This window comes from Fulvia fulva, chromosome 7 (genome assembly GCF_020509005.1).
Source record: "Fulvia fulva chromosome 7, complete sequence".
Lineage (NCBI taxonomy): Eukaryota > Fungi > Ascomycota > Dothideomycetes > Mycosphaerellales > Mycosphaerellaceae > Fulvia > Fulvia fulva.
Window position 1 is genome coordinate 2,720,273 of NC_063018.1, and position 121,896 is coordinate 2,842,168.

General features: G+C 49.9%; 18 protein-coding genes across 18 annotated transcripts; 12 read left to right on the forward strand and 6 right to left on the reverse strand.

Moving 5' to 3' along the window:
* Positions 1-58,236: 58,236 nt before the first annotated feature.
* CLAFUR5_10350 (uncharacterized protein) lies at positions 58,237-64,648 on the forward strand (the record flags this gene model as incomplete). The annotated part of the gene is made up of 3 exons (XM_047909498.1): positions 58,237-58,743; positions 58,793-63,850; positions 63,905-64,648. The coding sequence occupies 3 exons, from the start codon at positions 58,237-58,239 to the stop codon at positions 64,646-64,648; spliced, it is 6,309 nt and encodes a 2,102-aa protein (XP_047763991.1).
* A 472-nt stretch (positions 64,649-65,120) lies between these two features.
* On the forward strand, positions 65,121-65,982 carry CLAFUR5_10351 (uncharacterized protein; the record flags this gene model as incomplete). The annotated part of the gene is made up of 3 exons (XM_047909499.1): positions 65,121-65,270; positions 65,348-65,576; positions 65,633-65,982. 3 exons carry the CDS (start codon positions 65,121-65,123, stop codon positions 65,980-65,982), a joined length of 729 nt encoding a protein of 242 aa, XP_047763990.1.
* Positions 65,983-66,437: 455 nt separating this feature from the next.
* On the forward strand, positions 66,438-66,889 carry CLAFUR5_10352 (uncharacterized protein; the record flags this gene model as incomplete). The annotated part of the gene is made up of 2 exons (XM_047909500.1): positions 66,438-66,553; positions 66,610-66,889. 2 exons carry the CDS (start codon positions 66,438-66,440, stop codon positions 66,887-66,889), a joined length of 396 nt encoding a protein of 131 aa, XP_047764176.1.
* Positions 66,890-66,998: 109 nt separating this feature from the next.
* CLAFUR5_10353 (Putative lipase ROG1) lies at positions 66,999-70,616 on the reverse strand (the record flags this gene model as incomplete). The annotated part of the gene is made up of 1 exon (XM_047909501.1): positions 66,999-70,616. The coding sequence occupies one exon, from the start codon at positions 70,614-70,616 to the stop codon at positions 66,999-67,001; it is 3,618 nt and encodes a 1,205-aa protein (XP_047764175.1).
* Positions 70,617-71,724: 1,108 nt separating this feature from the next.
* CLAFUR5_10354 (uncharacterized protein) lies at positions 71,725-72,759 on the forward strand (the record flags this gene model as incomplete). The annotated part of the gene is made up of 2 exons (XM_047909502.1): positions 71,725-71,960; positions 72,075-72,759. The coding sequence occupies 2 exons, from the start codon at positions 71,725-71,727 to the stop codon at positions 72,757-72,759; spliced, it is 921 nt and encodes a 306-aa protein (XP_047763995.1).
* Positions 72,760-74,879: 2,120 nt separating this feature from the next.
* Positions 74,880-79,673, reverse strand: CLAFUR5_10355 (ATP-dependent DNA/RNA helicase DHX36; the record flags this gene model as incomplete). Its single annotated transcript, XM_047909503.1, has 1 exon — positions 74,880-79,673. The coding sequence occupies one exon, from the start codon at positions 79,671-79,673 to the stop codon at positions 74,880-74,882; it is 4,794 nt and encodes a 1,597-aa protein (XP_047763994.1).
* Positions 79,674-80,639: 966 nt separating this feature from the next.
* CLAFUR5_10356 (Diadenosine 5',5'''-P1,P4-tetraphosphate phosphorylase 2) lies at positions 80,640-81,548 on the forward strand (the record flags this gene model as incomplete). Its single annotated transcript, XM_047909504.1, has 2 exons — positions 80,640-80,756; positions 80,808-81,548. 2 exons carry the CDS (start codon positions 80,640-80,642, stop codon positions 81,546-81,548), a joined length of 858 nt encoding a protein of 285 aa, XP_047763993.1.
* A 2,471-nt stretch (positions 81,549-84,019) lies between these two features.
* CLAFUR5_10357 (Autophagy-related protein 22) lies at positions 84,020-85,934 on the forward strand (the record flags this gene model as incomplete). Its single annotated transcript, XM_047909505.1, has 2 exons — positions 84,020-85,543; positions 85,596-85,934. The coding sequence occupies 2 exons, from the start codon at positions 84,020-84,022 to the stop codon at positions 85,932-85,934; spliced, it is 1,863 nt and encodes a 620-aa protein (XP_047763992.1).
* A 586-nt stretch (positions 85,935-86,520) lies between these two features.
* Positions 86,521-87,920, reverse strand: CLAFUR5_10358 (Glucosamine-6-phosphate isomerase; the record flags this gene model as incomplete). The annotated part of the gene is made up of 6 exons (XM_047909506.1): positions 86,521-86,892; positions 86,944-87,117; positions 87,170-87,541; positions 87,593-87,741; positions 87,804-87,865; positions 87,919-87,920. Coding segments are annotated over 6 exons (1,131 nt in total).
* A 1,137-nt stretch (positions 87,921-89,057) lies between these two features.
* CLAFUR5_10359 (UNC93-like protein) lies at positions 89,058-90,723 on the forward strand (the record flags this gene model as incomplete). Its single annotated transcript, XM_047909507.1, has 3 exons — positions 89,058-89,256; positions 89,319-89,701; positions 89,755-90,723. 3 exons carry the CDS (start codon positions 89,058-89,060, stop codon positions 90,721-90,723), a joined length of 1,551 nt encoding a protein of 516 aa, XP_047764186.1.
* A 1,857-nt stretch (positions 90,724-92,580) lies between these two features.
* Positions 92,581-94,185, forward strand: CLAFUR5_10360 (Hexokinase-1; the record flags this gene model as incomplete). Its single annotated transcript, XM_047909508.1, has 1 exon — positions 92,581-94,185. The coding sequence occupies one exon, from the start codon at positions 92,581-92,583 to the stop codon at positions 94,183-94,185; it is 1,605 nt and encodes a 534-aa protein (XP_047764099.1).
* Positions 94,186-95,200: 1,015 nt separating this feature from the next.
* On the forward strand, positions 95,201-96,562 carry CLAFUR5_10361 (FAD-dependent monooxygenase phnB; the record flags this gene model as incomplete). Its single annotated transcript, XM_047909509.1, has 3 exons — positions 95,201-95,560; positions 95,647-96,213; positions 96,278-96,562. 3 exons carry the CDS (start codon positions 95,201-95,203, stop codon positions 96,560-96,562), a joined length of 1,212 nt encoding a protein of 403 aa, XP_047764100.1.
* An 11-nt stretch (positions 96,563-96,573) lies between these two features.
* Positions 96,574-98,303, reverse strand: CLAFUR5_10362 (uncharacterized protein; the record flags this gene model as incomplete). Its single annotated transcript, XM_047909510.1, has 2 exons — positions 96,574-98,059; positions 98,140-98,303. 2 exons carry the CDS (start codon positions 98,301-98,303, stop codon positions 96,574-96,576), a joined length of 1,650 nt encoding a protein of 549 aa, XP_047764395.1.
* A 1,117-nt stretch (positions 98,304-99,420) lies between these two features.
* Positions 99,421-102,459, reverse strand: CLAFUR5_10363 (Beta-hexosaminidase; the record flags this gene model as incomplete). The annotated part of the gene is made up of 5 exons (XM_047909511.1): positions 99,421-99,534; positions 99,581-102,096; positions 102,149-102,245; positions 102,302-102,323; positions 102,410-102,459. 5 exons carry the CDS (start codon positions 102,457-102,459, stop codon positions 99,421-99,423), a joined length of 2,799 nt encoding a protein of 932 aa, XP_047764396.1.
* An 810-nt stretch (positions 102,460-103,269) lies between these two features.
* Positions 103,270-104,574, forward strand: CLAFUR5_10364 (N-acetylglucosamine-6-phosphate deacetylase; the record flags this gene model as incomplete). The annotated part of the gene is made up of 1 exon (XM_047909512.1): positions 103,270-104,574. The coding sequence occupies one exon, from the start codon at positions 103,270-103,272 to the stop codon at positions 104,572-104,574; it is 1,305 nt and encodes a 434-aa protein (XP_047764393.1).
* An 893-nt stretch (positions 104,575-105,467) lies between these two features.
* Positions 105,468-106,646, forward strand: CLAFUR5_10365 (uncharacterized protein; the record flags this gene model as incomplete). Its single annotated transcript, XM_047909513.1, has 1 exon — positions 105,468-106,646. The coding sequence occupies one exon, from the start codon at positions 105,468-105,470 to the stop codon at positions 106,644-106,646; it is 1,179 nt and encodes a 392-aa protein (XP_047764394.1).
* A 791-nt stretch (positions 106,647-107,437) lies between these two features.
* CLAFUR5_10366 (uncharacterized protein) lies at positions 107,438-107,753 on the reverse strand (the record flags this gene model as incomplete). The annotated part of the gene is made up of 2 exons (XM_047909514.1): positions 107,438-107,605; positions 107,664-107,753. The coding sequence occupies 2 exons, from the start codon at positions 107,751-107,753 to the stop codon at positions 107,438-107,440; spliced, it is 258 nt and encodes an 85-aa protein (XP_047764097.1).
* A 5,552-nt stretch (positions 107,754-113,305) lies between these two features.
* Positions 113,306-113,872, forward strand: CLAFUR5_10367 (uncharacterized protein; the record flags this gene model as incomplete). Its single annotated transcript, XM_047909515.1, has 1 exon — positions 113,306-113,872. One exon carries the CDS (start codon positions 113,306-113,308, stop codon positions 113,870-113,872), a length of 567 nt encoding a protein of 188 aa, XP_047764098.1.
* Between the last annotated feature and the right edge of the window lie 8,024 nt (positions 113,873-121,896).

Sequence of the window (121,896 nt, forward strand, 5' to 3'; positions counted from 1 at the left end):
GTAGTCCTCGTTAAGGATCCATCTTGTCACTCTCCTTATATCTTGTCTGTCCTGGATGATGGCCTGGTATTGCCTGTCTCTTGCCTTCGCCCTCCACTGGCTTCTCCCTTTTACCCACTTAGTACAGTTCAGCACCATGTGCTCCGGGTTTTGGGATAGGTAGCCACAGGGGCAACGTTTGGAATCGTATCCTGGGACTCTTCTTTGGTGCAAGTATGCTCTCAGCCCAATGTGCTCAGAGCGAATCTGGATAGCTATGCTTGCTTCCGCCCTCTTCAGGTCTTTATAGATAAGGTAGTTATACCTCCCGAAGGTCCTGGCCGCTGGTGGGGCTCCTGGCCTCACCGGTTTTTGGTTCCAACGCGTTTCCCATAGGTGACCTGCGATCCTTTCTGCTTGGCTTTGCTTCTTTTTCCCTTTGTCCCCTGTGTTAACTTGCTCCCTCAGAGCTTCTCTCTGTTCAAGGGCTGCTAGGATTTCCTGTGATGTTTTTAGGTCTGCTTCCTTCTGTGGGATCATGTGTGGCCGGTTGGGTCTTCTCCTCCTCTCCCACTGGGTTCTTATCCTTTGAGTAGCTGCTTGGATGGTTCCCTGGGCTGGGTATGCTGATGTCTTCTCTGCGTATTGACACCTCATGCCCTGGAGGTACTCCCTGATGGGGGCTGTACCTGATTCCATTTCCATTGTCCTGTGAGGGGTTGACTTGTATGCCCCTAGTACTCTCTTTAGGCAGGCTGCCTGCGCTCTGTTGAGGGGGTCCTCAATTCTCTTCGGGATGTGTTTTTCCGCTGCCCAAATTGCTGCTCCATATAGCATTGCGGGCTTGACAATGGCCTTGTACATGGTCTGGGCCTTTGTGAAGGTCGCCCCCCAGGTTGACGCAGTGAGTCTCTCGATTGATTGTCTGTTGGTGTCCGCTCTCGCTTGCGCCTTCTTCACTTGTGGTCCCCAGCTGAGTTTCGGGTCTAGCCATATCCCAAGGACTCTGAGTTCCCTTGTAGGATGGGTCTCGAACCCCTGGATTTTTACTGGTGCTGCCAAGTTGTGTTTTGTCTTTGCCTTGCTAAAATGGATAAGTTGGTACTTGTCCGGTGCGAATTTTGCCCCATGCTCTCTTGCCCACTTTTCGCATTGTCTATGTCTCTCCTCTAGGAGTGCGCAGTTTTCCTCTGTGGACCCCGACCACGCTAGGATATTTGTGTCATCCACGAACCCCGATGCTGAGGTGTTTGCTGTTTCTAGGAGTGGGGTCAGGTCGGCCATAAAGAGGAGGAACAGAATTGGGGAGAGTGTAGAGCCCTGTGGGATGCCCGTGTTCGCAATTGGGGTCTGCGGGGCTTTGAAGGACCCTAGGAGGATCTGGGTTGTTCTGTCCTTAAGGAATGACTGCACAAAGTGTACTATCCAGGCTGGGATGCTTTTCATTCTGAGGATGTGTAGGAGCCTTGCGTGGGACACATTGTCGAAAGCCCCTGATATGTCTAGTGAAAGCAGTGAGGCTACCTTGTTGTTGCCATAGTGCCAGATGTGTCTGATTTGCTCTGTGATCAGTTCGACTGCTGTGAGGGTAGATCTCTTTTGTCTCCCCCCCATTTGCGTTGCCGGGAGGAGGTTGTGTTCTTCTACTATTCCGGTGAGCCTTATAGCCACGACCTTCTCTAGGAGCTTCCCTAGTGTGTTCAGCAACGCAATTGGTCTGTATGACTTCAACTTGGTATAGTCTTCCTTTTGGGGTTTCCTTAGGACGCAAGTCAGTGATTGCCTAAAGGCCTTTGGGCAATACCCCTGCTTCATGCACTGGGTAAAGATTGGCGCAAGCACTGGAGTGATAAGGCTGCTGCTAGCTTTTAGGTAACAGTTAGGGATCTTGTCTGGGCCTGGGGCTTTGTTGCCCTTCAGTTTCTTGATAATGTTTCCGATCTCTATAGCAGACACTTGCCAGTTAGCCTCCCTTGGCGGAGGAATGTGTGTTCCTGGGATGTTGCTTAGGTCTGCCTCTACCTGAGTCCCGAAGAAGTGGTCTGCGAATGCTTTCGCTTTCCCTATCGGAGTGGTTTGCGTTTCCCCGTCTTGGTCCTGTATTGAGGGAAACTGGGGCGGGGAGTTTCGTTCCTCGTCTGGTTTCCTGGCCCATTCTGCTAGTCTCCAGATTTGTTCCGGGTGTTCTGTGATCATCCCTACAGTTGACCTCCACTCCTGCGTCTTGTCTCTTCTGATCTGCGCCTTCTTTGCTTTGCACGCGTTGTTATAGGCTTCCCAGTTTGCTTGGGTGCGTCGTTGCTCCCATCTCCTTCTTGCTCTCCTTGCCTCCTTGACTTTGGCTGTGCACTCTGGTGTCCAGTATGGCTTCTGGTATAGCGACCATCTCTTCTCAGGTATATGGGCCTGGGCTGCCCTTTGCATAGCTTCTATCAGCTGCTCCACTGCTTGGTCAATCCCCTCCGTTGTGTGTATGTTTTCAATGTTCACCTGTTCTAGTTCGCCTTCTAGCCGCTGCTGTACTAGTGTCCACTCGGCCTGCTTCCAGCAGAGCCTCCTCTCAGGTTCCCTCTCCTCCTCAACTGTGAGTTGGATGTCGGTTTGGATTGGATAGTGGTCTGATGAGGACTCTAGTTGGTCATTGACTGTGCAGCTTTCTACCCGTCGTGTTAAGGCGTGGGACATGAAGCATAGGTCTAGCGTGCTAGAACTGTTGTTTCTAGCCCAAGTTTCTGTTCCCTTTGGCGTGATCAAGTCCATTTGGGCTGTTTCCATCTGACCAATGAGCCTCCCTGCTAAGAAGTGGTGTGCTGGGGTGAAGTCCGATCCCCACTTTGGGTGATGGAGGTTGAAATCTCCTATCACGATGTTGTGGTTTTGTTGGTCCATTGCTTCCGGGAGCCTTCCTAGCGTGTGTAGTTGTGTGCTGCTTCTGGACTCTGGAGGTGGGTTGTATACGCTATGGATCAGGACTTGGCCTTGAGTTGTTTTGAGCTGCACTGTGGTGATATCCCTGTCGGTTCTCGGCCAGGCCTGCCAGTCCTCTGCTAGTACCTTCTTACTGACATAGATACAAGTTCGTGGGACTCCCTCGGTTCTGTTTATTACTACGTGGTATCTCGGGTCTCGCACAGTTGATGGAATCCTAGAGTGTGGGTTGATCCATGGTTCCTGTATTGCTATAATGTGGTGTTCCTCCGGGTCTAAGGCTTGTAGAAAGCTCCTTTGGACCTTGTCTTTGCTTCTGTTCACATTATACTGAATGATTGATAGTCTGTTAGTGTGAGGCATCAGGACATGTTTGTGTCTGGGTCCGTTTGGTCTTGCTGTTGGTCTTGCTGTTGGTTTTCCCGTCCCTCCTCCTGTTCTTCCCTTTGGGGTTGGCTCCCTATCATTTGGTTGATTCTCATTTGTCCATTGCTCTGCGCTGCCTTGTACAAGAACGTTGGTCTCCCTATTGCTGGCACTATTTGTGGCTCCTCTTGTGGCCGGGGTCTCTTATTCGGGTGGGTGGTTCTCTCTGGTTGTTTCTGTTCACCTACTAGGAACCTGGTTGGTGTTGTTACCCTTGCTTCCCGCGCTCTCCACTGGGCTGATAGTCTAACTGGGCATTGGTTTGACCATGCCGGGTGTTTTCTCCCACATGCTGCGCATCTTGTGTCCTCCTTCCGTTTTTGGCACTCTTGGGTCGCGTGATCACCAGCACAGTGTGAGCAGACTGGTGTGGCTTTGCTACACTTTGGGGCAATATGTCCGTACTGTTGACAGTTGAAACATTGAAGGATTCTGTGGTTGCTCTGATGGATTTCTACATCCAGCCTCTCAAAGTCCCAGTACAACCCTTGGTCTAAGACCTTGTTCGCTTGCTCTGGTGTTGCAACCCATAAGATCAGCGAGGAGGCCCTCTTGCCCTCCTCTATCTTCTTCTTGACCCACGCTGTCTTTGTGATCTGTAGTCCTGGTGCTGTTACCTGGTTTTGCCTCTGGAGGTTTGGTGTATCCCTTTGTGTATCAAAGGTTCGTGGGACCCCATGCGCAATTACCATGTACTGTTGATGGGAGACTTTCGCTGTGCTCCCGATCTTCAGTGTCCACTCCTTGTTTATTTCGAGGGCCTTCTTGTCCTGTACGTGTGCTGTAAACAGCTTGACCCCTTTGTTGTCTGCCCTTGCCCCTACTATTCCCTTTACTCCGATCTTCTCGACTATCTCCCTCCCGGTCATCTTTCCTATCTCTTCCTTCTCTTTCTGGTCCGTAATATGGACTCGTAGTACTGTGCTTTGAGGGGGGGTGGGTTGGCTCGCGATTGTTGCCCAGGTCGTTGGGCCCTGGGTCTGTCTCGGGTCTCTTTGAGGGTTGTTTCTTGCGTTTCGTGTTGCTGCCTCGATTGCCATGTTGATCGTAGTGCTTGTTTGTCGTTTGAGCGCCTTCAGTCCCCCGAGCAGTTCGCTCATTACTCCTTTCAGTGCTCTCTCCGGAAACCTCCCTTCTTCTGCCGCTACCATCTCTTCCGCCTTCTTGCAGAGCGTCCTCCACTCGTCTCCCCCTTGCTCTCGGTCGTCTACTGCCGTCGTCGTCGCCATTTTGTCAAGCCTCTATTCCCTTAATATATATACCCGTCAGGACTCTATAATAGCAATGCTTAAAGAGGCTAAAATGCCGGTTGAATGTTGGCCTAAAGTACTAGAGGCCTAAACTTATATAAGGAACAAACTACTAAATAGCCTAGATTACGATAGGTTTAAGGTTTCACTAGATAAGGCTTTTAGTAGTATCAAACTGACCATCAACTATTTGAAAGTTTAGGGATGTAAAGCTATTGTCTATATAGACACAAGATCCTAACCTTAATAGGTAAGAAATAACAAGCTAATAAATAGGGGTAAAGAAGCAGTGTTTATTAGGTATATTAAAAATATAGCTAAAGCCTAGCTCTTTTAGGAACTAGACATAAGAGCTGTTAAACAACACACATATATAGACTTCTTTAAGGACTAGCCTAGAGGTAATATAGGTCTTAATGTTCTAACATTAAATCTACTAAGTAGTGTACTAGCTAGGAAGCTCTTAGGAAGGCCGGGGAAGAACGTATCCTTAGGATAATCTACCTACTATTTAGGCGTCTATTAAAGCACCCCCGAAATAGATCAGCTAATTAAGAGCCCTAAAGTCGCTTAGCCGAGAAAGCTGTTTATATAACTTCCCTAACCTCCGGAGAACGTAGAGGAATTTCAGAAAATCGATTAGTTAATTAAGAGATGCTCCCTAGATCCCTAGGAAATAGACGTTACTAGGTCATAAGTAACGGTCCCTAAATCATCCCTTAGAAAGAGAAAGGCTAACTATAATGTTAAGGGCTATAACATGAAATAGAAAGCCCTAAAATCTATAGTCCCTAAGCCCGAACTAACTACTAAAGTGGGAGAAGTAACAGACCTCTTAGAGAACCTTGCTGCTTTTTACTAAGCTTTCTTTATAGCTATGTAATTAGTAGACAGTTCAATACTATAGGATAGCGAATTCCTAGAAGAAGTTAAGGAAATGGCCTTTATAGTAACTATAGAAGCTATTATATATAAGTAGGAGGTCCTAATTCCAAAATCCTATAAGGATGCTATAAATAATAAGAAATGGGGACATCTTTAGACGGAAGCAATCTAAAAGGAACTAGATACTCTATAGAGTAACAATACCTAGGAAAATTCTGTTCTACTAAAAGGAGCAAATCTAGTTACATCAAGATAGGTCTTTGATATTAAGAGAAGCATTAGTAGAGCTATTGAAAAGTTCAAGGCTAGTCTAGTTATAAGGAGCTTCTTATAGAAGTTTAGTGTTGACTTTCTAGAGACATTTATACCTATAGTAAGATAGGACACCCTTAGGGTGTTTATAGCTATTGTGTATAAGAAGGATCTTCATCTTTACTAAGTGGATATGAACAATACATTTATAGAAAGCACCCTCTATGAAGACATCTTTATGTTACTACTACTAGGAGTTAAGCTTCTACTAAACATAGTGTTCAAAATCCTTAAAAGCTTGTATAGACTTAAGTAAGTAGCTAGAGATTAGAATCAACTCTATGTATTAAAGCTCAGAGAGATTGGATTTATATAGTCAGAAGTGGATCTATACCTACTTATCTATAAGAAGAGGGAGATCATAATCCTTATATATGTAGATAACATTCTAATTGCTACACCAAAGTTAACAGATGTTCTCTAGTTCAAAAGAGAACTTAGTAAGATCTTCAAGATTAAAGATCTAGGTGAACCTAAAAAGATCCTTAGCATAAGAGTCATAAGGGACAGGAAGAGAGGAATCCTAAAACTTAACTAAAGACACTTTGTTAGGGACAGCCTAGCTAAGATAGGAATGAACTATAAGAAGGTAGCACCTATATACTTACCTATAGTTAGCTATGAGGCCCTTAAACCTTCAAGCTATATAGATAAGAGGTGTGACAAGGTAGAGTACTAGAGTATCAATAGTACTTAGATGTGGCTAGTAACAATTATAAGGCTAGACATTACTTTTGCCCTAGGAAGGATGAGCTCATTTGTGAGTGACCTATCTACCTACTATATAAAGGCTTTGAAGAAGATCACTAGGTACCTAAGATCATACCCTGATCTAGGACTTTAGTTCTCAAAGTCTAGAAAAGGACACCTTATTAGATACTGTAATTCTGATTATATAATAGACAAAGTAGACAGAGTCTCAATCCTTAGGTATATCTTCTTCCTCTATAGGGCACTAGTTTTATAGATGAGCAAGAAGCAAAAGTCTGTAGTAACATCTATAATAGAGGCTGAATATATAGCTATAAATGTATATACAAAGCAGTCCTAATTCCTAGCTTCACGGCTAAGAGAAATAGATTGTCTAGAGTTAGTAGGAGACTGTTCCTATTAACTAAGAATCACTAGAAACTAGAAGACTATATCAAATTTAAGACCAGTCTAATTAAGAGGTAACAATTAAGCTACCCTTACCCTAGTAAAAGATATATATGTTTATAACAAGTCGAAGCACATTAACATTGCCTATAACGCTGTTAGGAAACTTTAGTAGAGGAGGCTTATTACTATTAAGTACACCCTAACCTCTGAGATAGTTATAGACGGGTTTATAAAACTAAAGACTAGTCTACACTTCTAGAGGTTTATAAGCTAGCTTAACCTATTATAAAAAGGTCTAAGTACTATTGATAGGAAGTGAGTAGACTATAACCTCCTATACGAGATAAGTAGGAGTGTTAAGATATAGCATCTTAAAGGGAGTCAATAATTAGGAAGTGATCTAGTAGCCTAAGGTATCTACGATGACTTAGCTTATAGGGAGATACCTTCTCTCCCCTTTAGCTTAGATAGACATCTAATATAATCAACACATTGGTTCCTAATATATTGCTATATACTCGTGCTATTAGTTAGTTAAAGATTGATCTCTTACTCTACTCTACTACTATCTACCCGTACCTATTTAATATTATATTATTACCGTACCGGCGTATATTTACTTAAACCCGCGGGTACGTGCCTAGACCTCGCACCCGCTAACTAATCCGACTAGCGGCTTAGCGCCCGTATATAACTCTCGCGCCCTCCGCGCCTCCCTTATATAGAATATCTATTCGACTTATACCTTACCCGACTACGTACTTATACCTACTTATAACACTTCGGATAGATCATTACTAACGTATAGAGAGATACGAGAAGCTATATTCGGGAGATTATAGAGAAACCGCGATAGTATACGAGGAAGTACTAAGATTAGGTGTCGTACTCGCTAGGTCGTACCTTAAAGTAGATTATAGCTAATATAGTAATAATAGCGAGATAGACCGGTACCGGCGTACTAGGCGTAAGTATAGAGAGCACTAATAGACGCGTTTATCGCGCGTCCCTTAATAGATTATCCTTCTTTACCCTACTATCCGATCTACCCGATAACGATAGCGCGAACCCGGTAACGTAGACTTAAGGACGTAAAGAGGATATCGTAAATAGACACCTTAACGAGAATAACTAGTACCGTAAGTAGTATAAGAAGGTGTTCGACCAACTTAAGGCGATTAAGGAAGAGGAGGTCGAGATAGAGCTAAACTTAGCTAACCTATATAGGGCGGAGTTCATTAAGGATAAGATAGAAGATAAGGGTACTAAGGTACCGAGGAAGAGGGGGGTCACTATCGACAACTTCTAGGAAGCCTTCGACTCGTTAAACGGCTTAAATATAGACAAGTTTAAGAAGACGGTTAATGACTATCCCTAGTAGATCTATAAGATCCTCTATAATATCGAGTCTAATTACTAACGTACGTATAAGCTTAATACTACGCTCGATATAGCTAACCGTATTAACCTCCGTAAGGCGTAAGATACTAAGGACTAGATAGACCGACTCGAGGATATAATCGATACGGAATAGGCGACTAGACAGTCCCTAGAAGAGGAGGTTACGCGACTAAAGGAGGAGATCGCTAAGCGCGATAATACTATCGTTATCGACCTAGACGAGCTTACGAGGGCTAAAGTTATAAAGAAGGTATATTGTACGTAGTATAAGGTAGCAGAGAGTAAGCTAGTAGAGACCGAGACTAAGCTCGTAGTAGCCGAGAGGCGTATTACTAAGCTTAAGAAGTAAGAGAAGGACCGTAGCCGGTCTAAGGAAAAGTAAGACCTACTACCTTAGCGAACCGAGTCTAAAGAGTTACTAGAGCGTCGGTAAAATAGAGGAAAGCCTAATAAGAAGAAGTCGGACCCTAATTTATCGGACTTATTAGACGACGAGGACGACGGTAATAAGGGCCGTAAGAATAGCCGTAAGGACGGTAGTCGTAAGGGTAGGAAGAATCGCCCGAGTACCGACTTAGATAGTAACCCTATCTCCGTATATACGACTTACGACGCTAATATAACTACTAGTATCAAGTCCTCTAACGAGCTAAAGGCCCCTACTAAGTTCGATTTAAAGAGCGACGATATTAAGTTCTAAGAGTAGTAGCGTACTACCGAAGCTAAGCTCTAGGCCTTAAAGTACCGTACCGTAAAGGACTCCCTTTAGAACGTCTAGAGCTAGTTAAAGAACGCTATATAGACCTATATCGACTTAAAGATCCCTAGTCTTACTAAGTCTACGGAAGGTACAACTACTTAGTACGCTTCTATAGATAAGATAATAGAAGATCTAGCCCGGCGCTACGGTACCCGTAATACCTATACTAATGCTATAACTAAGCTTAATAGTCTATAGTAGGGTAATGAGGAGAAGTTTAGTAACTTCTACCTATCCTTCCGTAAGAATACCGATATCGTTAACCTTAATAACGGCGCGAAGGAAAAGAAACTCGAGAAGGACTTCCTACTCCGTAAGTTAAACTCGCGCTACAACAACCGTATTATAAACGAGGACATAGTCAATATGACCCTTAAGCAAGTCGTGTCTACGCTATATAACTACGAGGAGCCTCTACTTTCTATATAGTAGGCCTATATATTGCTTAAATAATCGACCTGACGTCTATCGGCGCTATCGCTAAACACGATATATTCGAAAGCCCTTATTAAGGCTATTCTACCGATCTATAAAGTAGGCTACTACCCCTAGAATTAAGGGAGTTCTACCTTATTAAATTTGGATAGCTTAAAGTTCTCTTTACCCTATTTCTTTAGCTCTATAGCTCTAAACGCCGCGGAGGTACCTAGCTATATTAGGTAACTCCTAGGTAATAGTAGCCTAGGCTACGGTACTACCGGCGCCTACGGCTCTATAGGCGAAGCTCTCCTAAGACAACTAGTAGTAACTTATAGAGGACGTAAAAAGTATAGAAACTAACGATTAGCTCCTATACCCGTCTCTATAGGTAATGATCACTTAGCTACGTACGGCGCTAGTACTATCGTGTTACCGAGGGTAATAGATAGATAGATTTGTCATTCCCCTGTTCTAGGACCCTATCCGGCCTATATAGGTATATATCTATTGTTATGTATAAAGGGAAACCTAAATAGGTGAAAACCCTTCCCGCCCCTAACTTCTCCTTATCTAGATTAGCTTTCCCTCTAAACGTACGTAGTCTATATCACTACCCCGTTAGCCCCCGCTCCTAGCCGGTCTCGTCGCGCTACGTCGTGTCCTCTCTTCCTATACTACTCCTACTAGGCGGTACTGTTCTAGCTAGCCCTTCTCTAGTATCTAGTTCGTAATGCGCCGTAGGTCCTTAGCGTTGTTAAGAAGTGCCCTAATCGTCCGGTTCCTCGCCTTTACTATCCACTCCCCCCTTCCTAGCGACCACCTCGGACAGACGAGGAGTACGTGCCGTACGTTCTAGGAGCGATAGCCGTAGGGGTAGCTAGTATTCGTATATCCTAGAACCTTCCTCTATAATGAGTACCCCTAGAGGCCGATATGTTTGCTTTGTAGTTAGGTTGCTATACTACTCTATACCCTCGTAAGGCGGTAGTAGATAAGCTTCGGGGGGTGCTTAACCGCGGATTTTGTAGCTAACTATTCCTTAGGTTGTCCCGCTAGCTAAGGGCGTCCACTATGCCCTACAACCTAGTTGTTCTACCTCTCTTTCTATAGTTGCTCTATAAACGATTTCTTACCTTCCTATTATATTACTAGCTATTCGTCCCTTACCCGGTAGTTCGGCTCGTTTCCGGGTTGAATACCCCTATACGCTAGTACTAATTCGCGGGCCCTTATAACTATACTAGCGATGACCTTCTATACTAGGTACTATACCGACTTGCCTAAGTAGGAGGTCCGTAGTCCCTAGATATATAGGTCGATCGGCGGTATAGCGGTCTCGTACTTTAGCATCCTCGTTAGTGTCGACTTATATACCCCGGTGACCTTCCTTAGGCATTGGTTTTAGATCTTCGCTAGCGGCGCGACGAGTCCCTTCGATAGGTAGGCCCTCTTGCCTAAGGACTATACTTGGCTACTATAGGTAAGGACTGGCCGTATAATAGCCGTATATAGAAGTCGTGACTACCGGAAGTCCGCCTCCTATATAGACGTAGTGAGCCTCTAGTATAATACTATATTCTGTTTAGCTTTCCGTAATATTGCCTATACGTACTTCCTCTACCGTAGCGCCGGGTCTACCTATAGTCCGAGGATCCTAAGCTAATTTGCCGGGTTAGTCGTGTACCTCTATATCTAGATAGAAGCTTATATATTATAGAACCGTAGGCGCCGCGTAAAGTGTATTAGATTATACTTTTCTAGGGCAAACCGAGCCCCGTGCCTCCTAGCCTAGTCCTCGCAGATCTTATGCTTCTCTTCTAGTAGCCTACAGTTCTCCTTAGTCGAGGAAGACTACGCTAGGATGTTTATGTCGTCTACGAAGCCGCTCGTAGCGGTGTTCTAGGATTCTAGGGCTAGGAGTAGCGTCGCTATAAAGAAGAGGAATAGAATAGGTACTAGCGTTAAGCCTTACGGGATTCTAGTATAGACTGCTTAAAATAGGCTTCTATACTAGCCGACTAGGATCGACGTACTACGGTTTTAGAGGTAGGACCGTACGAAGTTGACAAGCTACTTAGGGAGTCCTTTCGACCTTAGGATATAGAGTAGCCGCGGGTATAACACGTAGTCGAAGGCTCCCGATATGTCTAGGCTAAGTAAGGAAGCCACCTTATCCCTATTCTTATACTAGATAGCCTTTACCTAAGAGGTGATAAGTTCTATCGCGGATAGCGTCGATCGCTATAGGCGCGTACCTATCTAGGTGTCCGGGAGTAGGGAGTGTTCCTCTACCGCCTCGGAGAGTCTCGTTATAACTAGCTTCTTAAGCGCCTTCCTAAGAGTGTTAAGGAGCGCAATTAGGCGGTACGACTTCACCTACGTATAGTCTTCCTTCTACGGCTTACGTAGGACCACTGTCGTCGATTGTTTAAAAGCTATCGGGTAGTATCCGGTCTGTAGGTAGGCGTTAAAGATCGCTATAACTACTAGGGCTAGTTGATCTCTACACTTCTTTAGTAGCTCGTTTAGGATCCTATCCGGCCCCGGGGCTTTCTTCGCCGGTAACTTCCTTAGTATAGCGGCAACTTCTCCCTCGGACACCTCCTATTAGACCGCGATACTAGGGGCTAGGGGAGTAGAGCTGTTTATGTCGCTTAGATTAGCCTCGACTAGGGGCGGGAAGAACTTGCTAGCTAGTAGACGCGCCTTGGCCTCGGGGTCGCTAACCGGGCTACTAGGCGATTATAGCGCTAGGATAGAGAAGGAGGGGCCCTATATAGGGTCCTGTCGGGCCTATTTCGCTAGCTTCTACATCCTCTCTAGCTTGCCGGTAATTTCTTCTACTATAGCCCTCTAGCCGACTACTTTCTCCCTTCGTATTATAGCTTTCTTCTATTAGTATGCCTCCCTATATACGTTCTAGGCCTCCTCGCTATAGCTGCTCGTCTATACCCGGCGAGCTCTCCTTACTTCTCTTACTACCGTAGTGCACTCCGGCGTCTAGTATAGTTTAGACTATATCGTTAGTTAGGTAAGCGGAACGTGAAGTAAGGTCGCTTTTCTTATTTCGTCTATTAACCCCTAGACTACTTCGTCTATCTCGTCTTTACTATTGTATTGCTACTACGCGATCTAGACTAGCCTCTTAGAGTTATCGAGGTACGCCTAGATATTGGCCTAGTAGGCCTTTCCCTAGTTTAGCTTAGGGGTTCTCGCTAGTATACGTTATATCTATATCGTAATAGAGGTCCTAACTAGTATATAGTCTAACGACGTCTCGAGTTTATGTTCGATCCTATAGTAGGTTACCGTATAGTAGTAGCTATCTAAGATCTAGGAGAGGTCGATCGTGCCTTAGAGTCCCCCTCTCTTCTAGGTGCCTAGGTCCTTCGGGGTATTAAGGGCAATTACGTTGCTCGCTATTAAGTCGAGTACTTCGTCGGCTATAGGGTACGGCTATATAAGGCTTTCCTAGGAAGCGTAGTATATGTTAAAGTCTCCTACTACGATGTGGCACCCTTGTCTCTTGAGCGCACTGTCTAGGTGTCTATAGACCCCTAGGTCGCGGGTAGACCTCGAGGCTAGCGGTTATATATATAGGTTGTATATCTAGGTGCTACCTACGTAGAGGGAGGTAATATCGCCCCCGCCTTCTTCGTCTACGTAGTACACTACCTCCTAGTCGGATTCTAGTATGTCCTTGCTAATATAGAAGTACCTACGGGGTCTGCCGTCGCCTCGTAGGCATGTCGTATAGCCTAGTGACTTATAGGTCGTTAGTCTCTTATAGTGCGGGTTAATCTATAGCTCCTAGATTATAAGGACGTAGTAGACGCGCGGGTCCGCCTCGTATAGGAAATGGTTCTAGACTATATCCTTACTATAGTTAACGTTATACTAGATAATGCTAAGCGTGTCGAGGCTAGTTATCGGCATCGATAATTATTTCCTCTATATCGTCCTATGTCCTACTACCCTATACGTCCTAGTCTACGCCTATCGGCTATATACTAAAGGGGAGCCGGGCCTAGTTAGATTCCCTCGCCGTAGCTAGTAGACCACGTGGCCTCCCGTACGCCCTAGGTTACGTATCCTTTATATCGTTCTCGGCCCTAGGGCGCTTATACCCGACCGCCGCTAGTTAGTTCCGGTATAGGCTAGCCTTACGGTCGCCGTAGAATCTTAGGGCGACGGTTCTGTTTGTGATTACCTTGTTTTTCGCTAGTTTCCGCTATAGGCATTCCGTACTATACGATAGGTAGTGCCCCGGACAGTTCGCGTACCGTCTTGTAGTCGATATATAGTCCCTAGATATATAGTCTCCTATATAGTTCGAGTAGGCCTACTTATTTATATACGTGTAGGTTTGGTGTCTATACTATTAGCATTTGAAGCATTAGACACGAAAGGATAAGGAGTGCTTTTCTACTATCTTAAGGCTATATTACTAGACTAGGCCTTGTTCTATCGCTAGATCCGCCGCTTTCGCGTCTTATAGCTATACGATTAGCGCAGAGGCCTTCTTGCCTTCTAGCCATTTCCTATAGAGCCAAGTCGCCTTCTAGATTAGAGAGTTAAGAGTGACCGGGTTGTCCTCTTAGAGAGCGCGTAGGTGACCCTAGTTAGTTAGGTCAAACTCCTTAGGTATGTCGTAGACTAGGATCGTGAATTGTTTCGTTAAGACCTTTGCTAATGCCGTAACCTTAGATGCCTACTATAGCTATACCTCTAGGTACCTCCTAGTAGTAGTAGAGCTAGTATAGATCTATAGAGTACCGTTAGACTATTAGTTCACTACGACTACCCCTAGTTAGTTAATTCGTTAGGCGAGCTCCTTGTTCGATAGCTTCGTAACTTCGGCCTAGTCTTCCTTTACTATAATGCGGATCGTAACTATATCGTGCGTTAGGCGGGGGCCTAGTATCGATGCCGCGACCGATACCTAGCTATAGGGGTGTTGATTCCGGGTGGCCTTACTAATCGCCTAGGACGTCGTCCTTATTTCTTACTGCCCTCGGTAATACGACAGTACAAGCGCCGTACGTAGCTAAGTAATAATTACCTATAGAGACCGGTAAGGGAGCTGATCGTTAGTTTCTATACTTTTTGCGTCCTCTATAAGTTGCTACTACTTATCTTAGGGGGGCTTCGCCTATAGGGCCGTAGGCGCCGTTAGTACCGTAGCTAAGGCTACTATTGCCTAGGAGTTGCCTAATGTAGCTAGGCACCTCCGCGGCGTTTAGAGCTAAAGAAATAGGGTGAAGAGAGCTTTAAGCTATCTAGATTAAATGAGGTAGAACTCCCTTAGTCCTAGGGGTAGTGGCCTGCTTTATATATCGTTAGAATAGCCTTAATAAGAGCTTTCGAATGTGTCTTATTTTGGCGTAGAGATCGATGAAAAAAGCTCCTTTAGTCCTTCTTTTCTTAATAGTGAATATACGTGATCGATAACGATAATAATGACGGCCTAGGCCGTAGCGATAAGGACAAGGATCGAGGCCGCGATAATCGCCGCCGTAACGAGCGCTAAGAGACGGTACGTACTAGAGGAGGACGTACTTATCGTATATAGATACCGCTAGTAGACCTCGCCGAGCGTCTTATTAATATCGACCGTACCTTAGAGCGTAGTATAGAGATCGGCAAGGGAGTACTAGATCCTAAGAAGTTTAAGAACAATACCGACCTATCTTTCGATAGTTAGTATACGAGTATCCTACTAAAGCTTATAGTAGCGACCTTCCGTACCGAGTAGGATGCCCTCCGCTTCCTATATAGATAGACTAATAGTAAAGTCTCGACTACTATTAAGCTACGTATCCCTATCCTAGGACATTAGTTATATAACGAGTTTAGTACCGGCGAGGAGCTACTAGACTAGATAACTCGATAGTACGACACCCGGAACGAAGCTATAAAGGCTATAGTCGATATTATAACCTATAAGTAGTAGTAGAAGGAATCCTTTATCGTATTCTTCGTACGTGACTCGAAGTTACGTACCTAGATAGACTAGGAGGATAATACCGAGCTAATACTATTCCGTAACCGCCTAAACCGTAAGTACTTCGTTAAGACATTCGGCGACCGAGAGGTTAACCGTCGCCTAAATAGTATATAGGATATTATTAAGGAGTATACCGAGTTAGACGAGACCTTCTACGAGACCGAGTAGCTATACCCTTAGTAGGATAATAACCGCCCTCGTAGTAGCGGCGGAGGAGGTAACTAGAACCTAGGCCCTACTAGTAACGTAATAACTACTATAGCTACCGTAGCTAGCGCGACCGGCGCGATCGTACAGCGCCTACTATAGTACTTAGGTATTAAGAAGAAGGAAGACCTACTAGCATACCTTTAGAATCTACTACCGCTTAACCGCGAGGGTCGCGAAGATCTAAAGAAGTAGGGCAAGTACTTCCGTTACCGTACCGGACTATATATTACTAGTAACCCCGAGTACGAGATATATGGCTACGACGGCGACTACCGCCTACCTCGACTACGTAACGCGACTCCGAACTTAAGCGCCCTCGCTACCGAGTAGGGAAATGCCGGGGCTACTACCTAAGTATAGTAGATAGTAGTTAGAACAAGAATTCGAAAGAGTATAAGATCGAGAGGTATAGAATATAAGAGACGGACTATAGCGGAGAACTTAAGATATTAGCCTATATATTAGAACTATAGTTGCCGGATATATACCCTTATATAGTACTACCTATAATAATACAAAATAGAAAGGTACGAGGCCTACTAGATTCTACTTTAACCTCTCTCTTTCTCGATTAGAAATATATACGCAAATATAACATCCCTCTAATACTACTAGTTTAGAGTAAGAACTTGATACTAGGCGATAGAAAGGCGAGTACTAGACGTATTATACACGTAGCCTTAGTCGACGTTATTATCGGCGGTTATTATTACGAGCAAATGATATACTACGTAACCGACCTCAAATACGAGATTGTCCTCGGCCTACCTTAGTTAAGCTAGTATAACCCTAACATCTTCTAGGAAACCGGCGAAGTGGCCCTTAGATTAGACTACTACTTTAGTCACTATCTTCGTAGGAAGACTTCGATAATAGTTTAGTCCCTAAACTACTAATACCGGTAACGTACGAAATATAGACTAGAGCCCTTTACCGGAGAGTCGCTAGGATTTACGGTAGGAGGGGCGGAGTTAAACGTCTCGTCCTTATATATAGACGACGATAAGAAAGTAGACTATTAAGGCGTTAGTCGTTACGCTTAGGAGATATATACGTACCGGCTAAGGGCCGAGTACTTCTATATTCTACCTACTAGTAACGAGTCTAGCGAAACGGATAGTAACGGCGAGTTAAAGCTAAGCGTAATGTTAGCTAACGACCTTAATTAGTTCCTAAATAAGCAATTTAACCACAACCCGAAGGAGAAGCTTCCGCCCGAGTACTATTATATTACGGACGCGTTCTTAGCTAAAGACTATAAAGGGCTCCCGCCTTATAGGCCGGGTATTAACTATAAAATCTATATTAAACCCGACGGCCTATAAGAGCCTCCTTACCGTAAACCCTATAGGCTTGTACCGTAAGAGAATAAAGTAGTTAAGAAATAGGTCACTAAGTAGGAGAGCGAAGGGAAAGTCTATAAGGCTAGTTAGAAGACAAGCTAGTCCCTAGCTCCTGTTCTAGTAGTACGTAAGCTAGGAGGAGGACTCCGAGTATATATTGACTATCGAGGGCTAAATATAATAACTATTAAGAATAGGCTCGGGTACTAGGACGAGGACCATTCAATCGATAGCCCTTATCAAGACGAGCAATCTACTCAAGCAGTAGCGACCCGCCTGCGCTAGCGGCGGCGCAATTGTGATACAAAAAAACCCCAAAACCGAGGTCCCCTTCCCCTGAAGGCAGACCCTAGAATTGCGGAGTTGCGGAGGACAACTGCCCAATTAGGAAGCGCGACCCCGAACAACAGCGAAGGATGGCAACCAACGAGAGCCACAGCCTTGCGAACATTCTGCACCAAGAGTCAAACCGGGGAACAAACCAAGAAAAAACCCAGGACACAAGCCAAGGCCCACTATACAGAAAGCAGAGGCCAACGACAAACAACACAGCGTGGACGACCCTATATACGGAGGCGGAGAACTTACTAGGGGATGACGAACACCCAGCCCGGGCATATAAGAACACTATAGCACAGCTACTAGGAGCGCTAAAAGCGCTATCATACCAAATCCCGAAGACAATCCAACAAGTAACACAGAAGGCAGCCCAGAAACCAACTACATGGGCAACAGTAGCAGTAGGCAAGAATCAACCCCCTCCGAAGGCAAGTAAGGCGGTACGCCTATACATTACTGATCCGGCGGAGAAACAAGAAATCGCAGCCCTAACAAGCAAGGAGATTGTCGACAGAATCGGCCAAAAGGAGGTAGTTGGGGCGAGGGTAGAGGCAACAGGCGTAGTAAGACTCTTTACCGCACAAGAGTCTGATAGACGAAAGCTGGAGACCTATAAGGAGTGGACTACTAAAGTCGCGAAGTCGGCACGAGTCTCCTACTAACAGTATACCGTCATCGCCCACGGGGTCCCTAGGACATTCAAGGTCGAAGACCTTCCCCACCTCCAAGTACAGAACCAGAACACCTCCCCAGGAGTACGACTAACGAAGGCGGCATGGCTGCACAAGACAGTAGACCGAGAAAAGACGCATTCATCGCTTATTATTTGGGTAGAGACAGCGGAACAAGCTAACCAGATATTAGACAATAGGCTATTCTGGAACTGCGAGAGAATGGACACGGAGATCCATCAGAGCAGCCACAGGGTACTACAATGCTTCCAATGCCAACAGTACGGTCACATAGCCTCAAAATGCGGGGAGAAGACCCTAAGGTGTCCTCACTACGCAGGCCCACACTAGGGAAGGGAATGCCCAAAAAAGGAGAGCAGGTGCGCATGCTGCGGCAGAAGGCACCCAGCGTATTCAAGCCAATGCCCGGCTAGAATAGCAGCACAAGAACGAGCGAGACAAGCAAGGATCTCTACACTAGCTAGGTACCCCCAACGACAGCAGGAGGGACCTACCGTGTACAAGGGCTTCGAGCCGAGCAAAAGGAAGAGGGCAGAAGAGACGAACAAGGGAACCCAACCGCAAACGCATCCACCTCCCGGTAGGCCTCGACACCTTAACCGGGCTGCTAACGAACTAGGCCAAATGCGAATCTTTGGGGCGCCCCAGCGGCCCTAGGGCCAGCCGGACAGCGAGATACAGGCTCAGGAGACACAGCAGGTCAGCACGGAAATGGACCTCACGGATAACGAATGATACTATACGACGACATCACTATCGTACAGTACAACGTAAACAAAAGTAGGGACAAGGTCCAGCGCCACTTTCTACAAGAGCTAGACCCGCTACGGCACCACGTTATTGCGGTACAGGAACCATGGATCAACCCCTACGTAGGACTCCTAGCCACTTGTAATGACCGGAGATACCACACCGTAATCGCGGGCCAACGAGGCGTCATCCCGAGGACATGTATATACGTAAGCAAGACTATAGACCTTGAGTCGTGGAAGGTTATACTACCGCAGCAGGGCAACCTAGGAGACATAACATCAATCCAGATCGACACGACACAAGGCCCTATCCAGATCCATAACGTTTACAACCCGCCACCGCGGGGTCGGACGAGTAGGGAACTAGGAACCCTCGCCCACCTAGAGCGGACCCTAAGCCAAGACACGAAGCAAGTACTCCTCGGCGACTTCAACCTCCACCACCCACAGTGGGGACTCGAATTCACTCCCCCGCACGCATTTCTAGGGGGGAAGCTACTGGACATAACCGCACGCTACGGAATGGCCTTAGTAACACCAAAGGGAACAGAGACGTGGAAGGCCCGTACTAGTGCAAGCACGATCGACCTATGCTTTCTATCACGAGAACTTGAAGAGAGACTAGTCCAATGCCGACCGAACTACGCGCTAGAAGCCTCCTCAGACCATATCCCTATCCAAACGACGCTAGGGGTGAAGGCGATAGAGGAGCCAGCAAACGAACCACGCCGTAACTGGAAGAAGGCACGCTGGGACGACATAAGAGGCTTCCTAATAGCGAACCTACCACAGCATAGAGAACTCGAGACGACAGCTCAGCTAGATCAAGCAGCGGAACAGATTACCTCGGTCATATGGCAAGCAGCGGAACAATACACGCCGTTACTCCGGCCCTCAACGCAGCAGAAGGCCTTCTGGACCCCTGAATGCTCTACGAAGGTAAGGGAGGCTAGAAGGGCAAGGCGACAGTGGACGAAGGAGCACACCCAAGAGACGTGGGAGCAATACTGCCACGCGACACAAGAGAAGAAGGCACAGATAAGACGCGATAAGCTGTAGGACTGGAGAGCGACGATCGGGCTCGTTACAGAAAACCCGGAACAGATGTGGAGACTTGCTAAATGGGCACGACTACCTGAAGAGCAACAAGCCCCTCACTTCCCCCCAATCGTAGACCGCGAAGGGATTGCCTAGGCTACGCCCCGGGGTAAGGCAAAAGCGTTAGCCGACCATTTCTTTTCGACGCAAGTAGAGGCAGACCTTACGGACATCGACCCGAGCACATACCCGGAACCCCTGGACATGGATTGGGCGGTTAGCTCTAACACAGTAACAGGAGTCATAAGTAAGCTAAAGGGACGAAAAGCCCCAGGCCCAGACAGGATACCAAACGTACTGCTAAAAGAGTGTAGAGAAGAGATCGCGCCGAGCCTTGCAAACCTATTTACCGCGTGCCTACGGCTAGGGTATCACCCGAAGCCGTACAGAGAGTCTATGACAGTAGTGCTACGCAAGCCACAGAAGGAAGACTATACTCAGCCCAAGTCGTACAGACCAATAGCACTTCTAAATACGATAGGGAAGGTCCTAGAAAAGATAGTAGCCTAGAGACTTACGCAGCTTGCCGAGGACAACCACGTACTCCCAGCAACACAGATGGGGGGAAGAAGCCAGCGATCGACACTAACAGCAATGGAGCTAATTACGGAGCAAATTCAGACCCTCTGGCACTACGGCAGGAACCGAGCGGCGTCCTTACTATCCCTCGACATCGTAGGGGCCTTCGACAACGTCTCACACCAAAGGCTAATACATATCCTACAGCAGAAAGGCATCCCCTAGTGGGCAACGTCGTTCGTCTTCTCCTTTCTCCAGGAACGGACGACATACCTAGTCCTAGGAAGGTACACGTCCGACCCGGTGAAGGCAGAGACTGGAATACCTCAGGGATCTACTCTCTCCCCTATCCTGTTTCTGATATTTATGTCGGATCTAATCCCCCTACTCACCTCTCCGCAAACCTCAGCATCGGGGTTCGTAGACGATACAAACATCCTAGCCTGGTCAGACTCGACAGAAGAGAACTGTCGCCTCCTTGAAGATAGGCACAAGAAATGCGAGGAGTGGGCAAAGAAGCATGGTGCCCGGTTCGCCCCTAAAAAGTACCAACTTATACACTTCAGTAAAGCGAGAACACACCATAATATGAAGGCGGCGGTAAGAATCCAAGGCTACGAGACCAAGCCATCAGCGGAGCTACGAGTACTAGGGATCTGGCTCGACCCGAAGCTAAGCTGGAATGTACAGATTAAGAAAGCCCAGAGTCGAGCGCAAGTCAATGAAGCCTCGATAAAGAGGCTTACGGCATCTACATAGGGAGCAACATTCGACAAGGCAAGAGTAATGTATAAGGCGATCGTCAGACCAGCTATGTTGTACGGGGCACAGATTTGGGGAATAGGAGGCGCAGGCAAGCCGATCCCGAAACGGATAGAGCAACCCCTAAACAGGACACAGGCAGGCAACCTACGTAGGGTACTAGGCGCATACAAGACAACGTCAACAAGCACGGTAGAAATGGAGACAGGAATACCACCAATCGGCCAGTACATCCGGGGAATGAGAATTCAATACGCGGCAAAGACGACAGGTTACCTAGCACAAACCACGATCCAGGAGGCAAAGAATAAGATAGAAAGCCGCTACCGGAGAGGGGCAGGATATAGGACAAGCCAAAAAGAGGATGACCTTACTACCTTTACGGCCGTATAGACAAGCACCGAATGGCTAGCACGAAAGGAGGAGGAGCGTAGGACTCGCCAGGCCGGCGGGAGCAAGGCTAAGACCCAAAACCTAGCGGAACAGATAGCGAGCTGCCTATGGGAGCAGGACTGGAAAAGGAAGCCCCCTAAGACAACAGGCCCGATAGCGCTCCGAGCCTTCCAGAGACACAATTACCAGCTATATAGGGACCTGACAAGGGCCGAAGCAAGCATAGCGATCCAAATCAGGTCCGAACACATTGGATTAAGGGCCTACCTGTTCAGGAGACGCGCACTAGACATCTATAGCCCAGCCTGCCAGTGTGGCTACCCATCGCAAAACCTAGAACATATGCTACTACGATGCCCGCAGTGGGCGAGAGGCAGGGGAAATTGGAGGCACCAAGCGGGAAGGAGAGACTACAAGTCAATTATTAGGGACAAAGGCAACATTCGCCGAATCTCTCGGTGGATACTACAGCAGGGATACCTCCAGCAGTTTAGCCTCGCGAGCGAGACGGAGGAGTGGATAGACAAGAGGCGGAAGCGAGGGGGGTTGCAGATAGGGTAGTCATCAGGGCAGGCCCATGACACTAGCGTACCCCTAACAAGGGAAATTTAAGACGACAACGAGGAGGAAAAGACAGGCGGGAAGGAGGAGGGGTTTTCACCAACACGGTTTCCCCTCTATATATACAAAAACAAGATAGCATAGCTGCATAGGCCAAAGGGCACTACAACAGCTTAATGAAATATCTATCTATCTATTAAGAATAGGTCCTAGGACACAAGCCAAGGCCTACTATATAGAAAGCAGAGGCTAACGACAAATAATATAGCGTAGACGACCCTATATACGGAGGCGGAGAACTTACTAGGGGATAACGAACACCTAGCCCGGGCATATAAGAACACTATAGCACAGCTACTAGGAGCGCTAAAAGCGCTATTATACCGAATCCCGAAGACAATCTAATAAGTAATATAGAGGGCAACCTAGAAACTAACTATATAGGCAATAGTAGTAGTAGGTAAGAATTAACCCTCTCTAAAGGCAAGTAAGGCGGTACGCCTATACATTACTAATCCGGCGGAGAAACAAGAAATCGCAGCCCTAATAAGCAAGGAGATTGTCGACAGAATCGGCTAAAAGGAGGTAGTTAGGGCGAGGGTAGAGGCAACAGGCGTAGTAAGACTCTTTACCGTATAAGAGTCTAATAGACGAAAGCTAGAGACCTATAAGGAGTGGACTACTAAAGTCGCGAAGTCGGCACGAGTCTCCTACTAATAGTATACCGTCATCGCCTACGGGGTCCCTAGGACATTCAAGGTCGAAGACCTTCTCTACCTCTAAGTATAGAACTAGAACACCTCCCTAGGAGTACGACTAACGAAGGCGGTATAGCTATATAAGACAGTAGACCGAGAAAAGACGCATTTATCGCTTATTATTTAGGTAGAGATAGCGGAACAAGCTAACTAGATACTAGACAATAGGCTATTCTAGAACTACGAGAGAATAGACACGGAGATCTATTAGAGTAGCTATAGGGTACTACAATGCTTCTAATGCTAATAGTACGGTCATATAGCCCTAAAATATAGGGAGAAGACCCTAAGGTGTCCTCACTACGTAGGCCTATACTAGGGAAGGGAATGCCTAAAAAGGGAGAGCAGGTACGTATACTACGGCAGAAGGCACCTAGCGTATTTAAGCTAATGCCCGGCTAGAATAGTAGCATAAGAACGAGCGAGATAAGTAAGGATCTCTATACTAGCTAGGTACCCCTAACGACAGTAGGAGGGACCTACCGTATATAAGGGCTTCGAGCCGAGTAAAAGGAAGAGGGTAGAAGAGACGAATAAGGGAACCTAACCGTAAACGTATCTACCTCCCGGTAGGCCTCGATACCTTAACCGGGCTACTAACGAACTAGGCCAAATACGAATCTTTAGGGCGCCCTAGCGGCCCTAGGGCTAGCCGGATAGCGAGATATAGGCTTAGGAGACATAGTAGGTTAGTACGGAAATGGACCTTACGGATAACGAATAATACTATACGACGACATTACTATCGTATAGTATAACGTAAACAAAAGTAGGGACAAGGTCTAGCGCCACTTTCTATAAGAGCTAGACCCGCTACGGTACTACGTTATTACGGTATAGGAACTATAGATCAACCCCTACGTAGGACTCCTAGCTACTTATAATGACCGGAGATACTATACCGTAATCGCGGGCTAACGAGGCGTTATCCCGAGGACATATATATACGTAAGCAAGACTATAGACCTTGAGTCGTAGAAGGTTATACTACCGTAGTAGGGTAACCTAGGAGACATAATATCAATCTAGATCGACACGACACAAGGCCCTATCTAGATCTATAACGTTTATAACCCGCTACCGCGGGGTCGGACGAGTAGGGAACTAGGAACCCTCGCCTACCTAGAGCGGACCCTAAGCTAAGACACGAAGCAAGTACTCCTCGGCGACTTTAACCTCTACTACCTATAGTAGGGACTCGAATTCACTCCCCTATACGCGTTTCTAGGGGGGAAGCTACTAGATATAACCGTACGCTACGGAATGGCCTTAGTAACACTAAAGGGAACAGAGACGTAGAAGGCCCGTACTAGTGTAAGTACGATCGACCTATACTTCCTATCACGAGAACTTAAAGAGAGACTAGTCTAATGCCGACCGAACTACGCGCTAGAAGCCTCCTTAGACTATATCCCTATCTAAACGACGCTAGGGGTGAAGGCGATAGAGGAGCTAGTAAACGAACCACGCCGTAACTAGAAGAAGGCACGCTAGGACGATATAAGAGGCTTCCTAATAGCGAACCTACTATAGTATAGAGAACTCGAGACGACAGCTTAGCTAGATCAAGTAGCGGAACAGATTACCTCGGTTATATAGTAAGTAGCGGAACAATACACGCCGTTACTCCGGCCCTTAACGTAGTAGAAGGCCTTCTAGACCCCTAAATGCTCTACGAAGGTAAGGGAGGCTAGAAGGGCAAGGCGACAGTAGACTAAGGAGCATACCTAAGAGACGTAGGAGCAATACTACTACGCGACACAAGAGAAGAAGGCACAGATAAGACGCGATAAGCTATAGGACTAGAGAGCGACGATTAGGCTCGTTATAGAAAACCCGGAACAGATATAGAGACTTGCTAAATAGACACGACTACCTAAAGAGTAACAAGCCCCTCACTTCCCCCTAATCGTAGACCGCGAAGGGATTGCCTAGGCTACGCCCCGGGGTAAGGCAAAAGCGTTAGCCGACCATTTCTTTTCGACGTAAGTAGAGGCAGACCTTACGGACATCGACCCGAGTATATACCCGGAACCCCTAGACATAGATTAGGCGGTTAGCTCTAACATAGTAATAGGAGTTATAAGTAAGCTAAAAGGACGAAAAGCCCTAGGCCTAGACAGGCTACTAAACGTACTACTAAAAGAGTATAGAGAGGAGATCGCGCCGAGCCTTACAAACCTATTTACCGCGTGCCTACGGCTAGGGTATCACCCGAAGCCGTACAGAGAGTCTATAACAGTAGTGCTACGTAAGCTATAGAAGGAAGACTATACTTAGCCCAAGTCGTATAGACTAATAGTACTTCTAAATACGATAGGGAAGGTCCTAGAAAAGATAGTAGCCTAGAGACTTACGTAGCTTACCGAGGACAACTACGTACTCCTAGTAATATAGATAGGGGGAAGAAGCTAGCGATCGATACTAATAGTAATAGAGCTAATTACGGAGTAAATTTAGACCCTCTAGTACTACGGTAGGAACCGAGCGGCGTCCTTACTATCCCTCGATATCGTAGGAGCCTTAAATAACGTTATATACTAAAGGCTAATATATATCCTATAATAGAAAGGCATCCCCTAGTAGGTAACGAAGTTCGTCTACTCCTTTCGCTAGGAAAGGACGATATACCTAGTCCTAGGGAGGTATACGTCCGACCCGGTAAAGGTAGAGGCTAGAATACCTTAGGGATCTACTCTCTCCCCTATCCTGTTTCTAATATTTATGTCGGATCTAATCCCCCTACTCACCTCTCCGTAAACCTTAGTATCGGGGTTCGTAGACGATATAAACATCCTAGCCTAGTCAGACTCGACAGAAGAGAACTGTCGCCTCCTTAAAGATAGGCACAAGAAATACGAGGAGTAGGCAAAGAAGTATAGTGCCCGGTTCGCCCCTAAAAAGTACTAACTTATACACTTTAGTAAAGCGAGAACATGCTATAATATAAAGGCGGCGGTAAGAATCTAAGGCTACGAGACCAAGCTATTAGCGGAGCTACGAGTACTAGGGATCTAGCTCGACCCGAAGCTAAGCTAGAATGTATAGATTAAGAAAGCCTAGAGTCGAGCGCAAGTCAATAAAGCCTTAATAAAGAGGCTTACGGTATCTATATAGGGAGTAACATTTAATAAGGCAAGAGTAATATATAAGGCGATCGTTAGACTAGCTATATTGTACGGGGCATAGATTTAGGGAATAGGAGGCGTAGGCAAGCCGATCCCGAAACGGATAGAGCAACCCCTAAATAGGACATAGGTAGGCAACCTACGTAGGGTACTAGGCGTATATAAGACAACGTTAATAAGCACGGTAGAAATGGAGACAGGAATACTACTAATCGGCTAGTATATCCGGGGAATAAGAATTCAATACGCGGTAAAGACGACAGGTTACCTAGTACAAACTACGATCTAGGAGGCAAAGAATAAGATAGAAAGCCGCTACCGGAGAGGGGTAGGACATAGGACAAGCTAAAAAGAGGATGACCTTACTACCTTTACGGCCGTATAGACAAGCACCGAATGGCTAGCACGAAAGGAGGAGGAGCGTAGGACTCGCCAGGCCGGCGGGAGCAACGCTAAGACCTAAAGCCTAGCGGAATAGATAGCGAGCTACCTATAGGAGCAGGACTAGAAAAGGAAGCCCCCTAAGACAACAGGCCCGATAGCGCTCCGAGCCTTCTAGAGACACAATTACTAGCTATATAGGGACCTGACAAGGGCCGAAGCAAGTATAGCGATCCAAATCAGGTCCGAACACATTAGATTAAGGGCCTACCTATTTAGGAGACGCGCACTAGATATCTATAGCCTAGCCTACTAGTGTAGCTACCTATCGCAAAACCTAGAACATATACTACTAAGATGCCCGTAGTGGGCGAGAGGTAGGGGAAATTGGAGGCACTAAGCGGGAAGGAGAGACTATAAGTCAATTATTAGGGACAAAGGCAATATTCGCTAAATCTCTCGGTAGATACTATAGTAGGGATACCTCTAGTAGTTTAGCCTCGCGAGTAAGACGGAGGAGTGGATAGACAAGAGGCGGAAGCGAGGGGGGTTGTAGATAGGATAGTTATTAGGGCAGGCCTATGACACTAGCGTACCCCTAATAAGGGAAATTTAAGACGATAACGAGGAGGAAAAGACAGGCGGGAAGGAGGAGGGGTTTTTACTAACACGGTTTCCCCTCTATATATACAAAAACAAGATAGCATAGCTATATAGGCCAAAGGGCACTATAATAGCTTAATAAAATATCTATCTATTAAGAATAGGTACCCTATACCTTTAATCTAGGAAACCCTTAATAGAATGTATAGTAAGAGGTACTTTACGAAGCTAGACATCGTTGTAGCCTTTAATAAGCTTCGTATTACCGAGGGGTATAAATGGCTAATAGCGTTCGCTACGCGGTACGGAGTATACGAATGTCTAGTCTTACCGTTTAGTCTATATAACGGCCCGGCATCGTTTTAGTTATACATTAATAGTATGTTATAGGAACACCTTGACGACTTCGTATCGGTATGCCTAGATAATATACTGATTTTTAGCGATATACTCGAAGAGTATATCGAGTACGTAACGAAGGTTTTAATAAAACTACGCGATACCGGGTTGACCGTAGATATTAATAAATACGAATTCTATTAGTAGAGAGTCAAATACCTAGGCCTAATCATTACGCTAGAAGGCATTAAAATAGACCCCGATAAACTAGAATATATCTAAAGCTAGGAGGCTCTAACTAACCTAGGGGATATATAAGCGTTCCTAGGCTTCGCTAACTTCTATAGACGGTTTATCGAAGCGTTCTTACGACTTATATCGCCGCTAACCAACTTGACCAAGTCCGATAGCCCTAGTAACTATAAGAACAGAAGAATCGATTAGATACTAGGGTACTAGAAGGCGTTTAACGTATTGAAGGTAGTATTTAGTAAAGCGGGTATATTAGTAAATTATATACCGGGGAGGTAGATAGTCGTTAAGACGGACTCCTCGGATTTCGTTAATACCGGCGTCCTCTCCTAATATAACGAAGAAGGCGTCCTATACCCGGTAGCGTTTTACTCTAAGAAGTTAAGTCTATAAGAGTATAACTATAAGATCTACGATAAGGAGCTATTAGCTATTATTAAGCCGTTTGAAGAGTAGAGGCCTAAATTGGCCTACGAAGTAGATAATAATACTATCGAACCGGTCAAAGTGTTTATAGATTATAAGAACCTAGAGTACTTTATAACGACGAAGTAGCTCAATCGACGTTAGGCGAGGTAGGCTAAGTTCCTCTCTTAGTTCAACTTCCGTATCGTCTATAGGCCCGGTGTTTAAGGTATAAAGCTAGATAGTCTAACGAGACGTAGCTAGGACCTTCCGTAGGGGGTAGACGATCCGCGTGTTTAGTATTAGTACTAGACGTTACTACCGCCTAAGCGATTCCTTAAGATCGACTCTATACGCGTAACCGTAGAAGATATTACTAAAGAGACGGAAACTCCGCTAAACCTAGAAGCAACAGAATTTATACTAGCCGAAGCCGCTATACCGGTAGAAGCTACTACCGTATCGAAGCCTACGATAGAGGCTAATTACGAGGCTGAACTCGAGTATTAAATAGTAATAGCGTACGCCGTAGACTAGGAGCTCAAGGCAGTAATTAAGATGCTATAGAAAGGTAACGCAATCCCGCTACTTCTTTAAAAGGCGAAGGTATACCTAGTATACTATAAGGTAGAAGGAGATATACTCTACGTCTATAATCAGTACGGCGACTAGAGCTTATAGGTACCGGATAACTAGAAGCTACGGACTCGAATAGTAAAGATGAACTACGACGTACTAGTAGTAGGCTATCCTAGTAGAGCCCGTATATATAAGCTCGTAGTACGTAAATTTTACTAGCCTAGCTTAGTAAGATTAGTACGTAGATATACCGCAAATTGCCGAGTATACTATACGACGAAATCTCTATATACCTAGCTACCTAGATTATTATATCTACTTTCTATACTAGAACAACCTTAGCGCTATATATTAGTCGACTTTATAGTAGACTTACTAGATAGCGAACTCGACGGCATGACTTATAATAACATTATGACCGTTACGGACCGCCTAACGAAAGAAGTAGAACTTATTCCTATTAGAGCTATAACGGCGAAGAATGTAGCGCGCCTATTCTTAAAGTACGTATTTAGTCGACGTAGGCTCCCGGACACGATCACCTCTAATAGAGGGAAATAGTTTATCGTAACTTTCTAGAAGTAGCTATATAAGATACTACGGATTTAACGTAAGCTAAGTTCATTATATCACCCCTAGACGGACGGTTAGTCTAAGCGTACTAATTAGAATATAGAATAGTACTTACGCGCCTACGTTAATAAGGTATAGAGCGACTAGGCTAAATAGCTATACCTAGCTTAGTTTGCTATTAATAACTACGTATTAGAGACTACCGATGTCTTACCTTTCTACGTAAACCTTAGATATAACCCCGAGTTTACGGAACGTATCGACTTATAGGTAGGCGGGGATCGCCGCTAGATAACGACTCTTTAGCGACTCGATAGCAAATCCGCCGAAGTATTCGCCCGACGCCTTTACGAGCTACATCAGTTCCTCTAAGAGAATATAAGAATTTCCTAAGCCTTATAAGCTAAGGCCGCTAACCGATATCGCCGTATCTCGCCCGACTATAAGGTAGGCGATTAGGTATTCCTTAGTACAAAGAATATCCGTACGATACGCCCTTCTAAGAAACTAGATCGACGATATACTAGACTATACTAGATCGTAGAAGTCATACCCTCGAAGCTCTCCTATAAGCTAAAGCTCTTAGATACGTTAGCTAGACTCGATAACTATTTCTATACGTCGCTATTATAGCGCGCCGACGATACTAACCTACCGCCGCTAGAGGGATAGTACCTTATACCGCCGCTACCCGTAGTTATAGTTCCTAATACGACGGAAGCTAATGCCGAGGCCGACATTATAGCGGTACCCGCGGCGATTAAGTACGAGGTAGATAAGATCTTAGATATATATACGAGGAAGCGTACTAGGAAGGTAAAGAAGGGGTATAAGCGTAAGGTCGATATATAGTATAAGGTGCGATAGGTCGGATATTAGGATAAAGAGGATAGTAAAACTTAGTAACCTAATAAGGACCTATTTACGAGGGTAGCCGCCGCTATTATAGACTTTTACTATAACCGGCCGGAGTTGTCTACGCCTATAAGTTTCGTAGCTCTATCTAACTAGTTACCGCTAGACGCTAAGGTGCTCGGACTTAATACGATTAGGATTAATAGAGACACCGTTACGAATAAGTCGACTCGAGCCTTACCTTTAATAGAATCTAATCCGTATATATTTACTACGTACCGCTATATAAGTCAGGTTACGGGAAAGCCTACTCTCGTAACTAGGGTCACCGGTATAAGTAAAACTCGCCGCCCTTAGCTCTACGACCGTAACGGTAGTTATACCGATACTCGAGTAGGACCCGTAGAGCCTATAATAATACCTAACCGTAGTTATAAGGATTATACGCGAGTGTTCGCCAAAGATAGGCTTAGGCCTAGGGCGTACTAGCTAACTAAGTAACGTGTTTCGTAAACGGTAAACGCTAAAGATAAGGAGGCTATACGGTAGATAGAGTAAGATCTAGAGGATAACTAGGCTTTTATAAGGGTATAGAGTTTAACGAGTAAGTAGCCGTACAAGACGGTAGGCGTACGAGTAAATATAGACGCTTAGAGGACTAAGACGACTTTTAAGAGGGGGGGTACTATTACGGGCTACCCGCGACCCTTTACTACCGAAGCGTCGGCCCGGCTATTCCGCGGACCTTCCGTATCGGGTTAGCGCGGCTTAGTATAACTATATAACTTCGCGGCGCCTCGCGCTCCTCTTTCGTAGCTTCGTAGAACAATAACTATCTCTCTCGGACCCTATAGTACGCGCGCCCTTATAGACTTATACCTTACCCGGTTACGTACTTATACCTACTTATAATATATATATACTTTATAGCCCTTCCTCCGGCTTATACGCCGAAGTACTTCTATATTAATAGGCTTAATATCGATCTCCGGCTTAGTCTCGACCTTTAGTTCTTTCTTCGTTCGACGCGCTAGGCGCTTAAGTATTTTAACCCTATCGGCGGGTAGTAGCTAGCGGACGTAATAAGACGGTTCCGGTTTATCGTAGATATCGACGGTATATCGTATTACTACCTTCGTCGTATACGTCTCCTATACTACTATAAGTTCGTCTTTATCCTCTACGTAGGGTTTGACGTAATTAGATAGAGCTTAAGATCGCTAACTCTCTAGTACTAGTATCTCGGTCTAAAGAACGCCTATTAGTATAATACCCTTATTATTAATAGACTATACGTATACTAGTTTAGTTCCGAGTATATAGTTCTGTCGATAATATAGTAAGAATAGGGTTATAGTTCCTAACGTATAGTAGAACGTAGGTTAATACTCGTCGTACTAGGGACAGCCGAGGACTATATCGTATTCTAGTAATACGTAGTAGCTAGACCTAGTCTCTACGTAGTTGCCGATCTGAATCTATACCGTTATTCTATAAGTAATAAGGTTACTAGTAGGTCGGCTATCTACTAATATTAGCCCTAATGGATTAGGTAGCTATATTATATTAAGGTTGTTCTTATACGTAAAGTCGATATTAAAGTATGTAGAGTTAGTACTATTATTATAAAGGGTTTAAGTAGGAATCTTTCTATTTACTATATATAGTATAACTAGATAAGAAGCTATTATCGGATTGTATTTATCTATAGAGTAGTTTATAGCTAGTAGGGAGTATGCCGATATACTTAAAACCTTGCCTCTCTTAGGAGGCCTATGTTTATATTTTTACTTTTTCTCGTTTTCTCGTAACTCTAACTCGTATAGTCTACTACGTATTACGCTTACGGAGTAGACTAGGCGTTTCCCGCGCCGCCGGTATTATTAGCGTTACTACTATTACTACCGTTACGGCGGTTATTACTTAGGTTATAGCCTAGCGTAAATAGGCGGCGGGCGACATCTCGAAGGGGGTACTAATCGGTATCGACACGGCGGTAACCTTCTTATTTATATTTTAAGTACCGATTCTAATCGATATATTCCTAGGCGCGAGTAGTATCTAAAGGTTAGATATACTAAAATGCCTAAGGTCGATTAGCCTACTTAGTCTTAGCGTTCGGGTTAGTATTATTACCGCTACTACCCGAAGCCGTATCCTTCTTATCGTCGTTCCCCTTAGTAGTCTTCTTATTACCTTAGGTCTTATTACTATTACCGGTCTTACCGTACTTAAGGTCGAACGCCTTAAACTTGTCCTCGTAGTTATATAGCGTAGACACGACTTACTTAAGGGTCATATTGACTATGTCCTCGTTTATAATACGGTTGTCGTAGCGCGAGTTTAACTTACGGAGTAGGAAGTCCTTCTCGAGTTTCTTTTCCTTCGCGCCGTTATTAAGGTTAACGATATCGGTATTCTTACGGAAGGATAGGTAGAAGTTACTAAACTTCTCCTCATTACCCTACTATAGACTATTAAGCTTAGTTATAGCATTAGTATAGGTATTACGGGTACCGTAGCGCCGGGCTAGATCTTCTATTATCTTATCTATAGAAGCGTACTAAGTAGTTATACCTTCCGTAGACTTAGTAAGACTAGGGATCTTTAAGTCGATATAGGTCTATATAGCGTTCTTTAACTAGCTCTAGACGTTCTAAAGGGAGTCCTTTACGGTACGGTACTTTAAGGCCTAGAGCTTAGCTTCGGTAGTACGCTACTACTCTTAGAACTTAATATCGTCGCTCTTTAAATCGAACTTAGTAGGGGCCTTTAGCTCGTTAGAGGACTTGATACTAGTAGTTATATTAGCGTCGTAAGTCGTATATACGGAGATAGGGTTACTATCTAAGTCGGTACTCGGGCGATTCTTCCTACCCTTACGACTACCGTCCTTACGGCTATTCTTACGGCCCTTATTACCGTCGTCCTCGTCGTCTAATAAGTCCGATAAATTAGGGTCCGACTTCTTCTTATTAGGCTTTCCTCTATTTTACCGACGCTCTAGTAACTCTTTAGACTCGGTTCGCTAAGGTAGTAGGTCTTACTTTTCCTTAGACCGGCTACGGTCCTTCTCTTACTTCTTAAGCTTAGTAATACGCCTCTCGGCTACTACGAGCTTAGTCTCGGTCTCTACTAGCTTACTCTCTGCTACCTTATACTACGTACAATATACCTTCTTTATAACTTTAGCCCTCGTAAGCTCGTCTAGGTCGATAACGATAGTATTATCACGCTTAGCGATCTCCTCCTTTAGTCGCGTAACCTCCTCTTCTAGGGACTGTCTAGTCGCCTATTCCGTATCGATTATATCCTCGAGTGGGTCTATCTAGTCCTTAGTATCTTACGCCTTACGGAGGTTAATACGGTTAGCTATATCGAGCGTAGTATTAAGCTTATACGTACGTTGGTAATTAGACTCGATATTATAGAGGATCTTATAGATCTACTAGGGATAGTCATTAACCGTCTTCTTAAACTTGTCTATATTTAAGCCGTTTAACGAGTCGAAGGCTTCCTAGAAGTTGTCGATAGTGACCCTCCTCTTCCTTAGTACCTTAGTACCCTTATCTTCTATCTTATCCTTAATAAACTCCGCCCTATATAGGTTAGCTAAGTTTAGCTCTATCTCGACCTCCTCTTCCTTAATCGCCTTAAGTTGGTCGAACACCTTCTTATACTACTTACGGTACTAGTTATTCTCGTCGAGGAGCCTATTTATAATATCCTCTTTAAGTCCTTAAGTCTACGTCGCCGGGTTCGCGCTATCGTTATCGGACGGAGCGGGTAGTAGGGTAAAGAAGGATAATCTATTAAGGGACGCGGGATAAACGCGTCTATTAGTATTCTCTATACTTACGCCTAGTACGCCGGTACCGGTCTATCTCGCTATTACTACTATATTAGCTATAATCTACTTTAAGGTACGACTTAGCGAGTACGATACTTAATCTTAGTACTTCCTCGTATACTATCGCGGTTTCTCTATAATCTCCCGAATATAGCTTCGTATATCTCTCTATATATTAGTAATAATCTATTCGAAGTGTTATAAGTAGGTATAAGTACGTAGTCGGGTAAGGTATAAGTCGAATAGATATTCTATCTAAGAGAGGCGTAGAGGGCGCGAGAGTTATATACGGGCGCTAAGCCGCTAGTCGGATTAGTTAGCGGGCGCGGGGTCTAGGTACGTACCTACGGGTTTAAGTAAATATACGCCGGTAGGGTAATAGTTACTCTTAACTCTCTAATCTAGAAGGCGACTTAGCTCTATAGGAAATGGCTAGAAGGTAAGAAGGCCTCGGCGCTAATCGTATAGTTCTAAGACGCGAAAGCGGCGGATCTAGTAATAGAATAAGGCCTAATCTAGTAATATAGCCTTAAGATAGTCGAAAGTTACTCCTTATCCTTTCGCGTCCTCTAATACTTTAAATACTAATAGTATAGATACTAAACCTATACGTATATAAATAAGTAGGCCTACTCGAACTATATAGGAGACTATATATCTAGGGACTATATATCGGCTACGAGGCGGTACGCGAACTGTCCGGGGTACTACCTATCGTATAGCGCGGAATGCCTATAGCGGAAACTAGCGAAAAACAAGGCAATTATAAACAGAACCGTCGCCCTAAGATTCTACGGCGACCGTAGGGCTAGTCTATATCGGAACTAGCTAGCGGTAGTCGGGTATAAGCGCCCTAGGGCCGAGAATAATATAAAGGATACGTAACCTAGGGCGTACGGGAGGCTACGTACTATACTAGCTACGGCGAGGGAATCTAACTAGGCCCGGTATTAGGGCGAGAGCCTAGCCTATAAGATATAAGAGTAAAAGCGAGAATATAGGTACGAAGTATAGATATAAAGGGTATAGTATAATTACTATACAAAACGAAAGACGAAGAAAGTAAGAGAGGCCTAGGGAAGGCTAGATACTTATACGCGACCCTCGCGAGTGCGTGTCCCCGTATTAATAGGGCTAACCCGTACGAAGCCGCGCTTAGTAGCTTTACTTAAAACCTTATTCTAACCTGCCCTACGTTCCGAGTCTTCTACGTGCTTCTTCTAGGGTCTAGCGTAGTCGCGGGTACTCGCGGGAGTACCGTAAGTTATATAGTTACGAGCCGAAGTGAATCTATTACGGTTTAGTAGAGTAGTAAATTTAGAGGGCTAGGTCCCGTAGTAAATATTACGGGGTATATAATTCTTAGCGCTTATATACTAAGCTTGACTTTCACTTCTTAACGACTTCTAAGAAAGGCTCTTCTGTCCCTACCTTCTATATACTCTATAGGGAGACTATAATAGTAGCCCCCCCGAACAAAGCTAAGTTCCTACGAAGCCGTAGTAGTTCTATATATCGAGGATGTTTAGCTTTAGTACTAGGTTTAGGCCTAATATTATAGTCGATATACTATTAGTAAGCCCCGTCGAAGAGCTTAGATTCGAAAAGCCTACCGATATTAATCTCTAGGCCGTCTACGCGGGCGTAGTATTCTTCGATTACTTAACGATAGAAGATAATATATCAGATAGGTTCCTATAAGGTATCCTACTTAGGGTAACCTTACTATTCGACTTTATACTTAATCGGCGGTAGCCCTTTAATATCGTTAGGCTCTATGCGGATTCCCCGGATCTTACGGACGGCATAGTCGTTAGAAGGTAGGTTAACCGGCTTGTCGACTTCTACTTTATCGGGAGGACCTAGTATGTCTTAGTTTTAGTTTAGGAATAGGTCCTTAGCCGACGGCCGAAGGCGTACGGGATAGAAGACGTCGTAGATCTTTATATTCGTAGGAAGAGCTAGACGGTAGGCGTATAAACTAATACGCTCGGTAATCTTAAAAGGACCTAGGTTCTTCTAGCTTAGCTTCTTAGAGGGGCGGTCCGTCTTAATGTTCTTAGAGTTAAGGTATACTATATCGCCTACTTAGTAGTCGGGAGCTAGCTAGTAACGACGATTAGCTTAATCCTCGTAGATTACTTATACGTATACTATCTCGTCGTAGACTTCTTTATAGATCTATAAGAGTATAGTAGCGAACTCGTCTACTACTTACTCGTTTACGTCTTCGGTAGGTAGGAGAGGCTCTTCTAGTTCTATACCTATATAAGGGTAGTAACCTCTCGTAGTATAGAAGGGAGAGTAGCTAGTAGTCTCCGAGATTAGTTACGAGTAGCGAACTCTACCGTAGGGATATACTAAGGCTAATCCTTCTAGTAGTAGTCGACGAAGTAACGAAGGACCTATTCGAGGATAGCGTTCGTAATTTCGGTCTAGCCGTCGGTCTATAGCTAAAAACTAGTCGAGAGGTTATACTTAATACCTAGGATAGTATATAGACGCTTCTAGAAGTACGAGATGAACTAGGAGCCTCTATTAGAGGTGATGCTATCCGGGAGGCCTTAAAAGCGCTAGACGAATTCGTAGAATAAGCGAGTAGTCTCCTTTACGGTTATACTCTAGTACGGGATTATATACCGGTCCTTAGAGTAACGGTCTACGATTACTAGAAGGGCCTTTACCTTTACGCCGCTAAAGGTCTTACCGTAAGGAAGATCGGTAATAAAGTCTATAGTAATGTGCTTCTACGGACGATTAGGAGCCGGGAGAGGGTATAAGAGACCGTAGGGGCGGTAGCGGTTAGCTTTAGCTCTTCGGTAAGTAGCGTAGTTTAGTACGTAGCGGCGGACGTCCTTCTAGGAATACGGCTACTAGTAATACCTAGCGAGGAGCTTATAGGTCTTAGCTACGCCTAGGTAACCCCTAGAGGCGGAGTCGTAGACGATTTAAAGGATCTTAGCTCGGATATTAGAGCCTTCGCGCTACGGTACGTAAAGCTTCTTACGGAAGTAGACGATACCTTCCTAGAGCTCGTACTTAGATAGCGAGAAGCCCGGGGATATCCTCGCGCTAGATTTAAGAGCCTATACTAACTCTTAGGCGTCTAGGTCGGTATCGTACGCTATTTATACTCGTACTATAATGCCTTTAGGTTGCTCCTTCTTATTAAACCCCTTAAAGTCTAATTTAGATAAGCCGTCGGTCGTTACTAAGCCCTCTTTATCGTCGTTTAAGTCCTTAGCGTCCGAGGCGTATTCTTTAGGCTCGGATTCGTTATTACTCTCGTTAAGGTAGGTAGGAGCGAGTACGAGAGTAGTAAAGGAAGCGGCGAGCGTAGGCTAGCCGTTCGATAGGTACTCTCGAAGCTCGGAAGAGAGGTTGTGCTCTTTAATAACTTATTGCTCTACGATTTACTAGCCTCCTCTTCGATTAACTAGAGAGTTACTAGGGTAGCGGGTAAGGGCGTCGGCTATCGAGTTGGCCTTACCGGGCGTATACGAGATTATAAAGTTAACCCGGGAGAGGAACTCGCTCTAGCGGGCCTAGCGACAATTAAGTAGCTTCCTCTTTATAAAGTAGACGAGGTTCTTATAGTCGGAGCTTACTTAGACGGGTATAGTAGAGCCTTCGAGCTCGGGCGCTACTCTTTAAAAGCTTTAACGATAGCGAGAAGCTCCTTATCGTAGATCTTGTAGTTATACTCCGTAGCGGTTATCTTCTTAGAGAGGAAGGCGATAGGTAACTAGGGAGATTTAGGCGAGCGGCGTTATAGTAGGACACCGCCTACTACGCCGTCGGATACGTTAGTCTCTATACGGGTCTCTAGTTCGAAATCGAAGTACTATAGAAGCGGGTTCTTAATAAACTTCGCTTTAAGTAAGTCAAAAGCCTCCTAGTATTCGTCGGTCTAGGCAAACTTCTTACCCTTACGCGTAAGCTTCGTTAAAGGGCGTACTACGCCCGAGAATACGTAGATAAAGCGGGGGTAGAAGTTAGTAAAGCCTAGGAAACCCTAGACCTCCTTAACGTTCGTAGGAGTATCCTATTCGACGATAGCGTCGATCTTCTCTTAGTCTATCTTAATACCGTCTACGGTAATAATCAAACTAAGGAACTTGACTTCGGTCTTCTTAAACTCGTACTTGTCGATATCGAGCTATAAGCCGGCGTCTACGAGCTTCTAAAGGACCTTATAGACGTACTCGCGGTGCTCCTCCTTAGTCTCGCTATAGACTAGGATATTGTCGATATAGGTAGTATAGAACTGATTAAGGAACTCCTAAAGGATGTCGTTAATAAAGTTCTAGAAGGTACTAGGCCCGTTATAAACGCCGAAGGGTATAACGAGCGACTCGAATAGCCCGTAGCGAGTACAGAAGGCTATAAGATACTCGTATCCTTCTACTATTCGTAACTTATTAAACGTAGCGATAACATCGAGCTTAGTAAAGTACTTAGCCTTAGAGAGGCGTTCGAGCGTCTCCTAAATCAACGGTATTAGGTAGCGGTTCTTCTTTATAATAGCGTTTAAGCTTCGGTAGTCTACGTAGAAGCGTAGGCTACCGCCGGGTTTCTTAACGAATATAACGGGACTACTAGCGCTAGAACGGCTCGCTCGAATAAACCCCTTCTTTAGGTTCTCTTCGAGGTATCTCTTAAGGACGATAAGCTCTTCTCGGGATATAGAATATAGCAGTCCGAACGGTATCTCTATACCTTCTTCTAGCTTAATCTTATAGTCGTAAGGGCGATAAGGAGGTAGCTTGTCTACGGCTTTAGTATCGAATACGTAGAGGATATAGTATACCTAAGAAGGGACCTTCGTAGTAGGGTCGGTAGGTGTACGCTTCTTATCGAGCTTCTCGAGGGCGATGTCGATATCGCGGAGAGAGGCGGCGAAGACTTAAGCTTTAGGCTACTTAGTAGTAGTAGTAAAGGTAGCGGCGTTTACCTAGAAGATCTTAGTATACTTAGGACCGCGCTAAGGCGGCGGAGAAGGCGGAGGTACCGGAGGAGCTTCTAGAGGGAAGCTAATAGTAAGGGAAGTCTAGTCGATAATAGGTCGGTGTCGTCTAAACTAGGGGAGGCCGAGGATAAACTTCTAATACGGTAGGGACGTAAGGAAGCTAGTAATCGACATACGCTTACCTCCGAGAGTGATTAACGTATATATAATATAAGTGCTCTTACTAGTAGTAGTCTCCGTACCGTTAAAGAGTTTAAGGGTACGAGAGTACTTTAGTTCCTAGGGTTCGAGGTTAAGAGAGGTCGCGAGTTTATAGTCTATAAAAGACTCGCCTAGTACGCTAGTATCTATAAGAGTAAGATTAGAAGAAGAGAGTTTCTTTAAGCCGATATTTATATTCGTAACGAACGGTTTATAAGCGTAGTCCTTACCCGTCTCGTCGTATAGGTCTAGCTATACTATATTGATCCTAAACTTCCTTCCTCTCTTTACTTTCGGTAAACGTTATTCTTAGTCTTTACCGCGTCGATAAGGAAGACCTAGGCTTTTTCCTACTTAGCGGGAGTAGTAGGAGTAGGCTCGATAGCGCCGATAGCGCCGCGAACCGGGTTACGGGCGTTACGGGTAGCGAGCTACGGACAGTTAGCTACGATATAGCCTAGACCGCCGTAGTAGGTATAGAGTCCGGCCTAGCGACGGCGAAGCTTCTCTTCGGGAGTAAGCTTACCGTTAACGAGGCCCTAGACTCGAGGGACGGCGGTACTAGCGCTAAGATCTATAGTATTACCTATAGAGACGGGAGGGAGAGCCGTAGGAGCGGCGGCGCCTAGTAGAGTAGCGAAGTAGCTTCCGGGACTACGAGGCTAACGACCTTAAGAACGGGAAGCGAGGAGAGAGGCAGTATATTTTATATTAGAGTCGAGGCGCTAGTAGGTCTCGACGAGCTTACGGAAGCTTATAGTACCGACGTCCTTATCCTCGAGGGCTTAAAGAAGCTCTACTAATAAGCTACGGCGGAGAGTACTCTTCTTAGTCTCTTCGTTATAGCCGGTAAACCCGATATTACGGTTAAAGGCCGCGAGGTACTCGGCGAAGCTCTTATTCTTCTAGAGGAGGTTATAGATAGCGTTCTAGGCGGTAGCTCTACGGTCTAGATTACTAAAGGCAGTACGGAGGTCCTATATTAAGGTAAGGACGTCCGGGTAGCCGATAGTCTACGTAGCGTTATCGATATAGTATTATACCTAAGCCGCGGCGTCTCCCCGAAGGAGAGAGAAGACGTACGTAACCTTGTCCTTCTCTTACGAAAAGTGGTCGGCATTAGCTAATAGCTTAATAGTAAGCTATATCTTGAATGCCTCGAACTTACTCTTCTTACCGTCGAACTCGTCTAGGTCGTTAACCTTCTTAGAGAAGTACTAGCGGCGGTTATCGTCGGCGTACGGTACGAGGTTCTAGAAGGTATTTATAATACCTTAAAGGTATATTACTTAGTTGTTTACTTGCTCGACCTACTAGGCGGTCTCGCGGAAAGAGGAGACGGTACGGTTAATAAGAGCGTAGGCGGTGTCGGGGTTAGCGTTTACCTAGGTACTAAAGGTAGCGGCGTTCGAGAAGGGGATATTAGCCTACTTACTAAAGTAGAATAGAGTGTCTTAGTTATCGAGGTTAACACCTCTATCGGTAGCGTAGTCACCTATAAGGATGACTCGAGTAGTTAACGGTTTGTTAGTCTTTCGTAATATTAGGGCGAGAGCCTAGCCTATAAGATAGAAGAGTAAAAGCGAGAATATAGGTACGAAGTATAGATATAAAGGGTATAGTATAATTACTATATAAAACGAAAGACGAAGAAAGTAAGAGAGGCCTAGGGAAGGCTAGATACTTATACGCGACCCTCGCGAGTACGTGTCCCCGTATTAATAGGGCTAACCCGTACGAAGCCGCGCTTAGTAGCTTTACTTAAAACCTTATTCTAACCTGCCCTACGTTCCGAGTCTTCTACGTACTTCTTCTAGGGTCTAGCGTAGTCGCGGGTACTCGCGGGAGTGCCGTAAGTTATATAGTTACGAGCCGAAGTGAATCTATTAAGGTTTAGTAGAGTAGTGAATTTGGAGGGCTAGGTCCCGTAGTGAATGTTGCGGGGCATATGATTCTTGGCGCTCATACACCAAGCTGGACTGTCACTTCTTGACGACTTCTGAGCACTCTGAGGCTCTTCGGTCCCTACCTTCTATACACTCTATAGGGAGACTATAACACCCGGCTCCCCTTTAGTATATAGCTAATAGGCGTAGACTAGAACGCGCTAGGTAGTAGGATATAGGATATTATAGAGGAAATAATTGTCGATAACGATAACTAGCCTCGATACGCTTAGTATTATCTAGTATAACGTTGACTATAGTAATAATATAGTCTAGAACTATTTCCTATACGAGGCGGACCCGTACGTCTACTATGTCCTAGTAATCTAGGAGCTATAGATTAACCCGTACTATAAGAGACTAACGACCTATAAGTTACTAGGCTATACGATATACCTACGAAGCGACGGTAGACCCCGTACGTACTTCTATATTAGTAAGGACATACTAGAATCCGACTAGGAGGTAATATACTACGTAGACGAAGAAGGCGGGGGAGACATTACCTCTCTCTACGTAGGTAGTACTTAGATATACAACCTATATATATAACCGCTAGCCTCGAGGTCTAGCCGCGACCTTAGGGTCTATAGATACCTAGATAGTACGCTTAAGAGACAAGGGTGCTATATTGTAGTAGGAGACTTTAATATATACTACCCTTCCTAGGAAAGCCTTATATAGCGTTACCCTATAGCCGACGAAGTAATCGACTTAATAGCGAGCAATATAATTGCCCTTAATACTCCGAAGGACCTAGGTACCTAGAAGAGAGGAGGACTCTAAGGTACGATCGACCTCTCCTAGATCTTAGATAGCTACTACTATAAGGTAACCTACTATAGGATTGAATATAAACTCGAGGCGTCGTTAGACTATATACTAGTTAGGACCTCTATTACGATATAGATATAATATATACTAGCGAGAACCCCTAAGCTAAACTAGGGAAAGGCCTACTAGGCTAATATCTAGGTATACCTCGACGACTCCGAGAGGCTAGTCTAGATCGCGTAGTAGTAATATCATAGTCAAGACGAGATAGACGAGGTAGTCTAGGGGTTAATAGACGAAATAAGAAGAGCGACCTTACTTTACGTTCCGCTTACCTAACTAACGATATAGTCTAAACTATACTAGACGCCGAAGTATACTACGGTAGTAAGAAAAGTAGGGAGAGCCCGCCGGGTATAGACGAGTAGTATTAACGAGCTAAGGGCCCCTTTAGACCCTAGAATTTACGCGTCGAATCTCGTTAACCTTTAACGGTTAGTTACGTAGCGGGGGTATATAGGGGTACTACTAAGATATATATAGTTAGGAGGCGACCTTAGTAGGAAGGTAGGATTTACGAAGAATCTCTCTATAAGGCGAAAATACGGGAATCTAAAAATTTCAGATTTATTATCTTTTAGGATTACTATAACGTGCTTTACTACCGAGCGGGCCATACTACCGAGCGGGCCACTTTTGCTAAGAACTGTACCACTTCTACAGATATAGCTATATAACCACTATTATAGCGTATATTGTCTTCAAACGAGGCCAAACTGACCTTCGCTGTCTAGGCTACGAAACGCGACGCGACAATCACGAATCGACTTGCTATAAAGGTATACGACGCGTCTCGAACTACACTAGGGTATCGATTGAATAGACGACCTCCTCGGGGTGACTACGAGCCCAATTCGAAGAAGCTTATAGAGCTAGAAGAGAGGGTGATACTTGAGTATATACTCGAGCTAGATCTTAGAGATTTCCCGCTATTAAAGGCTAGTATACGAGCAATAGCCGATTTATTACTATAAGAGAAGGGTCTTAAGCCCCTAGTCTTAATTAGACAGACAGGTTCATTAGGCGGCATCGTGAGCTAAAGGTTCGTATAACACGTAGATACGATCGTTAGCGAGCCCTAATAGAAGATCTAGACGTTATCGAGAAGTAGTTCTTACTTATACGTAATATAAAGGAGAAGTATAGTATTCTTAACTAGGACACCTATAACTTCGACGAGATAGGGTTTATAATAGGTGTTATTACGTCTTAGAGCGTCGTTACGGGTTTAGAAAGGCGTAGTAGAAAGAGGAAGGTCGTTTAATAGGGCAATAGAGAGGGAGTAGAGAGATAGCGTATTAGATAGCTCTTATACGAAGCGAGATTAGTAAGCTACGTAAGTCTAACAAGGCCCTTATATAGCGGAAAGCACGAAAGCGCAAGTATATTTAGTCGAGAGGGTCTCTAACCTTCGATAAGGCGTCGTAATTAATACCTCTAGAGGATACTAGGAGGTAGGAAGTAAGTAGAGAGTCGCTAGATAGTGTTCGGCTAGTACTAAGGCTACGACGCTATAAGCGATATAGTAAGTCGGGGTATAACGTACGTACCTATTAAGTAGACTCGCTAGATAGCGAAGAATCTAAAGAGGAATTGTCCTCCTAGTAACGATTCTATAGGATATCGTCGTATTAAGATACTATCGCAATTAAAGTAGAAGTAGTATAGTTCTTAGTAAAAGTAGCCCGCTCGGTAGTATAGCCCGCTCGGTAGTAAAGCACGTTATCTATTTTACGGCCCGCGGACCGGCAAGTATATATACCTACGTATAAGCTATTCTAGGGTTACTAGGCGCGCTCCTACTTACTAGGGTAGTTAGTCGTCTATATTTTAGTAGTTAATAAGGGGGGGTTTGAGTATATACCCGGTAGTATTATTAGTATATTTTAGTAAAATTAAGGTTAAGGTCGACTCGAAGTCGGAATCTTAAGGTATAAAGGTATCTATTAAATAGGTACGAGTTACGTAGTAGTAGAAGACGGCGGATTATACGAAAGACGAAGAAGGACCTAATAGGATAGCGTATATTCATATACAGTATCGCCGGTGTTAGTATAGGTAGATACTAGGTGTCCGGATATTTACTAGCCTATAGGCTAGTAAACCCTAGTCATGTGATCTAGTTATATAACACACCTACACCTATATACTTATCCTACGGCCTGTATGTTCTTAACACTTCTACTTAGGCCATATAGTCTCCTACAATCCCTTTACGTAAGCTAGAGCTGCCTTATAAAGTTTTAGAACTACTAGCTATTAAGGGGCTTTATTAACCTATCAGTAGCTATGTCCTTTATATAGTAGTAGTCTACTACAATCTTCTTCTACTACTAGAGATGTCTAACATAGTTATATATAACATTAATATGCTTTGACCTTTTATATATATAGGCATCTTTAACAAGTGTTAAAGCGGCTTAGTTGTTACCTATAAGCTTGACTAGCCTTAGCTCGTTAATAGTGCCCTTGCTTGCTTTTACACTCGGCTAGAAAGAGCTCTTTCCCACTAGTTCTAGGCACCCCATTTCCCTAAGGATAGTAGTAAGAAATTGTGACTGCTTTACGGCTACGTTTATAGCTATAAACTTAGCTTCTATTATTGATGTTATAATAGACTTCTGCTTCCTACTTATCTAGGACATAGGTGACCTATAAAGGAACTATACGTATCCTAGAATTGAGACTCTATCCACTTTGTCTATAGCGTAGTCAGAGTCCGAGTATCCCTAGAGATTGCCCCCTCCCTTTCTATATATAAGACCTAGGTCTAGGTACGACCGTAGGTATCGGGAGAGCTTCTTCAAAGCCTTTATATACTACTACGAGGGATTAGCAATATATAAGCTAATTCTTCTAAGGGGGAATACTAAGTCTAGCCTTATTATTGTTATTAGCCATATCTAGGTACTGTTATAGCTCTAGTAATCCTGTTTGTTACACCTCTTATCTATAGGTGCCGTAGGTACTAAGTGCTCGTAGCTCTCTATAGGTAAGTAAGTTGGCGTAGCCTTCTCTCTAGCTATGTTCATCTTAGCTAAGTTAGCGTAGACATAGTGTCCTTGATTAAGCTTTAAAGTGCCTTAGGACCTATCTCTTATAATTCTTATTCTAAGGATCTTTGTAGGTTTACTAAGATCTTTAATCTTAAACACTTTTCCAAGCTCAGCCTTGAACTACTAAACATCTAATAGCTTCGGAGCTATAACAGGTATGTTATCTATATAGGTAAGGACTATAAGGTCTCTATCCGTATAGATAAGTAGGTATAGATCTACCTAGGATTAGGTCAATCTAATCTTCTCTAGCTTCGTAATATAGAGCTTATTCTAGTCTCTAGCTACTTGCTTAAGCCTATAAAGGCTTCGTAGGACCTTAAACACTATGTTTAGAGGTGCTTTAACTCCTAGGGGTGGGATTATATAGATGTCTTTAAGGAGGCTACTTTAGGTAAAAGCATTATTCACATCTACTAGGTACATCTCGAGATCTATCTTATATACTACTGCCATAAATACTCGGAGAGTATTATGTCTAACAGTAGGTATAAAGGTCTCTTCGAAGTCAACCCTATATTTCTATAAAAACCCTCTTATAACTAGTCTTGCCTTGAACTTCTTAATAGCTCTACTAATCATTCTTTTCACATCAAAGACCTACCTAGAAGTAATTAGATTCGTACCCTTTAGCGGTACAACTACTTCCTAGGTGTTGTTACTTACTAAGGTAATAAGTTCGTTCTCGATTGCCTCTCTCTATATATATCCCTATTCGGGGTCTCCTACGGCTACCTTATAGGACTTTAGGATTGGCACTTCCTACTAAAAGGCTATAGCCTACCTAACAGTAGCAAATGTATATTCTTCTACGTCGTTTAGAATCTCCTCTACCTAGCTTATTATAGGGTCTAGATAGAACATCTAGGCGATAAGAGCCTTATAGTGTTTAGCCTTATACTCTTTAGAGTTATTATCTCCGTCCCCCCTTAACCTCTTATTACCTACAACCTGAGGTGGCGCTAGGTGTTTAGATAGGTCGAACTAAAAGACATCTTCTTTTTCTTTTATTAGAGTACCCTGATCTCTAAACTTCTAGTATTCCCTAATATCCTTTAGGGGAGGGGGAAGTTGTATAGATAGCGGTTGCTATAGTGTTAATAACTCGGGTAGGTTCTGTATAGATCTACCGTTATCGGCCTTCGACAGTGTTAAAACCGCCTTAATATTTTCTCCTAGCCTTCGTAACGGTGTCTCTAATAATCCCCTATCGGAAAATTTCGCCCTAAAGGGCTTCCTCCTAATAGGATTGCGCTATAGCGCTCGACTCGGCTAGTTAGTGAAGGTGATACTAAGATCTATATCTCCCCCCCTTCTTATTCTTAAACTAGTCGACGTGACTATACGCTTTTATAGCTTTTATATCGGGATCCTAGAATAGCTATTATTTTGTAGTGTTTTCTAAGTAGCCTATAAACACGGCTTCTTTTCCTCGGTTTAGTAACTTGTCTCTCCTTAAGCCTTAAGGTTAGGCTCTTAGGTCTATATAGACTATAGCTTTGTATCCCTAGACGCGGAAATGGTCGACTAACGGTACTTAGCTAGTAAAGGCTTCTTCTAGTAAAAGAGTAATACTATTAATGATCGGACTATTAGGCAGTCTGTTTCTAATTATAGTCTATACTTACAAAGCTTCTGGCTAGAACTTAACTAGTATACTAGAGTCTTTAAGTATAGCCCGGACTGTGTTCTTAGAGGCTTGAATTGACCTTTCTATAGGTCTATTCTAAAGAGAGTTATAGGCATTAGTTGTGTCTATCTAAGTACTAAACTCCTTCTCCTACTCTTTTAGTAAGGCGAGAATTTCCTTTATACTATTACTACGGATCGTAGACAGAAAGCACCTTAACTACCGTTCTGCCTAGACCTTCTAATCCCGTAGGGCTGTAGGAGCGTCGCTCCTAGCCTTTAAAGGGATCACCCACTTCTTCCTAGAGAAGTTGTCTATAATCTTAAGCTAATATTTATATCCTAGCCTAGAGACTACGCCCTAAAAAGGCCTATAGATGTCAATAGAGATAAGGGCCAGCCTCTCCCCTTTTCTCTCTATAGCAGGTCCTTTGAACTTCCTTATGTTTATAAGAGAGCAGACCTTACAATTCTAGTGTTTAGAAGGAATAGGAATAGAATCTTTCTTATTAATAACTCTATAAAGGTTTCTTAGCAGTCCCTTGCCAAGGTGTGCACATCTTCTATACTATAGCTCCTACTGATCTTCGGACTTATTATTAGCTATAGCGGTACCGTCACGTTCTTAAGAGAGTATACTAGTATACTATAGCTTAAGAATTTCCGAGATCGAGTAGATAAACGGTACTCCTCCTCGAAGTTTGGTCTAGACAACGGGTTTACTAGACAAGGATTTTAGGGTAAAACTAGGTAGTTAGATAGCAAACTGTTAGCTAAACTGATTCTACGAAACAAGACTAACTCTAAGGCTAGGAACAAACAGGACATTTTCTAAGACAATTTGCTTTCTAGAAGGACTACCTATTACTACACTTCCTATATATATAGCTTGTAGATAGCCACCCCTAACCTTGATCCACTTCCTCTTTTAAAGAGGCTTTAGTGTCCTAAATAGTGAATCTTAGTTAGTTATATATAATGATGTACAAGAGTTAAGTAACTACTCGGACGAGGGGTACTTACCTTTAGCTTCTATAGTAGAATAGGCAACCTCATTAACATTATTATCTTCTAATAGTATCTTAGAGTCTGATACGTCTTCCTAGGTCGTATAGGCCCTTATAGGCTTACTAGAGGAGGCCTTTGGCTTACGGCTCTCCTTTATCTGCTTTGTAAGGTCCGTTATTACCTTAAGGATATTACGAAGGTTTAGTAATAATAACCTCCTACGAGGTAGTAACGGTTGTCTCTTAGTAGGGTAGGTAACCCTAGCTAGTTTGTTCTTGTTCCTAATAGCCTACTAAGCTATAGAAAGGTGTGGGCACTTGCTTATAAAATGGTCACTATTGTAGAGATAGCACGTAAGCTTGCCCTAGAAACCCTTCTTAGCGAATATAGCTATCCCTTAATAAATTATTAATTCTTACTTCTCCCTAAGGATTATAAGAATGTCTTGTAGTAAGAGTTTTACCTAGGCATTAATTGTATCGCGAATTGAGCCAAATGAGTCTAGCAGAGCTACTAAGAGTTACTAGATCTTTCTATCCTTAGTCTTAATGTCTTAGAACTAAGGCGAGATTGAAATAGCCCTCCTTATAATTAAGCTAAGCTCCTACTAGGCGTCATCTATTGACTAGTCCTCTATTATCACGAAATTAGTGTATTGCTAAAGCAAACTTCTTCTAGTAGCGAGAAGTCTTCTCTTATATTTAGCTTTAGCCCATTCCTACAACTCCTTCGTATACCGGATCTCGTATATTATCTCTTAGTCATCTATCGACAGACAGATATACATCTTATATAGGGCCGTTACATTATACCGTCTGTACGATACCTTCCTTATCGCTTGATCTAAAGGAAGGGATGACTCCGATAGGGTATCGCTAGGGTTGTAGCGGGAATGTCCGTAATAATATCCTCGAGGACCTAGTCAACCTGCTTTAATACTAGGTGTATTCTTATTAGCTTAAACTATGTTTCGTAGTTCTCTCTTATTAGAAGAGGTGCTGCTCTCTTTCTTATAAACCTAGTCTCGTTCTCTATTTTTGTAAGTTAAGGGACAGGTTAGCTGCCCTTAGGTAATAGGATATATTCGGTCTGTCATGGTCTCCCCACAGAGTGTACAGAAGGTGGGGACAGAAGAGCCTCAGAGTGCTCAGAAGTCGTCAAGAAGTGACAGTCCAGCTTGGTGTGTGAGCGCCAAGAGTCATATACCCCGCAACATTCACTACGGGACCCAGCCCTCCAAATTCACCCCTCTACCAAACCTTGACAGATTCACTTCGGCTCGTGACTGTGTGACTCACGGCACTCCCGCGAGCACCCGCGACTACGCTGGACCCTGGAAGAAGTACGTGGAAGACTCGGAACGTAGGGCAGGTTGGAATAAGGTTTTGAGCAAAGCTGCTAAGCGCGGCTTCGCACGGGTTAGCCCTGTTGATGCGGGGACACGTACTCGCGAGGGTCGCGTATAAATATCTGGCCTTCCCCAGGCCTCTCTTGCTTTCTTCGTCTTTTGTTTTGTGTAGCAATCATACTATACCCTTTTGCATCTGCACTTCGCACCTATATTCTCGCTTTCACCCTTGCATCTCACAGGCTAGGCTCTCGCCCTGACATCACAAAAGACCAACAAACCGTCAACCACTCGAGTCATCCTCATAGGTGACCACGCCACCGATAGAGGTGTCAACCTCGACAACTAAGACACTCCATTCCACTTCAGTGAGTAGACTGACATCCCCTTCTCGAACGCCGCTGCCTTCGGTGCCTAGGCAAACGCCAACCCCGACACCGCCTACGCTCTTATCAACCGCACCGTCTCCTCTTTCCGCGAGACCGCCTAGCAGGTCGAGCAAGCAAACAACTAAGTAACATACCTTCAAGGTATTGTGAACACCTTCTAGAACCTCGCCCCGCACGCCGACGACAACCGCCGCCAGCACTTCTCTAAGAAGGTCAACGACCTAGACGAGTTCGACGGCAACAAGAGCAAGTTTGAGGCATTTGAGACACAGCTCACTATCAAGCTGTTGGCTAATGCCGACCACTTTCCGTAAGAGAAGGACAAAGTCACGTACGTCTTCTCCCTCCTTCGGGGAGACGCCGCGGCTCAGGTACAACACTATATCGACAACGCCACGCAGACTATCGGCTGCCCGGACGTCCTCACCTTGATGCAGGACCTCCGTGCTGCCTTTGGTGATCCAGACCGTAGAGCTACCGCCTAGAACGCCATCTACAACCTCCTCTAGAAGAACAAGAGCTTCGCCGAGTATCTCGCGGCCTTCAACCGCGACATCGGGTTCACCGGCTATAACGAAGAGACCAAGAAGAGCACTCTCCGCCGTGGTTTGTTAGCAGAGCTTCTTCGAGCCCTCGAGGACAAGGACGTCGGTACTATAAGCTTCCGTAAGCTCGTCGAGACCTGCCAGCGCCTCGACTCTAACATGAAACACACCGCCTCTCTCCTCGCTTCCCGTTCTTAAGGTCGTCAGCCTCGTGGTCCCGGAAGCCACTTCGCTGCTCTACTAGGCGCCGCCGCTCCTACGGCTCTCCCTCCCGTCTCTATAGGTGACGCTATAGATCTCAGCGCTAGTGCCGCCGTCCCTCGAGTCCAGGGCCTCGTTAACGGTAAGCTCACTCCCGAAGAGAAGCTTCGCCGTCGCCAGGCCGGACTCTGCACCTACTGCGGCGGTCTAGGCCACATCGTAGCCAACTGTCCGTAGCTCGCTGCCCGTAACGCCCGCAACCCGGTTCGCGGCGCTATCGGCGCTATCGAGCCTGCTCCTACTGCTCCCGCTAAGCAGGAAAAAGCCTAGGTCTTCCTCATCGACGCGATGAAGACTAAGAACAACGTTTACCGAAAGTGAAGAGAGGAAAGAAGTTGAGGATCAATACAGTATAGCTAGACCTATACGACGAGACGGGCAAGGACCACGCTTACAAACCGTTCGTCACGAATGTAAATATCGGCTCAAAGAAACTCTCTTCTTCCAATCTCACTCTCATAGACACTAGCGTACTAGGCGAGTCTTTTATAGACTATAAACTCGCGACCTCTCTCAACCTCGAACCCTAGGAACTGAAGTACCCTCGCACCCTTGAACTCTTTGACGGTACGGAGACTACTACTGGTAAGATTACTCATGTTGTACACACGTCAATCACCCTCGGAGGCAAGCGTATGTCGATCACTAGCTTCCTTACGTCCCTACCGTATCAGAAGTTTATCCTCGGCCTCCCCTAGTTCAGACGACACCGACCTATCATCGACTGGACTTCCCTTACTATCAGCTTCCCTCTAGAAGTTCCTCCGGCACCTCCGCCTTCTCCGCCGCCTCAGCGCGGTCCTAAGTATACCAAGATCTTCTAGGTGAACGCCGCTGCCTTCACTACTGCTGCTAAGCAGCCTAAAGCTCAAGTCTTCGCCGCCTCTCTCCGCGATATCGACATCGCCCTCGAGAAGCTCGACAAGAAGCGTACACCTACCGACCCTGCTACGAAGGTCCCTCCTTGGGCACACCACATCCTCTACGTATTCGATGCTAAAGCCGTAGACGAGCTGCCTCCTCATCGCCCTCACGACTATAAGATTGAGCTAGAAGAAGGTGTAGAGACACCGTTCGGACCGTTATATTCTATGTCCCGAGAAGAGCTTATCGTCCTTAAGAGATACCTCGAAGAGAACCTAAAGAAGGGGTTCATTCGAGCGAGCCGTTCCAGCGCTAGCAGTCCCGTCATGTTCGTCAAGAAGCCCGGCGGTGGTCTACGCTTCTACGTAGACTACCGAGGCTTGAACGCTGTTATAAAGAAGAACCGCTACCCAATACCGTTAATTCAGGAGACGCTCGAGCGCCTCTCTAAGGCCAAGTACTTCACCAAGCTCGATGTCATCGCTACGTTCAACAAGTTACGAATGGCAGAAGGACACGAGTATCTTATAGCCTTCCGTACTCGCTACGGGCTGTTCGAGTCGCTCGTTATGCCCTTCGGCGTTTGTAACGGGCCTAGTACCTTCTAGAACTTCATTAACGACATCCTTTAGGAGTTCCTCGATCAGTTCTGCACTGCCTACATCGACGACATCCTAGTCTACAGCGAGACTAAGGAGGAGCACCGCGAGCACGTCTGTAAGGTCCTTCAGAAGCTCGCAGACGCCGGCTTGTAGCTCGACATCGACAAGTGCGAGTTTGAGAAGACCGAAGTCAAGTTCCTTGGTTTGATCATTACCGCAGACGGCATCAAGATGGACCAAGAGAAGATCGACGCTATCGTCGAATAGGATGCTCCTACGAACGTCAAAGAGGTCTAGGGTTTCCTAGGCTTTGCCAACTTCTACCGCCGCTTCATCTACGCATTTTCGGGCGTGGTACGCCCTTTGACGAAGCTCACGCGTAAGGGTAAGAAGTTCGCCTGGACCGACGAATGCTAGGAGGCTTTTGACTTGCTCAAAGCGAAGTTTGTTAAGAACCCGCTTCTACGGCACTTCGATTTCGAACTGGAGACCCGTGTAGAGACCGACGCATCCGACGGCGTGGTGGGCGGTGTCCTGCTATAACGCCGCTCGCCTGAATCCCCCTGGTTACCTGTCGCCTTCCTCTCCAAGAAGATGACCGCTACGGAGTGTAACTACGAGATCTACGACAAGGAGCTTCTCGCCATCGTCAAAGCTTTCGAAGAGTGGCGCCCCGAGCTCGAAGGCTCTGCTATGCCCGTCCAAGTAAGCTCCGACTATAAGAACCTCGTCTACTTTATGAAGAGCAAGCTGCTCAATCGTCGCTAGGCCCGCTGGAGCGAGTTCCTCTCCCGGTTCAACTTCGTGATCTCGTACACGCCCGGCAAGGCCAACTCGATGGCCGACGCCCTTACCCGCCGCCCTAGTGACTCTCCAGTTGATCGAAGAGGGGGCCGGCAAATCGCAGGGCAACAAGTCATCAAAGAGCACAACCTCTCTTCCGAGCTTCGAGAGTACCTATCGAATGGCCAGCCTACGCTCGCCGCTTCCTTTGCTACTCTCGTGCTCGCTCCTGCCTACCTTGACGAGAGTGACGATGAATCCGAGCCTGAAGAATACGCCTCGGACGCTGAGGACTTGAACGACGATGAAGAGGGCTTAGTAACGACCGACGGCTCATCCGAATCAGACTTTGAGGGGTTTGATAATAAGGAGCAGCCCGAAGGCATCATAGCACGAGTACGAACAGCGTACGATGCCGACATAGACGCCCAAGAGTTAGTTCAGGCCCTTGAATCTGGCGCGAGGACATTCCCGGGCTTCTCGCTGTCCGAGTGCGAGCTCTAGGAAGGTGTCGTCTACTTCCGTAAGAAGCTTTACGTACCGCAGCCCGAAGGCTCTAATATCCGAGCTGAGATTCTTCAAATCATCCACGACTCCGCCTCTAGGGGTCACCTAGGCGTAGCTAAGACCCACAAGCTCCTCGCTAGGTATTACTAGTGGCCGCATTCCTGGAAGGACGTCCGCCGCTACGTGCTGAACTGCGCTGCTTGCCGAAGAGCCAAAGCTAACCGCCACCGTCCCCACGGTCTCTTGCACCCTCTCCCGGCTCCTGATCGTCCGTAGAAGCACATCACTATAGACTTTATCACCGATCTTCCTCACGGCAAGACCTTCAGCGGCGTGAAAGCAAAGGCCCTTCTAGTGATCGTGGACCGTCACTCCAAGGACCGGTACATGATCCCGTGCTAGAGCATGACCGCAAAGGAGACTGCTCGCTTGTTCTACGAATTCGTCTGGCGCTTTCAAGGCCTCCCGGATAGCATCACCTCTGACAGAGGCACCCAGTTCATCTCGCACTTCTGGAAGCGTCTGTGTGCTATCCTAGGCATCAAGCATAACCTCTCGACCAGTTTTTAGCTACAGACCGACGGCCAGACCGAAATTACGAACGCTATCCTCGAGCAGGTCCTTCGTTGCTTCGTCGACTACCACTAGAAGGATTGGCCTCAGCATATCCCTGCGGTGGAGTTCGCTACTCGTAACTGGGACTCGGAGACTACTAGCTACTCTCCCTTCTATACTACGAGAGGTTACTACCCTCGTACAGGCATGGAACTAGAAGAACCTCTCCCGCCTACCGAAGACGCAAACGAGCAAGCAGTAGACGAGTTCGCTACTATACTCTCACAGATCTATAAAGAAGTTCACGACGAGATAGTGTACGCACAAGCAATCTACGAGGATCAAGCTAATCGTCGTCGCTAGCCAGCTCCCGACTACTAAGTAGGCGATATGGTCTACCTCAACTCTAAGAACATCAAGACAGACCGCCCCTCTAAGAAGCTGAACTGGAAGAACCTAGGTCCTTTTAAGATCACCGAGCGTATCAGTTCACACGCCTACCGTCTAGCTCTTCCTGCGAACATAAAGATCCACGACGTCTTCCATCCCGTACGCCTTCGGCCGTCGGCTGAGGACCTATTCCCGAACCAAAACCAAGACATGCCAGGTCCTCCCGATAAAGTAGAAGTCGACGAGCCTGTTAACCTACCTTCTGACGACTATGCCGTCCGCAAGATCCGGGGAATCCGCGTAGAGCCCAACGACGTTGAAGGACTACCGCCGATCAAGTATGAAGTCGAATCGCAAGGTTGCCCTAAGTAGGATACCTTATAGGAACCTATCCAACATATCATCTTCAATCGTCAAGCAATCGAAGAATACTACGCCCGCGCAGACGGCCCAGAAGTCAACATCGGCAGGCTCTTCGAATCTGAGCTTTTCGACGGGGCTTACCAATGGTGTATCGACCATGACATCAGGCCTAGGCCTGGTACTGAAGCTGAACATCCTCGATATGTGGAACTACTACGGCTTCGTAGGAACTCAGCTTTGTTCGGGGGGGCTACTGTCATGGTCTCCCCACAGAGTGTACAGAAGGTGGGGACAGAAGAGCCTCAGAGTGCTCAGAAGTCGTCAAGAAGTGACAGTCCAGCTTGGTGTGTGAGCGCCAAGAATCACATGCCCCGCAACATTCACTACGGGACCTAGCCCTCCAAATTCACCCCTCTACCAAACCTTGACAGATTCACTTCGGCTCGTGACTGTGTGACTCACGGCACTCCCGCGAGCACCCGCGACTGCGCTGGACCCTGGAAGAAGCACGTGGAAGACTCGGAACGTAGGGCAGGTTGGAATAAGGTTTTGAGCAAAGCTGCTGAGCGCGGCTTCGCACGGGTTAGCCCTGTTGATGCGGGGACACGCACTCGCGAGGGTCGCGTATAAATATCTGGCCTTCCCCAGGCCTCTCTTGCTTTCTTCGTCTTTTGTTTTGTGTAGCAATCATACCATACCCTTTTACATCTGCACTTCGCACCTGCATTCTCGCTTTCACCCTTGCATCTCACAGGCCAGGCTCTCGCCCTGACACGGTCGTACGCGATCGGATCGAAATAGGATAAACCGAACGCGAGGTTAATATTAGTACTAAGACACTATAGCGTAACTCTCTTAGTAGAGGGGGTTTCTAAGACACTACGGCTCTCTTAGAATAAACAGTTAGTCGATACGAACGCGATGTCCGGAGAGCGACTCTTCTTAGTAAGCTCGCCTAATTGTCTAAGGTATTAGTATAGGCTCCCTAACTCGGAGTCTAATAGTACCTTACTAGGCTCTTTTACGTCTTATATATACCTATAGCACGGCTATAGCTTCCTATATAATACGGGTGCGGCCTCTAGTCTACCTTCCTTTTGTTCTAAAGAGGAATAACTCTAATACGACTTTGTCGAGGGTGAAACACCGAGTTACTAACCCGGGCTTATAACCTATTAAATAGGTACGAGTTATGTAGTAGTAGAAGACGGCGGATTATACGAAAGACGAAGAAGGACCTAATAGGATAGCGTATATCTATATATAGTATCGCCGGTATTAGTATAGGTAGATACTAGGTGTCCGGATGTTTGCTAGCCTATAGGCTAGTAAACCCTAGTTACGTGATCTAGTCACATAACACACCCACACCTATATACTTGTCCTACGGCCTATATGTTCTTAATAGTATCTAAGGTTAAGGTTCTTAGTATTAAGTAAAGTAAGTATAACGTTACGAGTAAGGTTACGGTTACGAATAAGATTAACGTGCTTTACTACCGAGCGGGCTATACTACCGAGCGGGCTATACTACCGAGCGGGCTATACTACCGAGCGTGCTACTTCTACTAAGAACTATACTACTTCTACTTTAATTACGACGGTATCTTAATACAACAATATCCTATAGAATCGTTACTAGGAGGACAATTCCTCTTTAGATTCTTCGCTATCTAGCGAGTCTACTTAATAGGTACGTACGTTATACCCCGACTTACTATATCGCTTATAGCGTCGTAGCCTTAGTACTAGCCGAACACTATCTAGCGACTCTCTACTTACTTCCTACCTCCTAGTATCCTCTAGAGGTATTAATTACGACGCCTTATCGAAGGTTAGAGACCCTCTCGACTAAATATACTTGCGCTTTCGTGCTTTCCGCTATATAAGGGCCTTGTTAGACTTACGTAGCTTACTAATCTCGCTTCGTATAAGAGCTATCTAATACGCTATCTCTCTACTCCCTCTCTATTGCCCTATTAAACGACCTTCCTCTTTCTACTACGCCTTTCTAAACCCGTAACGACGCTCTAAGACGTAATAACACCTATTATAAACCCTGTCTCGTCGAAGTTATAGGTGTCCTAGTTAAGAATACTATACTTCTCCTTTATATTACGTATAAGTAAGAACTACTTCTCGATAACGTCTAGATCTTCTATTAGGGCTCGCTAACGATCGTATCTACGTGTTATACGAACCTTTAGCTCACGATGCCGCCTAATGAACCTGTCTGTCTAATTAAGACTAGGGGCTTAAGACCCTTCTCTTATAGTAATAAATCGGCTATTGCTCGTATACTAGCCTTTAATAGCGGGAAATCTCTAAGATCTAGCTCGAGTATATACTCAAGTATCACCCTCTCTTCTAGCTCTATAAGCTTCTTCGAATTGGGCTCGTAGTCACCCCGAGGAGGTCGTCTATTCAATCGATACCCTAGTGTAGTTCGAGACGCGTCGTATACCTTTGCAGCAAGTCGATTCGTGATTGTCGCGTCGCGTTTCGTAGCCTGGACAGCGAAGGTCAGTTTGGCCTCGTTTGAAGACAATACACGCTGTAATGGTGGTTGCATAGCTATATCTGTGGAAGTGGTACAGTTCTTGGCAAAAGTGGCCCGCTCGGTGGTGTGGCCCGCTCGGTGGTGAAGCACGTTATATATAACGATATAGCTTAACTTATTCACTGACTTTTTATGAAGAAGTTGACTTATTTGACACCAACTTCCGAAAGAATACAGGGCCTAGAGGCAACGGAGAGTCGTGCATGACTTCGGGCTAGTTCGTGCAGCTAGACGCTCATCCTTTGCAGGCATCTTGTCGAAGTGAGGAATCGAGCTTCCAGACATCCCACGAACATCGAAGATGGCTGGCTGGGAACAGGAAACTCATTCCTTCCCATGTGCTGTCTACTTTAGGCACTTTCAGCGGTCTTCAGACTAGTTGGTAAGCTACACCGTTACTAGACGCTGAGAGCAATAAGGAACACGTGCTGACATTTCGAGGGATGAAACTCTCACCTCCCCATTGTGTTTGAGAGGCCGAGAGCCTCCAAGCACGAGCCGAGCTATCGGAGACATTGTTCGCGAACAATCTTCACATTGGCTGTGCGCTAATCGAGCTACCATATGTTCTCATCGCATTCCACGTATAAGGAAACTCGACCACTTGCTGCTATAGCTGCATTGGCTGTACGCGAATGATGCCTTCGACTCGTCAATTCTTATGAGCTAATCTTCATCAAAGCTCGAGGTACATGGGTCTTGAACTCTCGAAGAGGCGTGCAGCTGAGCTATACGCGGCTTACAGGGCCCCTCCTCTCTTTCAAGGTCGTCATCAACGAGGTGTGTATGCCACTTCGAGGAAAGATCATGCATGGCGCAGCAGATCCGCGCCGGGCCGCTGCATTGCGCCAGCCACGGACCGCGTTGCCAAGGCAGCTTTGAGTTTACTGTATCACCAAAGTGTCACGGAGTAACCGTCTCAACCTGCATATGCATATGTGCATCGCGTTCACCGCGGGGAGCTCTTATGGAGTCCAAGGCTCGTACTGTTTCAGCGCACATACCATTCGAGGGAAAGCTAAGACTCTCACCATACCAAGAAGGGTGCGAGGGTGTCTACACGGATTCACGGCGGAGCGCTGCCGGCCATCGCTACCACAACGGTGGATAGTTGCTGGGTGCGTGCATTTTACGCTCCAATGAACACTCAACATCCCCACTTAATGGAAATCAGACATTGAGCTACAGCATGATGTTCATGGTCACAGCTGATGAGCTTCCAAGCCATGACGCCTCCGAAAACGCTCGACAGCGCGTCAATTGAGAGCTCTGCTGTGCTGTCATGGCAGCTACAAAAATGTTGAAGCTCCGCGACTTTCATCTTCCTGACGCGTTCAACAAAATTGCTTGGAGTTGTTTAAACAAAAAGCACTAACTGGCTTATGCCCACTGGCTCTACGCCGCTATCAAACAACATCTGAACGAGGATTGATTCTCGTTTCCATACCCCTACCGAAACACTTTTGGATCCAGCTCGCAGACAACAGAGCTCAGGGTCAGATTCTCAAGCAAGCAGTGCTACCGCGTTGGGTGAAGATAGCTCAGCCACTGTACCATCACCCAACATGCAGCGATCTCAAGTCTTATCTTCACCACCAACCATGAAGAGCACCCTTACAGGTGGAGCGAATGCCACAAGTGCCACCAACGGAAACGTTGCGCATGGCTATTTTTCTGGTCCAAACTCCCCATCAACTACCCGCTACTCTGTGCAGGGTGGCGGTCGCAGATCTGTGACCTCCAGATTTTCGGTCTCGCAGAGCAGCGCTACTGAAAAGACGAATGTGGTGCGAGACACTGCAATTGCTCTCAAGCGAAAGAGTGCGTCTGAACTTGGAGCTGGAGTCTCGGAGACCGCTGATAAAGTCAGCTTTATCAACTTGGTTGAATGGATCCGCTCCGAGCGCCTGTCGAGCCTGCCACACAAGGGAAGCCGATGGGACACTGTTCTGATCCGAGCTCTTTACTTTGCAGAGCGCCTGCATGGTTTCGAGACTACGCTGAAAGGCCACGCTGCAGATAGCGACGCTGCTGCACAACTCGGCTATGGCCACGCAAGACTCCTTCTCGAGGTGAGTTGGGAATTCAATGTTGGGTGAATCGTGTGCTGACAATCTGTAGCTTGGACACGAGAATTCTGCGGCTTTGGACAAGGCGTTCGGATTTCTTTACAGGTATTCATCTGCTGTATCTTCTCTATTGTCAAGATCCGAGGTTCTGAAGCTCTCGCAAGAGATCTACGAAGAGATGTGCAAAATGTACAGCGACTTGTTGACCCTGGTGGTCGACGTCTCTGTGCGTTTCTACAAAGCTGTTCACAGCAGCTCTGGTGCTTCTGCTAGCTTGGACCTCTTCGAGGTGTTCGGGGACACGATCGTCACTTTCCGCCACCGCAGGAACAGCATTACAGAGCTCATCTGGAAGCAAGAGATTGCCGCAGACAACAGTGATATCGACGAAGCGATTGAAGTCGGCACCCTGGATCGCTGGCTGGCTCCTCAGGACCGTGTTCTTGCGACTCTAGAGCTTGACCACACCCTCATTGCTGATGACCTAGCCGAGCATACTTGTGTCTGGTTCTCGGACGACCTTGCCAAGTTCGTGAAGGGAAAGGAGCACTCATTGTTGATCAATGGTGCACCTGGCTCGGGAAAGACCACTCTGGCTGCGGCTTTGGCCGAGAGATTGCAGCGACCTATCGCTCGGAAGTCGTATGCCATGCTCTTCTACTCTGTCGGTGCAGTACCTTCGCAGGCCTCGACGTTGAACGTGGTCAAGGCACTTTTGCACCAGCTTCTGACTATCCGTGTTGGCAATATGCACCTCTACCACGCCATTGCGCAGGCACATGAGAAGTCTCGCTTCATACAAGACCCCGCCAAGTACGAGGAATTGTTGTGGACTGCGCTTGAAGATGCCGTACGCCACCCACTCGACAAGGGCGCAGATGTGGTCATGATCGTGGAAGGTCTCGACGAGCTCGCGAATCCATCCGCTGGCCAGGCTCTCCTGCAGCGCCTTGTAAAAGCTGTAGGCCAGGGCACACGCGTTAAGCTGATCGCGCTTTCTCAGACGCTCTCCCTGCCAAACGGTGTCTCTGGCACCCAGAGGACGATCGGACAAAATGACACCCGCGATGACATTCATTCAGTGGCCATTCGTGTGCTCGCACAGTGCCCTCACTTCAGATCGAAGACAGGCCGCGAGCAAGAAACCATCATCAGCCGAATCATTGAGACTTCCGAGGGCTCCTTTCTCTGGGCCATCCTTGCATGCGAGTCGCTTCGCCTGCTCAAGACAGCTGAGAGCTTCGGCAAAGCTATCAACAATCTACAGAACCCCAAAGATTCCGTCGAGGATCTGGTCCAAGGCCTTGTTGCTGCTCTCGAGCTGAACGAAGAGGCCAAGCTTCTGTTGGCATGGCTTGTACACGTTGCACGACCATTGACTTACAGCGAGATTGAGTCTCTGTTCGCGATGCACGTTCACAGCGGGACACGCTCTGACCGCCGCGTCGACGTCCACCGCATCGTGCGTACATTGCAGCCGTTGCTGGCTGTCGAAGAGGATATTGTGCGACCACGTCACCAGATTGTGCAGACAGCTGTACGCAACCTCTTGAAGCAAGGCAAGCTCACGGTCCCCGTGAAGGATCTACCTACAGATGTCCTGCTTCGTCTGCTTACTTACGCCAAAATCTCGCTCCCAGAGAACAAGGAGCCAACCCTGGATGATACCGATCGCAGTATCGTTGATCACTGCTTCAGCAGATACCCATTCTTGGAGTACGTAGTTCGCTACTGGACTTGGCACTTACAACAGGCGTCGGTCGTCACACTCGGCAGGCCAGACATGAAGATTACTCCAGAGATCCAGAAGGTCTTCCCTGAGAGTACCACCTTGCCCATCCTCGAATGGCTCTGCTGGGATGATCAGTTCCCTGGCGCACAAGAAGTGGAGCTTCACGACATTGTGGGCAAGCTTCGAGCGAAGATCTTGACCGAGAAGCATCCATCCGTGCTACAAAGTTACATCAACACTACAGCCTACTACGAGGCCATGCAAGATGTCAACAAGGCCAGCCATTTGTACTACCTCATCTCCAAGATTGGCTGTGAAGTCCTGTCTGTGTCGCACCCGATTGTCATCGAGTGCGCATCACGCTTCCTGCATCTCAGCTACTCCAGAGTTACGACCACCAGGACTGAGATCGTCACATACAGGGAACAGATCTTGATACTCCTCATCACAGCTTACGAGCGGCAGTATGGCGTGTCATCTGAGATCGTGATGCAAACCAGAGAACAGCTCGCAGAGCTCTATCTGCACATCGGCGAGCAGGACAAGGCAACTGAGGTTATGAAAATCATTCACGGGACTGTTGGCGACTCTCACCGACATGAGTCCGACCGCACTCGTGCTCTGAACGAACAGCTGCGAGTCAGTTTCGGCAAAGGCAAGACTACCCGCGATCTTGAGACGTACAAAGATGGTGTGTTCACGGAGGAAGCCGAGGACGAAGAGGCCCTCGAGATCATCGATCTTACCCAGGTCGAGATGATTCTGCGCCAAATTGAGCAGTATCGGTCCCAAAAAGAGTTCGTCAAGGCAGAGCAGACATACATTGAGCTGTGGCAAAGCCTTTCCGAGAGCTGCCGCACCACCATGTCCGTTGAGTGGCACCAAAAGAAAATTGAGGTTGTCCAGGCCTACACCGAACTCCTTGAGAGCCAGCAACGCCGATTCGAAGCCACCACCCTTACTACCTCTTTGTGGCGCGAGTACGAGCATCACGATCTGAGCTACTCTGAAACCATTGTGTCGAGACTGACCAAATCAGCTCGCTTCTTGAAGAGCGTAGGAGAGTACAGCGCTGCACTTTCCATCTTCAGGCATGCTTCTTCATACTACAAGAACGTTCGCAAGGAAGAGTCAAAGCACACTCGCGAGCTCGAGGAGGAGATGACTGTGATCTCTCACCAGGCTCTCAAGGCATCGAAGGAAGAGAAGTCGGTGGTCAGATCGGAACATGAGCAATTGGACATGTTCCAAATTCTCATCGCTCAGTCTTCAAAGGAGGTTGAGAGCTCTACCATGACCTTGTCGAAGAGCTTGACGTCTCAATTCATCGCCACCAGGCAGTGGTCTCGAGCCGTCTCGGTCGTGCACAGTACTCTGCAGAAGACTTGGAGCTCGTTCATGGCCGCTTCGGTTCACGAGGTCACGATGACTTCTATCCATCAGAAAGAGTCCATCGAGCTCGTTGAGCAGTTGGCACTGATCTATCACGAGCAGCGCTTCTTCGAGAAATTGGAGGACGTCTACGTTCGCCTGTTCCGCGCCGCGCTGTCGTCTCCAAAGGACACCGCCGTCCTTGAGAAGGCGAAGAGCCTGCTGCTTGGCTTCTACGATCGCCGTGGCCATGTCGACAAGTCCATTTCGGTGTATCAAGAGTTGCTCGCAGTGTACCGCCGTACCCTTGGACCAACCCACGAGACCACCATCACCGTTCTCTACGAGCTGGCGACCAGATGCCGTGCCCACGCCCGAAGCCACCCGTACTACATCGAGTACTACCAACAGATTGTTACTGCACTGAACAAAGACTCCACCACCTGTTACGCTCGTGCAATTGATGCTGCTATCATTGTTGCTGAATCCTACTGGTACGAGCGCCGATACTCGGACGCTGTTGCATCATACTCGCTCATTTGGAACACTTTCGTGCAAAAGTTCAAGGAGTTCAAGATGTTCAGCCAAGAGACGTTCGTCAAGAGTCTGTACGAGCGCTACTACCAGTGCTTAGAAGAGACCAAGGCGGATTTTGAGGCGCTTCGCACTGTCAGCTCGCAATATCGCGAGACCTCGAAGGCTGTCTTTGGTGCCAGCTCCTCTACGTACATCGAGGCCACTGTTGCCCTTGCGAGAGTTGTGCAGCATTCCGAGAAGCACACAGAGGAGTCAATCGCGCTGTACGAGGAGGCTTCTCGATCGCTATCCTCATCGAACTCGAACAGCTCAAGCTCCATCAGCAAGGAAGAGCTCACGCGATCGTTAATCACGATCTACAAGCGTCGCCTACACACCTCGGACTCCAAGTCGCTGAGCCAAGAGACTGTCTCGCGAGCAACCAACATCTACTCCGAGCAACTCGCAGAGACTAGGAAGTCGTATGGCTACTCCCACGAGCAGACTCTCAGCAGCGTGCGTGAGCTGTCTCAGCTCTACGTTCGCCAGCAGAAGTCTGAGCTCGCCGTCAAAGAGCTCACTACTACAGTAGTTGAGATCGTGAACAAGGAGACCTCTACACAGAAGATCTACGAGTCTGCTCTGTCCTTGACCCAGACTTTCCAGGCTGCGAGCCTCACTCAGCAGTGCACACAGCTTATCGAAGAGTTGCACTACCAGCTGACTACGAGGAAGAAGCACTCCAAATCAAGCTTCAGTGTTGTCGAGAGCAGCAGTGCAGCGCTCCTATTCCTTGCCACCATGAAGTACCACTCCCGCAAGGACATCTCGGTGACTTTCTCCGAGATCATGGCCAGCTTAAAGGCTGAGTCTATCCTCTACACGAACTTTACCCATCTGATCAGTACCAAGGCTGGCCTTGACAAGGTCCTCGTTGCTGCTGCGCCTCTGCGTTATTTGCTCCAGAAGAGGAACAAGACTCTGCTCGTCCACACTGTCGAGCACGAGTCCGTGGACCTCTTCGTTTCGAAGGAGGCCGCAAATGTCCAGCTTCTCAGCAAGGAGTCGCCGCGCCATTTCGTCGTTGGTATTATGGACTACCTGGGCAACCGCAAGACGCAGGGCTTTGTTCGTGCTGTCATTTTGGCTTCTAACAAGACCGTGTCCAAGCTCATTGCTGGCAACAAGTTCCAAGATGCTCACGATGTGGCCAAGATGGCATTCATGTACGCTCAGTACCGTAACGGATATCGTGGATCGCGAGCTATCTCCCGTGGCTTCGGTCTGGCGTCTCAGCTTGATGGGCGCGGCGAGAACAAGTGCCCTGACCCAGAGTTGCGCAAGAAGCTCTTGCAACTTTCGAACAACATCATCAAGGACATCCTCAAGATCTGCAAGGAGCAGAAGGTCAACCTCGCCCAAGTCCAACTTAACGAGTTGAACGAGCTCATTGCACTTTTGGGCGAGCAAGGCGACTACGACACCCTGGAGGTAAGTTCCATATTCTCGTTGCCGTTGTAGACATCACTAATGATCACTGTCTAGACACTCCTCAACGAACTTTGGACCACCCGCGAAGCCCAAAAGACGTGGGCGCCCGACGTCCTCCTCCTCCTCGGCCGACGCCTCATCTCCGCCCGCTACCTCGCCGGCCGCCAAATCAAGGCCCTGCGCCTATGCGAAGACATAGCCTACAACCTTCGCCGCGTCAACGGTATCAAGCACCCAGCCACCCTCGAGACCTACGACCTCCTCGCTCAGCTATACACTTCGATCGGCCAGAACTACCAGAAAGAGACGGCATCAGACAAGTCAGCGGCAAACCTTGCAGCGGAACACTTCAAGAAGGCGATTCTCGTACACGAGGATGTCCTTCGGTGGTTGTTGAACAGCACTGAGGGCGGCGCTGCTGCTGTGGACGATGACGATGACGATATGGCTGCAACCATTCTGGCACAATACGGCGTGAGTGTCCAGAGGGCTGGTGATGCTGCTATCGATGGTGCACAAGAATCCGACAACGGCATTGACGCTGCTAAGAGATCGGAGTTGGTCAAGAGACACATGCATCTCCTCAAGCTGGCATATCAGAGGCTCGGCTCGTGGCCAAAGCCATACGCACAGTATGAGAAGCTGAATGCCGACCTCTTCAAGTCCTTTGGAGATGCACTGAAGGGTGCTGAGGGTGTCGAGAAGTGGCAAGTCAAGGGCTTTGGTGGTGGAAAGGCAGAGAGCACTGAGGGGACGTTCGCTGCGCAGAGCAGGAAGTGGGAGATTTTGAGCAACTAGGGTCATAATGAAGTTGTGTTTTGTGCTTGGAGGGAATAATGATGGCGCTGGGAACGATCTTGGATAGGTACTGTGATGATAGCATTTGGTAGCACGATTGATGAATTGTACTTGTCCTTTCTGATCGTATCCTCACTGATATTTCGACACCTCATGCGTCTTGTCGACCACATCACACAATATGACTGCCAGTGCATGTGAGATCTGGACAGCATCCTCACTTCTGTGTCACCTGTCGTCTCGACCTGTCGCGAGTTTGGAAGGCGCAACCATCAAGTTTTGGATATACCCCACTAACTTTTACTTACTAGCGCGCACGACTGAGAACAAGGATCAGTCTAGTGCGAACTTTGTTGCTCACTTTGATATAAGCCCACATCTTTTCCGAATAATCACAATTACAAGACTTCACAACAACATCGCAACACACCTTCGGACATCATCTTCAACAACCCCCAACACTAACAAGAAGATGTCTCGTGGTGGACGCGGCGGCGGCGGTGGCGGAAGCCGTCTCAACGGCATTCCATTCGACGTCGATCCCACACTCGAGGAGCAGATGAACGCTTTCCGCGACAGTGAGAGAGACGATGAAGATGACTGGACCAAGACACTCTACCCAGTATGTGACGATATATATGAGCCATTCTTTTCATCAGCGATCAGGTCGTCACAAACAGCATACTTATCTTGTCATAGACCATGACCGTACAGCTTCCTCCACCACCGACCGAGAAGGAGAAGAGAGAAGTCAACGCCTGGCGTAAGCACCGTGAAGCTATGCGCAACGGTCCATTCTTCATCGACACACCACTCACTGGCAAGCGTGACTTGTCCACCTTCAATGCCTTCGAAGATGCTGCCACCTACGGTAACAAGCGCACCAAGCGTGTAGGCGGACTGCCAAATCTGAAGAAATTGCCGATTGGTAAGAGTCACGATCACCAGGCAACGTCTGATCGATGTTCTGACTGACGTCCATAGTCAAGGAGTGTCTACCCAAGGAGCTGTGGGACGTGGTCACTGACGACGAAGAGGGCGACGAAGAGGCAGAAGCTCCAAAGAAGAACCTCGCATTCCTCAAGAAGAAGAAGATCGACAAGCTCGCCCAGTTCGATGATGGTGCTGATGTCGACGCTGCGGCCCCTGACGATGATGACGATCAAGCCAACCCAGACGAAGAAGACGGAGACGGCGTGGAGATTCCAGAAGATGACGATTTTTCCGAGGACGACGAAGATCTTGGCAACGACTACAACGCAGAGAAGTACTTCGACGATGGCGATGGCGTGGACGACGATGGCGATGACGCAGGTGGCGAAGATGCATGGTAAACATGAAGCCACCACCCACCTACCCACCCCCAAACCCCTCCCCGCCCATTTGGTCCACAGCTGCAGGTTACGACCTATTACGCAGCACGGCAAGGAGCGCGTCACGACGAGTATGTTTACCCTTTATCGCTCGAGCCACGGCACCGAGAGCGCCGCCCGCCCCATCGAGCGACTACTCACGTATTGGTAGGCAATCCGAGCGCGTCACTACAGAAGTCTCCGAGATCGAGCGGGTGAAGGCAAGGAAAGGACTCAGTGATGACAGGTGGCATAAGCTTAATACGAGAGTTCCAGGTGGCTTTGACTTGACATGTGAGAGCGGGCGGGCAGCAGCGGCAGACTATGAGCTTGAGCAGAGGAAGAAGGAGATAGAGAATCCGGGATATCGGCGTCCAGGGCCAGGGCCGCGTATCACCGACTTCTGGAGGAACTACAATGGACGATCTAGCTGAAGGATGACTCGACCGCTCGGACGACCACGCTCTTGGCGAAAGCCATCTGGACCTGGCGCGCTTCGGCGCGTCACCACTACCACCACTTGCTGCTGCCTACGGACTCGCTGGTTGCCTGAGTCTGCGCATAGTCGCGCTGGACTCTTCGAGATAGATAGCTAATGTGATATTATAGGGCATCTGAGGATGCTGCCAACAGAGACGCCCGCCAGGCCGAGAAGGACCTGGACTCCCGCCACAAGCTACAAGCCAAGACCCGCAAGCAGTACCAGTACGGCTTGTCAAACGAGTTCTCCGAGAAGCACCGCGCTATCGCCGCGTCCGATGTGCTTGACCGCAAGTTGGGAGTGAAGATGGGCTGGAGAGAGGAAGAGGAGAAGAAGGAGGAGCTGTTCTGTAAGGCGGAGAGGACTAGCAAGGGTGTTCGCCACTACGAAGGACCTGGAGGCGTTTGAAGATGAATACGAAGGCATGTCATGCTCGACAGAAGAGATGAAGCTGTACAGGGTATCTCAGATTGTAACAACCAGTCTGTAGCACACCGACGCGAAGCGCTGAAACGACTCAATCTGGCGATCCACTCAACCCACCACTCCCATTCCCTTTACTCTTCTTCCTCGACGGTGATCCAGTCTGTATCTGTTCCTCCACACTCTTCCTCAACCCCGGCGTAAGCACACTGCCCGGACTCGCTGGCGACAGAGGTGTAGGCTCTTCCACCAACCGATCTGCCACCACCGGTTCCACATCCCCAGCCTCGAACGTAGGACTTCCCACCTTCGAACTCGGCGCCCGTGCCTTCACCTCCTTGAAACTCTTCGGACTCGTCGGCGAGGTGGGTGCAAGGCCCCGATGCCCATCAGTATAACTGACCGCCGTCGTCTTCGTCGTTGGCGCCCTCGGCTCCTCGGGACTGGAAGAGTACTGCTGTTGTCGATGATATGACTGCTCCGCCTTCCTTAGTGGTGCAGGATTCGGATTGATGATTCTAGCAACCAGATTCCTCTCATCAACCGTATCGGAGTCCTCGCCATCCGACGTCTCAAAGTACGAATCATCCCACACGGCACTTTCCTGTCTTGTCAAAGTCTTGCGAGAACTAAAACTACTCCCCGCGCCTTCCCTTGCAGCATTCAAAGTCGCCAGCTCATCGCGTGCTTCTCGTGTCTCACTGCGAGTGCGAGGTTTGACTTTCTTGTCAGTCTGGCCGTGGACTTGCTCGCCTGATTCAGAGCTGATGGGTGCGTCCATCGGCTTGGCACGCTCGCGCGCAGGCTCGTCTTCGTCACGGGTTGTGGCGGCGTGGGTGTCGGCGAAGTGAGTGTCGCAGAGATGCTTGACGACTGGCCAGCCGTAGGCGTTTGCGAACATGCGGCGCACAATCATGTTGTTGTGAGCATCAGGTTCGAGGCGGACTAAGACTTTGCGCCAGCTGAGGTCGCGGTGGTAGGCGCGGGCGATCTTTTCTTCGACTTTCATGCCGCCGGAGTCGGGAGGTGCCGAAGAGTCGACGGTCTTGAGGGAGGTGTTGTCGGTGCCGACGGACTTGACGCTTGCTTCGGAGCTGTTTTCGCCGAAGGACAAGATGCGGGTGCCACTACGCTTGACGGGTGGAGGTGGGATGTCTTGAGGGTGGTAGACGCGATCGTGGAAGATGGTTCGGCGGCGAGTCTTGGGATCAATGATCCATTGCTGACTAGGCAGTGGAGGGTGCAAGATGTCGCCGGCTGATTCAAAGATCGAGGTCTTTGGAGGTGCGTGAGGCTCGTTCGTCAAGCTGTCCCCGCGAGAAGCCACGGGTCGCTTGCGTTCTGTCTTTCCGCTAAGCGAGTGTGTCAGGTGTGGCCTCATGGTGGGATTCGAGGAGGTGCTTCCGCTCTTGTCCTTTGCGACGTTGTCGCTGCTTTCGTCCTCGCTAGGCTGGTAGACTGTCTGCCCACGTCGCAGGATCTTAGTGGTCTTCTTTGAAGGTGGTGGTGGAGTCTTGGCTCGCTCCGGCGTGAAGAAGCTGAAGAAACTGGCCAGCATGCCTTTGTTTTCCTCTGGTTGAGGAGCTTTGTTGAGCGATGAATGGCTGCTACCCTGCCGTGATGTGTCTTCATCATCACCATCATCATGGCTCATACGCGCTGTGGTGCGCCGGTTGTCTTGCGCCACTTCGTCTTCTGCAGGTTGAGGCACATCATCACCAACCTGGGTATTGTCCTCATCATCTGTCTCCCAACTCTGCTCGGCAAGGACGTTGGGCTTGACAGAAGAAGAATTTGCGCCAGTCAGCTCAGCCCAACCCCATTCTGCCACAGTTCCAATCAAGCCGTTCTCACGCCTGGCCTTTTCTACTTTGCCTAGTCCCCGCCAGTCAAGAAACAGTAGACAGCTCGTCCTCAACGGTACGATACCGTCGTTGACGACGTTGGAGTAGACCGTGCGATTACGGAACATCCTAAGAACGTGATGCGCCGGTCCTGTCGGCAAGATCCTCAGCAAGGGTTTCGCGCTAGGATCCGCCTGCCTGGCCTCTTGAGTCTTCTGGCTACCTGCGCCAAAGCCATTGACCATCGCATTCCATCCTTTGTTGGCCAGAGTTGGAGGTCGCCAAGTAAGCCCCAGATCCTGTCCAGTCCTTCCGACGAGCCCAAAGTCTAGCGCAAACTTGACGTACATCGGGTTCTCGTTACTCAGCCCGAGCATAGGTGAAGCCATGCAAATGAAGTTGACAGGCTTGATCTGATCGAAGAACGTGGGACTATGCTTGTGAATGTAAGCAATGGCGTATGTCTGAATCAGTCCCCCAAGACTGTGTCCGATGAAGGATATGCTCGTGAATCTATAAGGCAGATCCTCAGCCTTCCTCGCTTCCCGAGGCGTGTGTATGCTGGAACCGTGATGCGTAGGCTTGCCATCTCGCCGTGCCTTGTCAGCATCTGTGGTGAAAGTATCGGTCACTTTGCGGGTAAGGCTCTTTTTGATGGGCAGGAAAGGTTGGTCGGGGTATGTGAAGCGTAGAATGTACTTTGCCAGCCTCTTGCCCAAGTATTGGATGCCATTCTCCGTGCGGACTGCATTGCCGTTGAATCCGCGAACAATCGTTTCTTCTTCATCGTCGTCCTCGTCTTGATCTGGGGCATTGTCCAACTCTTCCTGGCCTCCAGACATCGGAGCTGCGGACGTTTCCTTCTCGTCGACGTTTGATGGTTCATCTTTCGCGGCTTTGGTCTCCTGAGAGGTCTTGTCGCTCTGCTTAGCTTTCTGCTGCGCTCGGTAGCTCACCTTTCGCTTTCTCGCATCGACGCGAGCTTGCGCCACAGTAGCATCAATGCTCTCCTTCAGAAACAGCATGTCTGCGCCCAGATTGCTGTGTAAGCCATGCGTCAGAACCACAAGATGCACATTCCTTCTCTTTTTTTGCTTGCCATCCTTCTCATGCTCCTTCCCGCTTGTGTCCTCGCTTTGCCTCTTGTGGTGTGTCGATGTGCGACTCTCGCTGTTGTTCGCGTCCTCCCACGTCGGCAGTGCTGGCTTGTCCCACAATGTCTCCGTGTCTTCCACAACCAGTCTCACGGCTCGTGAGAACACGCCTTCGACCTGTACATGGCCTCTTCTCCGCGCCTCCTTGCGCTCTCGGTCGCCCTGCAGGTCCTTCACTCTGCCTGGTCCACCATGTCCATGACCTGCAAGTGCTGCAAATCCAAGCTCCAAACTCCGCTGATCGCGTCCAACGAGCACTTCGAAGTCCACTGAAGCAGAGTTGGAGAACAAGATCTGCGATGTGATCTCGACGATCCAAGTCACGCGGCCCTTCTCTTTGCGCTCGCCCGGGTCTACCTGCGAACTTCGTCTCCTAGCGAAGTCTGCTCCAGTCTCACGGATATCCTTCGGTATCAGCAACTTTGCAGACCAGCTCCCTCCCGCCTTGACCATCGGCTCGTACTCAGGCACGCCATCGTGATCGGGCTTCTCGACTTTGCGGTGTGGGTTGAAATTGGAGGAATACGCTGACACGTGCAGCGCATAAGGACCATGGATCCATGCAGCACGTAGAGCGATGGCAGTACTGTTTTTGACTCTAAGGTGCAAGTGCGTTGGCGTAGGAAGGATGCGGTCGTCACTAGGAGTATATGTAATGGTGTATCGAACGACCTCGCCAATCTTGACGCTGCCCGCTTGGTGGATGAGCAGCATAGTGTTATGAGGATCGAAGGCCTGCTCGTGTGATGGATCGCGTTGTTTCTGGTAGGCTGCTATACGAGCTCGTAACTAACGCAGCATCGGACGAGCAGTGGTGGGATGTGCTATCGAGATGTCGCGCTCAGGTGTAGTATGACCTTCGGCTCTCTACCTGACATGTTGCTGGAGTCTCGGCATTCACGGGTGCAGGAGGATAGGAGTACGGCGGAAAGATAGGAGTGTTCTGGCTAGCAATGGTCTTCTGATCAATCCACTGCCGAAGCATTCCAGTAGCGCGTGTGCCCGTCTCAGCAGTGACGTCGGCCGATCTGACTTTGTGCCCGTGAGAGCGACGGCCCACGTGCGGCCACACGGATCTTGTAGTCTACCACCCGTGTCGTTCGCTCCTTCATCGTTACATAACTTCCTGCACATCCGGCCTCGACAATACCATCACCTAAGGCTGGACACCACAGTCTAGATATAGGACCCTCGAGGCTGTGGACGGTGCTTCGCCGCGGCGACCAACATCGGCGCCGCTAGACTACGAGCATCTCCGTCCCGCCTCCACCACAAATAGTTCTACATGCACGCGTGGGACACGATCAGGACGTCATCTTCCACATTCGAGGAACCTGGTCACTGGAACACCACACCCCCGTCTGTCGCACTCGCCGCCACGCTTCCTCTCGGTGACCGGCAAGCCGAGTGCTCAGCGGCATCATGTGTGAAGACGACTCCATCCAATATCCGACCATATCCACCCTCTAGTGCAAGCGACGTTGTTGAGCTTCAGCTCCCATGTCAAGAGTAATTCTTACGCGAGGCCGCTTCTGCACGCATATCGCTCCTACCGAGACGACTGCAGAATATGTCCGTCTGTTGTCTTGCTAGTGCTCCTCAAGCCCTTCTCGACTCCTCTTTATCGCTTGGCCTGCCAGGAAAACTATTGCACAGCAGCTCTTGGCACGCCGAAGCAGCCTTCACCTATGGGGCCAACGAGCCTGTCACCCAACCGATATGTGCGTCCGTGAAGTGAACATGCCTCTACTACAAGTAGTCCGTGACTGCCGCGCATACTCGAGGAACGCCTCCGGCTCCTTGTCCTCGTATTCCTCCAGCTATGTCCACAACTACAGCACCAGTGCCAGCTGTGACGACAATCTTCACACCTCCTGCCTCGTGCTTGGACTCGACTTACACGCTCAGACCTCAGGGCATCGACTATACTAGTGATCGCGATACGCAGACTCTGATCAAGGCATACAGTACAGAGTGTTATCCTTCGCAAGCTACACTGAGCGACGGTTATGTATTCGTCTCGCCTGGCTTGTGCCCTTCTGCATGGACAATAGCGTCGTAGTGGACTGATGGACCAGTCACATCGCAGACGAGATATGCCTACTGCTGTCCTTGGTAAGCATCATCGTATCGATCTTGAACGAGCAACGAGCACTAATGAGCACTTTGCAGGGGATTGCGAGTGTCTGATGACTTTTACCACTGCGGCTCTTGGCCTTCAATGAGCTCCGTGATCCTGCTATCTGAGCGGACTGCGATTGCTACAGAAGTGTTCCCTCGACAAACGCCATATATGATTGCATGGCAGAACAGTGATCTATCAATCCTTCAGCACCATCCTACAGCGACAGGTACTTTTGATATTCCAACTGGATCAACAATCCCAGCAGCTACCACGATAACACCAACTCCCTTCGCAGACGCAGACTCGGGTACATCAAGCAGTCCAAATCTAGCAACATCAACGAACGCCCTCGATGCGCAACGTGTAGAGCTGTCGACAGGCGCAAAGGCAGGGATCGGCGTCGGGGTCGCGGCTGGAGTGATGATACTGGTGTTGGTAGCTTTCCTGTTCTGGCGGAGGAGGAGGAAACAAAGAGCCGCCGCTGCACAGCACGCACCCATACCACAGGAGGACTTGACTCCGGAGGTACATGGCGAGCACAGGCACATGTACCAGCTCGGTGACGAGGGGATTATACACCAAGCAGGAGCAGGCAAGAAGTCAACTGAGATCTATCAAGCGGGAGACGGCAAGAAATCAGTCCGACACGACTATTACAGTACCGGTCGCTGCGATAGCCTAAGACATATACAACCAGCAGGTATGTTGCGCAGCGATATCGAAACCTATTAACCGAGTGTACTGCTGTACAGTAACGCTTCTGATACCGCCATAAAGCGACAGATCGCGCCCGCATCTACCTAAGTGACACCGATGAACAACTACCCCACCGATGAACAACCCACCGATGAACAGCCCACCAATGAACATCAAATTCTGACACCTGAGGCATCCAATCTAATAAGGTTAGCGTCAAATTGGGTGGCCTTGCCCGCGGTCTGATGTAGGAGATAGCTGCAGCTATCCGTGCATGGCCTGACTTTCGCGAGGATCCACGACTCATCCTCCAGCTTGACGACCTTGTGTCGTGCTACAAGAGGCAGCCTGAGAGCACAGGTCGAAAGTTTGCAAGTCGTCTGCTCAATCATAGGATACACTTGACCGCAATGTGTCGTTGATGCAAGAGGCGGGCGGTCTTCGTCACAAAATGCAGCCACCCTCCGTGCAGAGACATGTACAGACTCTGACACGATGCCCGCAATGTCGGTCTGGGTGCAAACGCAGCACATTTCTGTCGTCGTCCCTTTGCTCCGAGCACCTTCCTATAAACCACAGACTGGCATTGCCGAGCGTACGCTGACATCCAGCTTTCCTGCCAACCACCATGGACGCCGTGCGACGTCTTCTAGGCCTCCATCCTGGCGAAGCAACCGATGCCCTGATCGGGAGCTTAATGCTCAGTGTCCCCACCACTGGCAAACCGCGTGGCTGTACTTGTCGCTGCCCTGATTGTGGAAGGCTGTATTCGGGTTTGTCGTTACAAAGCCGCTCGGTCAGACACGATGTGAGAGCTGACGTCTTGGTATGCAGAGCACGATGATGCATCATACAGCCTGGACCTTAGATATGATCGAACATATGGGTCGCAGCTACGTACAGAGCGAGGTGACACGCGAGACTATCTTAAGGCGTCGTACGGGTCCCTGCTGGAGCCTGCGATGCCGAAAGGATCTGTTGCGAAGGGCAGATCGCAAAAGGGGCAGAGGTTTAGGGCGCAGAGTCTGAAGGACAACATCCTGCTGAAGGAGGAAGAGGTCCGAGAGCAGGCAACTCAATCGCCAGGAGTTCCGGCTGCTGTGCAGCGTCCGGAGGCACCGGCCAACCACGATGACCTCGAGAAGCCGACGAAGTCACACAACATCAAACATGTCACCGAGACCAAAGTACCGCAGCACTCCACCACTACCTTCTTCTGCGGCCCTCCAAACAACACCGCCAAGAACGGACCCAAAACTCCCTCACAACAACATCGGAGAACCAATTCCAAACTCAAGACCCGCCCGTCAGCACCAGCTCCTCAACCTATCGCGCCATCTCCATCTCCCAGCAGCAACAACAACAACAACAACAACAACAACAACAACAACAACAACAACAACAACAACAACAACAACAACAACAACAACAACACCACCACCTCCCCACCCACAGTCACAGTCCCCTTATCCTCCCCAACCCACCGCGCCCTCTTCCTCCGCATGTTCGGCCTCCACTTCACCGCCCGCACCCTCACCCCCTTTACGGACTTCGTCGCAGCTATGATCGATGCCGGCTTCACAGCGCAGCATAGTGCCGGCGGGAGTGCTGTGACATTCAAGGTAAGACTTTCAAAATTCTTGAGATTAGGCTGCATGTCCGCTTTGTGGAGTCGGGTGGGGAATGTTGACTGATTATGGGTGACAACTTGACAGGACTGTGAGCATCGCTATGGTGGAGGGAGTATCCATTTCCATTGACCGCATTCGGATCCGAGGGTGGAGTATCCGAAGTTGAGGACGTGGGGGAAGAGGTTGGGGATGAAGTTTAGGTGGGAGGAGAGGAGTTTTGTAGTTGGGGAGAAGTGAGGTGAGGTGAGTGAGTGGGGTTGTGAGAAAGCGATTAGGGTGGAGTGGTGGAGTGGTGGTGAGGCGAATGAGTGCAGGCTGTGGGTGATATGATGGAGAAGTCGGAGTATGGCGGTATTCGACTCTACTACTGCTGGTGTTGAAGATGAGATTCGCTCTCTATGCTATGTATTGTACACACCCTATGCTGAGAATCTCTAACTGAGTCTATCAATTTACTCCTCCGCTATGCGAGTATTGGTTCACGCAAATAGGATAACCTGTCCAAGCGCTTTGAAACTCAGCACTCTACGGTCCATGCGCAAGAGGTTGGCTCTGTCGCTTCTTCCAGTGCGAAGGGATCTGCTGCTGCGCCTGTCGCGGCTGTCCCTCGGGCGCAGATGCCAAGAGGCGCGCGACACCTCTCGCAAAATGCTCGACGACAGCATCGTCAGCCATCGACTTGCCATTCCCAAGTTCAGACAGACTCTTGAAGGCACCATTCAACATGCGGTCCAACGCTTTGCGGTACTCTAGAATGAGTCTGATGGCGTAGTCTTTGCGACTAGCGTGGATGTCGAAGCGCAACCAGTCGTCCATCACTAGCTTCCTCCAGTCATCCGTCTCTAGCCTGCCACCAAAGAGCAGCACCATGAATGGCGTGACACGCGAGGTGTCGCGCATGAACAGTGCATCTCCGCTGGCACTCTTCGCAAGAGTTGTATACATGTATAAAAAGTCCTCCTCTGCTGGCCAAGCCTTCTTGTAGTTGTGGGAGCTAGGGTGGATGCGGACGTTGTTCTCGGCAGGAGTGCGGAACAGTGTGCTTTTGTTGCCCGGCTTCTTGATGCCTAGGTTCGGGTGAGATCCAGCAACGAGCAGAGCCTTCACCAGGGCCCAGTTTGTCGAGTTTTCGTTGAGTCGGGCGTCGCCGTAGCGCATTGATGAATCTCTTTCAGTGCGGGCATCTGGTATCAAACCGTGCTCCACGAGTATCTGCTCGATCTGCTGAGCGACCTGCGTGATGTTCTTGAAAGCCCCCATGTGGATGGAATTCTTCACGGCATGATAGGATGCGGAATACTCACCAATTCGAGCACGAACCGACCTGAGGTCCGCAAATGCTTTGTAGAATGCAAGATGATCAGATTCTTCCGTCGCGAATTGCTTCTGGGCGGCTTTCGCCACGTCACGACCCGAAACAGGGTTGATGAATAAAGGTCTCTCGGATCCCATGGCACCAAGGACGAGCATTGGATCCAAGCATCGAAACACGATTCCAAGAAGGACCATTTTGCCAAGTGACGGGTGCACTGGGAGCGTAGCGAGCACTCTGCCAAGTGCTGTAAGTTCCTGCTCGGAGGTGAACGCTTCTATCGCTCGGAGATTCTCGACGGCAATGTTCACCGCTTTATCAGAAGGGGGTTCAATCGCCTGACTGAGGAAAGTGGCCACTGGCTCCTCAAATCCCTGTGCTTTGATCGATAGGCAGGTCTCTTGCAGATCACTACGAAGAATCTCTGGAAGCCCGGAAGGCGTCATCTTCTGTCTGCGTTCTTTGGAGTACAATGCGTAATAAAAGCCTTCTTGTACACGGCCAGCACGGCCAGCTCGTTGTCGTACATTCGAGTTAGAGGCCCACGTGCATTGAAGCTTCGTGATCCGCGTTAATTGATCATAACGTTTCTCCCGTAGCTTACCAGTGTCGACCACGTATTTGACATCAGGCACTGTCACCGAAGTTTCCGCGATATTGGTCGACAGTATGATCTTCCGACATCCCGACTGCGGCGGATCAAGGACCTCTCTTTGCTCAGCTGCTGGAACCGCTGAATGGAGCAAGCAAATCTTGAACTTCTCAGTGTCGCTGAAGTCCACGCCGAAAGGTCTGTGTGACGTCAAAATGTCCTGAACGCCGGTGATTTCTTGCAGACCTGGCAAGAACACCAGTATGGCTCCGTCAGAAGTGGTTTTGGTGATGTGGGCGATAGTGGCGGCGACAAGAGGCAGTGGCACCAAAGCCTCCTCCTGTTCACGTACCACAGTGCTGCCCTCGTCGCTGAGGGCCTGCACGTGTCTGCCCTTCCAGTCGATGCCTCGAGAGCCGTCTGTGGAGCCATTGACAGAAGCGGAGAAGCTACGCTCGCTCGCAACGTAGTCCGATGAGACTGCCTTATCCAGACTAATCAGCTGCTCTAGCTCGCGCGCGTCGTGTCGACTCAGGTTGTGAAGGATTTCGTCAAGGTATGTTTCCTCCACTGGAAAAGTCCTGCCAGGCACGCTCAAGACTGGGCATTCGATATCGTCCTCCGCTAGATATCTCGTGAAAAGCTCGGGGTCTAGCGTAGCCGACATCAGGACTACCTGTGGCACAGTTTTGCCCGCTGCAAGTCTGGCTTTCACTGCTTTCTTCAGGATGATAAGCAAGAAGTCGATGAACATGTCTCTCTCATGGACCTCATCAATAATGAGATGCGACGTGCTGTCCATGACTGCATCTGCGTCGAACTTCAGCTGTTGCAGTAAGATGCCGGTCGTGCAGTAAGTTATGCTCCCACCCGGGCTTGGGAGCCTTGCCTCGCCGCGCACATGATAGCCAACTTTGCTTCCAAGATGCTCGCCAAGCTCTGCAGACACGCGACGTGCGACGGACGAAGCGGCCAGACGTCTTGGCTGCGTACACACGATGTTACAAAGGCCTCCTCGTTGCTTTCTTATAGCATTCTCCAAGATAATTTGGGGCACTTGTGTCGTTTTGCCGCTTCCTGTGGCACCAATGATGATGCTGTAAACACCTCCAGATAACAAGTCCAAAACTTGGGCGCTATGTTGGCTCATAGGGAGGTCGGCTTTGGTTTGTCTGATCGCTTCAACGTCGGGGTCGCTCTCGTAATGTTCATGTGCTTTGAGCAGGCTCTGACTGATGACTTCATGCTCGCTATCGTTTGGGACGGGGCGCCGATTTGCTCTGCTGGACCGACGGTCATCCTCGGCATGTAGACTCGAGCGCTCATCTGGGAGGCCTATACGTCTCGCCTCTACGAGTGATTCCCGGATGTCGCTCAGAGTCATGTAGTCCAAGGTTGCGGTGACAGGTCGGACATCGCGAAGAATCTTACCTTTACCTTCCCGCATTGCGTGAGCAAACTCCGAAAGCATATCAGGCTGCTCCTTCACAAGCTCAACAGCTGCTACTAGGTACGCAAGATTTTCGGCGGCCTTCTTGGTTGCCATCACCACAGGCCTACCGAACGGACGGTCACCAACCATGATGCGTGCTTGATTACGTGTTGCGCCAGCCACGTGTATGTCCTCGTGCTCGACCGCAATGCTGACACCCTTTCCGGATCTGCGGTACAGGTCGAAGAACTGGGTGGCGGTCTCCGAGGTCAGCAACCCACGATGAGGACCAGGCTGCCGCTTCGTCGCCTCCTGTGCCGCTTCGGATTGTTCTGCTTTCTGTTTGAACTTGATACAGGCAGCGGTCTCCGCTGAGCGGAGGTCTCTACCTAGAGCTGAAGCCTGTATTCTGAGCTCTGAAAGGTCAATGGACACTCTGACGGCGTTGGTGCCTTTGTGCTTTTTGCGATTCTGACGGCCAAGGCGCATTGCTTGGAACTCGAACAGTGGTGTCGCTCCGATGCTCGCGGCGAAGTTGTAGATGTCGACTTTGGCATCCTTCTCTTTCGTAAGTGTCTCTTTCTTCACCTCGATCATCTCCATGTCTTCCTCATCCGAAATCGTGTCAGTCGTGGTCGTTGAATGCTTGTCATGCCTTACAGAAGGAGCTTTGCTGACCACAGCGCTGTGATCTGTGTCTGAGAGCGGTGCCTCTTGGTCTTCTACAGGGAAGAGAGGCCGAAGAGCACCAGAAGTGTGAAGCTTCGACAGCATCTCAACCCATGCTCCTCTTTTGGCTATCTTCGTGCTGATGGCTGACACGTTCGTCTCGGCTGAGAAATGCGGCAACTCGACTTGTAGTGTCACCCGTGTGAGGCCCTTGCCGTGCATGAGATCGCCTTTGACAGGAGTGTTGTGATACTGCATCTCCAGATGCATATCGATCTTTTGACAGACCTCATGAATAGTAGACACTATACCATCTGGACGGAATAGGCTCTTTGGTGCCTCGGGATACTGTTTTCTGGTAGGCAGGATTCTGTCTGCCGTGGCCAGCGCCCCGAGGTCTTTGGTGGCATAGAGCTCGATTGCAAGACGGTCCTCCAGACGTCGACAGAATCCCGATGTATGCAGCTGAGAGAACATGCTAAGCCATGCAGCTGTTTTCGCACGCTTGCCAGCTTTGCCATGGCTGTCGTACCCAGTGACGCCGAACGAGACATACTTTTCTCGGTGCGATATCGCAAGTCTTAGCACGCAAGTCATCAGCCTCGTTTCTCCTTCATATCTTTCTCCCAGCTCATAGTCGATGGAGTATCGTTCAGTTTGGCATAGAAATTTGCATCCGTTTGAGGCGTCAGTCGGATCATCTGGCTTCAGTGGCGAGAAAAGCCCGAACACTTCGCTCAAAATGGGATAATCCTTTCGTACCGGTAGAGGCATGTGCTGGGCAATATACTGTGAAGTATACCGCACATCAATCGGTATCTTCGTCTTGCTTGTAGCGCCAAGAACTTGCGCCTCGTTCTTCGGCGCTTCGTCGCGAGGTGACTCCTTTGTGACGGTCTTCGAGTTGACGACCGAGTCTCCCAGCCTAGCTGCCTCCGCGGGGAAGAGATGTCGCAGATCGTCTTGGGAATGGAGACGAGCTACGATGAGCGCCCAAGCTGCCTGTTTCGCAGTCTTCTTGCTTGATCCGAGAGCGATGGCGTCGCATTCGAGTACGTCAGGCACATCAACCTTGACTGCACAGGCCCATGACCCGACCGCCATGTGCTGCGCCACTTCGGTGGGTAGATCTTGAGAAGACTTGTACTGGACACTAGGCTTGAGATGAGGCGGGATAGTGCGCTTCAGGCGTGTCTGGATGGCTCCCACAACGGCCTGCTCCAGTCTATGGGGTTTGAACAACATCCGAGTCGCATTGGGGTATTGCTTGCTGCTGGGTAAGGGTACATGCTCGCGGATGTACTCCAGATCCATGCGCCGTACTGGTTCCGACTCGGAGGAAGATTGAATCAGTAGCGCGTTCCAGTCAGGCTCGACATGAAGATTGACAGTGGTGGTGTTTCTGGCAGGTTGTGATGTCCCGGGCTCACTTGGCGTCTTCGCGCCCTCCGTAGCGGCAGGTGAAGAAGGAGAGACAACGGGCGTGCCGGCTATGGCTGCCTTTACTGCCGGCAGCAAACCATGCCGCGATAACGCTGCCCTTAGACGTTTGCGAGGGGCACGTCTCCGAACCGAGCTCCCTGAGGTACGTTTGGCCAGTGCATCCAGTATTGTAGACTTCTCGGCATCCGTGGCTTGTGTATGTTGATCGATGGCATTGCGAATAGAGGCAGCTAGGTCAAATAGATACGGAAGGTCCTCGTCTTGGGCAGGCGTTGGTCTATCGTTGTTGCCATTCCAGATGTCATCTTGCTGGCTTACATGGACGGTCGCGTATGATCGCCGTAGCCTCGGAGCGGTGCTGCATGGTAGCCTGACGATGCTCCGAGAAGATACAGCAGCACATCCGGGCCAAACTTGCAGTCGAAGGCCGGCTGGCAACAAGAACATTGAGGAAAAAAGGTATATGGATCACCTCATGCTTCCCGCCACCTGATCGAGACGCGTGCAGTGCAGAGAGGACTTGAAGGGCAGATTCGAGTCTCTTCGAGTACACTCTACACCGCTCCAATGGCCTCAAGATGTGTGCTGATGGAGAAGGGTGTTGCAGACTTGTATGTAGCTGTACAGTACGCCGAAACGCGTTGCAAGGAGAAAAGTCAAGCTCAGCCACCGCGGCTTTGATAGACTAGCCTGGACTTGTTCCCATTGGACAGCTAAGCGAGCTTGAAGCCAGGGTTCTGACTGGCTGAGAGTACATAGACCAACGCGTCGACAGCATACATGGAGTACCTACACCTACACGTATCGTACAGACAACGACCCTCGGACACAGCGAACATGGAAGCCACGCCTCTTGAGCGTCGGGCGCTTCAGAGCTTCGACGACTTGCTGACACGTGAAGAAGTGTTCTGGAAGGACACGCCGCCACATCTCGTCAAAGGCTCGCCCTTCGATGTCAGTGAGGTCGCCACCCGCTGCGGAAAGACGTAGCTGACCACGTAGCAGTTCGAGTTCCGCGTGGCACCCTCCTTCAAGAGCAAGCCCATACTTGCTGCCGATGCGAAAGGTCGATCAGAAGACACCGATGCCTTCGGCGATGACGATCCAGCGTTCACCGTTAGCACCATCGGCTCACATCACAAGCTGATCTTGAACAAGTTCTGTGTTGTACGACCGCAATTTGTCCTGCACACGAAAGACTTCGAAAAGCAGAGTGACCCTTTGACGTATTCAGACGTCAACGCGCTAAGGCAGACTATGCAGGAACTGGGCCCAGGCAAGTACATCGGCATCTTCAACTGTGGTGCGAAAGCAGGCTCAAGTATTGGGCATAAGCACATGCAGGTGTTTCCTACGTCCGACCATGTCCTCTTCCAGGACCATCTCGTATCACAGCATCGGGCTGATGACAGTTCTACCGAAATCTGGAGACATCCCAAGGTCCCTTACGAACATGCAATACTGCCTATTACTCATTCCACGTCACCAGATGCCATACACAAGCTGTATCTGGAGCTCCGACAGAATATGCGGCTAGATCAAGACTATCCACACAATGTCATAATGACCAGCACCTCGATTGCCATCATTCCGCGGACTCAAGCTCGAATCAGATGCATGGCTGCAAATGCTGCCAGTATGGTCGGCATGGTCTGGGTGAAGACCGAGGACGAGCTCAACGCATGGAAAGAGTACGGACCGATGAAAGTGCTTGCCGAAGTCGGGCTGCCACGTTCAATTCCATGATGTCCTTCATCGACCATCACTCACGACTTCTTGGTATTTGCGGAGCTACCTTTGCGCGGCCTCAGCTCGATCTCGCTTGATGTTGGTGTCAGATCAAGTCCGAAATGCTTCTGGGCGAGTCTCTTCACGGAGGTCCAGTTCCACCAGATCAGCAGGATCACCGCTGTCCATGGCAGAGTGATGGCAATGCACAGCCACCACTTGGCATCATGAGAATGGGTATCGACTAGACAGAGCTGGTCGTACAGCCTGTACTGAGACTCCGCCGTCGCGATCTCCGCATCCATGAACACCCCATGCGTGACCATGGCACGGATTAAGAACGGCTCGATTGGGACTTTTGCCGCGATCGCGCTTCAAGATGTGGCGGGAAAGAGGTCAGCCAGTCTGCTTGATGGTCTCATTGCGTTCTGCCTGTACGTTACAGACTACCATGTGCCTTGTGCTCTGCGACTACAGCTTGTCGTCATATCGAATTGATTAATGTTCCAACGTGGCTGCTGGCATCCGAAGTCTGTAATGGGCCAGTACGACGCTCTCAATGTCCTGGAATTCTACTTACGAATACCGTCCGGACGTCCATCCTGCACATAGGTGACGAAATCTGACAGCCCATAGTAAGCCGAATCTTTCAAACATCCATGGTACGAGTTGCGGCGTGGCATCGAACTTCTCAAGAACGAATTTGTGACTGGAGCACTGAGTGACTGGAGCACTGAGTGACTGGAGCACTGAGTGACTGGAGCACTGAGTGACAGGTGACGGCCAGAGTCAATCGCATCCGCGTCGCTTGGCAAGTGGCAGGATCCAGGTCATTGTCTGGGGCCACTTCTGCTCGGCCAAGTCTTGCGCGTTCCGCCTACAGTCTTCATCATCATTCAGCTCATGCCCTCTGCCGGCCCTTCTGCAATCTCTCAGACGGCACAAGAAGAAACGGCGGAGTTATGACTCGCGTTGTGTGTTGGAGGTCATGGAGAGCAGAACTGATCTTTGTCGCGCCACAAGGATACTGGTCTGTCTGCTGTGGATATTTGACGGAGCTAGGGGCATTGTCATGTTCCTCGCTACAAGCATTATCGCTTGAGACTGGCAACGCGCTGCAGCGATACGTGAATTACAATGGACTATGCCAGGCGATCGCCCATGCCATGTCGTCTTCGCCTGCACGTCTTGGGATGCAAAAGTCAATTGTTGCAGATATCAAGGCAACGGTCAGCTCTGTCAACAGCGCTTGCTCGAGCACTCATATCGACTGCCACAAATCTCACATCCGGTGTGTACGTCCTGGCCGGCAGGCACTTTGGGCATCAAATGGAGCCGCAAGCACAAATGGCGGCCACGGTCCTGTCGTGATCGTTCAAAGCCAAGTGCGGCGAACTCACCTTTTTTCAAGAGCTCCAACAACTCCTTGACCAAGCGAGGTCACTGGAGGTTCCTAAGCGATCGCGCTAGGATTGAGGACCATCTCGACATGCCGTCATGAAGGCTGAGCTACTAGCCATGAGGCCCGTGCTACCACATGAAAATCCAGGAACAGGGCGCCGGCTCCTCTGATGCTGCCGCATGGCAGGGACCAAGTCGCTTAAGTCGAGCGAAGATCAATGACAGCCCTCGCCGTCTGACGGCCTCGCAGCATCGACCTTTGGGTCTCAGTCTACATCTACATCATAACAGTGATCGCTGTCCCAATCATGTCACCGTGATCGACTGCGACACCACAACGAGCCTTCCAACATATCCCATCTGAGAACACCCTGACTTCCTGACTCACTACCAAAGCGATCTGAACATCACGCATTCCCCCATTAGGCAAGCCCGAAACTCGACGTCATATCGACAAGAGGCCGCCACTGACGAGACAGCATAGGGCCACAATCGTTGAGCTGGAGCCGACCCGTGGCTCAGGCCAAAGAATCATACCAATCAAGAGAGACCTCATCGATCGAGATGAATAAGACATGCGCACTATTTCCTGACATGTACATCCGACAGAGTGACGTTGATGTACCCCAGATCCTTCGCCAGATCCTTCAGCCGGGAGTAGCGAAACGGAAGGGCGTATCCGTGCTTCCGTGGGTCCACTCTGCCCTCTCTTCGAGATAGCGGTAGCGTGGATCGCACGCTACTTTGCAGTCTAGAAGGGTTGGTAGAGAGCTCCACTCCGCTACGCTTACCTGTGGAGGTTCACACCCGCCAACAGCACATTTTTCCTGGAAGCCAACATTCGATGTATGAATGTGCATCTCATCAACCCTTGCTACATCAATGGTGTTGATTTGCAGATGAAAATACAGCAGACGAAGCTTCCATTTCTCCGCAGCAGACCCTGCACGTGGCCAAAGCACAAGGCGGCAGATCGAGTTCGGGTGTGAAAGTCGGCCGTCTTTCCTCCATCGCGACAAGTCCCATGCACCAGCACCACTCCTCCACTCAGTGCCACTGCCCGTCCATCGACCACGGCTGGACCGATCATGGCGTGCTGGGGTGAAGACCCTTCTCACCACCATACAGTAGGTACTGCCGCATACTGCCTTGCTTTTCTTTTCAAAATTTCACGTGCAACATCCTCTTGTCCCCATAGCACTGCATGCGACCAAAGCGTCCGTACTATCCATACCGACACATGCTACGAGTTCACCCGCGAGTCTACTTCTGGAGACCTCAAGCCAGCCATGGCAGCAAATGATCCTGGCCTTGCGACAATGGCCGCGTCGGCCTACGATCCAACCAAAGGAGATGTCGAGAAGAAGGTGGATGGGACATTGGTAGAAGAGGAGAGACCTGTAGCACCAGACCAGTTCGACGAAAGATTCGAGACGACCAAGCACGAAGTCTGGGCATACTACAGCTACTACATCGGAAACAATGGCTTGACGCTGTTCAACTTTGGGCCAACCGCCGCGCAAAACTTGGTACAACAGCAAGCAGAGGCTGTCGGCGCGGCGGACAACACAATTCTGCGCTTTGCTGGCTCGGACAGGACGATCAACAGTATCATCCTGCTCCGCAACGGCATAAGCTTCGCGATCCAGATTGTCGTCTTCCTCATCCTTGGATCCTTCGCAGACTTCGGCACTTTCAGGCCCAACATCCTGATTGCCCTCTCCCTCATCGCATGGGGCATTGGCTTCGGCTGGCTGGGCGTCCACCACGAAGAACAATGGCAGACCGGGCTAGGTCTCTACATCGTTGGCCTGATCGCATACCAGCTCTGCTTGACATACTGGACCGCTGCATTCCCAGGCCTGGCACGAAACACACGCACCATGCGTGAGAAAGCGCAGCAGTTCGAAGCTGGAGAAATCACCCGCGACGAATACGACCATGTCGACAGCATGAAGCGCAACGAACTCAGCAACACCGCCTTTCATGTCCAGTCCGTCGGCGAGCTCGTCATTCTCGCCGTCATTGTCGGTATCATCTTCGCCCTTCACGTCAACGCCAGCACAGCAAACAACAACTGGGGTCTCAGCGTCCTCATCGCTTTCGCCTCAGGAGTCTGGATCATTGTCGCGATACCCTGGTTCTTCCTCGAGAAACGCCGTCCAGGTCAGGATCCGGGCATGAACATCGTCCTCGCAGGATTCTGGCAATTATACCGTGCTTTCAAGGAGATCTGGCAGCTTCGTCAGTCCCTCTTCTACCTGATCGGATACTTCCTTCTCGGCGATTCGCTCAACACCACCGTAACCGTGATCGCCACGCTACAGTACGAGATCGTCAATTACAACACCCTGGAACTGACCTACCTCCTCATCGTTGGCATAGCAGCCCAAGCAGTGGGGATTTTCGCGCTCTGGAATATTCAAAAACGCTTCCAGCTCCCTACGAAGACAATGTTCAATGCCGTTGCAGTGGGCATAATCCTCCTCGACGGCTGGGGCATGATTGGCATCTGGACGAACCGTTTTGGATCCCATAACAAGTGGGAAGTCTGGGTCTACCAAGCCTTCTACGGCCTCTTCGTCTGTCCGTGGTACAGCTACTCACAAACCGTACGCTCCCCCTTCCCCGTCCTAACACCCATGCACTAACACAACCATCTAGATGATCTCCGAAGTGACCCCCCGCGGCAAAGAGTTCCTCTTCTTCTCCCTCTTCTCTATCATCGGCAAGACATCCTCCTTCATCGGCCCATTTCTTAGCAGCGCCATAATCGACGATACAGGAAACAACTCCAGTCCGTTTTATTTCTTGTTCGCATTGAGCGTGGCGAGTTTCCTGGTTTTGTTGTTCTTTGTGGATGTGAAGAAGAGTAGGGTTGAGCAGGCGGCGTTCTTGGAGAGGGAGAGGGTCGCGAAGATGAAGATGATTGGTGGTGGGGATTCGGCGAGTAGTTTTGAGACGGGGAGTGGGAGTGGGAATGAACAGGAGATGAAGACATGAGAGTATGGGCAATGACGGCGCCAGGGTTGGATGATTGGAGCCTTCTGAGGTGTTGTATGACTTGTCCGTATTATGAATGATGAAGAATGTTCTTGTGCCATGTAGTGTTGAGACGGGAAGATCTCGAGGTTGAAAGAGGGATGACCACAGCCTGGACTGGACTGAAGAGTCTGATCATCAATGGATGGCCTACATGATGATCATGTGCGCGGTATTGCTAAGACGCCCAGGAGCCGGGTGTCGCGCTCTGTTGGTCTCTTGACATGGCGCGTGGCGCATGTCAGTGACAGCTGACGACGCTGTAGTCCCGCAGCGGGAATCATCGATTGTTGTGAACCCACATAAACAGGTGTGACAAGTCACAGTACCACGGGGGCTTGATTGGGTTGCAACAGCACAGAGATCTCATTCGTGGTTTTACAGTGGTATGTATCGTTTGTCTAGAATGCCACCAACGCCATTGCTAAGGGAGACAGTTTCAATCTGATCACCATCACCATCACCATCACGGTAACTGCGACGAAGCCGCAGAAGTCCTTCGCCTCCTCCGTCGTGCTTCCCGCTCATAGACTCTCGCGGCAGCAATCTACGCCACCTGCGCGGAGTCGACGCGTTCGTGCATCGAAGACAGTGGCAGCTCCTTCACTTCGAGCCCGTCCAGCCCGTTAGCCACTTGTGCCGCTGGCAGTCTCTCGTGCATGGAGTCTGGGATCAAGTCTGGCGTAACGGCGCGTAAGATCTCTGGCCGCGGAGCTGAGAGGGTGGTGGACTCGGGCTCGGCTGTGATCTGGCGGGTGAGGTCAGGTCTGGGACCGGCGAGGAAGGATTTGGCTGTTGGGCTTCGGGGAGTGTCGAGCTTTTCGAGGACGGAGTCGCGCTTTCGTTGGACCTTTGCTGCTGGCTCGATGGACTGACCGAAACCTTGGGATGTTGCGACTTGTTCGATGGATTTAAAGTACTGCTTGAGGTCAATTTCATGTTCTTTTGGAAGTAAAGATGCATGTCATACCTTGACGGTCTTGACCTGCAGCTCTAACGTGGCATCCTCGTCGACCACGATCATGGCGTGCGAATGGAGCTGTAGGCTTGACAGCGTCCACATATGGTTCACGCCACCCTCGATGCACTTCTGCAACGCAAGAGACTTGTGTGCACCAGTGATAATGATCACAACCTCTCGTGCCTGTCAGATGTTAGTCTAAGTTTGGCTACGCCTATGCTGTGGCCCGACTCACATCCAGCACCGTCTGCACACCAACAGTGAGCGCCATCTTTGGGACGTTGTTCAGGTCATTGCCGAAGAACCTCGAGTTGGCGATTATCGTGTCGTAGGCAAGCGTTTTCACCCTCGTTCTGCTCTTCAAGCTGGAACCAGGCTCGTTGAACGCGATATGTCCATCGGGTCCTATCCCACCCAGGAAGAGCTCGATGCCTCCTGCACGTTTGATCTTCTCCTCGTATGCTATGCATTCTTCCTCGAGATCAGGAGCATTGCCGTTCAGGATATTGATGTTTGCTGGATCGACATCCACGTGGCTGAAGAAGTGCTTGTACATAAAGGAGTGGTACGACTCAGGGTGTTCTCGCGGGATGCCGATGTACTCGTCCTACGCCACGTAAGCGAGTGGCACCTGGAACATGTCCATGGAAGTGCGCACCATGTTGAACGTGACCACATTTCTGAACGATATCTCGCCATTCTTGTGAGCCTGAACTAGGTTCCGGTATATGCCTTCAGGAGACGATCCAGTTGGCAATCCGAGGACGAATGGTTTCTCTGGCGTTGGCTCGTAGGACTTGATACGATCTGGCACAACGGCATGTATGAGAAGTCGTTCCACAGCACACGAGACTGTGAAATGCACGTACGAATGATGTAGTCGGAAATGTACTTTGAGGCAGTGGCCTTGTCGTCTCTGATGATGAGTCTCCTTGGCCGCAATTCAGCATGTAGTATAGCGTCGTACAAGCTGCAGGAGCTTACATGGTGCCGGGTGCGAGGAAATGGGAAAGGCTGCAAGGCGATGAATAGGTGCAACTTCGATGAGTGTTTGTCTGCGGTGGAAGGAAGCAAGGAGAATGATATCGCCTTGCGTATGGTTAATGTTGTGGATGGAAATTCTCTACAGTGCCCATTTCGCTCACGTCACGTTGCAGGCCTGCACAGCGCTTTAGGCTCGAGCGAGGGAGCAAAGTGCAACTGCCAGCATGGCGTTCTGCAACCTCGTGGTGCACCGCTGGCAGCCGATTGATCAGAGTTCTAGCCAGAAGACGCAGGAACAAGCTACAGCTACGACGTCGGAGGGTCGTCCTTGCCTGCGCTGTTGGAAGATGGGCGGCAGAAGCTCGTTTCACGCCGTGAACGGTGGTTGCGGCCATGGCAAGGGCATTTGGCCTCGAATCCTGCTGTTGCGGCGATGGTACATACTCCTCTCTCGTACTCGAGGGTGTCGCGTGGCCGATGGAGTGTAGGGACACAACGCTGGCCGAAGAGGAGTGAGGAGATAGTACCGTTACATGGTGCCCACTAATCGGTTGGCCGGATGCGTCAATCCGAGCATCGCGATATCACTTCGATCATTGGGTTACACTCGTGGCCGGCATGGCACACCTCCAGGGCTGTGCATCCTTGCTCAAAGCGTGCTGCTCATGCGAGTAAGCGCCACGGCAGGCGACACATGTCGTGAGACCATCCACAAAGGTGAACAGAAAGTAGTGTTTCGACGACGGCGGCGCTCACGTGATGCTCTATCGAGAGTTCGCCTCTCCCGTATCTCTGATCCAGACGGCCAATCAGAGCAGTATCTCGCGGAGCTAGCAAGGATAGTGTCCGCCTCCACATCCGGGACCGCATCCTCTGAGACCCTGAACGCTCGAGTCCAACTCACTCTCTCGTTCACGGTCACTTCAGCTTGCGCGCACAAACTATTTGATGCGCCCTCATTCACTGCGCGCGCTGATGTGAGTTCCTTTCTACCGTCGCTCGCTCCCCTCTCCAATCTGCACAACCGCCCGCTCAATACTCAACATCGACAACAGCAGTTGCCATACTCGGAAACATCACTGATATTGCCGGAGTCGGACCCACCGACAGCTCACACGACCACACGACCAGCGGCCAACATGGCCAGCATCTCGGACAAAGCGACTCCAACAACCGAGATCGACTCGCAGCATCACTCGCAAGATGGCAGCAACGATGAGCCTCGTCCAGTTGGCTGGATGTACAAGAGTCGCAAGATTGGTCCCATCACCATCCCATACTATGCCTCGCCAAAGGCTCAGCTCATCCTCGTAGCTTTCGTGTGCTTCCTCTGCCCTGGTAAGTGAGCATCAACGTGGCGGACGTTGGCCTCCACAAATCACTAACACAAACAACCACAGGCATGTTCAATGCTCTCAATGGTCTCGGCGGTGGAGGACAGCTTGATGCTACAGCCGGTAACGACTCCAACACCGCTCTGTACTCGACTTTCTCAGTCGTTGGCTTCTTCGCTGGAACCATCGTCAACACCGTCGGTATCAAGGCTGCCTTGTCTTTCGGCGGCATTGGCTACTGCGTCTATGTCTCGGCCTACCTTTGCTACAACTTCACCGCAAACCTCGGCTACATGATCTTCTCCGGCGCACTTCTGGGAGTCTGTGCTGGTATTCTGTGGTCTGCTCAAGGTGCCATCATGATGTCTTACCCCACCGAGTCCGAGAAGGGGCGCTTTATCTCCTGGTTCTGGATGATCTTTAATCTGGGCGGTGTTATTGGCAGCTTGGTAGGCAGCTACGCATGTCCATTTCCCACGCACATCATTAACACTCTCGACAGGTCCCACTTGGTCAGAATATCAACACCACCTCCAACGGCACGGTCTCCAACGGCACCTACATCGGGTTCCTGGTGCTTACCACTTGTGGTGCTATCCTCTCCACCACTCTGGTCAACGCCAAGTCTGTCGTTCGCAGTGATGGATCCAGGGTCATTCTCATGAAGCATCCCAGCTGGAAGTCCGAGCTGTATGGCCTCTACGAGACCCTGCTCAGCGATCCATACATCATCCTGCTGTTCCCGATGTTCTTCGCATCCAACTGGTTCTACACCTACCAGTTCAACGGCGTCAACCTCGCACAGTTCAATGTCCGTACACGTTCTCTCAACAGCGTGCTGTACTGGTCAGCCCAGATCCTCGGCGCTTGGGTGTTCGGCAACGCACTCGACATCAGCAAGTTCAAGCGCACGACACGAGCCAAGGGAGCATGGGTCGCACTGTTCGCATTGACCATGATTATCTGGGGTGGTGGCTACGCCTTCCAAGTCAATTACACCCGCGATCGAGTCGAAGCCGAGGCCAAGTTGGAGTCGACTGACCCCAGTCGTAAGTACTTCATTGACTGGGAAGAGGGTCGCTACATTGGCCCGATGTTCCTGTACATCTTCTACGGCTTCTACGATGCTGCCTGGCAGACCAGTGTCTACTGGTACATGGGTTCCATCTCGAACAACGGCCGCAAGCTTGCCAACTTCGCCGGCTTCTACAAGGGCATCCAGTCTGCCGGAGCCGCCATCACGTGGCGCATCGATGCTCTGGGAGTACCTTACATGCACTACTTCGCCTCATGCTGGGCTCTTCTGGGTGGAAGCTTGATCATCGCACTTCCCGTCATGCTCCTCAAGATCCATGACACTACTCCAGTCGAGAAGGATCTCGAGTTTACCGACGAGACGCTCGCCGACGTTGTTGGCGAGAAGCCGGTCGGCGCCATGACCACGGACGTGGAGAGGTCTGGAAGAGATTGAGCGCGATTGTGCTACCACGTGGCGTTTCCACATAACCGGATCGAGTGATCGGGCTGGCGTCGGATGGAGGCGCGTTTATGGCACTTACTGTTTGCTGTTATACGCGATCTGCTGTGATCGCTTTGACGGGACTATGAACTGTACCGAAATGAATCGGAACGAGTGCCACGGCATCGTTCATTCTAGCATGGCGTTTGAGGTCGGGTACCCACATGAACGGCTTATGTGTAGAGGGCTTATTACGACAATCACGAGCTGTTGCAAGAAAGGCACAGCGATGCAAATAATGACCATCGAAACAGTCCGGTGTCACCTGCCTTGTTCAGCCTGTATTCAGGCGCCGTGTCCTCCGTATTACGTCGATCTTACTGTTTCGGTGCTCTGCTTTTCACACAGACGAATGATAGGACAGTCGTTGCTCTCGTTGAGCAACACCACTACTCGGTTATATCGGCTCTCATATTGGGGAAACCTACCACCTTCCCGTGCTTCCTTCCTGCCCAGCTGCCGTAGCTCGTGGAAGATCGGACTCCACTGTGGCTGCCACGCAGCTACGGTACGTTGAAGAGGCGTCCTCGGCGGCAGTCCAGTTCTCGGATAGTGTGGTCGGTGGTTGTATCGGTCGCCTGGGCCAAGGCGCGCTTGTGGATGCATTGGTGGAGCGAGAGCGATCCCTGGCGGGGCCATATACGTGAAGAGGCATGAAACGAACGCACGAGAAGTAGATGATGTCTCAGATGGTGGTGCAGGGCGGCGAGGATGCAGCGTGTCGGAGAAGGCTTGTTGGTACAGTATTCGACCCGGAAATGGCTCCAAAGCGGAGTTGATGAGCTTGACGAGCACCCCACTATCTCAGATCTGGTGACGGTGACGGTGACGGTGACGGTGACGGCATCATCCGCAGAGGCTTGCTGGTGTTGAAGACGAGCGCTTTTGGGGATGCGACGTGGCTATGCAACGCTCTGGCTACGAAACGCAGACCAGCAGACACGCCAGCACAGAATCTTCGCACCGTTGCGCGGCGAGGCTTATGCGCGGTGGCCATTCACATCCCAGCGTTTGCATGCCTCCTCATAATCATCACCCACTGATGACCCAGGCTGCCCACCCACCGCGCGCGGAGCCTCCTGCCGCACGCAACAGATCGGCCGGAAGCACTCCAGTGCATTAAACGGGCATTATGATGAGATGCATCGATGAAACCTTCCGCTAATCCACCCTGCCCACCACGCCTGCAACACTGCTAGAACTGTTAGGTCCGACGACATTCCTCCGGCCCTGCTGGGCCTGCTGCTGCTGCTGGCTGTGCTGCTGCTGGTGCTGCGCGTCGCTGCAATACGTGCCGTGCAGCCTGCCTGGCCTCCTCTCAGCCGCTACCGCCGTGCCTCATCTCATCCACCACCGCACGACACCACCGTCCTCGGAGCATTCACCCTTCCTGCGCTGCACTCTTGAACCTGGCCCCGCCCGCCAGATGTCTCACCACTACTATGCTGCCTGCGCGTCCGAGTCCATCCCCATCCTGGTCCATCCTCAATACGAAGCCTAGCGTATTGCACAGTGCTACCACTGTTACCCTTCTTGTTCCTTGCCACGGCTGAAAGAGCCATATCCGCATAATACCACCTCGCCAGGCTTATAGACGCTCCTCCTGGCCTATTACTGGCCCGACTATTGCACATGACGCCCGTGTGAACCTCGATCCGCTCACCTTTGCTTGACACTATTGCTGTTTGTGCCGTGTCAAGCCTTGCTGCCCAGGCACTGCCACTCAGCTGATCTCACCATCAACCACACTCGCTGCTGAGACAACAATAGACGCAAAGCCGATCTTAACATACCGCAGCCCGCAGCCTCATGACATCAATCGGACTGGACATTGGTCGATCCTGCCTCTGTTTCCTGCTGGACCTCTGGCTTACAAGCAGTCTGGGACGAGCAATGAGCGTGATGATTCAATCGGTAGTGCGACTTGCACAGCCTACTAGCTATTCCTCTCCGTCGAAACGACAGCGAGTGCATCATGTAGTGGAGAAGGTGCCGGACAAGAGCATGGAAGAATACCTGGAGGAGGTGAGGAGGTTGTTCGAGGAGCCGTTGCAGACAGAGAAGCTCCTCGGCATATCACAGCAATTGCAGAGCGAGTGTCGAGAGAGGTTACTCAAGTCGGACATATCTATGCTACCATCTTACCAACACACGCTGCCCAGTGGGCACGAACGAGGCGACTTTCTGGCTTTGGATGTCGGTGGATCGACATTTCGCATCGCATTAATACGACTTACTGGCAAATCAAAACTTGGAGGCGATAACATGCAAGTCCGGAGAACACGAAAGTTCATAATCAATGAAGATATACGAGGCCTGCAAGGGCAAGCATTCTTCGACTGGATGGCAGACAGGATAAGCGAAATGCTTGAAGAGTACAACCACATCAATGGCACAACCAATGCACGATTACCTATGGGTCTGGCCTGGTCCTTCCCCATCGAGCAGACCTCACTACGGAGCGGCAAACTTCTTGCAATGGGCAAAGGCTTCAAGGCGACACACGGAGTCGAAGGGCAGGATATCAGCGAGCTGATCATGCAATCCTGCAATCGCAAGGGCCTCAATGTCGAAATGCGTGCGATTGTCAATGACGGTGCAGCCACGCTGATGTCGCAAGCATACCGGGACCCTTCCACACGTATGTCGCTTATCCTTGGCACTGGCACGAATGCTGGAGTGTACCTTCCTGTCGAAGCGTTGGGTTCTGATAAATTCGGCGAACGACCAGACAGCTGGTACGAGGCAGCGAAGCATGTCCTGGTCAACACAGAGCTCAGCATGGTAGGCAAACAGTCATTACCGATCACGAGATGGGACGAAGTGCTCAATGCGAGACACTCCCTACCGGACTTCCAGCCCCTGGAGTACCTCATCACGGGTCGTTACCTGGGTGAGATTGTGCGCCTAATACTCGTAGAAGCGATCGAAACGTGTCACCTCTTCGGCGGACAAATGCCCGATCGACTGGATGAGCCCTACGCGTTTGACTCTCGCATCCTCGCAGAATTCGAAAGCGACTCCAGCGTCTCGATGGAGAAGGCGAGAATGGAGTTCCTACAAGCACATCCAATGCGCTCGCCGCTACGCCACAGCGAGCTAGAGTTCATTCGCGAGATCGCACGGCTGGTCTCCCAAAGAGCAGCAGCGTACCTCGCCACGGCTTTGCACGCGTTGTGGACAGTTCGGACAGAGTCCGAAGGCTTGTCTCTTGGCGGAGCGACACATGTCACCGTTGCATGTAACGGCACCATTGTTGAGAAGTATCCTTGCTACAGAGAGCTATGTCAACGGCGACTTGACGAGCTTTGTGTACTTTCTGGAGCATTGAAGGGTGCTGTCACCTTGAAGATGGCGCCTGAGAGCTCCATCTTTGGTGCCGCTGTTGCGGTGGCGTGTCTAGAGGATGCGTGATGATTTCGGCACCACTCCAATGCGACAGACTACAGCTACTTGATGAGCCCCCCTGTTCTTGAACACGCATTTCAGCCAGCGAGTGCTAGTACTTGGAGATGAGAATCGGGAAATGAAGGGGCGTACGAGGCGTAAGAACGATACCCGCTTGGCGATGGAAGCATTGCGAGAAAGCGATGACTAGGGTTTGATGTTGATCACTTCATCAGCCAGGATGAGTACAGCATAGAAGTCTCACGCAAGTCTTTTGGAAAGGATACATGGGGGTTTGGCTAGGGAGTGCTTTTGACCCACAAAGCCATTGTGCTTAGGTGGAGTCACGGTAGCATCGCAGCTAGCAACACTACTCCCAGGGATCTGAGACATATCAGCTGTTCTTACTTGCGACTTACCTCATCTACTCTTTGTCCGACTTGACGCGTAGGATGTAGACGGTCATGCGGACGACCGCAGCGCTGCGGTACTACGCAATTCGTTGAAGCTCGCCTGCATGTATTGTATCGTGGTCGGGTCTGCGGCATGCCCATGCAATCTGGGCGTGATGGTCTCAGAGGTATAGTTCTACCATTCGCCAAGCACTTGAGGGTGGTAACATGCGCTCGAGCCATGATCGAGCACTAGATACAGTGTAGATACAGACTGTACTATCATCCAAGCAGCATGAGCATCACAAGACACGACCACCGAACGATGATGTCCATCGCTGTGCTGACAGTGCTGTACATCTCTTCGCTTCAAGCCCACATACAAGGATCACGCGGGGCAGCATGCCAGCATGCCAGCACGAGCCGACATGCACAACCCATGTCGCCATCCTGTATTCGCTGGCAGCGATAGCGGTTGCGATAGCTCAGCGCACGTATCGTAGCGTGCGAAGCTGCAAGCACTGCACGCCTTCAGCTGATGAGACATTCATAGCAATCAATTGTACCTCTACCTCCCCACGCCACAACCTCCGCCAAGCCATAGCAGAGCGTCACAAAGTCACAACCACCTCCTCCCACACCGCCAAGCAATGCAAGTCCTAATCATAGGCGCAGGCTGCACCGGCCTGCTCCTCGCCCAAGGCCTCAAGCGCGCCGGGATAAACGCCACAGTCTACGAGCGGGAAACACCAGAATACTGTACTGGCCGGCCTCGAGAATGGGGGATGAGTTTACATTGGGGGATCGAGGCGATTGAGAAGGTACTGCCCGAGGAGTTACGGGCGAGGATAAGGGAAGCGTGGTGTGATCCGTGCTGGGAAGGGGAGTTGGTTTTGAAGCATTATCATGGTCACACGGGGGATTTGGCGTTTGAGACGCAGTTGGGGGATGGGACGAGGGTTAGTAGAAGGAAGATGAGGGAGTTGTTCAAGGAGGGGTTGGATGTGAGGGTGAGTAGAATTAAATGTATTGATTTTTCATTTCGCTGAGTCTCTCTGCTGCCGTGGTGGTGCTAATGCTGATTGTCCGATATTAGTATGGAAAGAAGCTCGCCACCATCAAACAGGACGAATCCTCCGTTACTGCGATCTTCGAGGACGGCACTGAGGCGACTGGCGCGTTGCTTATTGGTTGCGACGGCGCTCGGTCTGTTGTTCGAGAGCTCCTTTTGGGCCATGAAAGGGCTCAGAACACATTCCTCGACGTGTCCCTCTTCAATTTCCCATGCAGTTTCGACGCCGAAATTGCCAAACGAATTCGCGCACAACATCCCATCTTCTTCAATAGCTATCAACCAGAGGGCTGGATGTTCTGGCTCTCGGCCCAGGACGTTGCTGACGTAGACAAGCCGGAGACGTGGCTGTTTCAACTCATGTTCTCGTGGGTCGGACCGCCAAGGCAAGAAGAGCTCGCCACCAAGGAGGCGAGGACTGCTTTCCTCAAGTCGAAGGCGTCTCTCTATGTTGACCCTTGGCGGACAGTGCTCCAGGCGATACCAGATGACGTGAGCTTTGGTCTTGACCGAATCGCCGAGTGGAAGCCTTTCGACTGGTCGTCGGAGCCATTGGCAAGTCGAGTGACACTGGCTGGCGATGCCGCTCATGTAAGTGATCTCATGACTGCAGAGGCCTTCCGTGGTGGAACGAAGGACTAATTTCACTTTCTAGGCAATGGCACCATACCGAGGCCAGGGGCTGAACAATGGCCTAGAAGATGCCGCCTGCTTGAAAGAGCTTCTCGCAAACATGCAAGATGCAACCCAAGCACTGGGTCCGAGCCTGCACCAGTACGAAGCCGAGATGCGGCAAAGGTCTCTGAAGGAGATTGAGATCTCAAGGGCTTCTGCATACATTTCGCACGACTTCGAGCAGCTGATGAATGGTCCCCTCGCGAAGCACGGCGTCCGCAAAAATGTCGACATTGACGAGAAGCCGAAAGATAATCATCTGTAGCCTGCCAATGTTCAGCTTACATCCGCGCTGAAGTATCGTTTGTTTCTAGATTTCGTGCTGGTCTGAGGGTCTCTGGGATCTGTCGGCAGCTTTGTGTGGTGCACGACATGTGGTCTGTAGACAGCGTCTACGGGTGGCATCCAGTCATCGAGGCCAAGAGGAAAGTATTCGTAAAGCAGGTCCGCGCTCTCATCGGGACTGTTGATCGTATTGATGGAGAATGAAGGTGGTCGGGGCGGAATGTGTATCTTCTTCGCGGCACGCTGATCCGGAGGTGTTGCGCTGTTCCCTGGACGTGGCGAATCATCTTCCACTAGCGACAGATTGATCGGCGCTGGAGGTGGCATTGGATTTGACCGTGGCCGATGCTTGTCTGGTGAAGATATCGCATAGATGTTTCCCGGGTTCGGTGGGGTCGTTCTAGGCTGCGCAGTATTATCTTCCGCCTGCGCTCCTGCACTGGCCTGTCCCCAGGCATACGCCTGAGTTGGAGCCAAGCTTTCGTGCGCCTCGTTGTAGGAGTACATGGACATGGCAGGCGCCTGCGCTTCTGTCTTCACCGGCGCAGAAGTGGGAGCTTCATTTCGCGCTGGTTTGTCTCCCGCCACTGTTGCCGCTCGCGTCGGCTGGCCTGGAAGATTCGACGCCTTCCTGGCATGTCCTGTGCCATTGAGTGGTAGATCCTTGCGAGACTGGAAGTTGCGCGGGCTTCTTCCACGTACAATGATGGCGCCAGACGTCACCTCTGCTATCGATATCTTCCCGCCTGTGGCCAACGTCGCAAGGACCTTAAGTCTCACCACAAAGTGTTGCTGCAGCTCTTTTCTCCGCCCGTTGTTCGCTGTTGCTATTCTGAACTGCAATCGCTTCCATTGAAATGGATAGGTTGCAAAGTCGGTGTTCATCTCTTGCACATTCATGAGATCTAGCGGTATTGAGGGCGGCTCTCGCTCGACTTTGTCCTCTGGCAAAGGTGCATTGGGATTTGCAGGTGTTTTCCAAGGTACCGAAATAATCTTCACTGCATTCCCCTCGGTCGACTCAGTCGCGTTCAACACTAACTCCTGGCCGATGATCGGGATCTGCTCTCCCTGGTCTGTCATGATGAACCTCAGCGTGCGAGGCAGCGTGATCTCTCCCGTAATCTGGAACAGATTCCGTCGATAGCACGTAAGTTCTGATGGCGGCGGCTGCGCATCTCCTGCAGTGGCCCATGGCGATTCGGCCAAGAAGAACATGCCATGGAGCTGCGCTTGGATGGATAGTGTCGTTCGTCTGTAGGTGAAATCGAGGAGGGCATAGTCGAAGGAGGGTAGCGTGAAGCTCAACAGCTTGTTATCGCGGTCGATCGAGGGCGTCTCTCCATCGTTGGAGTCGTTTTGGGTCGGGTGCTCGAATGCGCTCACTACGTCCGAGAAGGGATCTTCGTAGGTACTCGAGAATCGTTTGAGAGGCGGAGGAGGGGCATGCAAGCCGTGGAGGTTCAGCTCCTCACTCCTTCACAAACAGCTGTCAGTATGCTGGCTGTTTGCTGTATGGGATCGCATCGCACGAGCTTGGAGGAGGATCACACATACCCTGCATACCCACCGTACGTCGACTGCTGGTCGACATAGTCGGTGGGCAGTAGCATCTCCTGGAAGGGGTCCGCATTGCCAGCCACGTTCACATTGACGTTGGGATGCTGCATCTGCGTGGCCAGGTAGGTCATGGTTGACGGGTCGAAGCCGGATAGATCCATGGCGATGGCAGCGTCGCATCAGCGCACGCCCTACAGTAGGATGGCAGAGCTGAGCTTCGCATGGGAGATGCAATCCGTCGTCTGGCGCTCCCCTCGCAGCCTTGACCTTGACGACGTCGGGATCGCCGCCGGTGAGCAGTGTGTATGTAGTATTTCGGATTGTATGCTCTTCCTGTGCGCAGCCAATCGCCCGGTCTGTCTCTCGCTGTCGGCAGTCTGACTTGGACCAGTCGATCGTCCGGAAGCCGAGCGAGGAGGCGAGTGCAGCTTCTGTGCAACTGAGCAGCCCGCACTCAGAGCTGAGAGTGATACGAAGGCATCGAGGACTCTGCGCGGTGGTGCCGGTCAAAGGTCGAAGATGGCCGTCGCTGGTCGATGTGAGATAGATCAGGCTCCTGGCGACGTCTTCGGCTGCCCACGTTATGATCGACGGCACTCGTATGCACGTGCATCATCCTGTGCATTGTAAACGTCTGTGAGCGTGCTCTGTGTTCCCCGGCATCCGAGCTTCGAGTCTGCCCGTGGAACAATCGTGATAGGGTGATAGGCGGGCCTTGGCCCTTGAGCCGCTGCCCTTGTGGCTTGTGCCGGCTGATCACGGTCTAGCCAGCTCGGAATGTGGAGAGCACTTCGCACCCAACTTAGATACGAGGTCCGTCTGTCTTATGGAATACTGTATTTATCCCATCAGGCTGTACACTATTCGAGAGCCATACCTATAGCAGAAAGATCATCAGATCTGCCATCCTCCACTTGCTGCCAAGATTACCAGAGTCCACCTAACGCTCGATCATAACAGCATCCCCAGCCGGGTATTCCGGTGAGCCATCCGTCCCTTTCGTAGCACACCAGTCGAAGTTGGGAGTAGTAGGAGGGCCAGTGAACGTACAAGTATTCTTAGTACACACGCCGACCATGTCTGCTGGAAGATCAATGTCCATCATGCTTTGTCCTGCATACCAACTTCGTAGACAGACTCATGCCCCGCGTAGGAAATCTCCACCAGAGGCTCCTTGCAAAGTCACGCGAATTAGAATCTTGGCATGCCATCGTGACAATTTCGTGATAGGGTATATTGACGAAGAAATAAACCGTCGCACCAAGGCATGACACCTCATCAAGATGGTGGCACCATCGTCCAGGTCGCGGCGTCACAACTGACCTCTTCGAAGTTGTGCAGGGTGCTGAAACCCATAGCACTGAGACCATCGAGGTTTCCATCGCCATCCATCTGCAACAGGTCAGTAAATCGTCAAAAGCAGTGAAGACGAACTTACATAGTCCAACACGCAAGCATTGCATCCTTGCTGCTTGATCTGGCGCATTCCCAGCAAGATTAAGCCTTGCAGCAGAGTCGAATACTCGCCCACAGAAGGACTGATCACTGGTGACGATATCCCACCAGCCAGCTCACCCAGATCCTTCATGCTAGGCACGAACTCCGCCACCTGGGACGACATATTGTAGAGCACAACGGTTCCCACGATTGTGCCGTCGTCAGGTCGCTTCGCGCGAATGATGCCGCACGCTTCAGGGTCTGCGAGCGCCATCTTATACACTTCGGCAAGACCCTGTCTGTTGTTGGTCTTGATGTGGTCGAGTACTGGTCCCGCATAGTTCCAGCCGTAGACGAGATCGAAGTCAGCACCTGCGCTCTGTAAGCTCTTTGCCATGCCCTCGGGTGGCGCCCAAGTGGACAAGTTCCGGGCGACCATGCTGCATACGGCCCTGGAAAGTGCGGTATTCCAGCCAAGATTCGCGAACCACGATCGCAGTCGTTTCCGCTCGCCGCCATGGCCTGTTGGGATACCAAGGTATATACTGGGCGATCGAGATCCGAGCTGGAAGCGCTTTACGCCTTCCCTTTGAAGCAGATTGCGTATTGCACGATTGTGCAGAGAGTGTCCGATAGAGAGCTTCCTCCGGCTTGGGTCGACAAAGATTGCGCCAATTGCTCCAGTGCCGCTCGCTTGGAAGTAGTACGTTGCGCAGAAGCCATACACCGCTTGGGTGCTGCTGTTGCGCACAACGTAATGCGACTCAAGCACTTCGGGATTTCGAAGCAGGAACGAATTCGAAGTGGCGCATGCTAGCTCGGAGTGGAGACCAGGCGTATTACCATCGACGACCGCCTTGATCAGCGCGTCGAGACCATTCGAATCGCGCTCTTCGTTGAAAGCCTCGACTAGCCAGTGCTGTTTCGATTGTGATAGCTTCTGACTCTGGCTGATCGATCCAGGTAGTGCGCCAGCGGCTGTGAAGTCTCCATACAAGACTTTCACCAGCGACATCAGTGCGGTCTCCGTGAAGTCGTACGTGCAGATGTAAGTCCCGATATTCTGATCCATGGCAAAGTCATACGGCGAGCTGACGGAGACCACGATCAGCGGCTTCTCGCGCCTCTCGCCGCTAGACGTATAATGCATATTACATATCATGGAAACATGTTTGGTGAAGCCATGCTGATACATGTTGCGATTAGCGTCTGCAGTGACTATCACCACTGCGCTGGCTCTGTTGATTAGGTTCTCGTGCTGTGGTCGTACGCCATTGGCGGTGTAAGATGTATGGAGGACACGGCCACTTCTTCCTCGAGCAAGAGAACGACCAAGTTCTCGAAAGACTCGTTCGCCGCTCATGACAGATGCGCTACGTTCCCAGGCTGCTGGTTCGGGCGATCCATTTGTTGCCTGTTCTGAGAGCGCTCGTGATGCTGCCGAGGCTGCTAGTGGCTTGACCAGAGGTGTCAGAAGCAGTAGCTCATCTTCAGGTTCCATCAGGTTCGTTAATGGCAGAAGCCTGTTCTTGTCACGAACGACAGTGATGGACGAGTTGTATGCTTTGGTCGATAACGTCGTGTGCGATGGCTGCAGCTGCGACAGCAAGCTTACACCAGGAGGATTGAGGGCCTTGTCCCAGCTGGTGCATTTTGCCTTCATGTCCAGGACACGCTTCAGCGATACCTTGATGCGTTCCTCGCTGATCATCGCGTTCTCCAGACCCAGCTTAAACCCGGCGATGGCTTCCTGTTGGTGAACAAAAGATCGGCACAAAAGTACAATATCACATCCAGCGTTGATGGCCATTACTGTGCCGCCACCAACACCAATGTTATGACTGAGCGCTTCCATCTCGAGGCAGTCGGAGATGACGACACCGTCGAAGCGTAGATCGTTGCGAAGGAGATCGTTCACGACCTGATCTGACAGGCATGCGTGCATTACGTTCAGCCCAGCAGACGACATGGCACAGCCTCCAACCATCATGGCATCGAGGCCTGCCAGAATCGCATTGCGAAAGGGCACCAAGGCGTTGAGACTGAGCGACTCAAGACTCTCCGTGATCGTTGGCACATCAAGAGCTGATCCGAGGAACTCCAGACTGCCGTACGATGGAAAGTGTTTGCCCATGGTACTGACACCCGCGTCCTTGTATCCTTTCATGAAGGCAATGCCATATGCTGAGACTTCTTGAGGATCATCGCCTGTCGTTCTCACACCGAGTGGCTGGTTACGGACGTTGGTCAGCACGTCGAGACATGGTCCCATCATCAGGTTGAGACCGCATGCTGCGATCTCTTCGGCGGTCGCCTTGGCTACTTCGTACGCGATTTCCTTGGACCCGGTGGCTGCCAGACCCATCGCCGAAGGGTATTGGCGAATGTAGATCTCATCGAAGAGACTGTTGACGCCGCCATTCTCCTGGTCCAGGCCAATGAGCAGAGGGACGGTATGGCCAGCCTCGTATGCTGTTCGTTGCAGTTCAAGCACGAGCTCTGTGCACTGCTCGGCACCTATGGCGGTCAGCGGACGGCTGCCTACCATGTGTTGACATGCAGAGCTTACTTTTCAAGTTCTTCGCAGTAAGTAAGATGGAACCAAGGTGGTCCTCTCGGATCAGCTTCTTGATCTGTGGCGTTACAGTGGTGCCCTCGAAGCCCATCTAATGCGCATAAGCAGGTCGATCCTCGTTACAACACCTCATGCATGAGCACTTGCCATAAAGAGCTGCCCCAGAGTTCTGCCATGGCGGTCAGCGTTGCATCTGCAAATGACTTCACCAGGATATGCGATGGGGCCATGACTAACGAGGATGTATTGACTCACTTGTCCATGTCGCCCCAATATGGGTCAAAGGTGCCATTGCTCGCGACCATGGTCACAACGCTAGCAACCTAGCGATGTTTCCCGGGACCTGATCCACGTAGGGCCCTCGTGCTGTGACCATAAGGCTACCCGGCCAGGCAGATACCGTTGCGCTGGAGGTGGAGCTCGGCTTGCTACCTCGACAGCGTATCCATCCTTTCTCGGTACTCCTTCGCGTCCTGGCGAGCTTAACTCTGGATGAACGATGCAGTCGTGATGCCGAGCGATCCGGTGCAATGGACTGGGCACGTGGCAGATGTGAGGTCGGTATCGGACCAGCTGTTTGTCTCAAGGATGGAGTTGCTTACTTGCCCGCCACCACCAACCACAGCGCTGCCCGGGTCGTTTCATTCGCTTGGCTAGTTCTAAAGCCGAGACGCGGAGAGAGCTTGCCCTTGTTATTATGTACAAAACTTTGGTGCTGTCTCCATCCTCTCCTCTTCTCCATGCTACCTCGCCATCGAAGCTAATTATTCGTTGCTGGCAAGCTCGTGATGCAACCATTGGATCGCAGTCCCTCTACTTCTACCTGCAACGCCGAGATAGGCCGATAAGGTAGGTGCAGCGGCTTCAAGGGCCACGAGGAAAGGACCGCCATGCTACAGCACAATGTCAGCTTGCTCTGTGACGTCTGCTGTACAGGCTGTATCGACGTATCTGAGCTAGCTGTTGGGACATCGTGTCATTGATGCTGTTGACCTGCGATTCTCTTACCTATGCCTCACTGGCTGCAGTACTAATCTCGACATCATTCATACTGACTCCCTAGGATCTGAAGCCGAGTTCGACACGGAGGATCCGGAACAAGACAGAGCACAGACATGCCTATAGCAGTGTCGCCCGAGAGACCACGAACTGGTGTTACTCGTATCACCGGAGGCCGCATGGTCAAAGGCGATCAACTGGTTGAAGGCGATTTATGGATATCCTCCGTGACTGGCAAGATCCTGCACAGCCAGGAGGTCTTCTACGAACATCATGTCGTGCCAGACGAGATCGTCGATCTAAAGGGCAAGATTCTCGCACCTGGGTTCATCGACGTGCAGTTCAACGGCGCGTTCGGATTCGACTTCTCCACTATACCAGAAGACATGGACACGTATGCGAAAGGCGTGAAGACGTTGAACAGACATCTGGTCAGGACTGGTGTCACAAGCTATCTGCCTACATTACCGAGCCAGCTGCCACAGGTGTATCACAAAGCACTACCTCATCTTGGGCCGAGTGGTCACAGTAGAAGTGCGATGGAGGGGTCAGAAAGTCTTGGGGCACATTGCGAAGGACCGTTCCTGTCGCCTACGAAACAAGGCATACACAGTCTGGAAGTGCTACGAGAAGCAAAGCATGGATTTCAAGACTTTGAGGACTGCTATGGCAACGAGAACCTGTTGGAGTACCGAAGATCTCCTATCACAATGATCACCGCGGCACCTGAGGTATCCGGCGTGAGTGGACTTATTCCGGAGGTCGCGCGACGAGGCATTGTTTTTGCCCTCGGACACACCGAAGCAACCTATGAGCAAGCTGGTGAGGCAGTTGAGCAAGGAGCAACCATGATCACTCACCTGTTCAATGCTATGCGACCATTGCATCACCGCAATCCGGGTATCTTCGGCGTGCTAGGCAAAGCAGAAGAGAAGAAACGTCCATATTTTGGCATCATAGCTGACGGAGTTCATCTTCACTCCACTACTGTCAAGATTGCCTGGAACGCATATCCAGATGGCTTCATTCTCGTTACCGATGCAATGAAGACGGTTGGCCAGCCGGACGGCATCTATGACTGGACAAATGGCGACCGCTTCGAGAAAAAGGGGACGCTGCTCACCCGCGAAGGCTCGGATGTCATCGCAGGCTCTTGTGCAACACTGATCGAGTGTGTAAGCAACTTCTGGACATGGACGCACGCATCGATTCCAGACGTCATCAAGACTGTGACATACACACCCGCCAAGATGCTTGGTTTGGAGAAGCGGAAAGGCGTGCTGGAGGCCGATGCTGATGCTGATCTGCTCGTGCTCGATGTGAGAGAAGAAGCAGATGGCAGGCGGGTGTTTGAGGTTGACCAGGTGTGGAAATTTGGTCTAAAGGTCCACGACCGGCAGAACGAGCGAATTGGTCTCTAATCTTGCGATCCGAGTTGTAATTTGCAGCGTTGGCGTTGGCGGCATTTGCGAATACCATCAGATTGTGCACACATATTCCATACAATAGACACCGATAAAAGATGCGTCGTTACTCGGCCTAGCACGTGCTCACATGTGAACTGGTCATGTCAGACGACTCATTGCTCAACTACGCGATCACTTTCCGTTCTATTGGTGAGGAGCCACAAGCTGCCATATGACACAACATAACGTGGTGAGAAAGATGTCGTTGGGAAGTCGTCGCCAGATGTGGTCTGATCAATCAGGCTAATCGTGCCATCGTCATCGGTAGACATCTTTTTAAGCCCTCACACCTCCCAGAGAACATCATCCATCATCCTGCCTCGGAACTCGTCGCGGGGCCTTGGACTACTCTTGCGTGCGGCACCTGTGCCAATCAGGTCATCGGCGATCACAGCATTAACCTTTGCGCGTTCACCAAGGTGTTCGCTATCTCGTGGTAGTGGTACACGTTTGTCCAGGCCGACACCGAAGCTTCAGCCGCATCATCAGCTTTCACTTCACTACTATCCTCGGACAACATCCCGCTGCATCTCGGCATACTCTTGTTGCAGGCGCGATAAGCGAATCGTCTTGCATTCATGCGGATGACAGTTCGCCTATCAGTCCGTCGCGTGGATAGTCCATACTGTTCCCGAAGCTCAACCACTTCTTCACGCTCTTGCCGGCCGCTCCCACACTGCACCGATACCTAACCACCCAATTGCGAGTCGCGCCTACACTGCCGACCGAACGTCACCTTATCAACAGCGTTTAGACGTAATCGATAGCACGGCCGGCAATTGCTGATAGCCTGCGACTGCCTCGAAAGACCAGCATAACAGTACCATATAGAGTTCGGGAGATAAAGTATGGCCGGTCCACCACAGTACCAACCGCCCGTCGCGGTGAGGAATGCTGCAGATCTCGAAGAGGGCAGAGTGAGGAACGTCAGTACTGGTCTGATGCGCCCCTTATATACCTCCTGCGCCGAGCACCAACACGCGCTTGAGAGAACCGCCCTCCCTCAGACTCAGCCTGCCCAAGACAACAGACAAGGACGACCTCGATTCTTGACCTTGAACACACTACCGCGACTACCTTCGACCTCGCCAGCATATAGAACAGCTCCCACCATGGACTCTCGCTTCTTGCGATTACCTGTAGAGATCCGTCTCCAGATCTACTCCCTCCTCGTTCTACCGGCCCAGGCCAACGATCTTCTACCTTCCCTTGAGAAGATCTCTTCCAGCACGCAGGACTACTTCGACTACGGTGGAACTGATCGACCGGCCACGGCCGACCTGTCGCGCCCCACCCTCTACATCCGCACCATCGACCCAACGCGATATAAAGCTCGATTCCCACGCGACCCTCCTCACCTGCGAAGTAGCTACAGCGTTCGCGCAGATCGCTTCCGAGCAAGATGCATGGCAACAACCTACCACTGTGTAAACATTCCGCGCATCGGAACGAACTTGGGCATCTTGGGAACGAACAAGCAGATTCACAACGAAGTCGCAGAGCTTCTTTACGGAAGCTATACCTTTGACTTCGACACACACATCGAAGCGATCATCCCCTTCCTGTCGGACCTCCCGCCGTTCGCGCGAAGCTGCATCAAGGACATTCGACTTGTGCAGCGAGCATTACCTTACATGAAGGAGTTCGACAAGTGCGAGTGGTCCAATGCACTACGCTATCTCACTTCTTGCCATAACGACATTCACCTTCGTCGTCTGGAACTCGGTGTCGTCGCTGGTCGACCAGGCGAGAACGGCTGGGACCGTATTGCACGCTATTCAGCACGAGACTTTGAGGTGCTGCAGCAGAACGATAACATGACCTGGCTCCAATACTTGCTTGAGATTGAAGGTTTACAAGAACTTGATGTCCAAGCAGTCATTGAGCATTGTCCGCCTTGCACTAGTAGCTCGGCGATGGCTAGCTTCGTGAGGTTCTCGGCGAGTGTCGAGACTGGCTTCGCGGACTTCTTGAAAGGGCAGTTGCTGAAGCCTGCAACTTCGAGGTTGGGTACGGCGATGGCTTGACAAGGTGAGGTGGGATGGATCGACTCTCTACTTAGCGATGGTGGCTGGACTGCTTCTCCACACAACCTGTGATATCTACAGATCTCAATCTACAGTCTTGATTGGCCTCGCATTACGGAGTCACTCCTCTCGTGTTATTGAGTCCAAGTTTTGTGGATGTGAGCATCGCTGTCCTTGTCGATCGCTGTTCCTCGAGACGAGGATAGAACGCCTCAGGACCGTCTGTTTCTTAGGTGTGGTGTTGAGGTAGTGTGCTCGCTAAACACGTGGGACGACAGTAAGATCACAAGCAGCTATTCAGAGAATATGAGTAAGCCACAGCAGGTTGTTTTTGTACAGGCGATAATGTTGACAACCTTTCTATTGAGGTCTTGGGGTCAACATGATAGGATGTACCAGACCTGGCGACGACATTCGCAATGCCATTACGTCGAGAGTTTCCAATCACGTTGTCATGCGACTCCGCCTGGACATGCAGTGTTGAACTAAGTGCGTATAAATCACAAGACCACAGCCATGAGTGAGAACAGACAGAGCACGAGATGTGTTTCACAATGGCTTCTCCGCCTCAATACTGCCCTATACACGCCGCGTCGGGACCCAAAGCTATACGCTTGGCCATCAGCCTGGATTTCATAACATACAAGCCTAGCTCATATCAGGCTGTACCAGTGTCCCTCGCACTGGACCGGAGACTGTCATCAAAACCAACCGGTGACTGCTAAGCCGGGCTAGGAGTCCTTCCCCCAAGTCCCCGCCCAGCCCTCCCAAGTCTGTTCCCTATTCATAAGTCACTTGCTCAACTTCTCCGCCTGCTCGTCAACCGTGGCCTTCTCAGGACCCTTTCCGCTCCCTGTAACGATCGATGCCTGGCCGGTTGCGCCAATGCCCTCACCGTCCTCATGCTCGGGTGCTGCGGCGGCTTTGTGGCTGCGGTCGACGCCGGAGGATACTGGGGCCTGGACGTATGTCAGAGGGGCTTTTATAGAATGGTTGGGGGACGATGAGGAAGCTTACGTCTTTGCCAGACTCAGGTGCGCCGTGGGCAAGGTTGTGGCCGGTTTCTGTTGCGTTGTCGGCGACGTGACCTTCTCCGTTGCGGGGCATTGTTGCTGTGATGTGGGATGTATTGGTCGTGGAGGTTGTTGAATCTGCTATGTGTGTACCTGGTAAGAAGACTTGAGTTTCTGCTTTGATGTGTGAGTCGTCAATGCGGGCACGCGACCAAATATATGCTTCTGCTTGGGGGACGTGTCTGAGAAGGAAAGAGCAAAAGCGTCATCATGACGATGGTGGGGAAAGAGCGTTCAGCCTCTGACTTCCAATTATGGAGCGACAGACCGGGGATTTACCATCTTCGTGATGGTAGTAAAGCGCGCAAGATATGGTTTGCAGCTGGTTGATATCAAGAGGTAAACAATGAAGAAGGAGACGGGAGGTGTGCAAGGGTACAAGTCGTGGTTCTCGCTTACAAGGATCATGTCTGCGCCAAGCAATGTAGGAGGTACCTGCAGCTTTCCCTTGATCAATTCTCTCTCTAGGTCCACCAGATCGTCTATGCCTTGAACCTCGGGTCATGGCAGACATTGCTTTTGCTACAGCCTTCGAGCTACCGGAGCGAGGTTCGTGTCCTCAGCAGCTTGTAGTCCTCACCACGCGGCCGAGCGTGACACCTTGGCATGGATCCTGTACCATCAATGGGCGAAGCAAGATGGACTGATGTACTCATGGGAGGGACGGCGAGCGCAGGAGAGGCTGCCGTACTATGGAGCCAATCAAAAACGTCGTATGACCTTGGCGCCCTGACAGATGCTAGATTTGATATCACAGCCATGGTCGTGCAGGTGTTCGTGATGGCCACCGTCGCGCTTCTAACCTTCCCTGCTGTCGCTGCAGCCGCAATCGATGCTGTCGTCAGTCAAGGGCCACTTGCAAGCTCCAGCGATGGGCCCAGGCTCACATATCGTCATATGTTTGTCGAGTATGCTTTGAAGTGGCGAGCCATCGCTCCGAACTCGTTCCTGTCCGATCAATGACCCGATCACGTTAGAAAGGCTCCGGCGCACTCGCTGGCTAGTAGGTATGCGTCCTGTACGCCTTGCAATGTAGCATGAGCCTCGATGCATTCCGTTGGCTGGACCCGAACTCCTTTCGCTCAGGAAAATGGCTGGAGCCGGCTATTGGCAAGCTCAAGTATTATGCTTGGTCGTGGTCAGGCTGATGTGGAGTTTCGAGGCTTCTCCTGGAAGAAAGCTGCCAGACGTGACGCAATGCTACACGTTGGCGTTGGACGCGAAAGCTTTGCCCTCAAGGCGGACTCCTACCTGAGGTAGGCCAGGCGTGAGACGTGCCGGGAGACAATCTCTGCAGCGCTGCAGGGAGACTGAGGAGGATGTGAATATATTGACGAAGAGGACTGTGGAGACGGCCTGGGCTTGCCAGGATCTACTCACATGTCTATTAAACGCTCCCGGGCATGTCACTGGGATGTAACTTCGAGCTCGACATCGGGAACGAGCTGTGTGATCTCGATGGCCCGAGGGTTTGCTGTTGTGACGCGTGATTCTGCCAATCGCCTTGACGTGGCGTATCGCCACTGGATGAGGTCGACATCTCTGCGTGACCGCCCTGCGCATGCATCAAAACAGAGCATCAGCAGTTCTTGTGATAGAACTGGTAAACTCGTCATACCGAAGCCTAAGAATCATGTCAATGTTCTGACCAAGCTGGGCGAAAGTCAGACTGGGAAGTCCTGATCTGTCGTCCCTCACGAGTCAACATGTTGAGATCTTGAGCAGGAAGAAGAGTATATGTTTACGCCAGAAAGTTGACTTATTGGAGTTCAGCTTACCAAGGATGTGCCTGGGTCAGATTGTCGCGCCGCGAATCCGCCCGTTTCTAGCAGCGGGTACATCCTCGGCCACGAGGTATGCTCGTGCTTGACAACACGTTCGCGATCATTGGTCGGCGCCAACTACACGTCGTACGAAAGACAACGATGAGGGCCACTGTCTAGGGCATTGCAGCCACACGCGAGTTCCAGCGACGACACGAGCTGACGAGGTCGACCGGTCGTTGTTAATCCGTTCCGAGGGAACGAGATGGGTAACCAGCAAGAGCGGGAAGCAATATACTGGCTAGATCGCAAACACGGCAGCATGCATACTGCAAACGAACATGATATCGCGGCAGGGTCGTCATTGACACGCTAGAAGTTGGTGCTGGAGGTCTGGCCTGAGTCGCACTACCACATCGTGGCCGAGTTCGTTGCCAGGAATATCTGGTGCCACAGCGTGATCCGAAGCACATCTCAGCGAGGCGAGACGTCTTCGTGGCAAGAGTGGCAACTGTCGTCGCTGGGCTCGCCACTGAATACAGTCATAGTGCCGCACCACGGTCGCGCTCGGAAATTGGCACCGGGCTGGTGGCTCCTTCTCAGCGCGATAGGCCGTCACCATGTGAGATATAGGCGCCCCGGTATCTCTTCTGGCATCTCGAGGCTCTTCCTTTTGAGGTCCATCTTCTTTAGTCCATACTTGCCATCTGCTGGATCCCCGTCGCGTCGCTGCCCTTTCTCGCCAAGCTCTTTGAGAGGTACCTGGGGCAGAAAACACGCATCAGGTATGCACTTGGTACCTTCTCGAGCGAGCATGGGCTGCGACCCGATATGCAAGGTTGCGACTCGATTGACAGCCGAACTCGTGGTTTCGTGAGATCGCGCAACGTCGGCAACGTCGATGCGCCTCTTACTGGAGCTCTGGGTGCTGGTCCTCGCAAGTCAATACTGTCAAAGACATGTCTCCAGCCAGACCGGCATACTTTTTGAAAGCTGTTGTTGATTCCCAAGATGAAGAGGAGAGATGATCTGCATTGCGCGAAGGCGGCGAGGCCGATGCACCTGCTGCAACAACTCCACACCACCTGCAGCCCGGAAACGCCAACTCAAGCCATCCCGGAAAATTGCGACTGCTTTGACGCGCACCCGTCCGCACGAACGTAACGGAGTACCCTCGTCCTCGAGGTCATGCTGCTCGCGAGACACCTATCAATACCGAGCCGGAGCACAAGCAAACCACATCCGTGGAGCAGACGACCGCAGCAATGCGCCCGATCCGCGTGGTACTTTTGCCAGCGCTCGACGAATTGCCCATGGAGTCATTGTAACTTCGTACTTAGTCTCCGCCGCTCTGCGCTGGCGCTGAACTGGCCATCGGGGTTTGGCCGAAAGCGTACTACAGCTTCTACGAAGCTGGCCGTCTGGCCATCAGACGACGCCTGGGCGAGAACGCCGTCTATTAGCCCGCGAGGGAGCGCGTGAAGCAACGTATTGAGTGTGCGCTCGGTCGATGCTCTCGTCCCGTGGGTGTCTATCAACATTCGACAGGATGTCGCGCATGAGGAACAAGGCAGGTGCAGGGTCATGGCATGCACACGCTATCTGCGCCGAACCAGGCAGCATTTACCGCACGAACTCGTGAATTTGATCGGACCATGATCGCGCGTGACGCAGCTGACTTGTGTGTGCGTGATGATTCACCGGTATGTTTTGGTGGTAACGAATGGATCGACGGACTACTTTCCTTGCGCCACGTAGACACTGATTGTTAATGTCCAGGACAGGCCCGGCCTGTGGCTGTGGACAGCATCGGCCTCGCCAGCACGTAGTGAACGATTGGTGATCCTACGAGGACGATGTCGACTTCGCCGTCAGAGACACTGCCTGAGCAACTCAACACGCTCCGTGGCAGTACGTTTGGCGAAGACACAAGCACGTTGCTCGTGCCTGAAGACACACAATCGCCACGCCTCTAACCAGACAACCTGAACACGAGTCTCCACTATGCACACTCTCATCGCAAACCAAGCAGCCGCCAGGGTGGCCGCTTGAAGGATAGGCTTCTGCACACTGCACCTTCATGCTTGGCACAGGTTGAGCACAAACGGACCAATTTTCTGCTAGTGCGGTCCCACTCTGTTAGCAGTGAAGCCGAGAACACGCCAAATACCCCAGCATGGGCATTGGCAAGCTTCCACTACGGTGAGCGCTCTGTTATCTGACGAAGTCATTGAAGGATACCACTGCTCAATCACTCCCGCAACTGTTCACTTCGATCGGGAGGCGCCAGTAAGTAAGTACATACTTGAAGGCGTAGTTCGCCCGCTTCCTTTACCATTCCTGAGCCCATCTTCACCTTATCGGCGTTCCTGCGAGACGGCACGGCTGGCTGCTACTGCTACTACTGCATAAATGGCATCACACCATCAAACAGCTCACATGCCTAGGCGATGCAGACCCCGCTTGCATACATGCGAAGAGTCGGGCTGGAAGATAGTGAAAGCATTCGCACGGCGTGCCGACCTCGAAAGACATCACAAACAATGCCATGGGCAACACCCTGCCATCGGGGATCCTCACGTCTTCAAGTGTGCGGGTGGAGACTGCGACAGAAAGAAAACTTGGAGGCGACGAGATCGCTTCAGAGCACACGTAAAAGTCAAGCACCCTCACCAACCATTAGAACAGCACATACAAGAGTAAGTTCTCCTTGCATTGAACAATCCTCACGTGGACGAACAGGCTAATGCAAGTACGATGGCAGGTCGACGGTTAGCTCAACTGAGCTGCAACCTCCTCGTGCGCGTAGCTATGTGAGATCTTTGAGACCCGTCATCTCTACAACGCACGTTGGCACGGCCTTCCTCTTGTGAGGGGCGGAGCACGCCTTTCAAGACAGGCACTGTCGCTCGTCATGAAAGCTTCTCGTTTCAGCTCAAGTCCCGTCAATCTCCAGTCAGACCACGTCCGTTACGACCCGCTCAGATCGCGCAGATACATAGCTTGCTGGAAGAAGGCGCGAGGTCCCCCAGTCGGCAGTCGACAGCATCGCCTTTGAGCACCGCCTCCCAAGAACAAGATTTACCCACGCTACCTACAACGGCCGACAGCCCCGTTCCCCTCGGTGAGCTTGCTCTCTCGAGCCCCTCGCTAGCTCAGCTTTCTTATGCTGGGAAACCACGCCCAGCAGGGTAGGACCTCGGCTCGTCACAGAACCATGGCCATCACTTAGAAGTGCCTCTTGGTAATGGGGCTTCGAGAAGACAGCCGTTTGGTCAACATAATACAGGAGATGGTCATGAAAATACACAGCGCTCATGCTCGCAGCAGACGCAACGAGAGAATCCTCGTGCTCGTCGGACCCGGGTAGCGAAGCTGTTATACCCGTGCGTTTACCACACGTTCGGCAGAGGGCGGGATCCGACTCCTGACTGTTCGAGTCGCAAGGAGCATGTCTCTCAATTGAAGTGAGTAGATCGTTCATGTGATTCGATAGCACACTAACATCGGACTAAGGAGACATCATGCGTGCCAGGAGCATTCCCTCTTCCACTGTTCTAAGTGCTGGACAAGGTTCTACAACAAGGGGTCGCGTGACGACCACAGACAAGTGGGTTGTCGTATGGTGTGTGTAACTGAGAATTGCCATAACTACACGGCTGCGCTCCCATACCAGACTTCTTGTCCCCATGGCCCGGAGAGTGCGCCTCTTCACAAATGGAAGCACATTTACCGGCTTGCACACGGCCTAGCGAAAGGAGCCCCGGTCACTAACCCCTGGGGCTGGGGACCTGCTCTACACGATGCGGAAGCAATGCCAGCGATGTCACCAGGCCTATCAAGGAACCCTACACCTGCAGTTCATGAAGCGAATCATCACACTCCAGCGCTTTTCTCGCCAACACTGCCAGTCAATCGTGCAAACGAGCTCTCTGGCACGGGCGATTGGACATCGCAGGTTCCCTGCGCACAGACGCAGTACTTACTGCCGGCGAACCGTCAGCTAAATCAGAGTGAAGTATTCAGACGACTGAGTATAGCTCTCTGGAACATCATCGTTCGTGAAGCTCCTGCCTTTGCACACACAGCGCGAAGCATAGGATCCGATGCACTGGCGGGCGATGAAGATGCGGCCGCTATGCTTGAGGCCATATCCAGAAACTTCGACCAGTCGACTGGTAATGCTGCCACCCACGCAGGTGATCCAACGAGCAATAGCTTAGCTCATTTGGCCGCAGAACCACCGTATCACCTCCATACTCTACAAGAAGGCCAAGCTGGATCTTCAAATTTCGTGCAGCTTAGCTATCACGATCAGTACGCTGAAGCCTTTGCCGATACCACGACACAGGAGGGTCGTAATGAGGCTGAGGTTGTTAAGCTCCCGTAGCGATAACTACAATCATACGCATACCACATGTCCTCGCAGTATGTAGTAGCCCTCCGCAGGAGCCTAGGGGTCTAGGGTCTCCCCAGCCGCCGGAGGCAGCTATCACATGCGCAGGTGTAGGTGAATCCGCGCCGTAGGCGCACGTGCACCTATATAGGGTAGAGAGATTATTTGAAGCGCACGCTCTTATTAGTCACTAAAAATCAGGAAATTTATAATTAGCTTAGGAGCACCCGCTAGTAGCTTTAGTAGTAGAACTCTATAACTTCGTAGTATAAAAGCTACACTTTGTATATTACTATAATATAGGCTCGAATATATCTAAAACATATCCTATATTATAGCCTAGGGTCGAAAATAGTACTCTATACTTCTAGTATATTGTAGAGTTAGTAGTATAGTATATATAGATAGATAGATTTGTTATTCCCCTATTCTAGGACCCTATTCGGCCCATATAGGTATATATCTATTATTATATATAAAGGGAAACCCGAATAGGTGAAAACCCTTCCCGCCCCCGACTTCTTCTTATCTAGATTAGCTTTCTCTCTAAACGTACGTAGTCTATATTACTACCCCGTTAGCCCCCGCTCCTAGCCGGTCTCGTCGCGGTACGCCGTATCCTCTTTTCCTATACTACTCCTACTAGGCGGTACTATTCTAGCTAGCCCTTCTCTAGTATCTAGTTTGTAATACGCCGTAGGTCCTTAACGTTATTAAGAAGTACCCTAATCGTTCGGTTCCTCGTCTTTACTATCTACTCCCCCCTTCCTAGCGACTACCTCGGATAGACGAGGAGTATATACCGTATATTCTAGGAGTAATAGCCGTAGGGGTAGCTAGTATTCGTATATTCTAGAACCTTCCTCTATAATAGGTACCCCTAGAGGCCGATATGTTCGCTTCGTAGTTAGGTTACTATACTACTCTATACCCTCGTAAGGCGGTAGTAGATAAGCTTTAGGGGGTACTTGATCGTAGATTTCGTAGCTAACTATTCCTTAGGTTATCCCGCTAGCTAAGGGCGTCTACTATACCCTACACCCTAGTTGTTCCACCTCTCTTTCTATAGTTGCTCTATAAACGATTTCTTACCTTCCTATTATATTATAAGCTATTCGACCCTTACCCGGTAGTTCGGCTCGTTTCCGGGTCGAATGCCCCTATACGCTAGTACTAATTCGCGGGCCCTTACGACTGTACTAGCGATAACCTTCTATACTAGGTACTATACCGACTTGCCTAAGTAGGAGCTCAGTAGTCCCTAGTTATATAGGTCGATCTGTAAGGGCGCGCGTACCATAGGGTCCGAATGAGATAGTTGTTGTTCTACGAAGCTACGAAAGAGGAGCGCGAGGCGCGGCGAAGTTATAAAGCAAAGCCAAGCCGCGCTAACCCGATGCAGAAGGTCCGCGGTTCAGCCGGGCCGACGCAGCTACAGTGAGGGGTCGCGGGCTGCCCGTGACAGTACCCCCCCTCCCAAAACACGCCTCAGTCCTCTGAGCGTTATTCACCTTGTGAGGCCACTTGCCTGTCGAGCTCCATAATCGCGCGAACGCCGAATCATCCTCTAGTGCCCTGTCGTCATCCGATAACATCGCATTCGCTCTATTAAGACCATCCTCGACCGGCTTCCTTCGAGAAACATGTTGCCTAGTTAGCTGGCTTGCCCCAGATCTAAGTCTGTCTTCGGCTCGCACTCGCGTATGATCCTTATGACCAAAGTTGGGTATCATTGCAGGCTCTGTAGGCTCCACTCGAGTATCGAATATGTGCGGAGCAGATTCTATTAGAGGCAAGGCTCGAGGCGACTCATTCGTGACGGTGTCTTTCGGAATGACCCTGATCGAGTTGAGCCCGAGTATCTCAGTGGCTGGTAGGGACCAGTCAGATGGAGCTGCGAAGCCTACAGGCGTAGACAACTCCGGCCGGTTATGGTGAAAGTCTGCAACAGCGGCGGCTGCGTGTTCAAGCATGTCCTCTGCAGGTTGCCAGGTCTCACCATCCTCCTCGTTCTGATATCCAGCCCATTTCACCTTGTACCATGTATCTACTTTGCGCTTGTGCCCCTTCTTCACCTTGCCTGCCCGCTTACGGGTGTACATGTCAAGGATCTTTTCCACCTCGTACATGTGCGTAGGTGCTGCCACTACATCGGCTGCTGCATCAGCCTCGGTGGTGTCAGGTTCGATAGTTATCGGTGGTGGCGGCGCCAGATGCTGCCCTTCAAGTGGTGGGAAATCGGGGTGGTCGGCTCGTTGTAGTAGTGAGGTGTGGAAGCAGTTATCAAGTCCTACTAGAGCGTCTGATAGTTTCAGTCGATAAGAGAGTCTGGCCGGCATAACTTCCGTGATCTGGTAAGGGCCGGCATATCTCCTGTCCAGCTTCTTAGATGGTCGAGTCGTGCGGATGTTCTTGGTGCTAAGATACACCCAATCACCCACCTTGTAGTCTGGAGGAATGCTTCGGTGGCGGTTTGCTGCCTCTGCTTGGAGAGCTTGTGACATTCGCATATTCTCTTGAAGGTGTTTGTGAAGCTCGCAAATTCGACGCACAAAGGTTTCTGCTGATCGCGCGTCCAGTCGCTGGAGAGTGGTCAGTCCTCCCTCCTTTCCAGCGTTCAGGTCAACTCGCTCTATGAACTCAGGGTTGTATCCTAAGGTGGCGTAGAACGGCGACACACCAGTAGTCTCAGACAGGTGATTGTTGATCGCGAACTGAGCAAGGCACAGCCATTCTGCCCAGTCATCCTGTGCCTCGTTAGTGAACATGCGGAGATACTGTTCCATCGCCTGGTTAGTGCGTTCTGACTGTCCATCAGTTTCTGGGTGATACGAAGAACTCAGCTTGCGATTTGTGCGGAGCATCTTGCAGAGTTTCTTCCAGAAGGTAGCAACCCACTGCTTGCCACGGTCTGATGTAATGGTGTCAGGAAACCCGCGCCGACAGAACACATGTTTGAGGAAAAGCCTTGCCGCATTCTGTGCTGTCATTGCGCCAATAGGGATCAGCTCGACTTCCTTAGTGAGCCTGTCAGTGACGGTCATAATGTTGTTGTAGACCATGCCGTCAAGAGTGCTGTCTGGGAGTCCGACAACGAAGTCGACTGCAATGTGTTTCCAAGGCCGATCTGGAACAGGAAGTGGCTGTAGTAATCCTAGTGGCTGGGAGTGCAGAGATTTTGTTGTACGGCAGGTGCGGCAATTCGCGGTGTATCTGCGCACGGATCTCGCTAATCCAGGCCAGTAGAATTCACGTGCTACGAGTTCATAAGTGCGAGCTCGTCCTGGATGGCCTGCTGCTGGAGCGTCATGGTTTATCTTGATTATCCTGGTCTGTAAAGCTTGGTCATTTGGTACCCATAAGCTCCAGCCGTCGTATTGGTTTCGAACATATAGCAGGTCGCCATCCACTTTGCAGTGTGCTGGGTGAATCTTCGCTCTCTGTAGCAGTGTAGGAGTGCGGTCTTTCTGCAGGTCCTTAATCGCGGTCTTGAGCTCGTTATCGGTTACGTACGCCGTCGACATTCGATACTCGAGTTCGGCTTCCCGCTGACTTTCACGCGTCGCCGGTTGTTCAGTAGGCGCATCTCGTTCTGTAGGCATAAACTCTTCAGCTTCAGGGTTTAGCGGTACTGGTTCCTCTTCTTCCGGCGCATCTTCTACTGTTGCCTGTAATGAGGCGATCTTAAGGAATCGCTTAGGAGGCAGCAATGTCTGATGCTGATGCTGGTTCCGAGGGTCGTCCACCCCCTGCGGAAGGTCCTGGCTGCGTCTCGTCAGGCTGTCTGGCTTTGTACCTTGAAGTCCTGGACGGTATATTATCTTGAAGTTGAACTGTGACAAGAACTCAGCCCAACGCGCTTGTCGCCGATTTAGCTGCTTTGTCGTCATGAAGTATTCCAGGTTCTTGTGGTCGGTGTAAATCTTGACTGGCTGTGAGTCCTCATCATCTGCCTCGCAGGCGAGCTCGGGTCTCCATTCCTCAAAAGCCTTGATGATGGCTAACAGTTCCTTATCATAGATTTCATAATTGCACTCCTGTGGACTCAACTTCTTCGAGTAGAAGGCCACAGGATGTAGCACACCATTCTCGTCATACTGCGAAAGCACGCCGGCGTTCACAAAATCTGAAGAATCTGTCTCTATTACTGTTTCCCTGCCTGGCACGTAATGTGCGAGCATGCCGGCTTTGCTGAACGCAGCTTTCAAATTGTCAAAGGCTCGTTGGCAATCTAGTGACCATTGAATCCTTCTGTTCTTGTGATTGCTTGGTCCGTCCGACTTGGTCAGGTTTGTGAGAGGAGCAGCTATGCGCGAAAATGCTTCGATGAATCGCCTGTAGAAGTTGGCAAATCCAAGGAAGGCCTGGACATCCTTCAGGTTCTCAGGAGCTTCCCATGTCTGAATACATTCGAGTTTCTCGGGGTCCATCTCGATGCCGTCAGGGGTTATGATTAGCCCAAGATACTTCACCTTCTGTTGGTGGAATTCGCTTTTGTCGATGTCCACTGTAAGTCCTGCATCGCGTAGCTTGGTGAGAACCTTCCGCACGTGTTCAATGTGCTCCTCCAAGGTGTCACTGAAGATAAGTACGTCATCCAGGTAGGCCGACACAAAGTCGTCTAGGTGTTCTTGCAAGACCTTGTTGATGTATGATTGGAACGATGCTGGTCCGTTGCACAAGCCGAATGGCAACACTAGACACTCGTAGATGCCGTATCGTGTCGCAAACGCTGTCAACCACTCGTGCCCTTCAGCTATCCGTAACTTGTTGAAGGCTGCTACAATGTCCAGCTTTGTGAAGTACTTCTTGCCGTGCATGCGGTTGAGCGTCTCTTGTATCAAGGGAATCGGATACCGGTTCTTGATAGTGATCGCATTCAATCCTCTGTAGTCGATACAAACACGCAGCCCACCTCCAGGCTTACGTACCACTAGCACTGGTGCAGGAGACTGGTTCGTCTTTTGCCCTGCTTTCCGCACCTTCCCTTCAGATGTTTGCTCGTCTAGCCATTTCTTAACTGCCTCGTTCTCCTTCTCAGCTAGGCCGTAGGGCTTGCGGTATGGTGGCTCTTGTGGACCATCAGGCTTAATGTGAATCTCATGATCTACGCCTAGTCGGTGAGGTGGGAGTCCTTCATGATCCTTAGCTGAGAAAGCGTCCGCAATATCGTGGTACATTGGCGGCAACTTCTCCTTCGGGTTGTGATTGAACTGCTTGTTCAAGAATTGGTCCAGATCATCAGCAGCCATTGCACTCAGCTTAAGCTCTCCGCCGTCGCTCTCACGCCTAGTGGGCATGATGTAGAAGCACTCAGCCCCAGGCCGGTGCGCGTACATCCCCCACGCGCGTTGAGAAACGCCCTGGCAGTCCACTTCTTCATCGTCTATGTCTTCCAGGTCATATGATGAGACATTCAGCTCTGCCCCTCCTGCTGTGAAGCTCGCTGCATCTCCAGTGAAGGGCTCTGGTCCGTACCGTACTAGTGCCTGCTTCTTCTTCTCGCGGTGGTTCAGGGATTGCACTGTTGTCGGTGTCTTATTCTGTAGACAGTGACCAAAGCAGTAATCCGACCTGAATTCCACCTCGCCTGTCTCCCAGAAGATGTTTGGGTTGTGCGCTGTAAGCCACGGCAGGCCAAAGACGATGTCGTATTCGAGGTCGGTGACGTAGCATAACATTTGCTCGTGATGATCGCCTATGACTACGTCTACAGGGGCCGCGTGTGTAATCTGCCGCGCAGTGGCCGTTCCATCTCCCAGTGTTAGTCGTCGGCTTTGCGTCAAAGGGATCAGGGGTATTGTGTATTTGCGTGTGAATTTCCAGTCAAGAAAGAGAGAGGTGGAAGCAGAATCTACAAGGCCTCGAGCCTTTCTCTGTTGTATCATTACGGGTAACACTATGTGAGGGTACACAGCTGGCTGTTGCTTATCCAGTGCGCATGCCGATATCTTAAGCTCCTCACTATAGTCTGTTACCGTCTCTTGCGTTCCGTGTCTCTCAATCTCATGCTCTTTCTGTCCTAGGAAGTTCGGGTGACCGCTGTCTGCCACGCTTAGGCAGCGGTCGTGCCATTTCCCTGCCGCGGATCGGCGGCTAGGGAACTGAGGTTCGCGTTCGGATTCGGCGTGGTATTGCGTGGACGCGGTGGGCGATAGTCGCCATCGTACCCATACATTGGGCATTCAGGGTTGGTCGACACGTGAGAACCTGTACGGCAGCGGTAGCACTTACCCTGCTTCTTAAGGTCTTCGCGCTGCTCACGGTTGAGCGCAGGCAGGTTCTGTAGATGTGTCGGCAGATCCTCCTTCTTCTTGGTACCAGCGTACTGTAGTGGGCGCTGTACCAAGGCACCTGCTACACCGGCAGCGGCACTAGCAACTGCGTTGCCGTTGTTCTGGTTGTTCTGGCCGCCATTGCTGTTCGAGTTGCCATTGCCCCGGGGGCGCTCCTTCTGCGGGTATAGTCGATCTGTCTCGTAGAAACTCTCGTCCAGTGCGGTGCACTCCTCGATAACGTCTTGCATGCTGTCTAGGCGGCGGTCGACTTCGCGGTCGCCGAAGGTCTTGATGAAGTACTTGCGGTTCAGTCGGTTGCGGAACAGCATGAGCTCGGTCTCATCGGTCCATGACATCCAGGCGCGCAACTTCGAGTAGCGGGCATGGAAGGCTACAAAGGTTTCGCCTTGTTCTTGCTTGCAGGTAGCAATGTCAACCATAGCCTTGGTTCCCTCATTGCGTGTGCCATATTGGCGTGTCATCCAGTCTAACAACTCTTCTCCAGTCTTGAACTCGTTGAAGGACTGCTGTCCAGGCACAGGGATCCTCGGCTTGATGCTTCGCTGAGGATCACCTTGTGTCCACCCATACACGAAGCGCAGACCATCTGCCTCGGTGCGGAAGGTTGCTACAGTCAGCTTTAGGAGAACACTGCTGTACCAGCTGTCGAAATTGGGGTCGTCATCGTTCTTGAAGTGCTTAGGGTCGGGCACACCCTTGCCGATCTCCATGCCGCGAGTGAGGGTGCGGTCAATGGTGAAGAGACGTTCTGGAAGGTCAACCAGTGGTGTCTGGGTGCGGGTGTTGCGCATTCTCGAGTCACGACTGTTGTTGGGTCCTGGTCGCGGACGGTCGTTGTCACGTCCTCGGCCATTGTCGCCACGGTCATCGTCGTCTCCATCGTTATCGTTATCACCACCACCGCCACCGCCCCCTCCACCAGCAGCTCCGCGATACCTACGCAACAGCTGCTCGAGTGAGGTCTCGCGTGGGCGGGAACGAGAGGGTCGGCGGCCTGAGCGGCCCCTGCCTCCGTTCTGTGTGGTGTCTCCTGCCTCAAGCCGAGCCTTCAGGTCATCGACTTCTTGTTGCAGGGCCTGGTTCTTCGCCTCAGCATCTTGTGCCTTCTTCTTCTCCTTCTCGCAGATCTCGCTGAACTGCTTGCACAGGTTGTTGGCTTCCTTGTATTTCTTCCCCAGCTCTTGCAACTTAGCTGGGTCGCAATCCTTCTTGCTCTTGAGATCTGCTGCCATTTTCTGTGTGACAAGCTCTTCACTTCGCAGCATCTTGTAGATGCGGTCGTATTCGGTGTACAGCGTGGTGTACTGGGTGTTCTGGAGGTCGTTGGCTCGCTCCATTACATCGAGTTGTCTGCCCTTAGTAATTGCCGTGTTGACTGCTTGTAGCACGAAGTCGTGGGTGGTCTTCGGGTGTTGGGATGCAAGGGTCGTGAGGTTGTCTGGGGTGACATTCTGGTATTCGGATGCGAGAATGTGTTCTGCCTCGTCGAGTGATAGATACACCTCGTCTGGGTCGCCGCCTGGGTTCTCTTCGAGCTTGAACTCGAACAGTTCTGTAAAGTCAATCTCACCACCTTCTTCTCGCTCGAAGGCCTTCTGGTAAGCTTTATCAATCTCTTGTTGTAGCGCGACACCGGTGTCTACTGTGACCCGCCGGTTGTCGTCCTGTGTCTGACTCTGAGGAAAAGAGGAGAGGTCGGGGAAAAGAGATGTGCGCTGC